The following is a 122,963-nucleotide window of genomic DNA, read 5'->3' as shown; positions in this document are numbered from 1 at the left end:
CATGGCTGCGTTTGCTGTGCGATGGTTTATCAGTCTTCCACACAGGGGCTTGCCGGGGCATAGTCAAGGGCAGTTTTGACAATATGAATGTTTTCCTTTACTCCAAACCTTTGGAACCCCATCTGGTGGAGAGGCATGTCTCCCAGCACTGACTCCATCTGGAAACACGGCTGGGATACATTAGGTGCTCCGTAGATATGTGTTTTCCCTCCTAGGGTCATTGTATTTAAATGTGAAGTCAAAAGTATCATTAAATAGGACTAGGGGACAACCACTTTGGGCCCCCGTGCGGTGGTAGCCACAGGAGCTGACCACAGGCCCCGTATGAGCTGGCATCCCTGCCATGGGGCGTCAACACAGACCTGTGGCCAAGCCCCCACGGCAGCGCTGTTTGTGATAGTCCCAAACGGGAGAGGACTCAATTGCCTGTCTGCAGTGGGTGGATAAATAGATTGTGAAATACCACACGGCAAAGGCAATGAATGAACCTCGACACGGATGGATCTTACAAACACAGTGTGAAGTGAGAGAAGCCAGGAGAAACCAGGAGCTCACATTGTGCGATTCCATTTGTGTGATGTTCAAAACCTGACAAAACTCACCTGTGGTGTTATAAGCCAGGGGCGTGCGGTCCTTGGGTGGTTGGGGAGGGTGCTTCCTCCTCTCTTTGAAAGAATTATCTCTTTTTCCACATATTGGCCCACTAGTCAAACTACCCTAATTTCGATTCCACCCCACCCTAGGGTTCTGGTAACTTTCTATTTCTTGATCTGAGTGTAAACATTTTGTGAAAATTTAGTGAGCTGTACATTTATGATTGGTGCATTTATGATTTTGTAGGAATGTCATAATTTCATAAAAACTTTAAAAATATGGTTGTGACCCTTTAGCTTATTTCCTACCAATTAGAACGGAATTGCATGCTGTTTAATGTGTGTGTGTTTGACTTGCTAGCTATACTGTCCTTGAGGCAGAGAATGTTTTCCGCACTTTGCTGTGACCCAGGCAGGAACCATGCACACTTGACAAATGTCTGCTGACAGATCATGAACATCTCCAGCTCGTTCCTCAGCAAAATCTCTGTGTGGGGCCTCGGTGAGTTGGAAGAAATAAAATGACAAAGCAGCTGCTTCCCTGCGATCATTCCTGGAGCTTCCTCTCTTTGGCCAAGCCCTCACCTAGTCCTCTCTAACAGGACAGACCAGGGGGCAGAGACTAGTCAAACACAAAGAATTTCCAAGCTGGGTGTTGATAAACACTTGGAGAATTTACCCACGAACACTGTGGAGTCTTCTTTATTTGCCATCACGGGAGGATAAGTGCCCCGTTTGCTTAGAGAGAGATGGAGGGACTGTGCCATTGTGGTGTGGATTTCAAACAAAAGGCAGGAGCAATGGTGTGGTTTGAGAAGCTCTAACGACAGGGGTCCCAGTGCTCTTTCTGCCACTAAAAAGCCAGGACTCCATGGACCTGCCCAGTGAATTCTGGCCCCACCACAGCTCTGTAAAGCTCTTTCTAAAGCAGGGATACATGGGCAGCAGGGACTTACATGGCCATCCAAGGGCAGCCAGAGCACCGACTTACTCAGCTGTTTCTTGTCACTGTTTCCCATCTGTGCCAGGTGCTGGGACCATGATGATGAACTGAAATGGACGTGGCTCCTGCCCTCGGGTTGCTATGTCCAGGTCTTCCATGGTAGCACTCCTGGGTGCTGGTCCTGCCATGGTCATTGTCATGTTTTAGCCTCTCAAAAGGACCCTCGGTGTCCCACGGTAACTTTCCACGGTGTTTGAACAGATTGTATAGGTGCAGGCAGCACTTAGGCCTCCGTGCGTCAGGGAGTTTGCTTTTCGTTTAAGAAGTGGTTGTCTTCCTATTTCTTTCTGCCAATGGCCAGCAGCTGTCCTGCCTCACCCTGCTGTGCTACAGCCATGTTCTCGGCACACAGCCAGGGAAGGAGAGCAACACAGTGTATTGCACGGTGTATGTCTGCAGTTGCTAAATCATGCGGACACTCAGCCCTGCTTGTCCTGTGTCTATGGTAGCTGCGGGAAACTCTTATTTACTGATTTTCCATTACATAAATCTATCTGCAGTCAGGGTCACTGTTCAGACTCAGACTTAGTGTGTGGTTAGGTGTGAGAGGCTCAGGAGCACAGAGCGGAAGTTTAAATCATCAAGAATCCACTTCCCTGATACACCTGGCATAGCCCTCTGGTTAGTTCTGCAGGTCCAAATTTCAGCTTCGAGGCATAAGATTTAGGTACAGACATCAGACAGGCTGAATAATGAAACTAAAATAAAACTTTAATGTATCTCTAAAATAATTTCCCTTTAGAATTTCAGGTGGAAAACAGTGAAATGCACATTTCATATTGATAAATGTGCCAGCCATGCAGAGGATGTATCATAAACCTTCACGCCTTGAAACACATGCCTGAAACACATATTTGTTTCCCTTTCTAACAGCTTTGAAATTAGGATGTCCATGATCACGATGTCTTTGGGCAGCAGTCTCTGCCTGGGCACACATGTACCTGCCTGGGGCCGCAGGTCCCCCCCTTCTACCCCCCTCCCCAGGCTGCTACAAGAGAATACCTTAGACCAGGCAATTTATGAACAATACAAATTTATCGCTCACAGTTTTGGAGACTGGGAAGTCCAGGATCAAGGTGCCAGCAGGTGAGGGTGCTGTGTTTCCTCACATGATGGAGGCACCAGGAGGCTCCCGCAAGCCTCTTTTAAAAGGGCACTAATTGCATTTATGGGGACAGAGCCCTGGTGACCTAATCACCTCCCAATAGCCCCACTTCCTAACACTATCACACTGATTATTAGGTTCCAGCATATGGATCTGGGGGGACACCAACGTCCAGACCAGAGTACAAGCAAGGGCTGGTCTAGGAACTCCAGCACCGGAGTCCAGAGGGGCCAGAAGGAGGAAGACTCCGGATCGCAGCGTATTCCAGCACGGGGGAGTTTCTCATTCAGTCACTTTGGTAAATATGGAAACACTGTGTGCAAAGGGTTAATACAAGTAAGTCACATTTAGTCACACAGTTAGTGAGCCCAGCCCTACTGGAAAATGTTAAATGTTATGAAAGTGGGACAGTTCCAGGGCACACAGGGCAGCCGTGACCGCCTGCGCCAGCGGGAGGCTTCCCTGGAGGAACGAGGGCACGATCACGGGAGCAGATGCCTTGCTGGAGGCTGGGACTCAGGCGGTCTTTAAAACTGTTGCCTACTGACCTTGAAGGCTGGACCGCCGGGGGGAAGGAAGCTGCCGGCCAGCCAAGGCTCGCCCTCACCCGGCTCCCACACGCAGGCCCTACCTGGCAGGGAGTCATCTCCTGCAGCCCAGTGCAGCTGGGCACCTTCCCTGGAGACCCCCTGAAGCCTGAGAGGCCCCCAGTCAGGTGCTGAGGCAACAAGAGGAGCGTCCTGTGGGAGCCCGGCTTGCGCAGCGATCGAGACCAGGCAACTGTGGGCTTGAGCTCGTGCAAGCTCCGTGCACCTTGAGGAAATCACTCAACTTTCTGAGCTTCAGTTTCCTTCTCTGTAAAACAGAGATGACAAATGTGCCTTTTAAAAAAATATTGTTGTTGTTAGTATATTAAACACACAATGCCTGGCATAAAAATAAATAACTGATAAACATCATGGAATGGAGTAAAAGCCATTAAGATACCTAAGGCTTCCATCTTGCAAAAGCTGAAAATATAGATCTGAGAAGAAGGAAGTTCTTAGAAAAGTTTTTCTGGGTACATCTAACTGCAGCTCAGGTAGTTAATCATATCCTGGCATCTTAGTCCTCCACCCCCGACTACCACCCACCCCATGATTATTTACTGTGGTTTTTCACCCTGTGTGGACAATGGCTTCAAAAAGGGAGGGAGGGACCTAGAGGGGCAGAAGGGAGGCCAAGTTGATGCCCAAAGAGATAAACCCAAGAAGTGGTCAGCAAGGGAGACGGCACCAGAGTCTTCCACATAGCAGTGACCTAGCTGGGCCTGAAAGGTGAGTGCCATGGCAAAGAAATGACAACCAGAAGGAAATGGCACGAGCTCCAAAGATACCTGTGGAGCGTATCAAACCGAAACCCCCTTAAGAGCACAATTAGATTTACCTCCGCACATGAAGGCTTTGCTTTGCTTGGGGTTCAGCATTTACCTCTGCAGATGAAGGCTTTGCTTTCCTTGGGGTTCAGCACTCACCTTTCTGGCCCACCCTCCTAACGGACCGCGTGCAGCATCCATGAAGGCTTAGCACTGTGAATGGGGTGGGGGGAGCTCCACCTCCTCCTCCTACCACCCCGGCCACACCCATGGAAAAGGGGGTGTGGGAGCCAGTTGATGCCCCAGAGGGTCCTGACAAGGGATGACTGAGAAAGGACGTTGGGAGACCCAGATTCCAATCCCAGCCCCATGGCTACTCTGTGGCCCTTCTCTGGTCTCCATTGTAACCATCAGGAAAACGGGAGGTTAGAGTGGACAGATTTGTGTACTGGAAATAAACACAGATGGTTCAAGCTTAAAATTACAAAAGGATACTTGGCAGTGAGTGTCCCTCCCAGCCCAGCCCTGCTCACATTGCCTCTTGGAGGTGCCAGAGCTAACGTGCTTCCAGAGGCAGTTCACACGGTTATTAGCAAGTGCGTCATTTGCCTTGTTTATATAACAGCAGCTCCCACGCACACCTCCTGCACCTTGCATCTTTTGCTCAATGATACACCTTGGAGATGGTCTGGTGCCTGCCCCCAAGTGTTATCTCATTTCTTTTTCTTTAGACTGCAGAGATGTCCACCACACAGAGGCACTACAATTCTGAAGAGCTCTCCAGGGTCCCTTCCAGCTCTGAGATTCCAAGTTGTCCCTTCAAACTTGCTTTTCAGCTGCCCAAAGTGGGCCAAGGTGGGCATCCCTGCCCCACAGGCAGCCTGGCCTCTGCTCCCTCAGAGGTGATCTGGGGAGGAACCCCCTCCCATAAACCAGACCCCTCCTCACCCCAGACCTAGGACAGTCACTTTATGGCCAGATGGCATCCCAGCCCGCAAACAGGGCCTGAAGGGCTTTGTTTCCAAGGCTGTGAGGGATACAGACACCCAGTGAGCTGACCCCACAAAATGCTCAGACATGTTCCAGAAAATGCCTGGCCCCAAAGGACTGTTTCCACCTTCCCCCAGAGCTGGTCTGGTCCCTGTGTCAGGATAACGTTCCCACCAGGCTGGTTCAACCCTTAGAAAAGAAATAGAGAATTAGGTCCCAAAGACAAAAGAGGCTGCACCCTCATCTTGGGCTGAGGTTCCCTTGTCCAGCTGCAAAATAGCACTGGGGAGACCCACAAACTGTCGTGGGCCCCAGGGGAGGGTCACGCTGACCACAGGTGCGCTGATGACCCCCTCAAGCTGGAGGGGGTCAAGGTGGGGAGCGGGAGCGAGCACCCACAGAGGACAGGAGAGAGGTGGGCAGGCAGGTGAAGAGAGCGGTGGAGGCAGACGAGCCAGCACCACACGGAGACCAAGGGGGGTGGCGTCGCAGGCTGAGCAGGGTGCAGAGCTCAGACTGCTGAAAACAACAGACACCTGTGAGTGGAGAACAAGCCCAGGCATGAGAGATGGCGACAGGGAGAGGCATTCTGAGCAGAGAAAGCCAGCATAGTGATTACCTAATGCTGCAAAACAAAGTACGCCACAACTTAATGGTCTAAAAGGGCAGAAAGCATTTATTATCGCTCACGTTTGCTGCGGGCCAGGAATTCACAAACGGCCGGCTGGGCAGTTCTGGCTTGTGGTCTGCTATGGCTTGAATGTGTCCCCTGGAAAGCGAGTGTTGGAAACTTGATCCCCGGTGTGACAGTGTTGGGCAGTGGCATCTAATGAGAGGTGATTAGGCCATGAGGACTCCTCTCTCAAGAATGGATCAGTGCTGTTATCATGGGAGTGGGTTCCTTATAAAAGGGCAAGTTTGGAGTCTGTCTCTGTCTCTCTCTTTGTCTCACTCTTCCCCCCTACTTTGCCCTTCCACCATGGGATAATGCAGCAAGACGGCCTTTGCCAGCTGAAGGCCCCTTGACCTTGGACTTCCCAGACTGTAGAACTGTGAACAAATAAATTTCTGTTCATTAGAAATTTCCTCCAAATTACTCAGTCTGTGGTATTCTGTTATAGCTGCACAAATTGGACTAAGACAGGGTCTCTTAGGAGGCTGCAGTCAGTCGTCAGCCTGGGCAGCCCTCATCTGAAGGCCTGGCTGTGGCCGGAGGATTCACTGCCAAGGCAGCCCTCACATGGCTGTTGAGTTGGTGCCGGCTGCTGGCGTGAAGCCTTAGAGCCTGTCTACGTGGGCCCCACCACAGGGCTGCATGGTGGCTGGCTTCCCCCAGCACGAGCCACCTGAGAGAGCAAGATGGGCACTGCAATGCCTCTTAGACCTGGCGGCATTCTGTTGGCAGCCCTGATTCTGCGTGGGAAGGACTGCACAAGAGTGCGGCTCCAGGAGGTGAGGACCACTGGCAGTCACCTGGGAGACTTGGAGGTCACAGACAGAGGGAGACCAGACATGCTATGGAAATTGTTGGTGGCCATGTCAAGTTCCTGATATTCTGGAAACATTGGTAGGGGATGATAAGGATGAAGAATTAGCAAGGAAAGGAGGGAAAAATAAAAAGCAAACCTGCTTGTGTTTCCATTGGACAGTGGTACTCAAAACTTTCTTTTTTCACCTTCTTTATTATTTCAAATGATTTAAAATGATATCAGTAATGTATGCATATATCTTCAGGACAAGAATGTCTAACAATGCAGGTAATAAGGAAGCCTTCCTTAACCAAACAACCTTGAATGCCAGCCCCTTCCCAGAGGTAATCACTGTTACCATGTTGATGTGCTATCCCAGGATTTCCCTTTACAGCTCTCCTTGGATGTTACATCTGTGTGTGTGTGTGTGTGTGTGTGTGTGTGTGCACGCGTGTTTGTAGGTAGGAAATGGATTTCATTTCATGAGAAAATGTAATTTCATTTTGTGTTTTTTAACAAAAATTGTACAGCATATCACTGCTCTTCAAACTATTTTTTCACTTATCAAGATGTCTTGGACCTCATTCCATGCGTATGCATGTAAGTCTTACCTTGTTCTGTTTGACTGCTATGTGGCATTGCGCAGAGTGGATGTACCGTGGTTGTAACCATTCTCCTAATGAAGGAGATTTAGGCTGCTTGTATTTACAAGCAATAAACCTTGTATATGCATCTTTGTACATTTACTTCTAGATTATCATTTCTGAGTATTTATATAATGTGTTATCTTCTGTTGCCAATTCTTAATTTTATTGTGTTGTCATCAGTAAGTGTGACCTATACGATGATTTCTATTTGGGGCAATTTGTTCACAATTTCTTTATGGCTAACCCATGACCAATTTTTGTGACTGTGCTATGTATGGTTGAAAATAATATATATTCTCTGGTGGCTAAAAAGACTATTATATGAAGTTTGTCTCTATGTTTTTCAAAAGCTTTGTTTATTTTTATTTATTTATTTATTTTTTGAGACAGAGTCTTGCTCTGTTGCCCAGATTAGAGTGAGTGCCGTGGCATCAGCCTAGCTCACAGCAACCTCAAACTCCTGGGCTCAAGCGATCCTACTGCCTCAGCCTCCCGAGTAGCTGGGACTACAGGCATGCGCCACCACGCCCGGCTAATTTTTTCTACATATATTTTTAGTTGGCCAGATAATTTGTTTCTATTTTTTAGTAGAGACGGGGTCTCGCTCTTGCTCAGGCTGGTATTGAACTCCTGACCTCGAGCGATCCACCTGCCTCGGCCTCCCAGAGTGCTAGGATTACAGGCATGAGCCACCACGCCCAGCCCAGCTTTGTTTATTTTTGTCTTCTTGATCTCTGTCAATTTCAGGAGATGTGTTCTTAAAATCTCACATATGATAGTGGATTTTTAAATTTCTCTTTTGTTTCCATCAGTTTCAATAAAAGTATTAACAATTATTCACTGGCTGCTGTGTGTCAGACCCTGTGATAAGTACTTTACATATATTTTCTCATTTAATCCTTACAACAGCACATGGGGGGAAGCATTGTCATTATCATTGTTTTTCAGATGAGAAACCCAAAACAACGAGGAAACCTAACTCACATTCCTGAAAAGCAGCAAAGTTGAGATTTGAGCCCCACACTTTGGCTCCAAGTTGTGTGCCACAATCACAATGGCTTTTCACTGAGCCCCCATGTTAGTTTATATACCACTAAAAAAGAAAAAAGCTACGAACCACTATGATGCAATGCTTTCTCATGGGTGAGAATTTTTATATTTATTGAAAGAGTTCTTTTACATTTATTTATAAATATTTTATAATCTATTTGTCTTTCACGCATACAGACAAGGAACACAGGTGAAATAGATCAGTCACAGCACTCCTGAGACTTGTTTGCTTTCAGAACCTGATGCTTCTGAATGACTTTTTGAATGAGAGCTGTGGCTGTCCCTGTTTTTCCACACACCTTGTCCTCTGTCCCCTCAAGAGCTTTGGGTATACAGGATTCCTTAAGAAGTGCTCTGTTATTGTCCCCAAGGTTTTCTTCCAAGGTGTGCACATCCATTCACATTGACGCTGCTGCTTTCTTGATGTTAGCAAGAAACGCTACCAAAAGGTCTTCAGGCAAAATCCCTCCCACATGGCCCTCAAGTGGTTCGCAGACAGAGATACAGGGTTGCTGCCATTCATCCGGCCGCCAGGCAAGTACATGAGTGCCCAGGCAGAGACTGCTGCCCAAAGACATCGTGATCATGGACATCCTAATTTCACAGCTGTTAGAAAGGGAAACAAATATGTGTTTCAGGCATGTGTTTCAAGACAATGCAGTGCCCCACCCTTTTTTCTTCCATGACTTCAACGTTAATCTCCAGTTGCTTCCTCTGAGCCATTTCTTCAGCATCACCTTGAGCCTGTCTCTTTTCTTCCAGAAGGGGTTCCTCTTTATCTAAGACCTGTTCTTCCACCACCGCATGGGTAGGCTCTTTTTTATCTCCTCCATCTTTGGCCACTTAGTAAGTGACTTTTGTTTCTTTAGCCATGGGGGCATGAACTGAGAAATACCCCTTCTCTTAGATGGCTCCATCTGTCTCTCCTGGTGGTGTACACTACTTTGGCTTTAAGCTGCAGGAGGTGGCTGGGAACCTTTCTCCTCAGGATCAGATGGCTGATTCTGCTGGTTCGCTGCACTTTAGGTTGCTCCTTGGTTACATCTGCTCACTGGTGAGAGTCTTTCTTCACTTCAGATGCGGAGGCTACTTTAGTAGTTATGGTTACACCCTATGCAGGCCCAAGATGTCATTGGAAGATGGAGAAGCACGTGGACCCCAGAAAATTGTCCACTGCAAGACAAATCTCCAAAACAGCCCTTCCTGTGAAGTCACTCTCTGCAGCTCACCTCCTTGTTCTGGAATTCCAGACAGGCTCTCTAGTTGTGCTCTGGGTAATGGCAGAACCCAGCATGGAGAGAAGGCAAGCTGGCCTTGACGCCCTGACCCAATGCTCCTGATTCTCTCCATGGAACTCCTTGCAGTTCTTCTGTCAAGATGGAGGGAGTGGGGTTGTGGAAGCAAATGGTGTGGGTGGCCGGCATGACCAGCAGTTTCTTGTCCATCCACTGGGGCCAAGTCCAGTAAGGGGCTTCTCCTTGCCTGCCCCTCCCCACGTGGCCCAGGGGCTCCACCCACACAACCTGACAATGGGCATCTACAGAAAACCTGCCATTCTTTGCATGCCGATCAACTGCGGGTCCCTCTCGTGCACCTGCTGAGTCCTTCCTTGCTTTCTGCTATCATGCCCAGGGGGTTGCAGCCACATAGATTTGCAAGGTGCAAAGTGAAGGCTGAGCAGTCCATGAAGGTAGCAGAGACATGACGTCATCAGGTTGCTCTCCAGGCATGAAAAATCGAGACCTTTTTTTGACAGTTGCTATGGTTTGAGTATGTTCCCTCAAAAATTCAGGTGTTGAAACTTAATGGCCAATGTGATAGTATTAAGAGATGGGGCCTTTAAGAGGTGGTTTGGTGATGAGGGCTCCTCCCCTTGTGAATGGGATTAGGTTCCCTTATGAAAATGCTTGATAGAATTTGTCCCTTTCTGCCCTTCCACCTTCCACCATGTGAGGCCACAGCATTCTTCTCTTCCAGAGGATGCAGTGTTCGAGGTACCATCTTGGAGGCAGAGACCAGACCCTCACCAGACAGTGAATCTGCCAGTGCCTTGATCTTAGACTTCCCAGCCTGCAGAACTGTGAGAAATAAATTTCTCACAGTCCTTTGTATATTCCCCAGTCTTAGGTATTCTGTTATAGTGACACAAAGTGGACAAAGACAAGAGTCCTCCATAGAAAAAGATCAAGAACTGCATCAGTAGTGAAGAGGCCATTTCTTTTTTCCTCCCATAACTTTCCCTTACTAGAAAGGGGCCAAATCCTGAGAAGGTAAGAATGGGGAAAGAGGAAGAACCACCGGAGAGTTGTCTGGTTTGTAGCTCCCAGTGTCACTATATTGATTTGAAGCCTCTTCCTTTCCTCACACACACACCCTAACAAGAATGTCCAAGGGAACCAGAGCTGTCCACTGAGCCCGCCTTTGTTCCTGAGCCCCTGACAGGCGTGAGCAGGTGGAGGGCAACACTGAACCATGAGTTCGGCCAAGGAGGATGAATTTGTGATTCTGTCTACCTGGAATTGCAGGTTCTCAAGGTGTAAAACTCAATCTTTCTATGCTCACTCACTTCTTGGTTTAATACAGTGATCAAATCTTGTCTTTACTTAAAATGTTGATGTTTTCTTCCTCATGGATTTTTTGGTATTAATTTTGATTTTAAGAATTATTTAAGAATTTTAGGATTTTAAGAATAATTTAACAATTGTTGCTATTATTAAAACTGTTATATGTTTTGATTACTGCCTCATTCTAGTGTCTCATCCTCGTCCTGGCGCTGGCTTCAGCAAGTTTGAATGAGGGTGTAAGGAAGGAGGGAAGGAAGAGAGAACAAATGCTGTGCTCTAATTGAACTCTCAGGATCCTGTCCCTTTTGTTTAAAACAAAAATTGTTTTCTTCTTACCTCTTAATTCTTTAGACTACCTGGTCTTTGAAAAATATGTCTGATTTCAACATTTCCAAATTAATCATATTAAAAGCTGTGCTTTGTTCTTCACATCTACTAAACCTATAAGATAGGTATTATTTTCCTCATTTTGTATGTGAAGTAAACAGAGATGGAGAGAGTGCAAATGACTTGCTAAGGACACACAGCTGGTGGAGTGGATGAACTGGTATTTCCACCAAACCAGACCTCAGGACCTGTGGGGAAAATGCTACCTCTGCCTTCCAAGTGCTGGGCGAGCCACTGTGGTGGAACCTTGGAGAAATCGTTGTTGGAGACAGAAGATATGTGCATCATGATGTCATAGAGGCCATGGGGCCCCATGGAAACAGAACCAAACAAAGAGACTGGAGCCCTGGACTTTGGGCTGGGACCCAGGAAAGACAGAGTGCAAGGGTGCCCCAGAGGAGCATTCTGGTCTTGTGCTGGGGTGGGCCTTTTCTGTTTGTGGAGGACATTTCCCAGAAATGAACACAAAGGATGGAATTAGCATCGGGGTTTTGGTCAGTCCTGTAGGGTGAGTTGGCCGGGCCTCCTGTGACTTTGAGCATCCGTCAGCTCAGTGACCTAGCTGGGAACAAGTTTGGACCAGACCACAAAGCCATAACAAGGTTGGAGAAGAGGAACCCCAGGCCCCTGAGCAGGGACAGGTGGTCTGTGGCTGGCCTGTATGACCAGAGCAGACTCAGAAACTCAGGTTTCAGGCAGGTGAATAGGCTGCCTACTCTGCTTGTTCAGAGCTGCTGGGCTCTGGACCTCATTTCCCAGAAGCAGCTCTGGGCCAGTCATCTCCCCTCCACCGAATGCCTGCCTCAGGCCCGATCGAGGAACAGGACGGTACCAGAGGAGGAGGTGAGAAGGGGTTGTATTCTGTATATATTTTAAAGGTGGAGCTGGCAGGATTTGCCGACTTCCTGGATGGGGTAGCAAGAAAAAGGAATCAGGGATGACTCTAGGGTATTTGGGGCTGCATAACTGGAAGAGCAGGAACATTAATCAAGATAGGAAGACCAAGAAAGGAGTAGAGTCATGTGCTGCAGGATGATGTTTTAGTCAATGATGGACCACATGTATGGTAGTGGTCCCATGGGATTATAATGGGGTCGAAAAATCCCTATCCCCTTGTGATGTCATAGCCATCACAGAGTAGTACCACAGCACATTACCTTTTCTATGTTTAGATATGTCTAGATTCACAAATACTTGCCATTGTGTTACTGTTGCCTGCAGGATTCAGGACAGTAACATGCTGTTCAGGTGTAGCCTAGGAGCAGTAGGCTGCACCACGTAGCCTAGATGTGCAACAGGCTAGACCACCTAGGTCTGTGCAAGGGCACTCTGATGTTTGCGCAGTGACGAAATCACTGAGAAATCACACATTTCTCAGAACCTATCCCCATCTGTAAGCAATGCATGACTATACACTCATGGAAGTAAGACTGGGTATTTTGTTTGGAACGTGATAATTTGGAAATGTCTGTTAGATATACAAGTGGAAATACTGAGAATCCTGTTCAGTGGAGATGTCTGGGCTAGAATCTCAAATTGAGTGTTTTTATCATATAGCTCTTTTGTATTGCTCTCTTAATGTATCTAGACAAACCAGGCATTTTTCCTTTATCCTGTTGTATTTTGCTTAAATTTTTCAGACCCCTAACTTATAAATGTTAGCCTTTATTTATCCATAGAACTTTTTTTTTTTTCTTTTTTTTGAGACAGACTCCTGCTGTGTCACCCTGGCTGGAGTGCAGTGGTGTCATCACAGCTCACTGCAGCCTCGAACTCCTGGGCTCAAGCAATCCTCCTGCCTCAGCCTCCTGAATGAGCTACCATACCCGGCTTTCTGTAGAACCTTGTGGGAAATTTTTAAAAATACATTTACTTCAACCTGTTTGGAATACCTGTTGTAAAGTGTGGTGAATTAATGCTAACTGTAAAATTTCTACTTTGAAGACTAAAGTTTTCTTCATGGCAAAAACAACAACAACAAAAAAAACCAGAAAACAGAGTGGAGGCAACTCACGGTGGCTCAGGGGACATGAGCCACCAGCGACTCGTCCTAAGGGGATATGTGGCTGGGACAAAACTGTTTCTAGGTGATCTCAGGAAATTCTATCACAGTAAGGGAGGGGAGACGTGAGGCCGGGAGGGGAGGAGCCAATACCAGTGCCATCCTTCGAGTTACTGCCTCAGACGACAGGGCTTCATCCCAGCGGGCAGCCCTGGAGACTCTGGAGACTGAGAACACATCTGAGGGGGCATCCCACCTGGTGGCCAGGTGGCCTGAGCAGCCTCAGGCCTCTCCGTGCCCTCGTGAGTGGAGGGCTGTATCCAGGAGCACTCACTCTCTGGTACTCCCAGCTGCCAAGGGAGCTCCCAGACCAGACAAAATCCCATTTGCAGGTGTTTGCAGGAATCACCGTCAGCGCATACAGGTGCATGGCACAGGTAGGGCTGAGCCAGACAGCGCCTGCGCAGTGAGTGTTATTGGCATAGTGCTGAGTGCTCCACCTGCCTTGATTCCTTCAATCCTTTCCACAACTCTGTGGGATACATACTAAAACCATTTCCATTTTACAGATGAGGAAACTGACCAAGCTGGCCAAGTTTGTTGCCCAAGGGATGCACGGCTACCAAGGTGCAGGGGGATCTGAACCTGGCGTCGGCCTCACCCAGAGCTCTTGTCCTACCACCACTGAGCTGCTTGGGATCTAAATCGGAGCGTCCCCCGTGTTATGAAGGCAAGGGCAGGCCCGGACCTCTGTGCACTGTGATTACAGACAGTGCGTCCCGGGGCCCGTGTGGCTGTGCTCCATGCTGACCCAGCCACCCCTCCAGCCCCCAGGCCTTTCTAAGGCCACTCTCGGGCAGCAGGCAGATGCAGACTGTGTACTCCCCACACCTGGCGCCAGCAGATCTTGGGTTACTCACTGCACTCCACAAAGTGCTGTGAATCTCCACCTGGGAGGAGAGGCAGGTGACCGATTCAAATTCACGTATATACGGGAGTGTAATGAAATTCCCCATCTAGCAACCTTCCACCTGACCTGAGAAAGGGGAGGCCACGAAAGGGTTAAACACTTTATTTAGATGGCTTTGCTTGTTCTGGAGAATTAATGGAAGATAAGCTAAAAGTTCATTTATAAGAGTATTAAAGGATAATTATGATGGAGTAAGTGCAGAGGGTCAGGAGGCATTATGATGAACAGACTTATAACACAGCCAGGAAAATAGGCTGAATAGATTCAATAATGCAGGACCTGACATTCCCCCCCCCAGATTCCGCTATATGTGAAAATCTACCCCCCCATTCTCTCTCTCTCTCTCTTCCTTTTGTATTTTAATTAAAAGTACAGCAATTCCATCTTTGGTTAGGTCATCTGTGAACTTATAATTATAAATTGATCCCAGGAACTTAGACTTGAAGGCAGATCCAAACAGGCGACCTTTTAATAGCAACAAAATAAAAAAAAAAGATTTTGTAGAAAATCTGCTTCAATCAGATTAGATGGAAAGTGGGTAAAGCTGATTACAATCCTACTAAAGACAGTATTTGGGCAGTATTTGTTCTAAAACAATAGCATTAATTCTTCTTTAACAAGTATTCTCTGGAGCAAAATCAATAATTAATGGGAACTCAGTTTCAACTCACAGCCGAACACCCGAACACCACACGGCGTGTGAGGAAGAAAAGGTGTGAGTCGTGATCAGGGTTGGAAGGAGCCTGAGGTCCTGAAGTTTTGGGTTAGATCTGAGCATGTTTTTGCCTTAAAAAAAAAAACAACAGCTTAATTGAGGTATAATTTACATGCCATAAAATTGACCCTTTGTAAGTGTTCAGTGGTTTTCAGTAAGGGAGGCTCTCTTGTCACAGATGACGCTCCCGCAATATTTGGAGCTTCTGGACACTGACTGATGAAACAGTGGGACGTTGCTGTGACTTTCATGGATGAGTCTGTGTGTCTGCACCAGTGGGGGAGGGGCACAACTGGAGCAGGATGACTTGTCACCTTGTCACCTGGTTGGGATGTCTTTTCCTAGAGGTCAAGCGGCAGCCCTCAGGTCCCACCCAGTTTCCAGGCGTGTTTTGTTTGGCCCCAAATGTGCTAAAACAAAACTTCAAACTACATTGAAAACTAGGTAGATTTCACATAAAAACCTGGATTTCTGCTCTTTAATGAGAGATCAGAAAGCTACAGATTCCAGGCCCTTTTTCCCACATGGCTATGATGAGCTTGTTCACCGAGGGGCGTGGCCCCCTTAGCAGAGGTTGTGTGAGCCCCAGTTCACCCCACCCCCCACCACTCCCTAAGGCCCCCACGACGAGGCTCCATGTCTGCACCCGTGCACTTAACTGCCTAGCAGGACAGGAACATTGCCTTGCACTCTTGCTTCTCTCAAAGTCAGGTAAAACAGTGATAGCTCGGGAGGGCCCATGGTCAGTCTCACACTCTTTGTGTTGCTCGTTTATGTCACCTCCCTGGTCCCTATGCAATTTGCTGTTTACCTATCTATCATCATTTTAATTAAAAAATTGGTCCAAATTTAATTGTTTCACATCACACTTGCTTTTGTAACAACCTAAGAAACCGGCAAGCAACCACTACCACCTATAGCAAGACTGGAGTGGGGACTTGATTAAAAGTCTGGGCTGGTTAATTGAGCACTAAACATACTATTTAGATTTAGAAAATGGAAACTTCACAGATGTGGAACTTCCTGTGTAAAACATGACAACCCCAGCAATTTCAGAGAGAAGGTCTCTGGTGGGGCTGGAGGTGCACCACCAAGATCACCATCTTAGGGAGGGACTAGTGGCCAGCAGGGTCTGGGGCTCCCTCTGCCTCAGTTGCAGAATTGCCCCCTTGCTTGTCCCAGGGCAGCCTGCCTTCGATGACTGACTGAGGTGGGGTACAGAGGCCCAGGCTTTGACCCACTGCAGGACACCCTTGGGCCATCTTTGCTCTAGAGTTCTGACCTCTGGTTGGCTGAGGCATCCTCAGTCTGCATCAGAGTTTACCTCTCCGCTGCCTAATCCTGCTGCCTCCCCTGTCTTTTATGGGGGGTTTACTACAATAAACATCTTTACCTGAAACTCCATCTCAGAATCCACTTTCAGAGAAGACCCCAACCTGTGACATATGCATTGCTGCACGAAGACTGGAAATAAGATAACATCCTGTGCTTGTTTCTAGCAGCTAAGAGAAACACATCCTTTATTTGCTCCATAACTTCTAATTCCAAATGTACAGAATAATTGAGAGTCATACAAGTAATACTTTTATAAATAACTATTTGGATTCACCACTTAATAACATTTTGCCACATTTGCTCTCTCTCTCTCTCTCTCTCTCTCTCTCTCTCTCTCTCTTACACTTCAGCATATATTTTCCAAGAACAGGAACATTCTGCAGGACCCCAATATGATTGCTGGACAGATACTGTAATATTGCCTATTATTCAGTCCATATTCAGATTTCCTAAATTGTCTCAGTAATGTCCTTGGTAATTTTTTTTTTTTTTGACAATCCAGGATTTAGTCAAGGATCATGCATTTCACTCAGTTGTCTGTGGTGTCTACTTTTGAATTTGCAATCCTTGCTTCACACATTTAGATAATTCTACTGATGTTCAGCCTGGCATTATCTGTGTCATTACTAAGATTTATGTATTTTGACACTGATGACAAATCTTTCAGATGAGTGGAATGATTTCCATTTTCCTCTCTGCTTTCTCTGTTCTCCTTCTGGAATTCCTGTTATTGGGTGGTGGAAATATTTGATCTGATCCTCTAATTTTCCTACTATTTCTCTCTGATTTTCCACCTCTTTTTGTCTCCTTTCTGGAGCGAGATTTGCTCATTTTTATCTTCCCAACCCTTGCATTGAGTTTTAAACTTAAGCTATCATATTTTCAGATGTCAAGAGTTTTGTTTTTGTTCTCTCTGTTCTTTTTTATAGTGCCCCTAATATTAGAATAATATTCATACAATATCAAATTTTTCTTTATCCATTTAGCTGTAGATGGACATTTAGGGTGTTTTCCATATGACTGTGCATAATGCTGCAATGAACGTGGAAGTGCAGACATCTCTTTGAGATACTAATTTCATTTCCTTTGGATATATATCCAGAAGAGGGATTGCTGGATCATATGGTAGTTCCATTTTTATATACCTACTTTATTTGTAGTTATCATGTGGATTGCATTAAACATCCTAAACTCATAACACTCTGATTTAAATTTATAGAATTTATAGCAACTTAACTTCAATATCATATAAAAACTCTGCTCCTTTACAGCTCTGTCCCCTTCTCTTTTGATTGTTGATGTTGCAAAATTATATCTTTATACACTGTGTGCCCCAAAACATAAATTAATAATTATCTTAAATGTATTATCCTCTTAAATTATGTAGAAATCAAAGTGTGGGGTTACAAACCAAATTTATAATAATATTAGCTTTTAGACCAATAATTGTTTTTTGTAAAAATGTATTAGTCTCTTAAATCATATAGAAAAAACTGGAGTTACAAACCATTGTCAAAATAATACTAACTTTTATAATTGTCCATGTATTTACCTTTATTGAGATCTTTTTTTTGTACAGATTCAATTTATCGTCTAGTCTCCTTTCATCTCACCCTGCAGACTCCCTTGAGCATTTGTTGCAGAGCAGGTCTAGTGGTAATGAGCTCCCTTGGCATTTGTTTATCTGGTAATATTTTAATTTCTCCCTCACTCTTGAAAGACAGTTTTATCAGATATTGGATTCTTGGTTCACAATTTTCTTCTTTCCAGCACTTTGAATATATCAATCTGCCCTCTTTTGACTTCCAAAGTTTCTGTTTGAGAAATCTGCTGATAATTCTATTAAGAATCCTGTTATGTGATGACTCACTATTCCCTTGCTGCTTTCAAGATTCTCTTTTTGTCTTTTAAAAGCTTTACTATAATTTCTTGGTGTGGGTCTCTTTGAGGTCATCTTCCTTGGAGTTTGTTGAGCTTCTGGGTATTTATGTCTTCCACCAAATTTGGGAAATTTTCAGTAATTATTACTTCAGATAGTCTCCCTTTCTCTCTCTCCTCTCCTTCTAGACTCCCACAATGCGTATGTTGGTCCTCTTGATGGTGTACCACAGGTCCTTTAGGCTTTGTTCAATTTTCTTCAATCTTTTCTCTTTTTATTCCTCAGATTTGATAATTTTCATTGTTCTTTCTTCAAGTTCACTGATTATTTCTTCTGCTTGCTTAGATCTGCCTTTGAATCCCTCTAGTAAGTTTTTCATTTCAGTTATTATAATTTTCATCTCTAAAATTTCTTTTTGGTTTCTTCTTAGGTTTTCTATTTCTTTACTGATATTTCCACTTTGTTTATACATCATTTTCTTGACTTCTTCACATCTTCATTTAGTTCTTTGGGCATATTTAGGACAGTTATTTTAAAGTTTTTGCCTGGTATATCTGCCATTGGGTCTTTTTCAGGGACGATTTCTGTTGATTTATATTTTTTCTATGAATTGACCATACTTTTGTTTCTTTGTATGCCTTGTGATTTTTTTTTGTTGTTGTTGAAAACTGGACATTTGAATCTAATAATGTGAATAACTCTGGAAATCAGATTCTACCCCTTTCCCAGGGTTTGCTTCTTTTTTAAAATGGTTTCTTGGTTTTATTTTTGATAGTTGTAGACTGTCTCTGTGCCAAGGATCTGCCCAAGGTGTAAACTTAAGGTCTTCTCTGGTCTTTTTCTGAGCCTGTGCCTTTCCCTGGACATACATGGTTACTTTCTCATTTTCACCTTATATGCTATTGCTTCTGAATGTCTTAGGCTTTAATATCTGGCTCCCAAAAGGGAAAAAATAGAAAAATGAAGGGTGGGAGGGTGCCAGTCCTTTAAATCCCGAGAGGATGAGGGGCTTGCAACAGTGAAGGGAGGTGTAACAACAATGGCCTCCTGCATTTTTGTCTGCATCTTTGTGATCAGTAGCAGCAATCAATGATCAGAGAACAGACCTCCAATATTTGGAAAACAGGGTCCTTTGTACCCACTCTGGCTCCTGCAAGCTGTGTGTAAGCTGCTGTAGTAACATTGCCTGCCAGAGGGCTGAGGGGATAGGTAGCTGTTATTGTGCTAAAAGCTAAAATGCACTGAAATTAACTGCAATTAACCATTCAAGTCTTTCCCTGGAATTTACAAGCTGCCAATAGATTCCAGAGTTCCAGAATAGTTACATCAGACAGATTCTGCTAGTGCAATTGTTATCTAGGTGGGGAGACAGATTCCTGGTGCTTTCTACTCCGTCATTTTCCCAGAATCCTCCTCCATCCATTTGCTTTTAACTTAACTGTATCTTTAAAGTGGGTTCTTATAGACAACATATATTTGGGACTTTTAAAAATCCATTCTGACAATCTCTGTTTCTTAATTGGTATATGTAGGACATTCACATTTGCAGTGATTATTGATATAGTTGGTTTAATACTTACCATGTTTGTAACTGTTGTCTATTCATTGCACTTGTTATTTGTTTTTCTCCTTCTTTTTCTACCTTCTTTGATTTTAATTGAGCATTTTATGATTCCATTTTCTCTCCTCCCTCAGCATATCAATCACACTTAAAATGTTTTTTTAGTGGTTGCAATATACATTTGCAAATCTAAGTTCATTATCAAATAATGCTGTACTGCTTCATGGGTAGTGAAAGTGCCTTGTAACAGAGTATTCCAATTCTTCCCTCTCATTCTTTAAAACATCACTGTCATTCATTTCACTAATCTGTATACTGTAATCATCCAATGTATTACCATTATTACTTTGAACAAAGAGCTATTAGATCAATTAAAAATAAGAAAAATAAAATATTTTGTTTTACCTTTATTTGTTCCTTTCCTGATGCTCTTTCTTTCTGTATGTAGCTCCTAGTTTCTGACCGATGTCATTTTCCTTCTTGCTGAAGAACTTCTAACATTTCTTGCAAGGCAGTTCTGCTAACAACAAATTTCCTGGTTTTGTTTGAGAAAGTCTTTATTTCTCCTTCACTTTTGATGGATATTTCACTGAATGTAGAATTTTAGGTTGATGTTTTTCTCTTTTAACACTTTAAATAGCCCTCAGTCCACAGGTCAGGGAACCAATGTGGGGGTTCTGCCAGTTGCTGAGTATGTCTGTTATAACTATCTATTCCATACCTTGAAATAACTGCAGGATGAGTTTGGGGACCCACTGTGCCCACCGTGAGATGGCCCTGAGCTAAAATGCCATTGATTACCTGACTTCCATAAGCCCCTACTCTGAGTTTTGGGCCACAGTGATGTTTTGGGTCTCCTGGAATGTGTCACTTCAGAGCCAGTGTCCAGTGGTCTCCAAAAGGTCTAATTATTTCTTGTTCCTCAATGCACCCTGGTAAAAGGTTTCTGAGAAACCATCATACTGATTTTCATAGTGACTACACCATTTTACATTCCCACAAGCTATGCACAAGCATTGCAATTTTTTCACATCTTCACCAACCTTGTTATTTTCTGCTTTCTGTTTATTTTTAGTTTTATTATTTTTAAAATTTTCTGTTAGGACATATGTCCAAAGAAGGTTTGTTTTTTTTTTTAAGTAGCAGCCATCCTAATGGGTATTAAATGGTATCTCATTGCAGTTTTAATTTGCATTTCCCTAATGATTAGTGTTTTTGAACATCTTCTCATGTGCTTATTGGCCATTTATATATCTTTATATATTGGCCATTTATATATCTTCTTTGGAGAAATATCTATTCAAGTCCTTTGTTATTTTTGAATTGTGTTGCTTGTTTTTTTGTTGTTGAGATATAAGAGTTCCCTATATAATAATGATATTAACCCTTTATTGAATATATGATTTGCAAATATTTCTCCCATTTTGTAGGTTATCTTTTCACTCTGTTGATGGAATTATTTGATGGGAAAACATATTAAGTTTTGATGTAATCCAATTTCTCTATTTTTTCTTTTTCCTGTGCTTTTGATGTCATATCCAAGAAATTATCACTAAGTCCAATGTCATGAAGGTTTTCCCCTGATTTTATTCTAAGAGTTTTATAGTCATAGGTCTTATATTTAGATCTTTGATCCATTTTGAGTTAATTTGTGCATCTGTTGTAAGGTAATTTTGCTTATCTTCTGCATGTGGATATCCAGTTTTCTCAATATCATTTGTTGAAAAGTCTATCCTTTCCCCACTGAGTGGTCTTGGCACCTTACCAAAAATTACTTCAGTATATGTGCAAGGATTTACTTATGGATTTTTTATGCTATCATATTGGTTTATGTTTCTGTCTTTAGGCAAGTTCCACGTTGCTTTGATTACTATAATTTTGCAGAAAGTTTGAAATTGGGAAGGCACCTCCAACTTTGTTCTTTTTCAAGATTGTCTTCACTATTCCAGGTCCTTTGAGATTCCATATAAATTTTAGGGTGGACTTTTTTCATTTCTACCATAAATGTCACTGGAATTTTGATAGGAATTGCACTGGCTTTGTCAATCACTTTGGGTAGTTTGGACATCCTAACTATACTGAGTCTTCCAATGCATGAACACTGAATGCCTTTCTATTTATTGTCGTCTTCTTTCTTTCAGCAATGTTTTGCAGTTTTTAGTGTACAAGTCCTTTGCTTTCTTAGTTAATTCCAAGTGTTTTATTCTTTTTGATGCTATTGTAAATGGAAATTTTCCTTAATTTCCTTTTCAGATTGTTAATTTTTAGTGTACAGAAATGCAACTGATTTTTTGTGTTGTTTTCATATCATGCTACTTTCTGAATTCATGTGTTATTTCTAATGGTTTTTTTTCTGTGTGGAATCTTTAGGGTTTTCTATATATAAGATCATGTCATCTGTGAACTAGCCCTCATTCTTGAAAAATTATATAGGTTGTATAGAATTCTAGGCTGACAGTTCTTTTCTCTCAGCTTTTGAAAATATTATTCCACTGTCTTCAGGCTTCCATCATCACACCAGAGAGGTCTAGCTCTTGTTTCTTCATAGGTAACTGTATTTTTTACTCTACTTGCTTTTTAAAGTATTTGTCTTTTTATAAGCCTGCTTGGTTAATATTGCACTTTTTTTTTTATCTGTGGGATTCAAGTCTTTCCTTAATCCTGAAAAATGCTTAGCATTATCAGAGCAAATATTTTCTCTCCTTTGTTCTCTCTAGTATTTCTTTTAGGAACTCTGAAGAGACAGAAGTTAGGTCTTCTTCTGTCTTCCTTGTTATCTGTCTCTCATATTTTCTGTCTCATCGTTTTCCTGTGTTACAATCTGCATGTTTTCTTCAGCTCTTTCTTCTTGTTCACTATTTCTGTTGTTAGCCGTTGTGGACCTAGGCAATGAGATTTTTACTTTAGTGACTAAATTTTTTCCCCAGGAGTTCTAATTTTAAACCAAGACTGTTAATTTTAAAAAATTTATTGTTTATTCAGTTTTGATAGTAATTTCAGTCTTGCTTATTTTTGAACTTCTTTGTTTATATCTCCAAACTTTTCATTCATAACTATTTTATAGGCTGTGTTTGATAATTCTAATATTTGAAGTCTTGTGGGGAAGAGGTCTAAATCTGACGTTCATTTACTTTCTCTGGCTTACTGATAAATTTTTATTTTTTATTTTGAGCTCCCTTTTAGCTCAATTCTTAGGAGACTGGATTGAGACTGTTTTTCTCTATAGAGGATGGGTGTTTTCCAATGCTAGGTACCAGAGAGAGCTACTAACCTAGAAATTCTTTAATTTAATTTGGCTGCAATTATTTTATTTGAATCTCTTGTGCTTGGTTAGTGTACTGTGAGAACACCGTATCTGGATGTTCCATTATCAGGAGAGACTATTTTTTTCCACCCAGAGCAGGGAAGAAAATGGAGGGGTTTTTAGAATATTAATTTACCATACTGCCAGAAGGAGAACTCAAAATAGCTCTTCCAGATTTTTACATTTTCCTCCTAATCTTTTACAGGTGTTTTCCAAACATCTAACTTAAAAGAAATTGTATTTTTGCATTTCTATCTCATTGGTTTACATAATATTGCTATGTAATGATTTACATATTATTCAACTAGGTTACACAATGCAAACAACTACAACTGGCATAAACAGGTTTGGGAACATTCCTACTGGCAGCTGGTGGGGATACTACCTGATTGGTAGGAACAGAAGTAGGAAGTTGTTTTTGAGAGTAGCCATGAACATTCATTGTGTGAGAAGCATCACACTCACAGAGGGGATACAGGATATCTAACGGTTGACCAGAGGTAATTTTAGAGAGCTTTCATTGTAGTTTAAAAACTCAAAGAATTGTTTATAATGTACAGCAGTGTCTTGGTCCATGTAGCAACACTTTTGCTGGCCCTTTGTGTTATCCACTTTTCCCGCCTCAGAGTGTGTCTGAAGTCCCAGTGGACAATTCCCATTTACACTGACGATGTCCTACCTCGAGCACCTTCACCTTTTTGCTTGAGGGTATCCTCTGGCCAGAGGAGTCTGCTTGGCCCCTGCATGGAGCAGGCACAAAGTTCCAGGGAGTTAGTGCTTCCAGGAGCAGCCCTCAGTCAGGAACGTGAGCTGTGACAATTCTGAGGTGTGTTCTACACTGTCTCCCACAGTTCCCAGCAAGATTGAGCCCCAGCTGCCTGCAGTGGTGTCTTGATCATTGACTCACGCTGTACTGGCTCCCCTCCCTCCCTTGTCCCACTGTCCCTTCCTCTGCCAGTGTGTCCTGCCATCATCTCCCAAATAAATGACTTGTATCAAATGCTTGTCTCAGGGTCTGTCTGAGGGGGAACCTGGGATGAGATGCCTTTCTACTGCCCATTGTTCAGAGGCAACCACTTTCAATCCTCTTAGCTGTTTCTAGAATTTATTTCCTTATTACTAAATAATATTTTATATAGACATTTCTTGACTTAACTATTTTAGAAATTATGTTGTATGAGGACTTCACTATCCTCTTTGTTCTCTATCTCATATCTTCCTTATAATTTTTGTTAAACTGATAATATTTACATTATTTTGACTACATAATTTACCATAATTACTTCATTTCTTGTAGAAGTTTTTGTTTCTCTAGAGTTAATTATTGCTTCCTTTTTCATTTGCTTTGTTTTTTTTTTTTGAATCTCTAATTCTTCCCTCACCCTCTGACAGCCTGCTATTACAATTTTTTTATGCTGCTAAGTATATCAGATCATCTTTCTGATTCATTGATCTACTTTCCCTACACACATGTCCCCTGCAGCCCTCCAATCTCCTCCCCAGCCTGGGCTCTGCACAGACGTCATTTGGGACTTACCCTCGGACATTCCAGCAGCTCCTTCAGCTTCTCTCTGGGAGTCCCCTGTCTCCTGGGTCCCCTTTTTTCCTCCTCGGTTTGTGGTCTTCATTTTGGTGGAGCACTCCTTCCAGTGGCTTCCTCCGAGAGGATGATTCAAGATAATGTTTTCGGAAATTATTCTTATTTTCACATTTCCCATCACTTCACAGTTTTGATTGACAGTTTGGTTGGGGATAGAATTTTAGATGGAAAATACTCTCCCTTCAGAACTGTGAACGCGCAGTTCCACTAGCTTCCAATGTCGTGTTGGGAAGTCCTGCCTGATTCCTCACTCTTGGTATTTGACCTGTTTCTTTCTCTCTGAAAACTTTTGGGGTCTTTTCTTTGTCCCCAGTGTTCTGCTATTTCTTGATGATGTTCCTTGAGGTTGGCCTTTAATCATTTGTGTTTCTGGGTATCTGGTGGGAAACAAGTTCTTCCCTTGAGGAAGGAGACATTTTCTGTGTGGCTTGTTTGATAACTCCCTCCTTGTTTCCTGTCCTCTCCACCGCTCTTCTCACCACGCGTCGTGCCTCTGAAGTGATTCTCTACTTTCTTACCTTTCTTCCCTTACTGTTCATCTCCGTGCCTCTCCCCACTCACTTTCTGAGAGGTCTCTTTAACTTTACCTTACACTCTTGCTACTGAATTACTTCTGTTTTGGCTATTACAGTTTTAATTTCCAAGAAGTCGCTTGGTCATTCTTCCTAACTGTGCCTCCCTTTTTTTTTTTTTTTTTTTAACAGTTCTGGGTTCTAGTTTCACAGAGACAATAGCTCTCATCTCTCTGAGGATACTTATTATAGTTCTTTCAAAGCTTTCTCCTTTCTGTCCCATGTTTTCTCTCTATTTCCACTGGGTTTCCTATTTTTTTGCTTATTTGTTTTAGTCTCTGTCTCCAACATTAAAGAGTTTCCTCAGCAACCTTTCCATGAGTAACAAAAACGCAAATGGCGGTTCTGCATGTGAGGTGTGTGCGCACATGATGTGCATGGGAGTGTGAGCTGGGGGTGCCGGCTGATGCAAGAGTTTCCGTACAGGTCACTAGGCACCAAGCTAGTGACCTGGGCCTGGGTCTCACAAGTTTTCCTCACATTTGCTACTTTCTGTCTGGTGCCTTAGTCCTGTCCCCACTGCTGGGTGTCCCCACCTTGGAAACGTCTCTGAGTCAATTTCTCTATAGAAAAAGCCCCAGTTTCCAGAGGGCGTGGGAAGCAGCAGTCCTGGGGTGGAAGGGGTGTCTCCCACGCACCCGCATGTTCCCCTACAGACTATCCCTCTTGGGCCCCAGCCCTCATGGGCCCTTCCCTGGGCCTTGGGGAGTGCAGGCCCTGAGCCTTGCCAGGTCCCTGTGCAGGCGTGGCCCGCAGTCACTGGGGCCCCTCCTCGGGCACTCAGCCCTCCCTGCCCTGCCTGGGTGCCAGTCCTGTGCACTCTCTTCCACTCTCAGTCGACCTCCCTTGTCTACTGTATTCTTTGCCTTTGTGGATTTATACATTTTTTCCTTTTCCTTTTATCTTGGCAGGATTTGAGGAAGCGATGAAAACAAAAACGGCTGCTCAATTCGCCACGTTTAACCAAGTGTCCCATAATTATTGTTTTAAGGGTCACATCATAACCAATCAAGGGAACTTACCATCATTTATTTACCCACCCATAAAAGGATTTTCAAGTTTATCTTAGTCTTTTGCTATTATAGCAAATGCTTCAGTGAACCTCCACCTAATTAGAGTTTTTTATTTCTGTTAAATTATTTCTCTGGGACAAATTCCCAGGAGGAGGCTATAATTTCAGGATCTGTATGAGCTTTTCTCTTACTTCTTTCCTTCCTTGCGGCTGCCCTGGGCTAAGGATGTGTTCATGTGGCTTTTATTATCAGCAATGGTACTATTTGTTCCCCAGTGTCCTCTGGGACAGGGCAAAGAGGGGGTTGGGAGGGGGCAGGGAGGCTGTGGTTGGCTCCAGGACTCACCTCTGGACAAGGCTGACGATGTGCAGGAAATGTGGGTTTTGTGGCAAGCGGTGACACTATGACTGCGAAAAGAAAGAAACAGGTTATGTGGACGAGGAGGGGCCACTGCAGTGACATTTAATCACTGAACATTAACAGGGGACATCTGTCAGGCCGCTCAGCGAGGAGTCCAGGCTCACAGCCCTGGGTTGGCAATATGTTCTGGGCCTCATAATCACTTGAAAAATACCACTTTTGCAGAGGGTTCTTCCAGCGTTTGTTGCAAATCCTTCTATTTTATTACAGAAATCCCAGGCAAATCCTTCAGGGAGGCGACTTTCTATTAACACGCAGCTGGTAAGTGAAAAATAAAACAAATGAGAAAACCCAAGCCGGATCCCAAATGATAACACGCAGGCCCTGTGAACACAGGGTAATCGGGCAGACGAGAGGACAGCGTTTGGCACTCTGGTGACGCTCTTTTGAAAGGCACAACCAAAACCACAGCCTTGGCGCCCAGCCGGGCCCTGGGTCCACTCCTTTCCTACCTGCCTTTCTTGTCCCTGGTCCCTGGCTCTTGCTTCCCCTTTTTCAACCAAGAAGGAGACTTTAATCATTAAGTGCTGGCCCTCTGTCACCACCAGTGCACCCTGGAGAGACCCACCTGTGACCTGTGGTGTCCTGCGGGTGCCAGGAGAGGAATACTGGGAATGCAGGAGAGGATCTTCTGCTGCCTCCCTTTTGCTTTTCTGAAGTTCTTCCTCAGTTAACATGTTACGAACAGAGATTTTTCTCCTAGTAATAGCAGTAACTATTTTTCTAGGAAGGCTCCTTTTTTTTTTTTATGGCAGATTTCTTGAGGTGTAATTGAAAAGCAGTGAAATCCTCCTTTTCTATGTACAGTTTCACAAATTATAGTCTGTGCCCACCAGTGTTGGAGGTTCATTCCCTCAGTCATCGCTTGGCTTGGGTTCCCTGGAAGCAGAGCCCGAGGCTGGGATTTGGTGCCTGTGGTTCCCTGAGAAGCGAGTGTGAGGCAGGCTGCACGGGCAGGCGAAGGAACGAAGGCAGGGCCCTGAGGAAGGGGCAGGACCCATTCAGGGTAGGGAGGAAAGAGGGGAAGCTGGGATCTGCAGCATTTTGGAGCCAGGTGGCTCTGCCAGCCTCGGGCGGTTCTCCAGGGAAGGTGCCCCGTGAGCCCGCAGCTACCAGCGCTCACAGCAGCACTGTCCAGTAAAGGCCTCTGGTCATGCTTGGATCCCACAGCCACACTTGCACAGAGTCAGAGCTTTTAACATTCAGAAACATCCTCTGGGGACACCAAGCTGCTAGGAAGCTTGCCAGCTCTGCCACCCAGCCTTCTTGGAGGCGGGAAGGCGCTTGCTGCCAGTCCAGCCTGGGCGGCTGCTGCGCATTTCAATGTCAAGGCAAAGGAGGTGAACATTTTCACCTTTACTTCTGCAATGAAAAGAATATGCCTGTTGTAAATAAGTTCCTATTTTATGTATCTTTAAACGTTCGTTTATACTTATAGGAGAAATAATTTCATTGACTTTTACAAAAAGGGTACTGAAATCTATGAAATATAAAAAATGTAAAACAGAATTTTAAAACTTGGGCATAAGCCTCCTGCTGCTGTTTCTCCGCGCTTTCCCTCTGGGGGAGCGTCATGGAATGTCCTGTAAATAAGCACTTAACAGCAGTCATCAACGTCCCTGCTGTAAGCCCGGATTAAAGTGCACTCCTACTAACAGAACATACACTGCATACGTGTGTGGGATAAACATCTTCCTAAAACATAATCTAGGAATCAATTCCCTGAATTTGAGAAAACCGGCTTCATTTGAGTAGGATTAAGTCCTCCCTCTTGGATGTGAAGAGGCTGTACGAAATCTGTCGGCAACATAACCATAAAGTCATTTACTATATTTATGTGTATATAGGTACATCTGTCTCTCTGTCCATCTGTCATGCATTTTGTTTTTAAGGCACTTTAAAATGACATACAAAATGGAAGCAGATTGACTACCTTAGTTTTTATTCAGAGCTGCCAGAAAAATTTTTAAAATGTACATTTTCCAATTTTACTTCATTTTTAGTTTCATAGTTTTGTTTCTTAAACAAGGTATCTCTAACAGATCTTAATGTATGGTAATAAAAAAGTGGCTCTAAGAGGGAGAAAAATAGGTATAATTCACTGTCATTTGATAGGTCCAAGTAAACCCTTTTTGATTATACCTTCTCAAAAATAAACAGATGGGAGTCTATAAAAACTGGGTAAGAAATAACCTTGCCTGTCAGGTATTTTCTTATTCTTTGTTTTAACAAATTGAAAGAGCACCTGATTAGGATGTCAGCTGATAGATGATCAACCGAAATGGGATTCGGGGCATCAGGAGGGCTCATCTATTTGAGTGATGTTGTTACCAGGAAACTGCTTCTAGTTCCATCTACTTCTTGCCTTGAGCAGGATCTCTCAGTGCCCCATGTGCAAAAATGATGTAAAAGATGAAACGGATGCCACAAACTGCCAGGCCAGCAATAAGCAGTATTCACCCACGCAGGCAAGAACTAATAAAAAAAGATACGGTTTTCCAACAAAACAGACGTTTTTATATTTAATGGTTCTTTAAATTTTAACTCTAGGATGCATTGCTTGATTGTACGTTAACAATAATTGTATGATTCAACCCAGATGACATTTTTATATACATAGAATCATGTGGCTACAGGAAATTTATAAAATTAGAGTAAAAATGATATATTTCTGTTACAGAGACATATGACAGTGTTCAATGAAAGATCTTCAAGCATAGTACATATATATTAGGATTAAATTCTTCGGAGGAGGAACTGGAATGAAAACAAATGCAAGTTGAAGGAGTAAAAGGAACAATGTTAGATTTCTGACCGGTAAAGAAATGCTTGTTGATGTATTTTTTAAAACGAATGATGGTGGGGCCCAAGTTGTCTCTCATTCATTGACCTGGAAGCAGTTACAGAGCACTATAGCAACTCCATCTTAGCATACTGATATGCACAGTGTGCTAGAAATATTCTTTGTGACTACTTACACTTTTGATGAAAAAAATTAATTGTGAACTATTTCAATGGTCTATTTTCTGCACGAAAACCCACTCCAGGCCATGGTGGCTTAAAACAACAACAATACATTGATACCAAGTCCCCACTGTCGAGGCTCAGGGGTCTACAACAGCCCCACTGAGGGCTGGTCCTCGGATGGGGAGGCTGCAGAGCCGCATCCACGCAGCACCCAGCCCCAGGAGGGCAGTAATCCAGAGTCCTGAGGGAGCAGTGCAGCCCGAGGCACACCTCGCCCACCAGCGGTGGTGGTGGGAGCTTGACTGGTATAATGGCTCCTCCCCAGACCCCGTTCCTCTCTCTGAGTCCTCCCTGGCAGGTGCCCTCCCAGAGTAAGCAGCAGCTATAACAGGGAGTGTCAGGGCTCCCTGGTTTCTGGCTAACCCCTGCAGGGCAAGGCTTTTAGTTTCCAGCCTGGTAGACCCTCATGCAGGTGGATCTCTCACTGACCCCTGAGGTACCACGAGGTCCCTAGGCCAATGCCCTTCTAGCCCCATTTGTGCCTGAGCCCCACCCCACACAGGTGCTCCCTAAATGCTCCCCTGACCTTGTCCTATGAGAGTACAAAATTCTTCACCCAGGCATCAAAAGGACCTCAGGAGAGCAGCACGTGGTGGGAGGACAGAGGAGTGGGACCTGGACAGGTCCTTCTCTCTCCCGTTTCCCTGAAGTCTCCCAAGTCCCCAGCCCAGTGTCCACCCATCTCGGAAACTTCCATCCTCCCTGGCCCCCAGCTGACGGATGTAATTCCTCCTGTGTCTTGCCGACCTCCAGTACCAGCTGGAGGTGAAGGAGATGCTATTTGCTCAGGGTTTGCTGACTCCAAGGAGGACACCCCAGTACAGTTCCCCACACCCAAGACTGGGGAAGGAGGAGGGTGGGCCTTGGCCTGTGGCTGGGGGCCGGGGAGGCTGGGATCGACCTGGTCCAGCCCAGTTCTGAATCAGGTTCACTGTCCCTCCAGGAGAGCTCCAGTTTCTTTCCTCGCTGGTTTCTCTAAGAGGTGGCCAGGTGTCATCATATGGTGTGGACACAGCATGACCCAGTCTTACATCAGGGAGAGAGAGGTACCTCTTCTGCCTGACTCCTGGCCCTGGCAGTGACCCATATCCTTCTGAGACCCCATCTGCAGTCTGTGCCTGCCCAGCAAGGGGGCCACCTGTGTTACCATCCAGGGACATGCCCTTGGTTCACTGTGTCTTGGTAGAACTACTGATGGATATGCTGCCCTCAGCCACAGCCCAGAGAGCCCAGCAGGGACAGAGGGTGGGCAGCACAGAGTCTCCCGTGGAGGCTGCCTGGAGCTTTTGAACTGCAGCGGCCCCAGCCTCTCCTACAGTGGCTCATCCCTCTTCCTTTGGTTTCCCAGCCTGCTGCATTCATCCCTCCAGTGCGGTCCTTCCTGTGTTCTGGCTGCAGTAGTTGGGGTCTGTGGCTGACAACCACAGAGCTCCAGCCAAATCTCTCTCCTCTCCCCCAGAAGAGTTTCATCTCATCCTTCAACAGACAGGAGGCAGAAAGAGGTGGAAGCCTAGACATGGTGTGCTCTGTGTCTGCAATGGCCATCTCGTTCTCTAAGCGCTCCAGACGGCCCACAGGAGTGGGTGGGTGGCTGGATGTGTGTGGCCCCAGCTGCATCCTGTCCTGGCACAGAACCCGTGTCGGGCGTAGCTCTGCAACTGAGAAGAAGGCATGCCTTGGTGAAGAAGAGCCCAGGAGCCAGAGGGGCAGGAGTCCCCACAGGTGCACCCTGGCCTTCCCTCAGTTACCACATCTGGTGTCCCATCCACAAGCCAATCAATCTACCTTTTGCCTAAATTGGTCCAATTGGTTTGGACACTTGCAACCAGGAGTACCATGAACTTTTTATCTGAAGGAGAGTATATGGTTTCCATTTTTAACAATAATTGTGAACTGATTAAACTGAAAACCTTTCCTAGAAATGCTGAAAAAAATATAACAAATATCCTTTTAAAATATTTCAGGGGAATTTCCAGGGACCAAAAACGAAGGTGAAAACCACGGTGGTGAGAACTGAGAGCAGGCTCTTCTTTGTGGGCCCTGCCAGCTCTAGTAACCAGACTTTCTCTTTTTCTTTATTTTTTAAAATTGAGCAGAAAGTACAGAGTTCCCCTGTACACCCCTCCTCCTCTGCTGTTTCCGTTATTAACATCTTGCATTCATGTGGGACATTTGTTATAAATGATGACCCAATATTGGTACATTTATTAACCAAAATAAATACATGGTTTACATGGAGGTGCACAGTTTATATTAAGGTTCAAGTGTTGTACATTCTGCAGATTTGGATAAATGCACAGTGTTATGTATCCACCATTATAGTATCATTTACAATAGTTTTACTGCCCTAAAAATCCCCTGTGCTCTGCCTGTCCATCCCTCCCTGCCTCCCCCTACATTCCTGGCAACTGCTGATCTTTTACTGACTCCATAGTTTTGCGTCTTCCAGAATGTTGTAAAGTTGGAATTCTATAGTATGTAGTCTTTTCAGATTGGGTTCTTTTACTTACCAACACACATTGGAGGTTCCCCCAAGTCTTTTCATGGCTAGATAACTCACTTTTTTTTTTTATCACTGAATGATATTCCATCGTCCAGACGTAGCACAGTTTATTTACGTCTTCACCAATTGAAGGACCACCTTGATTGCTTCTAGCTTTGGACTACTGTGAAAAAGCTGCTGTGAATATCCCTCTGCAGGTTTCTGCGAGGGCATAGATCATCAGCTCCATTGGGTAAATACCAACCAGTGCGATTGCTGGATCGAATGGTAAGACTATGTTTAGTTTTGTAATAAACTGGTAAATTGTCTTCCAAAATGGCTGTACCATTTTGAAATCTCAGCAATGAGTGAGAATTCCTGTTGCTCCACAGCCTGTCAGCATTTGGTGTTGTGTTTTAGTCATTCTAATAGGTGAGTAGTGTTATCTCATTGTTGTTTTAATTTGCAGTTTCTTAATGACATAAGATGTTGAGCATCATTTCACCTAATTGTTTGCCATCTGAATACCTTGTTTGGTAAGGTGTCTGTTCAGATCTTTTACCTATTTAAAAACTGCTTGCTTGTTTTCTTGCTGTTGAATTTTAAGAGCTCTTTCTATTATAAAAGTTCTTGTATTGAATACAAGTCCCTTAACAGTTATGTCCTTTGCAAATATTTTCTCCAAGCCTATGGCTTGTCTTGTCATTATCTTAATAGCGTCTTTCACAGAACAGATGTTTTTAATTTTAATAAAGTCCAGCTTATCAGTTTTTTTCCATGAATCATGCTTTTGGGTGTTGTATCTAAAAAGTCATCACCAAACCCAAGATCATTTGGATTTGTTCCCACATTATCTTCTAGGAGTTTTGTAGTTTTCTGTTTTACATTTAGGTCTATGAGTTAACTTTTGGGTAAGGTGTAAAGTCTGTGTTTAGGCTCATTTTTTTGACTGTGGATGTCCAATTATTCTAGCACCATTTGTTGAAAAACTGTCCTATTTTCCAGTGAATTGTCTATGTGCCTTTGTCAAGATCAGTTGACTATATTTGTGTAGGTCTATTGTGGGGCTCTCTGTTCTGATCCACTTATACATGTGTCTATTCTTTCATGAATACCATTCTATCTGATTACTGTAGCTTTATAGTAAGTTTTGAAGTCAGGTAGTATCAGTCTTCTAGCTTTGTTCTTCTTCAGTATTGTGTTGGCTATTCTATGTCTTTTGCATTTCCATGTAAACTTTAGAATTATATTTTTTAATATCCACCAAATAACTGGCTGGGATTTTGATTGGGATGGTTTTGAATTTATAGATTAAGTTAGAAAGAATTAACATCTTGACAATATTTAGTCTTCCTATCCATGAGCATAGATATCTATCCATTTACTTAGATCTTTGATTTCTTTCATCAGTTTTCCTTATATAGATCCTATACATATTTTGTTAGATTTACACCTAAGTATTTCATTTCTTTGTGCTAATGTAAATGGTATTGTATTTTTAATTTCAAATTTCAATTGTTCATTGGTGGTATATAAGAAAGCAATTGAATTTTGTATATTAATCTTGTATCTTGCAGCCTTGCTATAGTAGTGTATTAGCTCCAGTTTATTTTGCTGACTTTTTGGAATTTTCTACATAGACAGTTGTTTCATCTGCAACCAAAGATAGTTTTATTTCTTCTTTCCCAATCTGTATATCTTTTATTTCCTTTTCTTGTCTTATTGCACTGACTAGGACTTCTAGTATGATGTTGAATAGGAGTGGTGACAGAGGACATGCTTACCTTTTCTGCCAAATTAAGGTTACAGCATCTAGTTTCTCACTATTAAGTATGATGTTAGCTACAGGTTTTTTGTAGCTGCCCTTTATCAAGTTGAGAAAGTTATCCTCTATTCCTAGTTTCCTGAGAGTGTTTTTTCTTTAACATGAATGGGTAGTGGATTTGTTTCAATTTTTTTACACTTATAGATATGATAATGGGATTTTTTTTCTTTAGCCTGCTGATATGATGGATTACACTAATTAATTTTTGAATGTTGAATTAGCCTTGCACACCTGGAAAAAGTCCCACTTGATTGTGGCATATATAATTCTTTTTAATCCTGACTTGGGTGGGGCAAGGGCAATATACGTAACCTAAACATTTGTACCCCCATAATATGCTAAAATTAAAAAAAATAAAAAATATATAATTCTTTTTGTACATTGTTGGATTCAATTTGCTAATATTTTGATAAAGATTTTTGCATCTATATTCATGAGAGATACTGATATGTAGTTTTCCATTCTTGTGATGTCTTTATCTAGTTTTGGTGTTAGGGTAATTCTGGCCTCATAGAATTTGTTATAGGAAATATTCTTTCTGTTTCTGTCTTTGGGAAGAGATTGTAGAGAACTGGTGTGATTTTTTTCCTTAAATGTGTAGTGGAAATCACCAGTGAAATAATATGGGCCTAGGGATTTCTTTTTTTGAGGACTATTAATTATTGGTTCAATATATTTAATAAATATAGGCCTATTTAGAGTATCTATTGCTCTTTATGTGAGTTTTGGTAACCTGTGTCTTTCAGGAAATTTGTCCATTTCATGTAGGTTATCAGATTTATGGGCAGAGTTGTTTATAATATTTCCTTATTATATTTTTAATGTCTGTGGGATCAGTAGTGATGGCCCTTCTTTTATTTGTGGTATGAGCAATTTGTGTCTCTTTCCTTTTTTCTTAGTTAGCCTGGCTAGCCTGGCTAGCAGCTGATTGATTTCATTGATCTTTTCAAAGAACCAGCTTCTGGCTTCACTGATTTTCTCTGTTGATTTCCTACTTTTAATTTCATTGATTCTGCTTCAATTTTTATTATTTCTTTTCCTGTGCTTATTTTTTATTTAATTTGCCCTATTTTCTCTAGTTTCCTAAGTTGGAAGATTGGATGATTGTTTTTAGGTCTTCCTTCTTCCCTAATATATGCATTTAATGTCACACATTTCCATCTAAGCGCTGCCTTCACTGCATTCCACACATTGGTAAATTGCATTTTTATTTTCATTTAGTTCAAAATACTTTTAGCTTTTCTGAAACTTCTTTTTTGATCTTTGTGTGATATAGAAGTACATTGTTTAATCTCAAAATAGTTTAGGATTTTCCAGCTACTTTTTTGTTATTGATTTCTAATTTAATTGTAGTCTGAGAGCACTTTATATGATTTCTATTCTTTTAAATTTGTTATGGTGTGTTGTATGGCTCAGAATATGGCCTATCTATGATCTTGAGAAGAATGTGTATTCTGCTGTTGTTATATAAAGTATTCTGTAGATGTCAATTAGATCCAGTTGATTGATAGTGCTGTTCAGTTCAACTATATCCTTACTGATTTTATGCCCACTGGACCTGTCAGTTACTGAGAGAGGAGTATTGAAGTCTCCAGCTGTAATAGAGGATTTGTCCATTCTCCTTGCAGTTCTCTCAGTTTTTATCTCCTGTATTTTAACACTCTGTTGTTAAGTGCATGCATCTTAAGTATTATTATGTCTTCTTGGAAAACTGACTCCATCTCTTTATGATTGTATAATGCCTTCTTTATTCTTGATAATTGTCCTTGTTTTAATGTTTCATTTGTCTGAAAGCAGCTTTCTTTAGATTAGTGTTAGCAAGGTACACCTTTCTTCATCTTTTCATTTTTAATCTGTGTCTTTATATTTAAAGTAGATTTCTTGGCCGAGTGTAGTGGCTCACACCTGAGTGCTTTGGGAAGCTGAGGCAGGAGATCACTTGAGGCCAGGAGTTCAAGACTAGCCTGGGCAACATAGTGAGACCCTGTCTCCACAAAAAAAAAAAAATTAGCGCAGTGTGGTGGTGCACACCTGTAGTCCCAGTTACTCTGGAGGCTGAGGTGGGAGGATCACTTGAGCCAGGGAGTTGAGGGTTGCAGTGAGTTGTGATCATAACTCTATACTCCAGCCTGGGTGACAGAGAGAGACCTCATCTCAAAATAAATAAATAAAATAAAAACAAAACAAAAAAATAAAGTAGCTTCCTTACAGAAACATAATTGGGTCTTATTTTCTTTTAATCCATTCTGACAGTTTCTGTCTTTTAATTGATATTTAAACCATTCCCATGTAAAGTGATTATTGAGTAATTAGGAACTTTTGTTTGTTGGCTTGTTTATAAGATTCTCAGGAGAAGAGGAATTTGTCACATTGTGCTCTGAATTTGTGCTCACCCTAAAATCTTCACACTTTTTATTTAGAAATAATTCTAGACTTACAGAAGACTTGCTAAAATACTATAGAGAGTTTCCCCGCACCTTTCACCCATTTTCCCCTAACGTTAACATCTTATATGACCATGGTACTATTATCAAAATTGAGAAATCAACACTGGTACATTACCGTTAATTAACTACACACTTTATTCAGATTTCCCAAGTTTTTCCTCTAATGCTTTCTCCGCCTCTTCCAGAATTCAAGCCAAGATACCACATTGCATTGAGGCTGTTTTGTTTTGATAGGAAGAAAGAACTTAGGCCTGTGTGAGGCTGTGCAAAGGTAAATGAAAGTGAATAAAGGGGAAAGAAGATATTTTCTTTTCCTCCCCTTGTTACAGTGTCTCTGGGAGACAAAGTGGGTCTGAGTCCTTTCTCTAACCTTTGGAATGTACAATAGATACATCTCTCCAGGGACCAGGAAGTCCAGCCCAGTTTTACAATGCAGTTATTCCTCCTGGGTCATAGGCCTCAGAGACCTTTGAAATGTGGAGTTAATGTAAGAGTTTATCTTTAGGTGTAGTCATTGATTCTTCTGGAGATCAAACAAGTTTTATCATTCTTTTGAAGGAGGTTGATTATCTCAACAAATAGCTACCTTAATTCCCAAATGAACCTTGGACCTGCTTTGCTATATAAATTGGTGGAATTTTATTCTGACACATACGTGTACTCTGTTGTGCTTACCCAATAATTAGCCAGTTATCTTTCTTTCTGTGTTGATGTGGAAAGGTCTCTCTGTGCTGGTAGTATTTTTACTTGCCCAACAGCAGATAGTTAGAACCAAGTCTTCTATTAGAAGTGAAAAGCCCACTCTCTATGAAAGACCATGAGCAAAGGGAGGACATAGAAGGATTATCTATCCTGGGCTTGGCTCTGGGTTGGAAACAGCCTCCCACAAGTGCTATGGTTTAAATGTTGGTGTTACCCTAAAATTTGTATGTTGGAATCTAATACCCAATGTGACAGTGTTAAGAGGTGGGGCCTTTTGGGAAGCAATTATCGTGAGAGTTCTACCCTCGTGAATGAGATTAGTGCCCTTATAAAAGGAGCACTAATAAAAGCAGTTGAAGGGAGCTGCCTTGTCCCTTCTGCCATGTGAGGATACAGCCATGTTAGGATGCAGCAAGAGGTACGTACCATTTGTTAAGCAGAGAGTTAGGCTTCACTAGAAACAAAATCTATTGTCACCTTGATCTTGGACTTCCCAGCCTTGAGAACTGTGAGAAATAAATTGCTATTATTTATAAATTACCCAGACTAAGGCATTTTGTTATAGCAGCCCAAATGGAACAAGACACTAAGAATTTGTAACTGCAGCCTGCATGGGGTTTGAATTTACACCAACTGGAGCCCAGGAAACTCCAAGCCAAAAATTACCATCGAAAGTGGTCCCCTGCTGATAACAGCTTCTTGTCATCTAGAAGATGTATGCACAAATGGAGAGTCAGACACTTATAAAAACCTATGTAAGAGACTAGAGATAAAGTCTCATGGAACAGGAGGACAGTCCTTGGTTATTACAGAGCACGTGAAAAATCACCATTGGCAGGAATCAGCAGAAACAACAAATGGCAGCATCTGACCTCTGAGTCAAACTAAGATAACTAAAATTGATGTAGACTAAAATGAGTATGTTTAAATCAGACACAAGTGAAAAATATAGCCAATGAACTTAAAAACACAGTAGATGGTTTATAAAGCAGATTAGGCATAGTTTATGAGACAATTAGAAAATATTAAGTTAGATCTGAAGCACAATGAGATAAAAAAGTTAGAAAGATGGAAAATATAAAAGAGAGGTTTAAGAGATATGAAGGGTAGAATGAGAAAGTCCAATCTAAGAATCACTGGGGTCCAATAAAGAGGCATGGAAGGAATGAGGGAGCAGCAATATTTAAAAAGACAACATCTGGTCATTTCGCAGAACAAATGAAAGGCAGGAACCTCAGGCCCAGAAACCACGATGAGCTCCGAGCAACATGAGGAGCTCATGGAATGTCTGCTCAGCCTGAGAAGATGAAGAACATAAACCACTTAAGAATGCTTGCCCTGTGGCTGGTAAAAGACTGGACGATAATTGTAGCTTTAGGAGTAGCGATGCTAAACCACAGGAAAGTGCAAAGGACTCCGAGTGCTGTCATTGCCTCATCATGACTTTGTGGCTTCAAGCCTGACAGTGTTTGGATCCTGACCTCTCTTTGCACTGTTGGGCTAGTTCCAGCTCTGTGCCTCAGTTTCCCCACCCACAAAATGGGGGTAATAACAGGACCTCCCTCATTAGAGTTGTCACAAGTACTCCATGAAGCACTTAGCACAATGTCTGGCAGAGAAAGTGCTCCACTGATGGTGGCTATTAGTTTAATCACTAAAATATTTTTGATATATAACATTTTAAAATAATATTTCCTCCTTTATTTTTCTTTATTTTTTGGTGTCTTGATTTATTGGTTCCCTCAGCTCTTCTGGCCAGTTCCCAGATGATGCTGATGCTGCTGGCCCAGGGATCACACTTTGAGAACCACTGAACTATGGTAAGGAGGCCACTTCCAGAAGCTGCAGAGGAAACTGTCTTGGAAGGTGAAGAGTATTTTTCTGGGGGATGTGTTGATGACGAAGACTTAGGTCTGGGCACCTGAAGCCAGGTGGGGGATGAGCACAGACACCAAAGAACAGCAGACAAGATGGCCTCGGCAGTCCCGACCCTTACAAGAGGTCAGAAGATACTTTTCCCAGCTGGGCCTGGAAGTCTGGAAGGGCCCCTGGGAGGGGCTGTTTGGGCTGGGCTTCTGTGGCGGGTGGTGAGCACCACTCCGCACCGGCCCTGCAAGGGTGGTGTGGTGTCCTCAGAATGTGAGGTGGGCAGGGCGTGTGTGCTGGCATGCACCCCCTCTACTCTCGTTGGGGTCTTTAAAAATGCTAACATAACAATGGCTTTCATGAGAGCTCTGGTCATCCTGGCTAAAGGAGCAAGGATATGAAGATGGTCATGCCTGTAGATGTAATGAGGCGAGTGGGGATTAAGGTCACGGTTGCAGGTCTAGCTGGAAAAGGCCCAGGACAGTGTCTCTGTGATGTTGGCATTTGTCCTGATGCCAGTCTTGAAGATGCAAAAAGAAAGGGACCATGTGACGTGGTGATCTACCAGGAGGTCATCTGGGTGCACAGACCTTATCTGAGTCTGCTGCCAGGAAAGATACCGAAGGGACAAGAGAACAGAAAGGGCCTCATAGTTGCCATCTGTGCGGGTCCCACTGCTCTGTTGGCTCGTGAAATAGGGTTTGGAAGTAAAGACACCCTGCAGTCACTCACTAAAGACAGTCATCACCGCTGCCCTGAGGATCGCGTGGCAAAGGACAGCTGGACTCTCCCAAGCCGAGGTCCTGGGACCTGCCGTTGCCGAGGCACTGAGCTGCCAGGAGGGGCGGCATAAAGTGAAGGTTCCACTTGTTCTTAAAGATTAGCGCAGAGGAATTTGACAAGCAGTTAGAGAAGTAGGCCATTTGTAATCCATTCGCACTCTGTTCACTTTAAACAAAAAATATGGTAGGTTCATGTGCCGAGAAGCCGCTGTCATTACTGCTTTTGTGAAGTGTAGTTGTGAAGTACCAACTGCACAGAGATTTCTCAGCCTGTGAATTGTGTCTGTACAACTCGGAGCCTTGTTTGCACAATAAACAGGGCATTTAGCAAACAAACAAAACAAAACAAAAAAACATAAGGTAGGGTCTGTGTCCTGTCCTTGAATCCAGAGGGCTTGTGGCTGCTTGGACCAGTCAACAGGCCAACTTGTCCACCAGGACAGTGCCCTGGGGCCATACTTTTAGGGCCCGTGAATATATTTTATGTTCTCCTAAAATCAGAAGGAAAGGTGGATATGATAACTATAAATATATAATAATGAATCTAGACTGGACTGTATTCACCTTTATAGTCCCAGTCATAAAATGTAACTGTTCATATTTTTTATGGAAGAAGGGGACCCCACGACTGAGCATGGTGAAAGTAGTGCTCTGACTTCTGAGGAGAGGCCAGAGAAGGCCACGCAGCTTCTGCCTGGTTCTTTTGGGGTGCTCCCAGCCCCCCGCAGCCCTGCAGGGCCCCTGTTTTTGGTGCCCGGCCCAGCCGAGCCCCCAGATGACTGCAGCCCCAGACAGCAACCCCATGCAGGGCTGCAGGCCAGCACGGCCCAGCTGAGCTCTCCCCAGATTTCTGACCCACAAAACTGTGACCAAAATAAAATAGTTTGTTTTAAACAGCTAAGTTTTGGGATAATTTGTGATGCTGAAACAGTAACCATAACATTCAGCCAAGGAAGGGAACGCAGAGACTGGTGCTCTCATGGGGGTGACAAATGGATAGATAGTCCCTGATGCCAGCACCTTGGGTCCATTTTCTAACACAGTGGACAGCTGACCCTCCACAGCCCACTGGTTCACTGGGGCCAGGTGTGGGGTAGGATTGCCTCTTCAGCCACTAGCTGGAAGGAGGTAGGGGTTAGCAATGCCCGGCTGGCAATGGGAAGCTGTAGAGGAATTTATAGCAGGGCTGTACTCCACCAAGGATCACTGTGGCAGTGGAATGAAAAGCACAATGGTGGGTGTGGGGAAGGGCAAGAAGGAGGTGAGGGAGACATCAGAGGATGGAGCCCCGGGCCATAAACAGCAGAGTTCTTGGATGCTAGCCAGCCAATTTACACAGAAAAGAAGTTTACTGAATAGTATCATTTTTTCCCCACCCCAGACGGATGGAAGGCTGGAGAAAAGGGGCAGGGCTGTGCAGGCCAGGCATCTGGGAACAAGGCTGACTCATGCCAGGGCACGGCAGTGAGGGCGTCACAGCATGCAGAGTAGCCACTGGACACTCACCACTGCTGCTGCAGGAAATCATCCCCTCTTTCTCCATGCCTGGGCCAGGGTCCCAGGTAAGAGCTTTGAATTGCTAAGGAGTGGGAAGAGGAAACACCTGCCTCCTGTTTTTTACAAGGGCCACCTCTTTAGGGTACTCCAAAACTCATTTGCATACTGAGTAGCCCTAGACTGAAAAATAAATTTGACTTCGGCAAATGAGAGATTGGCCTGACCTGAGGTGTGGCAGTGAGCAGTGTCTTAGTCCACTTTGTGCTGCTAGAATAGAACACCACAGCCTGGGTAATTTCTAAACAATAGTTTATTGGGTTCATGGTTCTAGAGGGTGGGAGCTCTGAGATCCGGAGGCCACATCTGGTGAGGGTCTTCTTGCTGCATCAAAACATGGTGGAAGACATCATACGGTGAGAGAGTAAAAGAGAGTGAACAACAGAGGGGAAGGAAAGGAGGCCTAACTCGCCCTTCCATTGGGAACCCACTTCCACGATAACTAACCCACTCCCAAGATAATGGTGTGGATCCACTCGTGGGCAGAGCCCTCATGACCTAATCGTCTCTTAAAGGATCCACCTCTTGACAATGCTGCACTGGGCATTAAGTTTCCAACACATGAACTTTGGGGTACATGTTCAACCACAGCAGGCAGCGAGAGAGGAGGGCACCTTTGAGAGGATTTGGAGAGGGACACAGGGTAGCTAGTGGCCCAGAGTCAGGCTGTTTGGGTTCAAATCCTGCCTCTGCCTCTGGATAGTGCGGTGACCTTGGGCAATTTATGTAGTTATTTGACTGCTCTAAACTTTTGTTTCCTTATCTGGAAGATGTGAACAATAATATTATCTACCCCCAGAGTTGTGGTCAGGGCGACATGTGGTCATTTGGATGAGGTGTTGATAATGATAGCTGCCCAGTGTAAGAAGCCAAGAGGGGCAGCTGTCGTCACCACCTTCAGTCACAGGGTGTGAGCTGGTGGGGAGAGGGAGAAGCGAGGATGGCACTCAGGATTCTGTTTGAGCCCCCAGGGGTGGAGGTAAAGAATGGCGAGGGGCAGACTAGAGGGAAGATGTTGAATTCAGCTCTGGTGGGCTGCGTTTCGATGCTCAAGGGATAACCTGGGACAGATGTGCGGAGGCCATTGGATACAGAGGCCTGGGCTTGAGGAGCACCGCCCAGGCTGGACACAGGTTTGGAGTTCTTCTCAGGAGATGGTGATGGCACTGTGGGGTCCACGTGGGAAAGAAAGGTAGGTAGGTAGACTCTGAGCCAGGTATTCCAGGATAAGTAGTTCATCTGGAGGTGTCTCCAGGGGACATCAGTGGGGAAGCGGGATGGGGGCAGGAAGTGTCTGAGGTCAGGGCCCCTAGAAGCAGAGCCCCAGGCAGGGCCTGAGTGCGTGAAGTTTCCTGTGAGGAGGTCTCAGGGATGAGGGTGGCCAGAGATGGAGGGGAAGAAGCTGAGCAAGGAGGTGGCTTGGCCTGGTCTGTCAGGGCAGAGGGGTTTGGAGCAGAAATGACTCTGCAGCGCTGTCTTTGACACAGAGGGGAGGCCTCTCATCCTCATAGCAATCACATGCTGTGTGTGTATGTGCTGGGGGTGTTCTGAGTTAAGGAGCATTCATCAGCAGAGGGCAAATCTCCAGCTTCACGGGCAGGGAGCTGTTAGCAGCCCAGATTCACAGCTGGGAAGGTGCCAGAGTCCCGGCAAGCGGGTCTAGGTGGGCACTAACAGCATCTCAGAAGGAAGCCATATGGAATGTGATCATTAGGAAGTAAGTAGTGCACAGTCCTGCTGCAGACCCCTGGGAGGTAGAGTAGAATACATGCCTAAGAGTTATTCTACCCCAGGGGTGTGTGTGTGTGTATGTGTGTGTGTGCACGCACATGTGCGAGCATGCGCGCGCACACACACATATATATGTTGGGGAGGGGTACTTATAATCCAACTCCTGTCAGTCTTTCTCCAGCGTGTTAATTCTTGGCCCCTTCAGCTAGTGGGCAATGTGGATTTTGGAGGCCAGAGAAAGTCCCCAGGCAAAGATGTGCACGGGTGGGCAGTGGAGGCTGGGCAAATGCACAGGCAGAGCAGTCAGGGCAGGAGATGTGGACAGGGCAAAGCAGCATCTGCCACAACAACTTTTAACTGAGGGCACAAAAGCAACTGAAGAGCAGCAAAGAAGTAGGAGGAAATCAGAAGGAGGGAGCCCTGGGGCTCGTGTGCACAGACGCTCCCCCAGAGATACATTTTCCCCCGCTGCGCATCCCACTCCCATTGTATCTGAGTACTTGACACTCCGAAAAGCCGAAAAAGGATGTCTGCGGAGCCATCCACAGCCAGTCCAGTCTCAGCCGGAGGCGCCCAGGCTGGGTGAGCCCCGAGGAGCGCGTGGCTAGGGGAAGTGGAAGACACTTTGGTGGTTGGCGACAGAGAGGGGCTGGAAACTTTCCCTGTAAAATAATGAGTGGAGAAACCTTTACTGATTAGTTAAATCCCAGATAATCCTGGCTGATGAAGGCAGATTCAGAACCGTTAAGGGATTAGGGTTCCCAAACTACTCCCCGGGTAGCTCGGGGGCGGGGACTCTGGCGGGGGTCCTACACCTCTGGCTGCAGATTTACATGTGAGGGAAGGAAGCTGGGAGGGGCCCACTCTGCAGGCTGCCAGGGCTCAGAGGTGTCGCTGGAACGCCGCACAGTAGACTCTGCACCTGCCCGGCCACAATGGGGACAGGCGGAGTGTAGTGGGCTCGGAGCCAGCTAGCTTTCTCTTATCCATGTCTCCTAAATAACAGAAGCTGAGCAAAGCGCTTCGCCCGGCTCTCGCCGTCGCGCCCCTATCCCTTGGTGCCGGGCTCTCGCAGCGGGGCTTTCCTCGCAGCGTAGGGAGCACGAGTGGACCCCAGGTCCCCCGCAGCAGCTGGGGTGCGGGTGCAGGCGCGGATTAGTGCAGCGCAGGGTAGGAGGCATTTCTCACCGCAGACGGGGCAGTGAAAGTGCTCTCCTGCGCTGCGCTCCCGCGGCCACCACGTTGTGAAACAGGAGGTGCCCCAGGATCCAGCTTGCCCGCTGCCGGGATCCTGCGGCGCCCTCCCTGCCAGTGGGGCCCAGAGGAGGCGTTAGGGACGCGCTTGTCCAGGAACTGCAGGGCCCCCTTGGAGGTGCTCCTCTTCTCAGTCTCTTAGTCCCCTTAGAGCCTCAACCTGGGCTCCTTTTCTCGGTTGCTGGCTGTGTTTTGCTCTCCTCATTTCTCTCTCCGTGTCCAATGAGACCGGGTTAATAAGTATCAGTTTCTCTCATCTGCAAAATGGGTTTGGTAAGATCCTTCCCAAGAGGTTGGAAACCAGTGTGCTCTTGGTACTGCGCCGCAGGTTAGGCTGTCCTGCCTGCCTGCCCGGTCGCGGGCTACAAAATGTGTGGAATTGTAGGTATCTCCCTTAACTGCGACCCAGAATTCGGATTTACAAACACCACGCTGCGCTGCCGGGTGAAGAGCCAGAGCACTGGGGCGGGTCCCTGTATTCCCAATGCCTCTCCCCAAATCTAGATGTAAATTCGGGGAGAAAGTTCCTGGCTAAGCCAAAAACAAAAACAAAAACAAAAAACGACGCTGGCGTCTAAAGCCGCCCCCAACCCTGAGCGATTCAAAGGACAATTATCCCAAAGGAAAGTTATTGTTTTGCTAATCCCGGGAACAGCTTGCGAGGGGAGATTTGGGTCTTCCTTTAATAATAGAAAGTTAATGCGCAGCCTCTTGTAATTATCTTTATCGGAAGCCCCTCGTTTAATCTGCCCGTTTAGCCAAGGCCCCACTCGAAGGCGCAGCTAGCGGGAGACACACTCTGCAGGGCTCGCGCTCAGGCACAAGCAGCGGCCGCCGCCCGGCAGGGCTCTGGGAGTTGCCCCTCCCTCGCTGGGTGACCTCGGACTGGGGGGGGGGGGACCGTCGGGGAGTGGGACTGAGGAGGTTCTGTTTCCGGGGTTCTGTGATCGGGAAGGGTAGGTTCAGGGCTCCGAGCGACGAGGGTTGGGTGGGCTCAAAGCGTGAGTCAGGAGTGGCTTCCCACGTACTTTGGCGCTGACTTTAGCAAATATAGGAGTTTCACAGGAAACATGGACCTTCTTTGAATAAGTATAAAATTGGACAATAATTTGTTAGCACCCGTGAAGTGGGGTGCGTCCCCCCACTCAGAGATCCTATTTTATTCCCACTTACTCTCCCTCCCCGCCACCAATTTAGGGTTGCTGGATGAAATACTGGTACACACTCTTACTGAAAAACCAAAAACCAACCCCCCCTCCTCACTGTTTATTTGCAATCCCAATTTCACTTGGCTTACTGTATTTTTGTCAACTCTGGTACCCTGCCCTATCCTCTTAGCCCAGCCCAGTCCACTCCTGCTTCTACTTCTTATCCCTTTCTCAGCTCTCAGAAGTTTGTGACCCCACTATATCTCAGAGTACTGGGAGAGAGGGTGGATTTGGCTGGGGGTAGAGTGGCCATGGATTAAGTAAACGTTTTTCGTTTTTCGCTCCTTTTGGGGAAGGCCTTCTTAGAGGAAGGCTTTCTTGGCACCAGCGGTGCAGGTGGAGGGCTGAGGTGGGGTGGGGTGCTATTGGGGTGGGGGGCTGTGGCTGGGAATGGAGCCCTAGGTCTTAATGGGCGGTTGGATCGCATCAGGGAGGCTTCAGGGCGGTTGAGAGTGGGGCCTCCACCTGGGAGTCTGAAAGGAAGGAGAAGACCACTCCAGGATGTGGAATTTGCGGCTTTTAGAGGACAGGCAGACAGCCTCCCTTCTTTTGTCCCCTCCACCCCCAGGACCGGGGGTGGGGTGGGCTGGAGAGAAGAAAGAAGGAAGTGATTGAGGGGACTGCAGCTGGGAAGGCGGCGACCGAGGGGAGGGGACCGGGTGGCGTCCACATTTCGCGGGTTCCGGAAGGTGACGTGCCCGCCCCCCGCTGATTGGAGCCCTCCGGACCTTCCTCGCCCGACTGGCAGCCCAGTGGTATAAAGCTTCCTCTGAGCTGGGCCCCCTCCGGAAACGTGATCCAGGGAGGGTCGCGCCTCGCCGCCTGAGAAGCCATGACCGGCCGGGACGCGCTTTCCGACGGGCGCGCCAGGAGCAGGGCCCTGGTGCCTGGCGGCTCCCCCACGGGCTCGCGTCCCCGGGGCTTCGCCATCACGGACCTGCTGGGCTTGGAGGCCGAGCTGCCGGCGCCCGCTGGCCCCGGGCCGGGATCTGGCTGCGAGGGCCCAGCGGCCGCGCTGTGCTCGGGCCCTGGGCTCAGCGGCTCCAGCGCGGCGCGCGGGGCCCTCCCGCTGGGGCTCAGCCTCCTCTGTGGCTTCGGCGCGCAGCCGCCCGCTGCGGCTCGGACGCCCTGCCTGCTTCTAGCCGACGTGCCGTTCCTGCCGCCCGGGGGCCCTGAGCCCGCTGCCTCGCAGGCTCCCAGCCGCCCGCCGCCCGCGCTCGGCCGCCAGAAGCGCAGCGAGAGCGTCTCGACGTCCGGTAATCAGGCCCGCGCCTGCCGTTCCCGCCCCTGATCCCCGCGGCTTCGAGCCGCGCGAGGGTAACACACCATCGCCCCACTGCACCCCCACCCCCCAGCGTCCCAGATCTAAGCGAAGCTGGGAGCCCAGAGCGAGGGCCCATCGGGAGAGGCATATTCGCGGAGCCGAGCCTCCTGCCCCTTGCTGGATCCCGGTCCCTGCCTCTCCGCCGGGATCCGGTTCCCGCAGCACTGCGGGGACCGCCACCACCGGTTCCGGATGGAACCTTGTGATGAGACCCTGGGGATCTCGGCGCCCCAGCAGCTGTCTCCGGAGGGCGCCTGGAGCGAGTCTCGGCCTCTGGGAGCGGCGTGGATCGGGAAGGCCGGGGCCTGTCTTGTTCACCAGCAGCGCAGAACCTGGTACCGGGTGGAGACGCTTGCTGAACTGATCCAATGATTGATGGGTCTTGAAGACCACTGGGCCGCAAGCCCAGGAACTGTCCGCCTGTCCGGGTGCTGAAAAGGGAGTCTCGGGTCACCATCCTCCCAGCTCCCGCATGTGAGAAAGGAAGCAATCCCGCCAATTCCACTGTAGTTACGCTCAGCGTTTTGTTCTGAGCCCATCTGTTTGCTCAAAGAAGTCCAGGCCAATTATGGGGAAAGAGAAGGGAGCAATGAAATTCTGCAGAGGACAAGGGTCAAGAAATTGAGAGGTTTAGAGTGTCGGGGAAGAAAAGGAAGAATTATACAAGAAAACGTAGACTAGTGAAACTATTTCTACTAGTGGTAGAAACTAGAGCTGAGCATCCAGGTAGCCAAAGCAAAAAGAGTACATTGGGTTTTCTGATACCGAAAGGAAACATGTTAGATCCGCAGGCAGGTGAGCGTTCACTCAGCTCTAAAAGGACTTTATTTCATGAGCCTATATGTAAGATAAAAAGAAACTCACTGTTTGTTGTTTCACTAAAAATTTAAAAACCACCTTCACTGGATGGGTTCTTTCTTCTATGATCACTGATAAAATGAAAGGCAAAATGCAGCTAAGTCTTATGCTGTGTGGGCATTTCTGGACAGTCTAGAGCAGAGCTGTTCAGTGGAAATATCATGTGATTGTGTGCTTGATGGAAATTTCTCACAATTTCATTAAAAGGAAAAAGAAACAAGTGAAATTAATCTAAATACTATATTTTAATCCAATACATGCAAATATTATAATTTTACATATAAGCAATATAAGAATATTTTATATTTTAGGGACACTAAGTCTTCTAAATCCACTGAGTATTTTATGTTGACAGCAGGTCTTAATATGACTGGCCACACTTGCTCAATAATCTATGTGTCTAATGGCTATCAGATTGGACAGCACAATATAAAATGTAATTCAAGCACATGGTTTTCTGATGAGCTAATTGATGTAGGAGTAAAACTATTATTATTTAGTAATTATTTTTGCCTTCATTCATTTTTAAAATATTGTGAAACAACTATGCTTTTTAACAATGAATCTGACAATTGTTTTGTCTACTAACCTTCCTTTCCATCTGGATCTTTTGACATAATGGATATAAAAAGATAAATCACAGTAGAGTGGTTCTTAAATTTCAAGCACATCTACAAATCATCTGGACACACTTGTCAAGAATAAGCTTCCTGGACTCCACCTCCACTCCAGAGATTCTAAATTGGAACCTCAGGGCAGGGGTGTAGTTCCCACAAGGATTCTGATGTCACAAACCTCAGCCCTTCCTTTGAAAAATGCTGGTGTACAGGTTAAGATGACAAGATTGGAGGCAGAGGGGGTGAATGAATTTGGAAGCTGTGTGGGGATAGAAAATGCAATTAGTGGCCAAGAAGCTTCAGCTTCACAAAATCTGGGATCTGAATCCCACCTTCACTGTGTACTACCTGTGTGATCTTTGGCAAATTACTTAATCTCTCTGTGCCTTAGTTTCCGCATCTGTAAAAACAGAATAATAATAGCAGCTACTTTGGAGGGTTTTTTTTTATTATTTTATCAAGAATTATTGAGACAATGCATGGACAATGTTAATTTAAGCACAGTGCTTTGGGTCTAGTAAGTGCTAACAATGTAATTCACATTTCCAGCAGGCATATAACGTCAATCTTCACATTAAAATCCAGGAAATAAAGTGGAAAATATGCTCACCTTTACAGTCCCATTCTTCTCCTTGTGCTAACAGATGAGGACAGCCCGTCTGAAGATAGGAGTGACCTGAAGGCATCCCCTACCCTGGGCAAGAGGAAGAAGCGGCGGCACAGGTACAGTGCCAAGTTGTCCCCTCTGTCTGCCTTTCCTTGGGACGCATCGCCAATGTTTATGGCTCCAGCATTTGAGAATTTATATTCCTGGCTTATGGCAGGGCCAGTGGCCTCCTGGTTGGCAGTGGGAAGGACACAGCAGCCATCTAGAAAGATAAGTCTGCAATGCCCAGGAGCCCGCAGGACAATCTAGGTTGTATTTTAAAGACACAGTTTTGTGGGTCTATAAAATGGATCTTGTCAGACAGAGTTGATGGAATTCATTAAGAAAGAGCTAAGGAACTGTTTGGTTTGAAACAAACTTCTGGGCTTTCCAGAGGCTAAGCATTCAGAGGTGGGGTGTCCTATGATGAGGTGGCTTTTCCGGTATGGACTGCAGGGAAGGCAGGCACTATGGTCGTTACAGCTGGGAATCCTGGCTGCTCCCTGTGGACACGAGGCCACATTCATGTTTTGGGCTCCCCACAGGACAGTTTTCACTACCCATCAGCTGGAAGAGCTGGAGAAGGCATTCAGCGAAGCCCACTACCCTGACGTGTATGCCCGGGAAATGCTGGCTGTGAAAACTGAGCTCCCCGAGGACCGGATACAGGTGTCTGGGGTCCCCTTTCTCCTTCTCAAAGACATCAAAGACAGCACGTTATTCCTACACACAGTGAGCCAACCCCAACCCCTTCTCAACAGCCCAACACGTTCCCCTTTGCACAAAAACTGAGGGTCCCTTAGCTGAAGGCACCACAAGAGGCTATCCCTGTGACTCTCATGCTTTTTTATTTTTATTATTATTAATTATTAAATCATTCTTAAAAATTACACAATAATGTGTGCTGTGCCTAGACACTATATAAAGATATGGCAAGGAAAGAAATAACTATCTCTCCACCTCAAACCCTCAAAGAAACCAACATAAACAGCCCGATGTGACCTTTCTACTTTCTGCACCTTGTGCTCTCTGCACATCATATATATATGGCTCTGAATATTTATGTGCATATGCATGTATGTGTGCACCATATATGCACTCACATAATCGCATAGAATTTTGTTCTTGGTTTTGCCAGAAGATACGTCATTTACTCACTATTTTTTTTTGTGTCATCCTTGCGCAGGGGCCAGGCTAATCTTCTCTGTATCGTTCCAATTTTAGTATATGTGCTGCCGAAGCGAGCACTACTCACTATTTTTAACAGTTACACTGTATTCCATAATATTCTTCTATTAACATAATATTTATCATGAGAAATATCACCAGCAATCCGATAGCCTATGATCAGACGGGGACATTGCCCAGGGGAACTCTGTCCAATCAAGGAGAAAAGTGAGGAGACACTGTAGTTGATCTCTTTACACAATGTGGGAAAGGCACTTTGATTTTGGTTTTTCATTCCTGACTCTGTGGAAACTTCAGCGGACATGGTCAGGCAGTACCCCACCCGAGTCCCTGTGAGCTCCGAGGCCCCGGGTGCTCCCCCTCCAGCTGGGAGGCCGCTTGGCCCTTCTGAGAGGACTCCGCGTTCCGCGAGGCCGCCTCCGCCTGGAAGCCCCTCTTCACGGTGTCTCTCCCTGTGTGCCTCTCTGCTTCCCCTCCTGCCTCAAACCAGGTCTGGTTTCAAAACCGCAGGGCCAAGTGGCGCAAGCGGGAGAAGCGCTGGGGCGGCAGCAGCGTGATGGCCGAGTACGGGCTGTACGGGGCCATGGTGCGCCACTGCATCCCGCTGCCCGACTCCGTGCTCAACTCCGACGACGGCCTGCGTGGCGCCTGCGCGCCCTGGCTGCTGGGTAAGGGGCCCCGCGGCGGGCCGGGGTGTTGGGGGGGTCCCCACGAGGGCAGCCATTTGCGAAGCAAAGCAACGTGAATTTACTCAGCTTCGGGCCCAGAATCTTGCATCTGATTTTTAATTAATTACATGGCTTGGAATTTCTGGACAATTCCCTTATTTTGGCACTGTGTACACATTGTGTGGGAAGGTTCCACGGAGCTGTTTAATGGTAAACATGTATTTGGGATTGAAGAGTGAAATGACATACTTTCATTATGTGGACTATGTTTCCCACGTGTTGAATGCTATTAGAACTTTTAGAAACCATACAATGTAGGGCACATGATAATAGGAAATAGGGCAGGCCAGGACAGTTAAACCTAGAGTCTGTTTACCCCTTACATTACAGCCAGCTGATCGGGTCCCTGGACCTGGCTCTGCCATTAACAACCTGCCATGTAGGTTTTCTGTCCCTTAGATTTTTGGTGCTTACATAGTCTCTGCTGGTGACGTCCAAACCTTGGGGCTGAGTGTGCTCAGGAGGTTCCATCCTATTGGCCTTTTTGCTGTTGCCAGAAATCCACAGGCAGGGATCACAGATTGGAGGGATGAGTCACACATAAACACCTCAGGGCGTGGTGGGGATTAGTTAGGTAGCCAGTGGTGGCATTTTAGGTTTGGAAGGAGGAAGTTCAGCAAACAGTTTTTGAACACCTACCAACCCCTATGCTAAGCACTGGAGACTCCAGTCGTAAATCCAGTCTTGACTTTGCCCTCAAGGTCTGAAGAAACTAGAGAGAATTCTGGGCAGGGAACCAAGCCTACCCGTCTGAAATTGCACAAGCAGGTGGGGAGGTGTGTTTACTGGCATCTGCAGGACAGAGGCTGTAGGAGAAAGTGGGCCCGAAGCCGAGTCACTGTGTCATCCCAACAAAGCACTTTTGCTGGATGTGACCGGCTGGCAGACACCAGCTTTCAACTCCTACAGGTGGGAGTTATCTACCTGCCTCTCCTGTAGGCTCCAGAGACAGGCAGTGACAAGGACAATTCTAACGGGATTTAAACAACAATAAGAAAGAAATTTACTTAACTGCTGAATTTAAAGACATTATTTTTATTTTTCCTTTCCCTTTTTGCAAGGAATGCATAAAAAATCCACAGGGATGATAAGGAAGCCAGGAAGTGAAGACAAGTTGGCAGGACTCTGGGGCTCTGACCACCTCAAAGAAGGTTCTAGTCAGAGTCGGGCAGGATCCCAGAGAGGCTCAGACAATGCAAGCCCTGAGAATGGCATGGAAGACGTGGCGATTGATCTCTCCAGCTCTGCCCGGCAGGGGACGAAGAAAGTGCACCAGGAGGCGGGTGCCCAAGACTGCTCCAGCTCCTCCTCACGGCTGGAGGGCATCCAGCCCGGGAAAGTGGGAGCCTTATGAAACCCACAGCTCCTACTATTAAAGGCTGAAAATGTGCATATTTCTCACCAGCATTTTTCAAATGACAAGAATGGTCCAAGACAAATACTCTCAGTTCTATTTTCTTCTTACAATGTCAGGATAAAATGCAATGCCACTTGCTTTAAGAGGACTAATGGGTGACTTAGGGAAAATTCCATTTTGTTCTAGAATGGAAACCATTCCTTAAAGGCACTTGAACCAGTTGAATTGGTATAAAATTTTGATTCTGTTTTGTAGAACTTGAGCAGAGAGGATCTAAAGTTCAAAAAGCATTTTTACTGCTGCGCACCATTTGAGATGTGATTCAATACACTGTGTAGAGTAATAGGTTAGATCTGATGTCCCTACTCTGAATTAGAAAATAAAAAATTATTTAACCTCCAGGAGAATCAGATGTCTTTATAGTGAAGACTCCATCTGGACAGATGAATGAATTATAGTATCTTCACCTTGAACTTGGCCTTGGACATTTCAATTTTCTTGTTAGGCAATAATTTTGTGTTTCCTTGAGTGTCATTTAATGGGCTATGCATATTGGAATTCATAAACAAACAACAAAGAAAGCCATATGCTTCCCTTCCCTTCTGAAATAGCTTGGAATCCTATTAAAACAATTGTTGGATATCTGGAAACAGTGTTTTAAAGTCAGACCAGGCTGCTTGGTCTCTTAAAATTTATGTTTGAAAGCACTTTAGTGACTTGGACTTTGTGAATGCTTCCTTTCTTGTATTTCCTTTGCCATTTATTATATTATTTAAAAATAAATATTTTGTGGTGTGTTGGCTGCTCTAGGCAATCCTTCTATTACACACATGCACATCTCCACCATCGCTGATCCCCTCCGGGCTCTCCCCTCTTATCCATTTTCAATCTCGGAGCTTCTAAGGCCTTTCAGTCTTCGGGCTGCAGCACTTACCTTGTGTTGCTTTGCCAATCCCTCTGGGGCAGCGCCTGTGTCTGCATGATTCACCGTTTGGAGTTCAGAGTCCAGAGAGCGATTACATCTAGTTGAGGGGAAAACGCGGAGCTTCCTGAGGAAGGCAGAGCAGTGGAAGGAAAGTGTGGAAGTGCTACTTCTGAGGCCCTTGCTCTGAAAACCAGCACAGTGCTGTCAGGCTGGGCTTGGCACTGCCGTCTCTGCAAATGAGAAACCAGAGGCTCTCTCCTCTTGGCCTGTTTTTCTCATCCAATGCTAGTTCCATACTAATGTGAAAATTAAATATGACCAGTTCCTTCATGTAGAAATAGAAAACGATGAGCTCTATCTTCTTTTGTTTGTTCTGGCTACTAGAGATCACAGCCAAAGCTTGAGACTGAACCTCGAATGAGCAGTTGGGGTGATGAGCTCTCGAAGTTCTCCTATCTTTCCTGTGTACAGCAGCCCTGGCTCTGGCCTCTGCGGCCACGCTGGCTCTGCCTCCCAGAGGGTTGTCACACATTTTTTCATGTTCCTTCCTCAGATTCTTGCTTCCCTTCCTCTTCCTTAGTTTATCCAGGACTGAGTTTGGGAGAGGGAGCCAGTACGCTGTGCAGCTTATATATTAATACATTACACTCTTAAGATATTATGCAGCCACTAACAGTTATAACAAGGCATATTTATTTATGTAGAAAGATGTTCACAAAATGTTACTGGGTAAAAAGTCTCTAAATAAAAGGGAAAAAAGCATAAAATTAGAAATAAGTAAATATGTAAAGCAGAATGAAAATGAAATAAATAATCTTAACAACTGGTCCTACATAAAAAAGGTGTACAAATAGTGGACAAATCTCTATGCAGTTTTATAAAGAAAAAGCAGGAAACAGGAAGTTGTACAAGAAAAAGGGGGTGGAACCACTAACGTAAGAATAGATGGATGCTTTCTTAATATAAGAGAACTTATTTTAAAGCAACATCTTAATATTTTACAATTTATATATACATACATATGTGTTAATGTACATATGTGATATAGGAGCACAGTATTTGAGGCGGCACTGTCCCCTTCTAGCTATGGGACCTTGGGTGAGTTACACAACCTCTAACCTTTCAGTTTTTCAACTGTAAAAAGGGGAATAATAATAGAATACTCATTTTTCTGATGATTAAATGAGATGACATGTGTAATGTACTTGGCTCAGTTTCTGGTGCAACAGAGAAAGAGAAAATAAACATTAGCTATTATTATTATACAGCAAAATGTCATCTTGAGAGCAGGGCCAGGTGTGTTGGGCAGTTTGATCTCTTCTTGGCTGTTTAAGAACCAGGAGCTCGACTAGACAGCCCAGTACAGGAGGACCATTTGCTGTCTTGCATAACCTGAATCTGGAGACGGGGACTTTCAAAGCAGCTCAGGAACATCACTGGGAACCCAGGTAGTTTCTGTCCTTCTGTCTGCTGTCCATAGCCTTTCCCCCTCAACTTTGTTCCTGCAAGGTCACTGGACGCTCCTGAAGGTTCAGACATCACAGCTGAGAACACTTACCGTCCCCACTTCATCACTGAGGAAGCCCCCATCCCCAAGCAGGCCTCCTCTCACTCCTCATTGGTGAGAACTGCACGTCATGCCCAGGCCTGAACCAATCACCAGCCAACTGGGCCAAATTCCTTGTTTGGTCCAATCAAAATTCACCCCTAGGGCTGGGTTGTGGCCTGGCCTCCCCCAAACTCTTGTTGTGCAATCACTAAATATATTTAGGTTCCTTCTAGCAAAGAAGAAAGGGATATGACTTGATCAGCCAACCAACAGGTCTAAATCAGGGTATGTCATATTAAAAAAGACCAAAGAAACATGCATAAAGACTAGAAAATAGATGAAAATCCTTTAAAATATTCAAAGCATTTATCTTTGGATCATGGATAAATGGATACTTTTAATTTATTACGATATTTTTGGATTTTGTAAAATTAATATGTGAAAATAAAATACTAATAGTAATACTTAAAGTATTAATACAGCTTTCTCAATTTAGGGTCAAATTCATCACACAGGACAAAAACGCTCTTAAGAATACAGTGGGAAAAGAGTCCATACTTTGCCCATGTCTCTTGCCTGGTTCTGACAAGTGCCAATTTGAAGATGGCAAGGCTAGCGGGATTTTACACATGGTCCTCTTAAACCCTTATGCAAATCGTCCAGCAGGTCAAACTGGAATCTGGCTACAGACTGACAGCAGGACTGAACCATTTCCAGTTTTCAGAATTGTCTGCCAGCTGAAATGTGGCTGTAAAAGTCCAAAAGGAGATTAAAAAAAAAATCACAATTTTCGTAAGGCCAATTTGGAAAGATTCCTAATAGGAACCAGTGCAACAGTCCCAGCTGTCCTTTAGCAACAGGAGGCAGCAATCAGGGCATGAGAAACATTTATGAATTAAGGAGGTATTTCCAGAAATGACAGAAGAACAAGATATAGCAGTTGTTACTTTGTCCTTAGGTTTAGCAGTATAAATACAATAAACTAAAACTCAGGCTCTTCTCGGTGGTCTACAAATCATATCCGTATTTATCGTCTCTTTCAATTTGCACGGTGACTGAGGAATTGGGCTGCAGAGAAATTAAGTGAACTTGCTAAGCTGACTGTCGAATGTATAAGAAACTCAGGCACGATGCATTAAAACACTCTTCAAGAAGAGCAAGGTGGACTTAGTCTGTCACAGATCAATACCTTGATAAAGCTGTACTAGTTTAGGCTGTGTAGCACTGGCTTGGGAGAGACAGAGAGAGTCCTCCGAATAAGGAGCAGGCATCACACACTTGTATGGACACAGAGGTGTCACAGCTGACCACTGAGGGAAGGGTTGACTTTTTGATAAGTTATTGAACAATTGTTTATCCGTATGGAAAAAAAATAAAATTGGACCTCTATCTCACACCTTACAGGAAAACACTTCCAGGTGGATTAAGACATAAGTGTGAAAGGCAAAACTATAAAGCTTTTAGAAGTTTTGGTTTAGAAGATGCTTCAATTACCCCCAAACTGTGGCTTAAAACAATCATTTTATTTTGCTTAAATTACGTGGGTCTTTTCAGCGAGTCTCACCAAGCCACAGCCTCTCTCTCTCTCTTTCCCTCCTCCACTCTCTCTTCCTCTCTTTCTTTCCATTTGTATGTATGTACATTTTTTCCTGAATCATTTGACAGTATGTTGTACACATAATCTGCCCCTTTATCTCTTAATACTGTGTATGTCCTAAGAATAAAGAAATTCTCTTACATAACCTGTGTAATTATCAACTTCAGAAAACCCAAGTACAATACCTTAAGTTAAATCTGAATGCACAATATTCTAAACCTAAACAGATTTCTAAATCTGAATACAACAATTTTATCTACTACAATACAGTGTAAAATACAATATCCAATACTGAATTTAATACAGTATTCTAATTTGAATATAACACTTTTACCTAATGTGATAAGTATGGACTGCGACATTCTCAATCTGAATCTGACTTTTATCTAATCTACCATCCACATTCCAAGTTTTCCAATTGACTGAATAATGTCCTTTATATCAATTTTCTTTTTTCTACACAGGATCAGTCTAGAATCATATATTACTCTTAATTGTGATGTCCTTTTAATCTGGAACATTCCTCAGCCTTTCTTTGCCTTTCATGACGTAGACATTTTTGAAGAGCACAGACCAATTATTTCATAGAATGTCCCCTCATTTTTGGTCTATCTAATGCTGCTTCATGGTTGGATTTAGGTTACACATTTTTGGAGGGAACACTGGTGAAGTGAGGGGCTGAAAGGATTGAAAAGACTGATTAGAAGGAGAAGGCGGGAGTCAGGAGGGCAGGGGCTCGATCATTTGCTATATATCTTTCTGCATTACTTGAGTTTTTAATGGGGGCATATAATTATTTGATACAATTTTTTTAAATCAGGAGAACTTATTGTTGGAAGGTACATATTTTGGAGGTAAGCAGGCATGCCAGTTGATTTTCAAATCCTTGGAGTAGGACAAGGAGGCTGGAAAGGCTATGTACGACAGAAAGGAAGGAATCATTTATGTCTAGGACAGTAAATCAGTCCCTCTACTTAGGCATTTGCAAACTTTTTCAGTTGGTGTCCTGGGAATCCAAATTTTAAGTGCTTTGAAGGCCTAGAGACTTAGCCTTTCTGCCCTGTATTTCCACATTGCTAAGCTCATGCCGGATGTGGGAGGACTGCTAATCAACTCTGGGCCATTGATTCTGACGATGCTTTTGAGATTCTTGGGGCCTCCCTTTGGAATCTGAGTAGCAGGAATGCACAGAGGCTGCAAGGGTTTTCAGAATCCTGGGAATGGGACCAAGGGCTTTGCCATGGCTGCAGTGATTTCCCTGTAGCTCTGGGGAAGCCCTGTCTCAACAAGAGTGGTGAACTATTTCCCCTAGTTTCCAATGTAAAGCTCTGCTCACTGAGGCAGGTATTCACGGGATTTTATCAGAGAGCACAGAGGCTCTGTCACACACCCACGTGGTGCACGATCACCTTCAGCTAAACCCTCTGATGCTGCTGAGGTTTGCTGCTCTGGAGAACTTCTGTTGCTTTGTTCTGCCTAAGTGTGCCAGTTTCCCTTTGCTAGCATGGACGACCACTGTCACCAGACTTCCCACTTGTAGGGCTCCTTGGTATGCAAAGGGTTCAACAACCTTAGGACTAAAAATGTTGGTCTCCCAAGTTTATTATGTCCTTTCCCATATCTGTTACCTAGTTGAGAATAAAACCATAGTCATGACAACTAAGTCCAAGTAACAGATGCAGAGACCTGCTCCTACAGAAACACCTCTTCTTATCCTTGTCTATCATTCCGAATTACTTCTGCACAAGATACCTGTTGAAAGGGAACTGTCCATACCATGCATTGTTCTGACCTTTCCGGACTTTCTCACCCCAGCTCTTCTTACAAGTCCATCCAAGGCCAGCGGCCTCAGCTCCCGGTTCCACCACAAATAGCGCACTGGCGCCACCTGTTGGCCAACGTGGTTGATTTGCCTCCGCGCAGAGCTTAGTATTCATCTAAATCCACATTTGTATGCAGAGAAATTTGTTTTTCTTTTTCTTTTCTTTTCTTTTCTTTTTTTTTTTTTTGAGACAGAGTCTCACTGTGTTGCCCGGGCTAGAGTGAGCGCCGTGGCATCAGCTTAGCTCACAGCAACCTCAAACTCCTGGGTTTAAGCGATCCTACTGCCTCAGCCTCCCCAGTAGCTGGGACTACAGGCATGCGCCACCATGCCCGGCTAATTTTTTTCTCTATATATATTTTAGTTGGCCAGATAATTTCTTTCTATTTTTAGTAGAGACGGGGCCTCGCTCTTGCTGAGGCTGGTCTTGAACTCCTGACCTCGAGCAATCCACCCGCCTCGGCCTCCCAGAGTGCTAGGATTACAGGAGTGAGCCACCACGCCCGGCCAAGAAATTTGTTTTTCTACCCTCATCCTCTAAATCAAAGGGTTTGTCTCTTCTTTGACCGCTGATCTCAACCCAGGCTTTGAAATGTCTTTGTTCACATAATTGTCCTGTTATGCACCACTCCCACCGCTGCAGAATTTGCCGTCTCATGATGACATTTTATAACTTCTCTTTCACTCCTTTCCCCTGAAGATCACCTACATCGGCGGTCTCCAACCGTTTTGGCACCAGGCACCGGTTTCATGGAAGACAATTTTTCCACGGATGGGGAAGCGGGGGAGGCGGAACTCAGGTGGTCATTCCAGTATGGGGAGCGGCTGTAAATACAGATAAATACCTATAATACCTCCTGCTGTGGGTCCCGGTCACGGTCCTGGTCCACAGCTGGGGATTGGGGACCGCAGGTGTACAACATGATGTTTTGAAATATGTGTACATTGTGGAATGGCTTAATCGAGCTAATTAACATAGCGTTACTTCACATAATTTTTTTTGTGATGTGAACACTTAGTCTACTGTCAGAGATTTTCAAGCATACATGTTATTATCATGTTATACAATACATCTCTTGAACTCATTCCTCACGTGGAATTGAAATTTTGTATCCTTTGACCAGTCACACTACCTCTTTTCTATTTCCCTCTTTAACACACAGACAATTTTGGGCAACGACTAAAGTTTCATTCACTCCTGAGCAAAAGAACTAGGGATGCAGTTGGGTGTGGGATGTGGGGAGATTCTAAGATCTCTTTTATTTTTATTTTTATTTTTTTTGAGACAGAGTCTTACTCTGTTGCCCCAGCTAGAGTGCCGTGGCATCAGCCTAGCTCACAGCAACCTCAAACTCCTGGGCTCAAGCAATCCTCCTGCCTCAGCCTCCCGAGTAGCTGGGATTACAAGCATGCACCAACATGCCCGGCTAATTTTTTCTATATATATTTTTAGCTGTGCATATAATTTCTTTCTATTTTTAGTAGAGATGGAGTCTGGCTCTTGCTCAGGCTGGTCTCAAACTCCTGAGCTCAAACGATCCTCCCACCTTGGCCTCCCAGAGTGCTAGGATTACAGGTGTGAGCCACCTCACCCAATTCTGAGATCTCTTTTAATGTCATGTGTAGGGAACCCTTGGAGGGCCAGGGATTCCATAACAATTACCAATGTAGCCCAATATTGCAAGGGAGTGTGTGTGTATGTGTGCACGTGCTGGGGGCGGGGGTCCTTTCATTTTACCAAGTAATACAGTGAAGAGTCCTTCAAGCAATTTCTGACTGGGACACTCCTGTCAAGAATTGGGGGGGTGGGGGGGGCATGGGCAATATACATAACCTGAACTTTTGTTCCCCCATAATAAGCTGAAATTAAAATAAATAAATAAATAAAACAATGAGGGGGGAAAAAAAGGAATCACATCTTGAACATCTTTTACTTCAGCTGTTGCTGCAGCAGCTGGTCTTGCTTCCTATCCTGGGGCTTCCCCGACTTTGAAGTGTGCATGCCGTGGGATCCTGCCTAGCACTTTCACCTGTGTGATGCAGGACTTCTGTGGGGAAGTCCAAGCACACAAGGCCGCTTGTGACCACTGGGAAGAATCTCTGTGATAATGCTCCTCTTCCACCCCTTTGATGGAGAACCCTGAAGTCATTGTACACAGCAAAGTGAAGGTCTTGGTGGGACCCAGCCCTGCTTCCTCTCAAGGTGACAGACTGGAGAAGGAACCTTTGCCAGGCATTTCCTCCTTCCCATCTCATGCTATTCCACCTCACTCCTTCCTGGATCCCCTCCCAAGCCAAGACACCTGCCCATAAGCCTGGTCTCAGGCAAAGCCTGGGTGGGGTATGGGGAGGGGTGGGAGGACAACAATCCTAGCCATGACAGAAAGTGTCACAGAATCAGAAAGAACCAATATGACCTAAAATCCTATCTGCACAGACAAACTGGTTTTACTGAACTAAATTTTGTAAACAAAGTTTGAATCCAATCAAACAACCACTTTTGTGAATACAAATGATATACAGTCACTGTGCCAATTTTTAAAAAGTGGTTTTAACAGTGTGTATGCCTGGCTTGAAAATATTATGAGGGTTAGTTTGTCAGTTTCTCCATGTATTTCTGTCAATTTTTGCTCATATTTTTGGAGTTTCTAGGTGTATGCAAGTTAAGAATTCCTAGATCTTCCTGGTGAACATTTATCATATGTATTATAGTTTCCCTTCTTACCTCTTTTCTTACAGTGCATTTTGTCTGATATTTAATTCATATTTATTTGGTAAATATTTTCTGTCCTTCCATTGACAACATTCTCAAATATGTTTTAAGTTTAGGTACATCTTTTCAAGAGTATATAGTTGGAACTTTTTTTTTTTTTCCTGGAAGGAAATCACTTTATTTAATTACCTTGCAAATAACATCACAACAGCTGGTTTAAGGAGGCCACACCAACCAACAGCTGCCCAGCCCCCAATTCTTTGCCATCTCAGTGAACTTCTACACAGTAAGAACACCCTCTTCCACTGCAATTCTGAAGCAAGGAAGCTATTAAATGACAGAGGAGAGGTTTAACTGATGATTTTACACTTTATACTTTCACTATCAATTATTAAATTAACTTGCTCTTGAGAGCCGATTTTTCATTTCTTCAGTTTGAACTTCTTGATTAGGATAATCCGTTTGCAAGTCTGCACTGCTTCAGCACTTCACTGAACCCCTCACAGAGCTTTAGGTCACTCTGGTTCTGGGCACATTCCAAAAACTGTTTTATCTCATAGAAGCAAGGGCCAACCTGCTGCTGCTGTGCCGGCTGGCTTCCCTAAGGCTCCTGGTAAGTGATGTCAGGGTTTGAGGGTTCAGCATTATGTCCTCCACTGAAGGCCCCAGTGATGGCACGGCCCAGTGTGTGGCCGACTACAGAGCCCACAGCCACACCTGCGGCAGTGGTGGCCATCTGGGCCATCAGACCTGGCTGCCGGGGTGCAGCAGCAGGTGAGCCAACTGCAGATGGTGGGGCTGCTGCTGGCGGCTGAGCTGCCGGTGCTGGCCTGGGGGCAGTTCTCATCTGAGGGGCCCGGCTGGCAGGAGGGGCCATGCGGGAGGTGCGGCTTCAGCTTCCAGGCTGCATTGCAAGTGCACTGCGGGCCTGCGCCCGAACAGCGAAGATCCACGAAGAGCACAGCAGCTTTTGCGAAGAAGCAGCAGCATAGTTGGAACTTTAAAAAATCCATTCCATTAATCTTTGTCTTTAAGCAAAGAATCTACTCCATTTACATCAATTGTAATTGTTGACATTTTAAAATTTATTTTCACGACTTTAATTTTTGTATGTGTTTAAATTTTTTGCTACCTTTTCTTTTAAATTTGTTTCTCCTTTAGTTTCATCTTTCAGACTACTCAGAGTTTTCTTATTTGATTTCCCCCCTACTAGACTAGAAGTTATATATTCTGCTTTTACTTGTGGTTAATCAAACACGCATAATAAATTTAAACTTAACACTATCCTGAACATTAAAAGAATTATAGGATGCTACTTTTGATTTCCTCATCATTTTCCATGCTCCTGTTGTTCAGGATTTTGCCTCTATCTTGTTTCTTTAACCCCACGAAGCAGGCATTATTGTTGTAATTTCATATCACTAATGTTTGTTTAGACTTACCCCCGAGTGTCACAATTTCCTTGCTCATTGTCCTTCTTCCATTGTAGACCTTTATTTGTGGTAATTTTACTTTCACTAAAGTAATTCTTCAGTGAGGGTGTAGGGTGGAAAACTATTAGTTTTTGTTTGTATGAAAATGTATTTTGTACTTCAAAAATGACACTAATGATGCAATTCAAGGTTGACAATTATTTTCCTGAAATACTTCAAAGATATTACTCAACTGTCAGTTGTAAAGTCTAATTACCACTCCTGTATAGGTAATCTGTCTTCTCTCTCCGACTGTTTTTAAGACTTGCTATTTGTCTTTGGTTTTTGGCAGTTTTGCTATGATGTGTATAGGTGCTGCTATTTTTTTTAATGTGCTTGGAATTTGTGTACTTTCTGAATCTGAGTATCATCTTTCATTAAGTCTGGAAATTTTGCAGCTCTTAATTCATTGACTATTGCCTCTCCCCATTATTTCCTTCTGAAACTCCAAGAGAGTGTGTGTGTGTGTGTGTGTGTGTGTGTGTGTGTTGCATGTCCCATGTCTTCTATCCTTTTTTCCAGATTTTCTGTCCTTTTGACCCTGTGATATAATTTCTATTTAATGCAGAAATTCAATTAATTCATAGTAATTCATGATATGATGTTTGAACATTTCTCATGATCTTATTTTATATTTTCCAACTCACCATCCCCACCACCCCACCCATTCCTGTTTTTTATTGAGCAAATTTAAAAATTTTTTATTTTATTTTATTTTTCACTCTAATCTCATGACAGATTATGATCAACTTCTGTTGCATTTCTTTCACCCACGGTTTGGAGGTTACATTCTTTTTAGTTTTCTAATAATTATGCATAAAATTTAAACATGTTTCTATCAATACCTAAAGTTACCTGGTATTTATTAATATATCACTCTCCCATCCAAGACAAGTTTTGCAAGGCTTTTATTTCCTCTATCCTTACTTTCTCCTAATTCCAAGCCAAAGAACCTGATGCTTTCCCCCTAGCCCTTCCTTCTGTTCACATCTGCCCTGTCAAGCCACTTCCAAAGTCTGAATACATTTTGAGCTATTTTTTTTCTTTGATTCCACCCTGTTTGCCAGCCATCTGCCAGGGCCTCCGCCTCAGAATTTCTCTTCAACCAAGGGATTCATGTTTTACCAATTTATCAGACTTTTAAATAAATCTATTTATTAATAAATTTCATGCACCCTCTCTACCTCCTTGATTGAATATTCATCTCTGCCATCTATTATAGATTTCCAGTCTCCTTAACCAGAGTGTGGGTTCCTTGAGTTCAGGACTGTCGTATCGTCCTGGCCATACTCAGTTTGTGTTGATCAGCCAATCAATCAAGACTTTCCCAAAGGCCCTCATTATTACGGAAATGCTCCTTTGCACTGCGTTCTTTTAGTTAACTTGTCCTGTAGAATTGCGGTCCACAATCCCCCACCTCCACAGGTTGATACTCGTCTGTGGCCTATTAGGAACCGGGCAGCACAGCAGGAGGTGAGCAGCCAGTTGGTGTGAAGCTTTATTTGTATTTACAGCCGCTCCCCATCACCGCCTAGCTCCACCTGCCCCCACCCGGCGACCCCGTCCATGGAAAAATTGTCTTCCATGAAACCGGTCCCTGGTGCCAAAAATGTTGGCGACCGCTGCAGAATAGTACAAACATCACACTGCTTAGACAGGATAGAAAGTAGCTTCAGAGTTACACGTACCCTTCCATCGCCAGGTGGCAGTGTTGGCCAGCTTTACAATTTCTCGACCAGCTGTGCTGTAAGAAACTTACTGATGATACCAGCTCCTGAGCAATAAATACACATCCTTTGGGGTCCCCAGCTGGTGTGTACACTCGGCTTTCTCTGGGGCTTTATGACGGAGGAAGCCAGTTTTCATACACGGGCAGCACGTTGGCCACAGCTCAAAGTTCGTACAGCTTTGCCCTCGGAGTGACCTTCTCGTGTCCCTGTGGTCGCAGAAACTTAGCTCTGGAGCACCACTGAGAGTGCTGTGACGGCAGCGGTGCTGCTGCCACAGCGGGGACTCCCTCAGGAGAGCAGCTCAGAACTGGGGGAAGGGGGGGCGGAGTTGAGGGTCTTGCTGTGGCCCACCCTCCCTTTGCCTCTGCAGGCCTGGCAAGTAAGAGATTGGTATTCCCAGGTGTCAGTGACTCTCACGGTAGCTTGCTTGACCACTGTGGGCTGCGAGGGTCCCCTGGGAAGTCTTTTCTGTGGGTTTAAGGATGGATGTCGTCCCTGGCCTTTTGTGCCTGTGTAGCGCCAGGGCGAGTTATTAAGAGCTACCGGGAATCGGTGTTGCTGGAATTGGGTCAGCACGATGCTAAAGCTGAGTGGGAGCGCACCCCACCGCGGAGCCTGGCTGCTCTGCGCCCGCACGGCCCCCAGAACGGTGCAGAGCGGAGGTTTGGAGCTGGGGCGCCCGCGGCTCCGGGAAGCAGGCTCGCTTATGGGGATAGGCTTCCACCTGGGACTCTTGGAGGGTCCACTTCTCTCGTCCCCTGCTTTGCTGTGCGTTGTTGGGTTAACCGGGCAGAGTGGGGCGACCTGCCCGCCCACAGCGTGGTGCGCGGCAGCTGCAGCAGTGAGGCCGTCACGGCCCCGCCAGCTCTGAGCTCATGGGACCGCGGGAAACCGGAGCCCTGTCACCTCATGCAGCCACTCCTAGACTCCCAGCTTTCGGGTCTCCCCTTCCTCCGGTTCTCTTTAAAGCTCTTTTACAGGTTTTTTTGTTTTGTTTTGCCTTCAGCTATTTGAACTGGTGTCTGTCTCCGCCTCGCCCCCTTCCCATTGTGACCTAGTTGGGCGCAGGGACTGTAACTGGGCCGTGCTGTCCGGCTGACAGCCCTCAGCTCCGGGCGGTGCAGACAGGAGGAGCTGCAGGTATCCTCTGAGCATCGTGGAAAAGAAGGAGGGGGGGCGGGGTGGGGGCGAAGGGAGAGAAGGAAGCGGACAGACAGGAAGGGATGGAGGGGAGAAGAGGCAGGGGGGGGCAGCGCTGACGTCACAGTGGACGGGTGGGGACTCTATCAACAGGGCGTCCGGTGCGGCCTCTCCGCGTAGCGGGGGTGGCAGGAGCTGCGAGGGCAAACCGCGAGGCGGTCCAGTGGACTACCCCCTTAAAGATACTAAATTAACAAGCTCTGGAGGCAGAAAGCTGTGGCTCCTACCTGCCAGCTGCGTGGCCTCGGGTGAGCTTCTGTCCTCCCTGGGCTTGTTTTTTCATGACGCAAAGTGAAGACAAGAGCATCTATCTGTACAGGTTGTGAGGGTCAGTAATCATGGCTGTATTACGGCCTCCGACTTCAACATCAGTCCTGCGAGAGATGATAAGGCCTAGATTGCCACCAAAACTCCCCAAGTGCTTCCTACGCCTGCAGCCTGCAGGCGCCTGCCAACATGCTGCGCATGCTCAGTGCCAGAGGACTCTTCAAGCTGAAGCCAGGGGCTTTGGGGGGAGGAAACAGGACTAGCGCTGCCAGGACAGCCTGCTGTCACCACCAAACCTCTAACGGCCCCATGGGAAACAGCCGTGGGGAGGAGGACAGTGGTGGGAGGTAGGGTGGAGCTCAACTTTGTTCTAGTTCTGGGAGAGTTGACTACTGGCTGCTAGAGGTGGGTGGGAGCGGCAGGGATGACCTTGGCCTTGGCCACAACCCTCAGAAGGAAGGTCTCCAGGTTATCTCTTGGGTAACTTGGGCAGCAGGAAGTGCAACTCTGCACTGCCTGGTTGGTTCTGAAGTGTTTTATGTGCACACAATCACTTCTGATCCAACTGGCAGGAAACAGGATGTTTTAAATAGAGTTAATTCTGTGTACTTTTTTCATTGTAATAGAATTGAAATGTAGAAAATGAAGGTAGTAGAAAGAGGGAGATATCACCCATGCACTCCCCATGGGGATGGTTCCAGTTGCCGGGCATACAGTCATGAGCGAAGCAGCTGGCTCCTCTGCTCTCCAGAGTTCCTTCCTGGTAGAAGGAGAGAGAAAATAAACCAAGAGTTAATATATAAGAGCTCAGGACTCCCTGGGACTAGGGCAATGAGGGGTGGAAGTGTGACTTTACGTAGGTGACAGAGAAGGCCTCCTGGATAAAGTGATGTTTGATGAGCCCTGAAAGAAGTGAGGGGCATCTATGTGAGCGTCTGGGCAGAGCAGTCCAGGCAGGAGTGGCTTGGGCAAAGGTCCTGAGGCAGGAGCACACCTGGCATCTGGAGGGACAATCGGAGGCCAGTATGACTGGAGCTGGTGAGTGAGGAGACAGCAGGGGGAGACCGGGACCTGAGCGGGGGGTGTGAGGCTGGATCAGGTAGGGCGATGCTGCCCAAACTTGAATGTGTACACAGGTTCCCTGGGGACTTGTTAAAATGCAGATTCTGATGTAGCAGGTCCGAGATGGAGCCTGACATTCTGCAGTTTTACAAAGTGCCCAGGTGATACCAATGCTGCTGGTCCATCTGCCACACTATAAGTATCGAGGGTGTGGCCTTGTGGGCCAGGGTAAGCATTTGGCCTTTACTTTGAGGGAACTGGAGAGCCTTTGATTGCTCTAAGTTACACAGCAACTTCATCTGACCTGTGTTGCAAAGGGAGTGCACTGGCTGCTGCTTGGGCTGTAGAGGGTGAGAGGGAAAGCAATTAGAAGCTTGCCAAATAATCTGAAAAAGAGATGGGTGTGGTTTGACTGGGGAAGGGAGAGGGTGGTGATGAGGAAAGCGTCCCTTGCTTCATGTATTCTGAAGGTGAGCCTCCAGGATTTGCCGACAGATTGCAAGTGGAGTGTGAGAAGACGCGTCTAGGGTGACAAGGGTATATGGTTAAACAAGCAAATATCATTTCCATTGACTGACATGGAAGGACCCCCAAGACATGATATTTGAGATGTGAGTTCCAAATTTGAATACAGGGCTGAAATTTGGAGGTGAGATCCAGGCTAGAAAACTCAATTTCAGAGTCAAATAGAGAGCTGGCTGCTGTCTCCTCAGGGGTAGAAGAGGGGAGGTTTGAGGACTGAGCCCTTGGAAGCTGTGACTCCTGGAGGGCAGAATATGGAAAGCTCCCAGTAAAGGGGGCTGAGAGGCAGAGGGCAGTGAGTCACATGAGAGCCATGCATATATTTTATCCCTTACCTATGTGAACTAAAATAAAATTTTAAGGCTCACCCCCTGCCCCCCTCCCCACCCCCCTGACCCGCTGACTGAATGGATCCCTTCATGGCCAAAGGAATATCCTAAAACTAAACAGCTTGCCAGGAGGAAGGAGGTCAGATATGCCTTATCATGCCCCCCTCCCTTCTTAAGAACATCCTTTGTAACCCATTAACAGGGCTAACGGTATGCAAGACAAACCTACAGGTCCTCAATTTACACAACAAATTGGTGGTTTATCTCTGATAAACAGAAACTATGTTAAAACATTCCAAGCCTTTAGACAAAGCTTTATGTCTTTAGCCAATTACAAGCCAAAGAATCTTTAAACCCACCTATAACCTGTAAGCAACACCCCCCACTTCCAGATGGCCCACCTTTTCCAGCCAAACCAATGTATGCCTCCCACGTATTGATTTATGACTTTCTCTGTGACCCCTGTCTCCCTGAAATGTATAAAACCAAACTGTAACCCAGCCACAATGAGTCCACTTGCTCAAGGCTTCTTGGGCGTGGCTCCGGGTCATGGTCCTCAAATTTGGCTCAGAATAAATCTCTTTAAAATTATTTTACAGAGTTTGGTTTTTTTCCGTTGACACCAACTGCTAACAAACCATCCCAACATTTAGTGGCTTAAACACCAGTTTATTTCTTCTCATGATTCTATGAGTTGACTGGGGGGTTCTTTTGCACCCCAGGTGTTGTCTGGGATCACTCATGAGGCTGTCTTGCTGGGGTAAGAACATCCGCCACAGCCTCACTCCTGTCTGGGAGCTGGCCCTGGCTGTGGGCTGGGGTGGCTCAGTTCTCTTCATGGGTCTCTCCTTCCAGAAAGCTAGCCCAGCTTCTGCACAGCGTAGCAGCTGAGTTCCAAGAGAGGAGGAGCTGGAGCTATGGGGCCTCTCAGGGCCTAGACCCAGAACTGTCAGAGCAGCCCTTCCACCAGGTTCTATTTGTCCAAGCGGTAAGGCCAACCAGGCTCCTCTTCTTGGTGGAGCGGTGCGACGCCACATACACACGAGGGTTGAATGTTGGTGGCCATCTTTGGGATCACCTGCCACAGGATCTTTCTCTATTTACAATTTTATATATGCTATTAAAAATGGGAATTTAGGCCAAATGGTGTAGTTAGGGGCACTGGGTACTAGTCTGCTCTCCTTTAGCTAAGGGTTAGCTCTTTAGTAAGTCCTTTCATCTATTTGGGCTCAGTTTCCTCATTTGTTCCACCAGGAGGTTGACAACTGGCAGAGGTTGATAGCACTAGATAACTTTTAAATTAGAAAATGCAGGTCAAGTGCTTGGCACCGTTCAGGGCACATATAGTGCTGGTGATTGTCACTGTTTTTCCAGCCTCACAATCTTCCATTCTCTGGCAGGAAGCAGCATTCCACACCTGTGGGGGGGCGGGTTGGCTTGCCCGGGCAGGGGCTCCTCCAAAGGGGGAGGGAGGCTCTTTCCTTCTGCACACCTCACACCTAGCAAGAAAGAAAGCTCTTCCCATGCAAAGAACTCAACAAACCAGTTTTCCAAAATCTCTCTTCCCCTGTGTTTACTTTATCATGTGTTTACTTCTTGGGTGTTAAAATATTTATGTACCTGGTAGAGACCAGTTTCATATGGGTTTCCTTTTATCCTTCCTGGCTCCACAACAGCAAAAACACCGTTTCCATTATTGAACTTATTATGTACCAACTCAGGGGTAGACGTTTTACAATTATCTAATGTATTCTTTATGGCACTTCCAGAGAAGGAAGCATTATTCCAGTTTTCCAAAAAAGGAAAATGAGGCACAGAGAAGTTAAGGAACTTGCCCAAGAACTTGCCCAGAACTAGAAATGCCAGGGTTTGAACCCAGGTCACAGATGCTGGAGCAATTGGAGAAAGTCCACATCGCCCCAAATCAGCCAAATTTAGACGCAACGTTTGCTTCCCTGATAAACTATCCCCCTGTGGACGCAGGGCTCCACAGCCCCTGGCTTGAGGTCCCCCACCACCGCCAGCCCATTTAGCATGCGGTACGGGGTACAGGCCGGCAGTGCTGGGGGGAGGGGTTGCTCTCAGGAGCGTATAAAGGGATTAAAACCTTGGCTTCGGCCTCTGAGATGCTGAGCTGACCTCTGGCCCTCAGACCCATGGGTGCGCTTGGCTCCACCAGTCCCTTACGTTCTGTGCCGGCTCCTCCCATCCCAGAGGGTCCCGCGTCCCCAGGCCCTGTTCCCGCGTCCCAGGACGCCTGTGCCTCTGCTCTTGCCAACTTGGCGCAGCTGTGGGGGCTTGAAGAGAGCGCACAAAGTGAAACCAAAACAGCCCGACGCCGAGGAGCGCCAGGGCGGGAACGCAGTGCAGCGGAGCGCGTCACGGCCCCGCCAAGGCCCGGGACCCCGCTCTCCCCGCGCCTCCGCTCTCCCCGCGCCCCCTTGCGCCCCTTCCCCACGCCGCTCCCCTCTTCCTTCGCGGTCTCCTACTCTACGGCGGGAGAAGAAGGGGTGGGGACGGGGCGGGCTCCAGACCGGGAAGGGGCCCCAGAGCAGTGGGTGGTGGCCGGAGGGCGGAGCGGGGGCGGGGCCCGCAGATACTGTAAGGGGCGACCCTCTCCCGCAGCACAGTTTGGGGACGCACAGGCTGCCTCGGGGCGTAGGGCTAGATGGCGGCGCGGAGTCTGGGCCGCAGGGTCGGGCGGCTGCTGGGCAGCCTGCGCGGGCGCTCGGGGCAGCCGGTGCGGCCGCCGCGCGGGATGGGCGCGCCTCGCCGGGGGGCCTCCGGGCTCTCGGGCAGCGCCCCCGCCGCCGCCGCCGCCGCCGCCGCGCAGCCCGGCTTGTACCCCGCGCTGAGCGCACAGGCAGCCCGGGAGCCGGCCGCCTTCTGGGGGCCCCTGGCGCGGGACACACTCGTGTGGGACACCCCCTTCCACACCGTCTGGGACTGCGACTTCAGCAATGCCAAGATCGGCTGGTTCCTGGGAGGCCAGTTAAACGTGTCTGGTGAGTGGGCTTCGGGGCATCCAGGACGCCCCCAACTCACGTGTCCTGAGGGGACTCAAATGAGGGGGCTCAAAGTGTCTCCCGCCAGCGGCAGCCGTCCCAGGCCAGGCTGATCACAGCAGTATTCTGTACCACTCACTCTAAACCGTGGCTCCAAGTCACTCCCGACACACACCCACGGGTCCCCAGAGGCTCCAGCCCCCGGCCTGCTGCACTCCGGCGCCCCGAATGCGCGTTCCCAGCTTGGGCCGGCACCTGCGGAGACCCGGCCGCAGTTTGAGATGCCCAGCTGCTGGCCTTGCCCAGCGCCGCCCTTGGTCCGCTGTCTCCAAAGTTTAATTACGGGGGTGCGCAGCGCCGCGGGGCGCCAGCCTGCGGGGACAAGCGGGCGACATCCGAGAGCCCAGGAGTCGGGACTTTCCCATTCCCGTACCCGGGGCTGGAGGGAAAAACCAAAAGCGTGTGGTGGTTGTCACTGCCAGCTGCTCCGCCCGGAGATCCTCCTGGGGACAAACCCACGTAAACAAAAGGAGTTGTGGGGGGTGGCTTGGGGAGGAGAAAATCCGGCCCAGCAGCTGGAATCCGTGACCTCCTTGCTGTTGGGGCTTGTGCACGGGAAGGAAGTAACAGCAGGCCTCCTGTTCTCAGCCTCGGGGAACTGCCCCAGAGACGCACGGCCCGCTTTAGACTGGTGGGGCTTTAGACGCCAAGGAAACCAGCCCCAGCAGGTCTGGAATCTGCTGAGCCTGAATCCGCCGCTGTTCAGTTAAGATTTGGGGTTGGGGGACTTACACTGAGCCCTGGCCCCAGTCTAAGTAAAGTGCTGACTAGGCAGCTGGGGGAAGGCCCAGGAACTGCAAGCAGCGGCCACACTTGGGGTGGGCCCGGGGAGGGGCCTAGCAGCCTGGGCGGATCCGAGGGGCTGTGGTCTGGGAGTTCACAACCGGTTCCAGGGAGTTTGGAGGTTGTTTAAAAAAAGAACCTGAAGGTCTTCATGCAGCGTTATGCCCCTTCCCAAGGTTGGAGCTTGGAGGTGGCCTCTCTGCGACACCCTGCCCATTGTCCCAGGTTCTCTCCTCTCTGAGCCTCAGTCTCCTCATTTTTAAACTGGAGCAATTACTCTCCGCTGTTAGGCTGGCTGTGAGGACAGTGCTGGAAGGCGTGGAGCCGGCCCAGCACTAATTAGTGATCAGTAAGCATTAGCAATTTTGGTTTGTTACCTTCAGAAATGCCATAAAATTATAGGTAGTATCTTGCAGTTGTTTTTCAAACAAAGGAACTTAAAGGAACTTTGGACCAAAAAAATTTTTTTTGTACTGTATATCACTTTGCTGGTTTAATTAAAATGAATCACTTACTAGATGTGTTTTCTTTAAAATTGAGTCAGCAGCAAGTGTCCTTGAACTAGTTGGAAAAAAAACCCCAAACCCTTCATCTGCAGAGTTGGTGGAATGTGCCCTTGAAGGGGACTAGCAGCTTGCTAAAGGACAGAGACAGAAAGTGTGCAGCTCGTTTGGGAGAGGCCAAGGCCATAGCTGGCTGGTGCAGAGTTGCAGCCTCACTCTCAGATAAGATAGTGGGGCGGGCCTCCCAGGGCACACAGAAAGGCTCTTGTGCAGGAGGTCAGGGTTGGGGTGTGCTCAGCAAGCAGTTCTTCTGCCTCCTTCCCTTCACTCATTGCTCCTGAAGATTCGGCCTTATGGCTACCTCAGGCAGAAAAGGAGCTTCCGAAAACTGACTTGTAGAAAAGCAGCTTTCAGCAGCTTCCTCACCTTGAATGTGCATGCCCCCCAGCCCCCATCTGTCAGCACTGTCTCTGCCCTTCGCCAGTGTCTGCAAACCACAGAGGTGACAGTATGCAAAAGGACCAGACCAGGCCATGACTGCCCTGGGAGCCCCCGACGAAGTTATGGATGGATGGAGGTGTTTTGGCCTGATCTGTCTGTGGTGTGTGATAAAGTCAGCATGATAGTGGCTTGTTCCAAAGGAGCATCACTCTTGAAACTCCCATTACCCCTTCAGGAATATCTATGCTTTTAGGTCTGGAGTGGAGAGGGAGACACACAAAGCCTCAGGTGTAGCAAAATGCTGTTTATTTGAGCATCTGGGTGCAGATGGGTAGAGGCCAAAAAAGCATCCACCCTGAGGGAGAGGAAAGCCTTGGGTTTTATTGAGGGTTCCTCTGTGTAGGGGGTGAGTACTGTGAGTATCTGGGCCAGAACAGCCGCTGCAATAAAAGTTTTAAACAACCAATTTCTGGGAACCCCACATCTGTCTCATCCGGCAGAGATAAGGGAGGGGGTAGTTCCGTCCTTATCAGAAGGGATAGGAATGCCAGCATCTCTAGCTGTCTGTTAGATTTTACCTCCTCTGGGGACTCTCCAGACTCCTGTGGCTATTATTTTACAAGCCTAAGTTTTCCATTAACCGCATTCCGTCCTGCATTCCGTCCTATACATACTTTTCGTGTTCCCACCTGGAGCAAACCTAACATATATCAGCGGCCCTTGCGGTGTAGTCTGCAGACCAGCATCATCATCATTACTTGGAAACTTTTTAGAAACCAGTTGTGGGGCTTGTCCTAGACATCTGGAATCAGAAGCCCTGGGGGTGGGGCCCACCTATGTTCAACAAGCCCGCCAGGTGCTCCAGGTGCACACTCAGGTTTCAGAACCACTGACCTGTATACTGCAAATCAGGGCAGATGAAGGCACTTCTAAAACAGGCAAAATCTGGATTAGTGTGCTGGAGATGGCTCTATTCAACAAACAAACAAACAGCAAACAAACAGTGGTGTGTGGGTGGTGCAGTGGACTTTAGTGGCTCCAGGTGTGTCTTTAGAATCACAACTTGGTTTGATTTCTTGCTTCCTCATCTGTAAAACAAAGAGAGTGTGTAACTAAATGCTGTTCTAGTCGCACCCCAAGCTCGGTGGTGCGAGATAGCAGTCATTTTAGCACACTCACGGGCTTCGTGGGTCAGGACTTTGGACAGGGCCTGATGGAGCTGACTCTGGTTTAAAGATCTTAATTGTGTTACACCTCATTCCATAAAACAGGGTGAGTGTTTGATGGGCTGAGCAGAGGAGGTTGGTTTTATAAATGGAAAAGGACTGAAGAAGACAGGCACAGAGAACAAAAAGCAGATTGGTTGTTTCAAAGTCACTTACCTTGTAAAGGTTAAAGCAGAAGGAACTGCGTTAGCACTGCCACCTAAACTGGCATGTTTGAGGGTTTGGCTATGGTCTCACTCTCCTGAGCTCTCAGAAGGTCAGATAAACAACTTAGTTGTGGCTTGGTGGCATGGGCCTTCAGCACATCCTTTGGGTTTGGTCAGGGGAGCCTGGTGCAGGAGCTCAGTCCGCACCAGCTGCCTCCTATACATTTAATTTACCATTTCTGCTCCCTGATGTCTGAGCTTGGAGTCATCTGTCCACTTCTCTCTCCCAAGTCTGTGGCCTGGGTTGGGACAATTTGCGGGCTGGGCTCACCTGGAACTGTGGCCCAAAGCTCCTCACAGGGCTTCTCACAGCGTGATGCAGGGCCCAGGGAATGTCCTGCAACCTGAGGTCCAAGGTACCAGCACAGAAACTATTAGGCTTCCTCTGCCCTGGCACCTGACTGAACCTGTTTTCTTATCAATGGGAATATGGGCACGCCCATCCCACAGCTGTCATTAGAATTAAAAGAGAAAACACTTGTAAAGCACTCAGCACTCCCAATTACTGGCCATTTGTTATTTATTAATGAAGCATGTGAGGAGGCTGTGACTTTGAACTTGACCTTCAGCAGTGCTGCTAAGTGAGCTATGCTTCATCTGACATGGACCACATGGATTTGCATCTGATCAGCCTGGGATGGGTGGGGAGTGGGCTTAGGAAGGTGTGCAGGTGGCCAAGAAGGCTCTCAGAGCATCACAGGATCCTGCCAGTTCCGGAGCTCTGATTGCCAGGTGGGGTTATGGTGTCAGGGGCCCACTGGACAGGGCAGGTAGAGTCTCCACTCCCTCAGGTGACTTGCCTCTATTGCGTTTGTGTACAACTGCTTTGCAGAAGGTTCTTTGGAAAGCCAAGTTCTAAGAGGGATTCTTGCCCACCTTTGAAATTTGGCTCTCTCTGTCGGGCCCAACGGATGTTTTTGCTCTGTGGCATAGAAACTCAAGCTGTCAGGAAGTTGCAAATGCAGAACCGGAGGATAATGACACGTGTTGCTTTCAAAACTCACAACTATGCTCTATTTTCTAAGCCCCAAATTTTGAGTGATTTTTTTAAGTGTGTGTAGTCTTACTCAAGCAAGAGTGTAAAAAACTATTTTGAACCAAGCACTGAGCACTGAGAGATTTCTTGGATGCTTTCAGAACATTAATTGCAGGGATAGAACCATGTTACTGCTGCTCTCTGCTCTCCGTGACATGCCTGCAATAACTCAGACAGCAGGGACCCTGATGTGGCAAGTTACGGCACGCCTTCGCTCATTTTTCTCTCAGCGAATAAAGTAGCTTTTCTACAGTGTTTCAAGGAAATCTAAATGATGGCGTGACCCCTAATCTGGAGAGGAGGGTTCCCCAGAGCAGTGTCTGGATTCTCCGCAGTCGTCAGAGGCATGACTTGCTTTAAATAGCAGGTGCTCTGGAAAGTTGGCAAATACAATTTTTGTGACTGATGTAATATCTTAAAATGTACCAGGGAGGATTACTATTTAAAGAAAACCCTTTTGTGAATATTAACTCCCTAGTTTATTTTGATTAAAATTGGATTTCTGTATGCTGGTTTCGCTTAAAGTCGGGGTGTGTGAGGGTAAGGGATGGCCAAGAAGAGTTATTGAAAATTCCTACATTAGTGTGTGTCATCTTTATAATGGAAATGCAAATGCTCTGGGAGTTCTTTTTTTTTTTTTTTTTTTTAACAAAACCAAAAACCCATGACCCACCCACAGGCATTAGCTAACCACCTGCAGGCTGTGTTGGGCCCTGAGCACACACCTGGACTCCAGGGAGCAGGATGGAGCACCCTGGCTGAGCCGCACTCTGCTCCCAACGGCTCATCCCGTTCTCCTGGCACCAGTGTGGAGGGGCTGGTGGTTCCATTGCACAGATGGAAATAAAGATTCTAAGTCATATACAAGTAATCCAAAACATGCTTGCATTCTAACGAAGAGATGGACCATCAATCAGCAAATGAACAAATCCACACTGGGGTAACTTGCTTAAGGTCTTTGTAGCTGCTGGGGGACAGCATGATAAAGGAATCTCGGGCACATGGTTCCTGCCCTCAGAGACATTGTGGCCCAGATGGGGGCATAGTTAGTACTGTGTCCCAGAGTGGGCCCCGGGCAGAATAGGGAAGTGTTACATGGTGTGGGCCACTGAGAGGTGGAACAAGAGGTCATTGGTCATTGTGTGCTGGGATATTTGGAAAAGCTTAAATAGGAGGTGGGGTTTGAGCTACATCCTATATTGTACTGGGCCCTTGCCCAACTGTTCTTGGAAATGCTTGGAAATGGAATTTTCTTGTCCCACTGCCCAGTTCTTTGGACAGAAGGTTTTTTTCTTTTTAATTTCCTTTTCTTCTTCCCTCTCTTCTTCCCTCCCTCCCTCCCTCCCTTCCTTCTCCTCTTACCTTCTCTCCTTTCCTCCCTCCCACCCTTCCTTCTTTTTATTCCTGCAATTGATGCAATAGCAGGAACCATAAATGTGTGCTAAGAGCCAACATGTACATGGCATTTTGGGGCCACTGTCCCTCCCAGACCCCACACTGTGCTTTCTCTAGGTGCTCTAGTCACCTGCGCATCAGCCACCTGAGCATGCGCTTATGGCTGTGAGCAAAGGCTTATTGCATTGCCCCTGGCAACACAACCTGAACCCACAACAGGAAAGTCTCAAATGGCACCTAATTCTTACAGTCACACCCAGAATCTGGGATCATATACCTACCCATGCATTAGGAAACTGAGATGTGTGTTAAACAATGTGTATTGTCTATGGTTGGTGAGTAGGACAGGGGCAGAACTCTAAACCTTGGGTTTTTAACTGTGACCTAGGCTGCCAGCCAGTGAGGCTGTGGCCAGATATCCCACAGGCCTGGCAAGTATGTGTAATTACCCAGCCCAAAAGGAAGAAGAAGACCCTCTGGAATGTACACAGAAGTAGATGTGCCTGTGGACACATGTACACACGTCCGTCCGTCAGAGTGTGGTCCCGGGACGCTGTTTGAAATGCAAATGCTCAATCAGACTGGGGTGAGCCCAGCCCTCTGCTTGTTCATAAGCCCTTGGGGGGGTCCTGAGGCCACTTAAGGTTGAGAAGCTCCACTTTAGGTCAAAGAGAAAACATCCACTTGAGGGACAAAGCCACAAAGACAAAAAGGCCTGTTTCCTCCCTTGGGCTGGGGGGACAACCTGGTGCCAGTTAGACCACAGTGTGCCCCACCAGCTCAAGGATGTGGCCTTCTGTCCATTGCCCAGAGCTTGGCACTTCCCCAGCTCTGTGCTCTGGGTTAGGCTGGCTGTATACAAGTGTGAACAGATATTCAGCCCCTGCCCAAAGGCGGGCTGCAAGCACTGAACAGCTCGGGCAGAGTTAGAGGAAGGCTCAGGGTTCATTGGAAGGGAGGTGCTCAGTTAGGCTGAGACCCGCAGCATGGGTGGGCAGAGGGGACAGCAACCCAGGCAGGGAGAAACCAGTGAAAGGCTCTGGGGCAGAAGGAGCTCACTAGAGTTGGCACGGCCAGTGGGGAGCAGTAGATTATGGGGGCCTTGGTGGCCACTTTTTGAGCGCCTTCTGTGTGTCAGAGACACCTGAGGACACTGCACATGGGCTCCATGATGATCTGCCGGCTTCATGCCGTCTGTCAGCCCCGGAAGAGATGGACATGTGGCTGATCTCGCCGGCCACCTAGCTGCACCGTGGGTGCCGTCCATCCTGTGGCAGGGCTCCCCTTCACCTCCTCAGCTCTGCCTGCCTGCTGGCCATAAAACAGGCACAGGATGCCCTGCTGGGCTCTGAGGCTGTGAGGGTCTCAGTCGGAAGTTGGGCAGCCACCCTGAGTGAGAAGGTGCCGGGCTGCCCTGGGAGCAGGCCACGTGTTGAGATGAACCCTGGGCGTGGTGTCAAACAGGTCTGAGCCCTTCCTGCTGCCTCCCGCTGGGCCCTTGGGCAGGTCACGGGAGCACTCAGAGGCTGTTTGCCAATTTACACTGGGCAGGCCTCTCTTCAATGTGACTGACTCCAGGTCAAATTCAGAGTGGAGACAGTGTGTCAGAGCAGAGCTTCTCAGACGCTAGCGTGGGCACAAATCTCCTCGGGACTTCTTATGAGGCGCTTCTAACTCAGCAGGTCTGCGTGGGGCTAAGGATTTGTACCTGTGACCAGCCCCAAGTGGTGGCTAGAGTGCCCCGGGGCTCAGGCAGGCCCCTGTGCACAAGCCAGCGGTGCCCTCCTCCTGCAGGGCCCACTTCTCCTGCATGGTCTTCCCCAAGTCTGGTCCTCTTTGGAGTCTTTCTGCAGTGTCCGTCCTCGGCCGGGCCTTGGCAGGCTTGCCATAACCTACCCAAAGTCACTGGAGGGGATAGGCCGGCAGCTGGGGGACAGGGCCACCATGAGGGGTGGCCTCTCTGCTAATTGTTCAGAAGCCAGAAATCCATGGTTTTAGTGTGAAAACTCTTTATTTATTTATTTATTTATTTGAGACAGAGTCTCGCTCTGTTGCCCGGGTTGGAGTGAGTGCCACGGGGTCAGCCTAGCTCACAGCAACCTCAAACTCCTGGGCTCAAGCGATCCTACTGCCTCAGCCTCCTAAATAGCTGGGACTACAGCCATGCGCCACCATGCCCGGCTAAGTTTTTCTATATGTATTTTTAGTTGGCCAGATCATCTCTTTCTATTTTTTTTTCAGTAGAGACGGGGTCTCACTCTTGCTCAGTCTGGTCTCGAACTCCTGACCTTGAGCGATCCACCTGCCTCGGTCTCCCAGAGTGCTAGGATTACAGGCATGAGCCACCATGCCCGGCCTAGTGTGAAAACTCTTGATTTTAAAATATTGGACTGGAGTAGCGTGCTCACACATACATACACGCACATGCGTGCACACACACATACACACACACGCCAGTCAGACTCGGCACATCTGTAAGCTGAACTCAGCCTGTGGGCCAGGCTGCCTAATGTTTGCTACGCCAGGTACTAACCTTCTCCCTGGCAGCCTTGCTGTTTTTCCATTTCCGTCATAGTTTCCTTGTTCCTCTCACCTACCTGAATTGTCCTTGCTTTGCTGGCAGGGCTCACCCTTCTCCCTCCTGTTCTTAGAGCAGTCTTCGCTGCCTGGCTGGACTGTTACAGGCTGGCAGTGGAGGGCAGGGTGTCGGTGTAGACTCTGGAGCTGATCTGCCTGCGTTGAATCCAGCTCTGCCACTGTGTGGCCTTGGGCAGGCTGCTTAACCTCTCTGGGCCTCTCTTCCCAGCTGTAAGAGGAGATACTGATGGTCCCTTCTTCTGGCCCACAGGGGATGCTGTCTACATGGAGCCGCTTGTGGTCATTATTGTTTTGGTGTCAGGTGGCTCTTCCTTGGGTTTGCCTTCTTAGGGTAGATTCAGCTCCGTGCTCCTGTTTGGTCACGATGCCTGCTGCAGCCTCCCTTGTGTTTGTTGGTTACTTTCGCTGTTTCTTAGTTGCATCTGCCTCCTGCACCCATGGCAGGGACTGAGCGTCTGTCCCTGCGTTTCCCTTTGCGCTTCGCAGGTTGCCTGGAGCAGAGGTGGCGCTCAGGAGACTGGTTGAACTAACTGTTGCAGGGTTTATACGCCCTCTCCCCTGTGCTCCTAAAAGACCCCCCCATCACCCAGAAAATCATTTGGGAAAATGGGGAAGGCTTCCAGGGGGTGGGTTGGAGATTCTAGTGATTTTAAAGTAATAAACCGTGTTGTGCTGGAACAGAGAGCAACCACCCTGCCCATGTACTTGATGGTAGTGAGGTCACAGAGCCCGGCGCCTGTGGGCTGTGGCTGTGAACGTCACCGGAGACCCTGGTGAGGGCTTCATGTGGGGTTTACACTTGTGCGTGTGTACACATGTGTGTGCGCACACACACACTCACACTGATGGTGGATGTGGTGTGTAAATCCAGGTCTGCCACTGAGCCCCTTCTCAGTTTTCTTCTCTTCAACTTTTTTGGCATTTCTTCTCTTCTATTCTTCTAGTAGTTCAAAGAACTTTTCTCCTCTGTCAGTTATTAGTATGAGTAATTTTTTCCCTGGCATCTATCTTCGTTTATTAAATGTTTGGGGGGATAATTTATATATGGGATACTGGGGTGACCCTGAGAGACCAGGTGGGGTGGCTGCTGCCCCCGAAGCTGTTCACAGGACTCACTTTCTCCACATACCTGGGGCCCTCCTGTGGGAAAGTGAGTCGTGATCACCTGGCTTTGGGGTGGAGAAGGGCTGAGCATTTGCCAGCCCGAGCCAGGCTCACCTTTGAGATCAATGAACACCGAGCAGCGTGCCAATGCACGCGACCCAGCAACCCCCAGGTTTACAGTAAACGGCAGAACTGACCTTCTGTTTCTATGGGAAGTCATGTGATCTGAGCTTGGGTAATGGAGGGCAGGGGAGCAGAGGCTTCTGGAAAACCAGGATGGCAGTTCCCTACTGTTGAGTCACTTCTTGGAGCAGGGGCTGGTTTCTAGGGTGCTGGTCAAACACATGAGAGGGGACTTGGCCTCTCATCTGGGCTTGCACCTCCACCCTGGGACAGATCCCCCTGGGTCCCGGGAGCAGCCGCAGCAGCCGTGCACTGGAGCGGGAGCGTCCTGTGTGCACCGTGCTCTTTCCAGCAGTGCTGCTGTGGTGCCCACCCCTGGCCACACATCAGAACCATCCAGGAGCCTTGAAAGCCCAGGGCCCACTGGTGGCGGGACATGGCCCAGGGGAGGCCAATGTGCAGCCAGGGTTGGGACCACTGTCACGAAGTGACCACTTCAGAATATTGGTGAGAAATTACCTTACGCCTTTGGGATCATGCTTGTGTAGTGACCATCTTTGTTTTCGCAGCTCTGACAATCATCCTGCTTGCGAAGAGGTAGAAACCTCTCCATGGATAAGGGCAGAGTCCCTCTCAGCGGGTGCAGAGCAAGGTTCTTCAGCAAACTAGAAACCCCCTACCACCTATTTGGATTCTCACTCTGAAAGCACCAATTGTAACATCTGCAAAACCTGTTTTTGTGCAGTCAACTGCTTGGATCAGCATGTCCAGAAGTCCCCTGAGAGTGTGGCTTTGATCTGGGAGCGAGATGAACCTGGAACCGAAGTGAGGATCACCTACAGGTACTGTGTCCCCTGGTGGGGTCTCAGCGCCCAGCAGGCAACCTGGGCCACCCCGTCTGTTTGCTGGGACAACATGCCCAACACCCCTGCTGGGACAGTTAGCTGCAGGATCACCCAAGTTGGGAGAAGGCCTGGCCTTCTCATTCACTTGGCAGCACTTAATGTCTTTAGATTCCCATAGAAGGAACTGGGGCTTTTTAAACAAACGTCATGAACATCAGAGGTATAGAGGGGGTGTTTGGCCCAGTCTCCTGTGCCTGTGTCTGGCTCCAGGGGAGGGATTATCTGAGTACCAGGGAGCATGTTTCAGCTTTGGAAATGTTCTATCATCCCAGGAGAAGTAAACACGACACAAGCTGCACAAAATATGTGCTGGAGCAATAAAACCAGCCCAGTCCACTCAGCCTGCCTCTCAGCACCCTTATGAGAGTGGGACAATAAATACAATTGTCTCTGAACAGTTTTTATTAAAAGCTGATATTTCTATTCTTTGATTCCTTAAGCAGATTGCATGTGCCAAGCACCCTTCTGGACACCGTGCATGCGTGTGGGCTTAGACGGGCTTTCCCAGAGCTGCTTCCCGCAGGGGACTGCCTTGCTTGGAGGCTTTGGGGTCCCTCAGTGCAGGATGTCGGTTCTCCATTAAAGCCCCCTTTGCTTAGGGCTCAACTTCCCTTATGTGGATATCTCAGGCCCACGATGTCCCCAGGTGTGTCCTTTATTGCCACATCTCTCCGTCTGCCCCAGCCACTCGGGTCACCAAGTGGCTGCTTGAGTTCACTAGCAGTTCAGCTGCTTCCCTATCGCTGGCGCACCTCCGTCTATGCATGAACAAATCTCTGGAAAGGAACTAGGGGCTGCAGCCGTGGGAGCGGTTCTTCAGTAAAAGATGAAAACCGTATGTCGGGGGTTGGGGGTGCTGAGGAGCTACCTGGACACCCGGAGGCCCAGCAGTGAGCAGGTCCATCCATGGTGCTCCCCAAGGGCTAATTTCTTTCCCTCACTGTCTCAGGTATGCCTGGACCCCATGGCAGCAGACTGTGTGCGGCAGCCCCCTGGGCTGGACGTCACCATGTGCACACCGAGTTAGTGTGAGGCAGCCTCAGGCTGTGTGTGAGCTGGGCACGGGCCAGCCTGCTGAGACATGCGGTCACATGCCAACCACGTGGGAGTTCTCAGGCCCGCAGCCAGTGCACCGAAGCAGCCCTGGGCCAGAGGCAAATTTATGAGTACAGCAAAGTATTTATTATTCTCTCTCTCTAAAAATAAACAGACTTAGTCCAAAATGGTTTTGCACACCTTAGCCAGGCTTGAGACCAGGTGACTATTTCTATTTAGTGTTTGGGTGAAAAGTGTACATACAGCTCGTATGTGAGGGATGCAGGTTAATTATTTTCCTGGTCATTTTAGGTTTTGACATGAGGTTTTCTTCTTCCCTTCTCCAAGGAAAGCCCCCCAGACACTGGTGCTGGTTGTCCTGCCAGCAGACACACACACTGCCACCGAGCAAAGTGCTTTCCTGCCCAGGCACCTCACGCGGTGGCACCCAGGGTGCCTCAGGACGGTCACAGGCCTTGTCAGCTGGAAGATCAAAATCCAGACCCAGAGTTAAAGAAACCCTATGGACTGACAAAGGTTGGGATGCTGGTGGCAATGCAGTTTCCTGGGTACCAGGATGCTTGCAAGTGTCCGGGAAGTCTGTGTGTCAACAGGCCCCCAGGAGAGTCTCTGGTGACCTGGAGAAAGAAACTGCCAATTCTCAGCCTCACAGGTGGCTGTTCAGCACGGGCAGCTGCACCCTGGGAAGGCGCTGGCAGCCTTTGCCCTGTATGTGATGGATTTGCAGCCTGCACTTCCTCAGGTCCTCGTGGCCCCGGGTCAACAGAAGGAGGCACATTCTTGTTGAGCGCCATCCTCCTGGCTGGTGACCTTGGGAAGCGCGTGATCTCCCGGGGCGTGATTTTCCCAGCTGTACAATGGGGGTGATTATCATAACTGAAATGGGGCACTCTAGAGTGTTGGCACAAGGAGAGGAGGGATTGTGATGATTATGCCATGGCTGCTGTTTGTTACTTACCAGATTCCAGTACTGTGTTAGGCATCATAGCTGGGCGGCGAGGCTGGGCCTTGTGCCAGCGCTGGCTGCGGGACTCTGGAAGGAGGAGAACCTCTTCAACTGTGGTTTTGTCCGGCTGCCTCCTTCATAAGTGTGGTGCTTACTCCCCACTGGGAGGTGAAGGGGCAGGAGCCCTTGGCCTTGCAGGGGTCAGCCTGGGCTGTCAGTGCCCATCCCCAGGAAGAGGGCAGTCTGTGACCCGAGGCCAGAGCCCCGGCTCCATTTCCAGCCTTCCTCTGCCCAGAGCCACCCCAGGCAGCTGCTCCCCCCTAGTGAACCGGTGGGGTCGGCAAGCCCTGGGCAGGGCAGGGGCTCTGGAGGGTGAGAGGTGGGTGCAGATAATCTGGGGCCCCTGAGGCTGTGTGGCCAGACAGCACCCTGGGCAGCAGCTCCCTCTGTCCACGTGCGCTTCTCCAGCAGGTGCCTATTTTAGAAGATTGGTTTTCATACCTTAGTTCAAGTGGGCAGATTCTAGAGACCCTTGGGGGTGGGCACGCGGAGGAGCAAATTCCTGTCTTTCAGGAAGATGGTGGTGGGCCTTGGCATTAATGAGGCTTCAAGACCTCTGCCTGCCCAGATCCTGGGGTGCCTCTCCCTTCCTGGAGCCTGGGAGTCTAGGCCAGGGGTTTCCAGGCTGGGGACGGACCCAGGGCACAGGGAGCAGCTGGAGGCCCTGAGCTGGTCCCAACTGTTCTCAGCCCATGGGTTGAGCCCCAAACACAGGAGAGAGTGGGCTGTGGGTGCCGGGCTGAGGGTGTCTGCCAAGGCTCTGAACCAAGTACATCTCTTGTCCAGGGATCTCTGCAGAGGGGTCTGAACTTGAGCTGAGCCAAACAAGAGCATCTTAATTAAGCCAGAAGACCAGGTTTCAGCTCTGGCCAGCCCTGTGGCCTCAGCCTCAGGCCTGTCACTCTGGCTCTCAGCGTCCTTGTCTGTAAGAGAGAGGAGAGATGCCCCCAGCCTTGCTCCAACACTGGTGGGCTGTGTGCAGTGGGGTGGCAGAGAGCTGGGCCCCAGAGCATGCGGTGAGGAAGCAGCAAGGACAGGCATCACGTGCCCTCCCCGGGGGCTGAGTGCAGTCTCCACTGTGGAAACTACTCCTGGAGCGGGTGATTTCTGTGGCTGTTTCATCCTGGCCTTCTTATTGGGTGGGGTTGTGCACAGCGAGACACCCCTATCCAGAGGAGCAGAAGGGACATCAGGCCTCCCCTGACCCTGCCTGCCTTAGAGCCCCTTGGGGGGTGCCGGGGATTGGGGGGAGAAAACCTTCGAGAAAACCCAGGCGGGCGGGCTGGGCCGGGCACTGGGCCTTATTGAGTCTACACAGCCTGGCGCCTGGTGTGGAGGCCCTCAGGGAAGTGCAAGACGGGCCTGGCCCTTTTTGTGGGAAGAGGGAGTCACCTCCCTGGGAGGCTTGTTTCTGCCCTTGGCCTTGGTGTCTTTACTTGGCACTTATGAGGGTCACAGAAGTGGCTGGTCCCTGGGGGACAATGGGAAGCGGGAAGTCCCACCATAGGCATCTGGTCGGAGAAGGCTTGGGGAGAGTTGAGTTTTGAGAGGCAGAGGAGGGGAAACCTGATGACGGCAGGAATGGGGACGGGTGAGCTCACTGCAGGGTCACTGCAGACATGGTGGAGGTGGGAGGCTGTGCTCCACGCTGCTCTGTCCCCTGGCTGTGGACCTAGAGGAAGAATGTGCTTAGCTGCAAAATGGAGTCACGCTTCTCCTCCTCTGTGCTGCGGAGTGTTGAGAGGGACACATGGGGTGAAAGCCCGGAGTGGTGTCTGGGAGGATGAGGGTCTGTTTCAGCTGCAGGTGACGCAAGGTCAGCGGAGATTTCAGACTGAAGGAGAGCAGGGCACCGGCGGCCCTGTGGCTGCTGGGGCCAGGAGGGGTGGGGTGGCGTTTTCAGGGGCCACGACACTAAGTAAGATGTCACCTTGCGGGAACAAGTGTGGCAGCTAAAATGCACCCCTTCCCCATGTCCTGAGAGCCTGATCCTTGCACCTTGCTCTTCTGCTCCCCCCAAACTAATACCTTAGTGAGCAAACTCCTCTGTTAAAGTATCAGGGCAGTCAGGGCAGCATTAACTGCCGGGAGGCTGACAAGTGATCCTGTGGGGAAACAGCTGGGCTGACCCCGAGGAGCAAGGGGTGAAGAGGGGCCCTATGGGGTTCCAGGCGCAGCTCCCACCTGAGGGGAGGGAGCCCTGGGCAGCCCTCCGAGTGGCTTGGGCTGCAACGCCTGGTCTGCAGTTGGCGCCCGGGAGCCAGAATGGGGTAGAAACCTCGGGTTACTTGGAACATGCTGGTTTTAAACCAGAATCTACCTCTCCTTAAGACTTGGGCTCCAGGTGTTGACACTGGGAAATGTTTTAAGTCTTTCTATATATGACCGCTTATGTTCCTCTGTCATTCTTTTGGGCAAGCTAAGGTTCTCAGAATTTCACGTTAGAATGGCCATGTCTTCATACTGCAGCAAGCAGCCCACACTGAGCGAGTTTGTCTTTGTGTCCGTGGAGATTTCTTTGATGGGGACTTTTCTGAGCATTCTCTGGGGCAAAGTTTGGCAGAGGCTGAATCCTCTGAATGCTCCTGCACACACGTGAGCGAACGCCTTCCTTGGAGCTGGAGCCTTGCATTTGTGAACCCCCTTCTGCCACACAGGGGCCGCTGGGGAGCGAGGGGCAAGCTTGGGGTGGGGTGGGGGAGGGCTCCCCAGGGGGAAGGACAGGCCGCTAGTGCCACCTCTGGTGCTGGCTGCTGCGTGGAGATGACAGGCCTTTGTCAGCAGCAGGCCTAGCTAGACAGCGGCTAAGCCTGACTCGCAGCTTTGCTGTGGGCTGCACTGTGGCATCCCGTGGCCTGGCGGTGTCCAGTTCCCATCAGGACAGCTCGGCCAGCACAGAGGCTGCTGGGCAGAAGCTTCTGGCCTGGCTTGTCCCCCCTCCTTCCCCCCCAGCCCTTCCCCCCAGGGGGCTGAATTTCTGTTCCCCTGTCTTCCACCTCCACTTCCTCCTGCGTGCTAGGCAGACACAGAGCGAAGGCATCACCATGGGTTAGACTCGGTGTTCAACACATGGAACGAAAACCAAAACCCAGACAGAAGCGAGCCAAAGCCCAGATAGAAGCGAGCGTGCCCTGTGACCGGCACCCAGGGCAGCCCTGGGCCGGGGGCTGTGGGGTGAGGGTGGTCAGGCCTCCTGACTGGGCACCAGAGCTCCTGGTTCCCTGTAACCAGCCTGCATGCAGGGCTGGATGGGGGTTCCTGTGCCAGCCCCCTGTCTTCCCGAAGCCACGTGGTGTCTCCTCTCTGTCCAGTCTCCTGCCTTGCTGCCCTCACCCCTGGCTCTCTGGGCAGGATCGGACACCGATGATCTCAGTTCATATTCTTGGTCACCCTCGGTTTTAAAGCCCAGGACCCTGACGCTCAGAGACCTTCAGGAACTGGGAGTTCACACAGCTGGAAAGGCCGGAATTGGCTGAGGGGTGTGTTGAGGAGTCTGATGTCAGGTGCCATCAGACGGAGGAGGTGCAGGGACCCTGCTGCTCTGCAGCCCACGCTTCTCGACCTCCCAAAACCTCTAAGTAAACATGATCCCAGGGGGCTGGGGTGGGGCTCTGCCGCGTGCAGACCGTATGCGCTGTTGCTGACCATCGCTGACCAGGGCCATGTCTCCCACTTGTCTGCGGGCCCTAGAGGACGAGCGGACACTCATTAAGCACTGATGCCAGCTGGGGAGGGGGCTTGTTGGTGCCAAGGGCTGGAAGCCCCCTCATGGAGGGTTGCATGTTGGCTGCAGGAGGTGGGGCCGAAGGCTGTGGAGTCACTGGTGCCAGGGGATGGGTGACAGCGCAGTGCTGGCTGCTCCTCAGAATGGGGTCTCCCCTTCATTCTTCTTCTGACCCCCCCACCCATGGCTGTCTTGACCTCATCCGAACACAGTCACAGTAGGGGGTCTGGCTGGGTGAGGAGGTTGAGAATTTCCCTTCAACAAATCCAGCCAAACTTCTCTGAGAAGCCTGGAGAGAGGTTTTTGGGTCATTGGCAGATACTATGGGTTCCTCTGTCCCCTGTTTGGGCCAACATGGTCCCATTTTCCCTGCTGGTTCTCCGTGGAGGAAGGCTTTGGGAGACAAAAGCCCTGACCAAGGGAATGAGGCAACTGGACATGGAATTTAGAAGAGGTCGCATAGAATCTCACCAGATGTAAACATGTTCAGGACTTCCTTGTGGTCTCTAGATGGGCCAGAGAAATCGGCCAGGCAGCTTCAGCCATGTGTATCTCCGGCTGGAATCTAAAGCAGTGACTTCCAGCCACAGGCCATGCCTCAGCGTCCTCAGGGGAGGGTTTTTGACAGTTCAGTGCCCAGGCCCTGCTTGGGCGCTGTGGAGTCAGGATCTCCGCGTGGGCTCCGGGAATCTGTATCTGAAATGCATCCTTGGTAATGTGGCTGTGTGCCCCATCGGAAATGTATCTGTCAGGATTCAGTTGCAGAAAAGGGAAGTTACTGCTGCTCTTTTAAGCAGAAAGGGCATTTAGGCAGGGTGTCTACAATGCTCTGGAAGGCAGGATGAGCAGCCTCTGGGTGGACCCTCAGCACCCTCCTCTGGCACAATCAGAAGGGACTCCAGAGACCCCACTGCCACTGCTGAGTTTCCAAACACATTGCGGTGGCTTTGGTCCTGGGGTCAGGAAGCCACCGTGTTGCTGGTTTTGCTGCACCCTAACAGCTAGTGGGACTGCTCCAGAAGAACCCAGCGTCTCCCAGCCACACTGAGCAACAGCAAAGCAGCGGCACACCTTGCAGCCTCTCCTGTGTGCAGCTACATGATGCAAGCTGGTTCACGTGCAGAACCCCAGATGCAAGGGTGTCTCAAGTGGAGGATGCACCCTAGGGAGGCTGGGACGGATGCCAAGTGAGAAGAGGCCATGGCGACCACAGGCAGGTCCAGTACAGTCATGGGGGTGGGGGTGTGTTTGCAGCCCCACTGGGGTTGGTGCCTGGGCAGTTGACTGCTACAGCATGAGCAGTCACCTGTAGCTTCCCAGATCCCAGGCCATTAGATGTGGCCTGGTGAGCCTTCCTCCTCATACAGGTGACCGAAGCCTCAGAATCATTCCTGTATGCAAAGGCTTTTGGCCACCATGGCTGTGCAGGGCTATCACTAGTAGGCTCTGATCTTTACCCTGTAACTTAGGATTCCAGCCAGGGTGGGTTCCTCCAGGTGGGGATTCATCACAGGCCAGCCGTGTTCAAAAAGGACAGTCTTCTCTCTCACATTATAAACCTATTAGTTTTCTGGACTTTTATGACTAAATTGTGGCACAGTTTTCCAATCTAAGGTTTTGCAAGAGGTTTTTGGCATGTTTTTCACTGGTGCAAAAGGGGACACTTTTGTGGACTTACAGAAGGGCACCCTGTCCGAATGGGTGCATGGGCTGGCATGGATGCCAGTGTCCTTGGGCTGGCACCCTTGAGCTGGCATGAGCTGCAGAGCCATGTGCAGTGGCCCTGGGGACAAGGGCTGCCCAGGGAGACGATGTGAGTGTGCTCTCTGCCCTTCACTCCATGCCCAGGAGCAGAGCACAGTCTATGGAAGTCCAAGCCCTGACCTTGCAGTGACCCTCAATGCCGTCCTAAAGCCAGGGCCAGAGGTACTGTGGCCCAGAAGTGGCGGTAACATGGGGTGGAATGAAAAAGAGTCCCGAGCTTGCTCCTCTCCTCCTTCCAAACTAGCTATTTAAATTTTTATTAGAATTATTATTAAATGGAGTTATTAAAAGGAATAAAATAAATTATCAACAATTAATGTTTTTATGAAGGGAAAAATCATTTCAAATGAACTTTAAGGGCAGCCCCTGTTGGGGTTACAGGCAGTTTTTGGGGTGCGGCTGCAAGGAGGGAGGAGCAGGCTGCCCCGGGCAGGGGGACGTGGGTGGTCGTGCTGCAGCCCCCGGGGCTGGGGCCAGTGTCCCCTGGGCTCCTCAGAGGCACTGTGAACTTATCTTCCCAAAGCCTCGTCCAGGGAGTCATACTGGTAGCCTGAAGTCAGCCATGGTGGAGATATTTGCACCATGGTAACTCATAAATGCTATAAATCAGGGCTTTTTTCCTAAGAAAACTGGTTGTTGAACATTTGCCAGCACAACACTGGGCTGCGGAGCCTCCTGTTCTTAAGAGTTTTATGCTTCTGCAGGCTCGGGCCTTTGGGTCCCCACAGTGTGCCCCTGTCCGGAGCAAACCTTCCCTCCAGGGCTTACTCTCCTCCAGGGGTTAATTTGGAATGTTCTATGGACTCACAGCAAAGCATGAGAAATAGGACAACCTCCAACTTGCGTCTAAGGTCGGGAACTTTCTGTGTGAAGTTAGCTAGCGGCCCTGCGTTTTGTTGTTTCTGTGTAATCTAGAGAACAAACAGATGATACATGGGACGTGTAGACCTGGAGCACAACCTCAAAAACATCCTGTGACTTTTTGTTTTAACCACAGGGAAAAGTGAATGCTTTTAGAAGGTTAAAACCCACATCCTTTTCCAAATTCCACCAGGGAAGGGACTCACTTCTGTGGCTTTCCCTGGGAGGTAAACAAGTCTGTCCAGCCAGTGGCGAATGTTCTGCCAGGGCACCAGCTGTTTTTGGGGCTGGCTTCCAGGGCTGGAGGCCACCGGCGTGCCTCGTCTGGGCTGCCGGCCTGCGGGAGCCTCTGCGGCTCTTCACGCGTTGGCACCCGCTTCCCTCAGTGCTGGGAGCTGAGCTTTGTGTCTGGAAGGAAAAGAACTTCTTTTCCGGAGACAAGACTCGGGCCAAGTGCTGAGGTCCAAGGGGAAAACAGGCGTTAATTAGGAACGAGGACAGAGCTTGTCCTGAGTGTGACCTGCTACTAACATTCTTCGAGGGTTTCTTCAGAGGCTGACCGCGTGCTGGGCTCCCATAGAGGAAAAGAACCTGGACGTCCCTGGGGAGACTGTCCCCTGGTACAGGTGGTCCTGACTGCTGGAGCCAAACGCTGATTACGAAGGAAAGCGCCTCCCTCACCCACCCTCTCCCCTCAGGACCAGTTTAACCCCCGCGGGCGAACACGCTCTTAGCACTGGTGTTGCCATCTTCCCTTTTGAACAGTCAGCCTCAGGGTCAGAGCCTTTGGTTCATTCTTAAAATAAATTTGTATCAAAAAAGTAAACTAACCCAAGAAAATTGTTACATAAATAGTGGTAGCGCTGGCAGATGGCAAAAATTATAAAGTTTGGGAATTCTTATCGTAGAAAATGAGCTGTTCCGACCCGGAGAAACTGGGTAAGAGCAAGGCCCTCAGAGCCCAGGCCTGGGTTTGAATCCTACCCTGACCTACGCGGTGGAGAAAGCCTTGAGAAAGTGGCTTAACCTCTCTGTGCCTCGGGTTTCGTCATCTGGAAAATGAAGAAGGGAATGACCGCCAGAGCCCATGGCTGCTATTGTGAGAGGTAAATGGGTTCTTTATGTGAAGATTCAGAACAGTCCTGGGTGCAGGACCCTTGCTCGACAGCTGCTACTGTTGTCATTCCATGGGAAGGAACTATGGATGGGCGGTGGGGAGAAGGGAGGCAGGAGGAGGGGCTCAGGGAGGGAACCAGCCCCCTTGATGCTGAGGAGGTAGGAGGCTGGGGGCGGGGGGCGGGTGGCCATGGCTGGCCTGGGGAGGAGGCTCCCTGTGCTCACAGTGTGGGGCAAGCTGGCTGGAGAGGGTGGGGTGGCCGGTGGAGACAGTGGGGTGACACAGTGGGTGATGGGTGGGTTGTGCAGAGCACGTGGGGCGGGCCTGCCTTCCCTCCGGCCTCTTAGAGCCACAGGTCCCAGGCCAAGTGCCCAGAGCCTCCAGGCAGGCAGCAACCCCGACGGTGGGTGAATCTGCGTCCTTCTCAGACCCACTTCCGCATCAGCACCCACAAAGCAGGTGGGCTGTGCAGGGAAGGGCTTCATGCAAGGCATCTGCACATACCTGTGAGGTACATTCACCCTGAACTGGTGACACAGATATTGCGGCTTACACAAGGCAAACTGGCATTTTGCATTCTCCCTCCTGAGGAGGCACTTGAGGTCCCCACCTCTCTTACGGAAACGTCAGTGTTCATTAACCCTCTTTTTCCCATTTTTCATCCCGTCATTTCCTGCAGTCATTATGGCTGCTGTTTACAGGCTGCCTTTAGCGGTTTCTGGAAGTTCGTATTTGGTCTCCACTACCACCTTGGCAGTGGGGTCTATTATTGTGCCATTTCACAGATGAGACAATCAGGGCCCCAGGAGTGTGGGGTGCTGCGTGGGAACCGTCTCTCTGATCCGTCCTTGTTTGGCCTCCAGTGAGACTCTCCTGGGGGATAAACTCTCTCAAGTTCAGTACTTTCCACGGAGTGGAGCAAAACCTCAGGGAAAATATATTTATTTTCTGTAAGAAATTTAGAAAACACACAGCTCTAGTGATCCAAAGCTTACTGGTTGGCCTGGCATCACCACTGGGAACCCAGCTCCTGTCCCCTGGGAACCTCCCTGTGTCTGGGTCTTCCTTGGCAACCAGCAGCTTTGGGAGTTTTGTGTTTAAGTAGGGCTGCTGCTTTACATTTTCACTGCAGCTTCTCCTTGCTAAAGGTCATGATCATAAAATCCAATAATGACAGGTGAGGAATTTCATACTTGGTTTATGAGCCTATCCAGCCAATTTCCTGGGCTTCCCTCAGTGGTAGTAAGTTGCAGAGTGAGCAAATTTCATTACTATTAAATCAGATTTAGTGGCTATAGAAACGTTACGTCATTCATCAGAGGAGCATGCCAGGAGGGAAGGAGTTTGTTCCCCAGGCCTGATTCCGTCTGTGCCATGTGGCCCTCCACACTCTTCCTGCGTGAGCAGGGGTCTGTCTCGCCATGTGTCCCTTCCCTAAAGCTGACCCTTTCTTCTGTCACCACTTCTACCTTCCAGAAACAGTACACTGAAGAAAATATAAAACTCTAGAGACAGCGTAGCAGTGTCCTTTCAAGCTCTGCATCTAGACCGTGGAGCCAACACCCTCATCACACATGAGCTTGGAGGGGGAGGCGACTGTGCCATGAAATGCTTTGTGTCTGTCACAGGCCTTCACATATCGACATGATTACCTGCGTTTACTTCCTTTATTGGCAGAAGAAAATGAAAAGTATCTGTGAGCTGGTTTATCAGAGGAGGTGGTCCTACCCATTTGCTTCTCAAAAGTGCACGACACTTTCATGCCACTGTGACGCTGACAGCAGCTTTGGCCCCTCTCAGGGACAGAAGGAGGCAAGATGTCTGCAGAGTGGGCCTCACTTCGTTGAGAGCATGGGCTCTAGCTGCCCTGTGCCTGCTGGCTTCTCATTTCACACTTACCTGCTGTGCCAGTTAGCTCAACAAATACTTATTGAGTACTTTTTATGAGGTAGGCTTAGTTTAGATGCTGGGGAGGCAATAAACAAAATGCAAATTTCTGCCGAGGTAGACCTTGCACTCTAGTAGTGCAGATGGACATCAAGGAAGGTAAGTCAACTGTTAGCCAGTGTGTATTTCATGAACACTGAGAGCCAGAGTAAAGGAAATCATGCATTCTCAATTTATTTCTTAAACACAACACACACACATGACCATGTTACTTCCTTGGGCTTTCATTGGGAAATGTCTAGGAGGGAAAGATATTTTTAAATATTAACCATGAAAAAGCAGCTTTGATTGGTAGATGAATAAATAAACAGTAGTATATGATTTCTTCCTCTCTTTTCGCTGAACTCTGTTTCCAGCTGTTTCCTGTTTTGGACTAATCTTAAACTCTGAGGCTAGAGGGTAGGGGGTCCATTTATATCATCTGAGTTTAGGCATCATGTTGGTTACAAATGCTTGCAGTTAAATTGTATCTTTAGCATCAGATAAAAGTTACTCTCTGCTGATGTTAAAGAGTTGGCTACAGAAGGCCTTCTTCCTTTCCTCAAGGCCAGTCAGCAACATTTCACTGGTATTGAGCACCAGGAATACAAGGCCAAATTTGTGTTTTTGTGTGCTTCATTTGCATATGTCCACACTGACAGCTTGGCCTTGAAGAGTCAACATTGCAGACAAACTTAAATACCCTGCTTATTTTATTTTATTTATTTTTTGAGACAGAGTCTCACTCTGTTGCCCGGGCTAGAGTGCCGTGGCGTCAGCCTAGCTCACAGCAACCTCAAACTCCTGGACTCGAACAATCCTCCTGCCTTAGCCTCCCGAGTAGCTGGGACTACAGGCATGTGCCACCATGCCCGGCTAATTTTTTCTCTATATATATTTTTTAGCTATCCATATAATTTCTTTCTATTTTTAGTAGAGACGGGGGTCTCGCTCTTGCTCAGGCTGGTCTTGAACTCCTGAGCTCAAACAATCCGCCCGCCTCAGCCTCCCAGAGTGCTAGGATTATAGGCATGAGCCACCGTGCCCAGCCTTACCCTCCTTATCTGAACAAGAAGTATTATATTTCTCTTTGGACTTAAAACTCTAAATCATTTTAATGACTCAGAAAGCTGCAGGTTTCCATGCTTTGGAAAGTCCCCTGGGCTACCAAGTAAGATTCTGCAGGCAATGAGGAAGCTAGTGTTTTCTGCAGATACAGCTCAAAGCTCTCCTCACTGAGTGGCTGCATTTTCTTATTGATGCAGAAATAGTAGCCTTTTGGTTTGTGGAAGTCTTTGAGAAGTCATGAATATCCAAGAACATGTGTTTGAACTGTTCCTGAGTATTTGGAGTGACAGAATCACTTGTACAACATTTATTTTTCAATGATTTGAAGACCTAGGTTTCTTGACCATATTTTCCAACTGTACAAGTCTTAAGAAGATTGTAAATGAAAAATGAGAGTTTAAAATGAAAAATCCGAGTTTAAAAAACAGTGGGTTAGCTGGAAAGGTAGGTAGAAATTGAGATATGGATAAATAGAATATCTGTTTTTAAAAAAACACTTCCATGACTGTAAGGCCCTAGTAAAAGAGAATCTCTTACTTATATTGGGGGATGGCAGGGGGTGTGTTAGTGACCTCATGTTGAATTTGAGCCAACTGTGTCAGGCATTTAAAAATTAATATGCTCTTAATTTACATGATTAAATATAGAGTTGAGGTCAAGGGTCTGGGTACCCATATTCTGCTCTGGGAAGATACCATGGGAATGTGGGGGTCCATTTAGTAATCTGAGAAAGGCTTCAAAGAGGATGGGGTGGGTGGATTTGGGAATTTGAAGACCTGTCATGGAATGAAAAACTAGATTTATTCTGGGCAGCTTTAAAGGGCTGAGCTAGGACTAAGGGGTGGAATTTGAAGATCTGCAAATCTTGGTTCAATTTTAGGTAGACTCTTTTCTTATTAAATGACAAATAAAGAGGCAGCCCCATGTGGTGACCTCTGGCAGTGTGACGTTTAAGCAGTGGCAAGACTGCCCAGCTGATTCCAGAACTCCAGGGAGGCTGCACTGCCTGACCTTGGAGGATCCCTTCCACCTGAAGGTTTATGACCTTGACAAATAAATAGGAAGTGGATCAAGCTCTGAGATTTACCTGGATGAAATTCTTTATCAGAAGCCTCTCCTTTGGACTTAGCAGGAAGAGTGTGGGACCCACTAGACCCCACTCCAGCTCCTGGGCACATGTTGAGGACCCTTGGTCCTCCAGGGAACGAGTGGTCAGCCTCGGCCTGGTCTCTAGACCCTCCCTCAAGGGTGTACTTCAGCTGTCCAGCTCCAATGGCTGGGTGATTTCTCCTCCCGTAGAGAAAATATACTCATTCCCTTCTGCCTCAATCCTCCTACCCAAGCCAACCTGTCCAGGAAGCTCTCCCTGCTGCCCTCAGTGACCATACCAGCAAGTGGAGGTGCTCAAAGCCCTGCACATCTTCACACGTGACTCATTTTCCCCAGTCAGAGCTGTGCTCCTGGAGGACCCTTTCCCTCTCACTTCCTTTGTCCAATGCCAACACCCCACTCAACCCCCCATGGGCTAGAATAGGATTTTTAACATCTTAAGAATTCATGGGAGTTAGCTAGTTTTTGTCATTTTAGAAAATGATTTCAAACAAAGATTTCTGGGAGTTTCCATCTAATAGGAAAGAGAATACCTACTGAATCTTCGGCAAAGGCTCCGGTGTGTCCTGCTTCTTATTAATATTTTTTAAAGTTGTAGCCCTGGATTCTATAGAGTTTGGTGTTAGGGGCTGTCAGAGGGTGTTCTTTCTTTTATCATAAATTTAGCGGCACATGAGGGTGGTGGCTTTGTCCCCTCCTTCTGAAAGCTTTAAGGAGAAAAGATGAAATCCAGCAGAAGAGGCACGCTGGAGCCAGCCTGGGCAGGAGTCGCTGGCGGTGGGGCGAACTGCAGGCTGAACTTGTGATTTGGTTCTCAACTCGTCTCTTTTGCGGAATGGCTTTGGGAAGAAACAAAGGCCTCCTTGAGGTCCCTGCCTGAGATGGGGACCGTTCATTTTCATTCCACTGTGGTTTCTTGGGCGGCTGCTAGCTGAGCTTTGCTGTTCTTGGGAGCTCTTTCCTTGACTACCCTTTGAACACAGGGGAACTATGCAAACACGCTTGTAAGAGGCCTTGAGGAGCCGCCTGTGGGGCAGAGCTGCCCTGCTGGGGCCTCCTGGAGCAATGCAGAGGGCATGGGAGCCCGGCTGGTGGCCCGCCCCAACCCAGAGGGAAGGAGCCTTGGTCTCCCCTCTTGTTATGTTCTGTATTAGTTCTTTTTGCAAATAATTAAGATCAAACCACGTACAGCAAACGTGGGAAAAATGACTGGATAATGCAATTAAGTACCAATTCAGCCAAACAACGTTGGTCTTGCTTCCACTGTCTCTACTTCCGGCCCCACAGGGACAACTGGACAGCTCTCGCGTTCTACCGGCTTTCTCAGAGTTGAGTATCATTAGCTATGATTGGGCTGGTTGGATCATGTGTCAACGCCAAGCCAATCAGCTTGCCCAGAGAGAAGCTGCACTCTGATTGGGGGACTAAACCTCGCGATAGCCCCGAGTGTGGTGGCCACACCCACACCACGTGGTTGTGGATTTGGGCGTGGGCGGCTGCGGGCGCCGTGTCTTCTGTTGCCTGAATCCATTCAGGCTGGGGAGAAACTTGGGGTGTTTGCTCTAACTGCCAGTGCTGCCTCTGGGCTGCAGGGAGGTGGCTGACCTGGCTGTCGCCTTTCCTCCGGACTCATTGTGGCTTCGCAGAGTTGGGATCTGTCCTACCTGGGCCTGGGGCCCTCGCCTGTGTTGGTTCAGAAAACTGGGCCTGCCCTTTCCCCACTAAATGTGTTACTTTTCAGATCTGTTTTTCGGAGGTGAACGTTTTCACAAGTTGCGGGAATATGATGATCTGTGCCTTGGACGATAGTGGTCTCTGAGAAACCCTGCTCTAAATGGACACAATACAGCCATATAACCTCAGCAGCGTGGCAGTGAATCTCTGTCAATACCAATACCAACAACTGTTAAAAGCATTTCTTTTTGCAAAACGACTTTCCACGCAACAAGTATGCAAATGTCTGTTATCCTCCCTGCTCTAGGCTAGGTGCACAGCACATGCAGATTGCAGAATTGTTCCGCCCCAAACTATTCTGCACTTTGGCCCTCCACCATCTCTGATGGCCTTCTCTTCCGTGTACTGCAGGGAGCTGCTGGAGACCACATGCCGCCTGGCCAACACGCTGAAGAGGTATGGAATCCGCCGAGGGGACCGTGTGGCCATTTACATGCCTGTGTCCCCACTGGCTGTGGCATCAATGCTGGCCTGTGCTAGGATCGGAGCTGTCCACACAGTCATCTTTGCTGGCTTCAGTGCAGAGTCCTTGGCTGGCAGAATCAATGATGGTGAGTTGGGGGTGGGGGAGGGAGGAACCCGGCAGTCCCCTGGTCCTTGTTGCTGGGGGCCTGGCCGTTAGAGTGAAGACCATCAGAGTGGAGATAGACATTAATTAAAAGTCACGCAGACAAATGACAGATGCTACTAGGGACAGGCATGTGGCTGAATGAACATTTGTTTTGTGGGCTGAGATCTGAGTGCTTTGGACTTAGCCAGGTGAAGAAGAGAGAGGAGAGTTCCAGGTGGAGGGAACAGCAGAGGTCCAGGCCTAGTGGTGGGGAGGAGGCTGGCATGGTGCAGTGCAGGAGGGAAGGAGTGTGCAGGGTGTCATGAGGCTGGAGGTGAATGGAAGGTCCCACAGGTCAGCAGCTGGAATCCTTCTGTTGTGAGGAATTAAGAGGTTGACCATCTTCAGAGGCCTGGAGTCAGGTGAGGGGAGCATGTGGTGTATCTTTAAGGATTTCTGTCTGCAGGTGGGTCAGTGTCTCCTGGACAGTGTGTAGAACAGTAGTGTCTTCTTGCTTTTGCTGTTGTCAGAGGACCAAGTGTCTGATTGGTGGGTGGTCCCATATCTGTGCAGTCTGATTCCTGCTTCCTGCTCTCCCCTAGAGACGGTCCCCTGAACTGGCTTCTCAAGTAAGGTGCCAGATTCTGGAGGCCGTTGAGAGTTATTGTGTCTCATAGAAGACTGCTTGTGGGTGGTAAACAGTTAATGGGCTGAGTTCTCAGACCCCTGCTGAGTACCCTCTGGAAAAAAGGCTAGAAAGCGCTTCCACTCCCTTTCAGGGTTTCTCCTTCCACTTTGAAAGGTTGAGGCTGCCACCCCTTCTCTCTCTTCCTCTCTTTAAACCCCTGTAACATCTACTGTGTGCTACGCAGTGTTCTAAGTACTTTGCAAAGGTTATATCTCCTTTAATTTGCCTTAGTCCTCATAAGTATTATATAATACTCTTATTATTCCTCTCCCCCTTTTAAAGTTACCACTGTAACCATTTTTTTTTTTTTTTTTTTGAGACAGAGTCTCACTCTGTTGCCCAGGCTAGAATGAGTGCCGTGGCATCAGCCTAGCTCACAGCAACCTCAAACTCCTGGGCTCAAGCGATCCTTCTGCCTCAGACTCCCGAGTAGCTGGGACTACAGGCATGTGCCACCATGCCCGGCTAATTTTTTCTATATATATTTTTAGCTGTCCATATAATTTCTTTCTATTTTTAGTAGAGACGGGGGTCTCACTCTTGCTCAGGCTGGTCTCGAACTCCTGAGCTCCAACGATCCGCCCACCTCGGCCTCCCAGAGTGCTAGGATTACAGACATGAGCCACTGCGCCTGGCCCATTGTAACCATTTTAAAGTGTATAATTCAGTGGCATTAAGTACCTTCACAATGTTGTGCAACCATCATCACTATCTAGTTCCAGAACTTTTTCATCACCCCTGATGGATGCCTTATACCCATTAAGCAGGCATTCCCTATTCCTCCTTGTTGTGGCATATATCAGTACTTCATTTTTTTATAGCTGAATAATATTCTACTGTATGGATATACCACATTTTGTTTACCCATTCATCAGTTGATATCCATTTGGGTTATTTCCACCTTTTGGCTATTGTAAGTAGAGGTGCTATTACAGGGACCTTACTTTCAATTTTTTTGATATATACCTAGGGGTAAAATCGCTGGTTTATATTAATTGCATATTTAACTTACTGAAGAACTGTAAAACTGTTTTTCAAAGGAGTTGCACCATTTTACATTCCTGCTAGCAAAGTATGAGGGCTCCAGTTTCTCTTCATTCTCATCAACACTTGTTATTTTTCATTAAAAAAAAAATTACAGCCATCATATTGAGAACGAAGTGGTATCTCATTGTGGTTTTGATTTGCATTTCCCTGAAGACTATTATTATGGGCTTGTTGGCCATTTGTATGTTTTCTTTGGAAAGATGTCTACTTAAGCTCTTTGTTCCTTTTTTCCTTCCTTGTTTACCTTTTCATTGGTGAGTTGTAAGAGTTCCTTATATATTCTGAATATTAGACCTTTATTAGATATATGATTTGCAGATATTTTCTCCGATTCTGTGCATTGTCTTTTCACTTTCTCTGTAGTATCCTTTGGTACACAAAAGTTTTAAATTTTGATGAAGTCCAATTTATTTACTTTTTCTTTCATTTCTTGTGCTTTTGCTGTATTGTTTGAGAAAGCACTGCCAAATCCAATGTCGTGAAGATTTGCTCCTATGTTTTCTTCTAAGGATTTTATAATTTTAGCTTTTTAAAACTACATTTAGTCTTTGATATTATACATTTTGAGTTAATTTTTATATAGTGTATGAGGTAAGGGTCCAGTTTCATTCTTTGTCCTATGGATAGCCAGTGGTCTCAGCACCATTTGTTGAAGAGACAACTTTGAATAGTCTCCCATTGAATATCTTGGCATCTTTGTTGAAAATAATTTGACCACACATGTAAGGGCTTATTTCTGTGCTCTCTATTCTGTTCCAGTTATCTATATATTTATTTGTACGTCTACTCTTATGTTGGTGCCAAACTGTTTTGACACTAGCTTTTATAGTACGTTTGGAAATGGGGAAGTATGAGTCTTCCAGTTTTGTTCTCTCTTTTCAAGATTGTTTTGGCTATTCTGGGTCCCTTGCGTTTTCATATGAATTTTAGGATGGGCTTTTCTGTTCTTCAAAAAATGAAAAAGGCAGCTGGGATTTTGATTGCATTGAATCTTTAGAAGATTTGGATGGTATTACCATATTAATATTAATCCATGAACAAGGAATATCTTTCCATTTATTTAGATCTTTCAGTGGTGTTTTATAGTATTCAGTGTACAAGTCTACGTGTCCTTAAATTTATTCCTAAATATTTCATTCTTTTTGAAGCTTTTATAAATGGAATTGTTTTCTTCATTTCCTTTGCAGATTGTTCATTGCTAGTATAGAGAAATACAACTAATTTTTGCATGGTGGTCTTACAAATTTGATGGATGATTTATTAGTTTGAATAGTTTTTTTTTGTGGTTTACTTAAGATTTTATATGCATTAGATCATGTCATCTGTGAATAAAGATAGTTTTGCTTCTTCCTTTCCAATTTGGATGCTTTCAATTTCTTTTTTTCACCTAATTGCTCTGGCTAGAACTTCTGTAACAATGTTGAATTGCATTGGTAAAAGTGGGCTTCCTTGTCTCATTCCTGATCTTAGGGAGAAAGCATCAGTCTTTCATAATTGAGTATGACTTTAGCTGTGGACTTTCATAGATGCCCTTGATCAGGTTCAGTTCCCTTCTATTCCTAGTTTGTTAAGTGTTTTTATCATGAAAGGGTGTGGATTTTGTTAAATACTTTTTCTGCATCAGTTGAGATGTACTTTTTCCCCTTCATTCTATTAATGTGGTGTACTATGGTGATGGATTTTTGCATGTTGAACCACCGTTGCTTCCTACAGTAAATCTGCTTTGTCGTAGTGTATAATCCTGTTAACATGCTGCTGGATACAATTTGCTAGCATTTTGTTGAGGATTTTTGCATCATTGTGTGTAAGAGATTTTGATTTGTAGTTTTCTTTTCTTGTAGTATCTTTGACTTTAGTATCAGGGTAATTGCTGGCCTCCTAGTATCTTTTCCTTTAATTTTTTTGGAAGAGTTTCAGAAGGACTGAATTTTTTTTTTTTTTTTTTGTTTTTGAGGCAGAGTCCCGCTCTCTCACCCTGGCTGGAGTGCTATGGTGTCAGCCTAGCTCACAGCAACTTCAAACTCCTGGGCTCAAGCAATCCTTCTGCCTCAGCCTCCCAAGTAGCTGGGACTACAGGCATGTACCACCATGCCCGGCTAATTTTTCTCTATATATTTTTAGTTGTCCAGCTAATTTCTTTCTATTTTTTAGTAAAGACGGGGTCTCGCCCTTGCTCAGGCTGGTCTCGAACTCCTGAGCTCAAACGATCTGCCCACCTCAGCCTCCCAAAGTGCTAGGATTACAAGCGCGAGCCACCGAGCCTGGCCCAGGATTGATGTTAATTCTCCTTCAAATGTTTGGTAGAATTCACTGGTGAAGCCATCTAGTTCTGACCTTTTCTTTGTTGGGAAGTTACTATTCCCTTGTTAAAGATGAGGAAACTGAGGTACAGAGAGGTTAAGAGACTAACCCAAGGTCACAGAGCTAGTAGGTGAGAGAGCCAGGATTTGAACGCAGGCATTCTGCGTTCATGCTTTTAGCATTACCCTAGGCTGCCCCTCTTCTCTCTTGCTGGCGTGGCCATGGTTACCAGGTGTTTATGTTAAGATTCTTTGAAACAAGCAACAGCAGTTGACTCTGGGTGACTCAGGCATGTGGGGTTTAGTAGCTGGTTGCTGCAGCAGCTTCCAGAACCTCAGGACTCCTAAACAGCCAGGCCCTGGGAGGGACTGGGTCAGATCAGAGGACCTCAGCAGGGACACACCTGTATGTGTCTCCAGGATTTTGTCATGAAGAGGACTTTGCCCTGACACCCTTTAGCCTCCAAGTGCAACTCTTCAGGTGCCAGGTTCCTGGGGGCAAGACTCTGTTGAGATGGTGTCTGTGTCCTCTTGGGTCAATGAGGGGCTGTTCTGGGTATCTGTTGCTGTGTAACAGAACTACTCCAAAACTTAGTGCATAAAACAACAGCTGAAAACAGTAAATTATATCATTATATTTTATGATTCTGTGGGGCAGGAATCAGATGGACACAGGGGCCTGGCTGTTCGCTGCTCCATGACATCTGGGACATTAGCTGGGTTGACTTGAATGGTTGAGGGCTGGCGAAGCATCTCTCTCTCTTCACGTGGCTTCTCCACGTAGCTAACTTGGGCTTCCTCACAGCAAGGCGACCTCCTTCAGGCAGGCTGTTACGTGGTAGCTCATGGTTCCAAGAGGAAGAAGTAGAAACTGCCAGTTGTCCTAAAGCCCAGGCCCAGAATACCCAGAGCATCACTTTTGCTGAGCTGCATTGGTCACGCCAGTCCCTGGCCATTCCACATTCAGGAGGAGGGGACCTGGATCCCACTGCTTCATGAGAGCAGATGAAAGAATGTGCAGCTGCCTTCAGTGTGGGCATGACCGCCAGGCTGTCACCGTGAGCTGGCGGCCACCAGTGAGTATGTGCTATTGCAGGGTTCCAGCCCTGGCCTGGCTGCCGGGCTCTGACCATCCACCCTCCTTTTTTCTTCCCTCTTGCTTTAGGCTGAGTGAGGAGTGGAGAGAGGGAGGGGAGGGTAGAGGTCAGAAGAGTGGCTTTGAGAGATGTTCTCGGGGCAGATGATGACCCAGTCAGATGGCCATGCCCGAATCCCCTGGAACCATGGCCTGTCGCCGTGCATGGCGAAAGGACTACTGTAGATATAAGGAGATGGACCTTAAAATGGTGAGTGAGCCTGGACATCTAGGTGGGCCCCATCTAATCACACAGCCCTTAAAAGCACAGAACTTTCTCCGACTGGAGGCAGGGGACATGAGGCAGAAGGGGAGGTCAGAGAGAGGCAAAGTGTGGGAAGGACTTGTCCCACGTGGCTGGCTTTGCAGACAGAGGGGACCACAAGCTGGGAGGGGTGGCTCTAGATGCTGAGAGCTGCGCTGGCTGACAGCAAGGGAAGGAGGACCTTGGTCCTGCAGTCTCATGGGCCTGAGTTCTGTCAACCACCAACTCCCCCAGAGCTCCAGATGGGGCCCAGCCCCCTTGACACCTCAATTTTGGCCGTGTGAGACTCCAAGCAGAAACCCCTGCTGAGCCCACCTGGACTACAGAACTGTGAGCTAAAGATGGGTGCCCTGAGCCTCTGAGTTCATGGTCATTTATGATGGGAGCAACAGAAAACGAACTCAGATGCTGGTACCTGCTCAAAACCAGGGAGGGAAGATCAGATCCTCCCAGACACAGTGGCACGCAGTTCCTGCCTGCGTCCATGCTGTCGCCTCGCCTTGGAGGGCACCAGTGGGTGAGATGTGCTCGTGGTGCTCGGATGCTCCCCTGGGGGCCTGCCCTGGAGAACTCTTGGGTGGGGAGCCCCTGGACAGATTGCGCCAGGAGCGAGGTGGCCATGGGGACGGGGAAGGCACTGCCCGCTGTGTAGGACGATTTCAGCATGTTGCGCAGGCTGGGATCACTGCTTTTTCTGTGGTGGGTCCTGACCCCTGTGAGCTTCCTTTGTATCTCATCCCCTTGAGGAAGGTTCATTTCCACCTGCTGCATCATCCCCCTTCCTTGACCACAGGAAGCTCCCGGGGACCAAACCTGGTGGCAGCATGGAGGCCCGGAGAGCCTCTGATGGGCTTCACCCAACTGACTTGGTTTCCCTAAGTCCTGAAGGGCAAAGAGTGTGTGTGGCCAGGGCCCCTGGGGATGTTCTTGATGTCCCAGGCAGGGGTGGCTGTTCCTGGGCAGGTCTAGGGTATCTCTGTGGCCCTGCGGGTCCTCTAGCTGCAAAGGCCTGTGCTGGGGAGGGCAGGGGCCCTCAAGGCCGTGACATCTCTGGGGCTCTTAGGAAGAAGAAGGATTGTAGGCATGTTGCTCGAAAGTGCTGTGAGACTGGCTGAGGGAGACTGGTCCCTTACTCAGGGCCACCCCAGAGGGACCCTGACGAGCATGGTCCTGGGAAGCTCTGTAGGGCAGTGGGGAGTGAGGCCACAGCCAGTGACCAGAGCTTAGTCCACAGAGAACCTGGGCAATAACGTAGCACACCTGCTCGGGTGACTGCACATGAGGGGCTGGGAGTGGGAGTATTTATACCCCAACTTTTGCGAGCCACTGGGTAATTCCCCAGCACTTCTGCCCATGGCTCTGGAATAGGCCTTTTGTGCAGAATGATTGAAAGACCCGAGGGACATGAATGAGGCCCTGCCAGTCAGTGCTACAGCTAGATATATGTCCCAGGCACTCCCTGGAGGCTGACTGAAAATCCCCGCAGCCTTGACCCCTCTGGGTCATCCCGCATTAGGGCACAGCATGGGCGGTAACCCCTTTGCCTGTGGCCCTGAAGCCTAGTGTGTATGTGCCCCTCATTGCCTGCTCTGGGCCTCTCCCACAGTTAGCCCCAGCTCGGGTCCCTCAGCTCAACCACCCTGGGGCGGTCATTGAAGAGCTGGTGTGGAGCCAGGATGCCCTTTCCTGAAGGTGAGGGTGGGGCAGGTGGCTCCTGGGCATCGCCTGGGGCATGTGCTGCTCTCCAGGTAGTGAAGGTTCTTGGCCCACACAGGTCATTCCGGAAGGGGTTCGCTCATGGGACTGTTGGGGCGTGGCCTCTGGTTGTCCAGCTCCTTGGTCTCTGCCTCTTGGTGTTGCTCTGCCACTGTGGTTACTGTGGGTGGTGCAATAGCCTCTCTCCTGTGGAAGGCTCCCAGGAGATGGGAGGGAAAGGTAGCAGTTTGGCTGGGAAATTGTCTTCGTGCTGCTAGCCCCAGGAGGAAGAGTTGAGCCAAGTAATTTATCTCTCCTTATCCTCAGAGCTGGGGAAAGGCCTGGCGCTTCTGCACGGCACACAAGGGCTGCAAAGCAGGTACACCCTCACTTTTATTGTTGGCTCTTTTACTCAATGTTGGACTTTCTCTATCACACTCTTAGGCCTGAACGTGCAGCTGTATATCCAAGGTGTGAGGGTCAGATGGGGAGGAAACTGATCAGAAATGTGTTGTCTCTGTCAGCCAAGTGCAAGGTGGTTATCACCTTCAACCAAGCGCTGCGGGCAGGGCGTGTGTTGGAGCTGAAGAGGATCGTGGACGAAGCCTTGAAGAGGTGCCCCTCCGTCCAGCACGTCCTGGTGGCTCACAGGACAGACAACAGGGTCCACATGGGGGATCGGGACATACCTCTCGAACAGGTGGGTTTTGTACCTCGTTTGTACAGTTTGAGAATGAGAGATTATTATTATTAGGTGAATTGGGTCTGAGGCATGTTGGGTTGTGATTCTCAGTCTGGGTTCCCTAGAGGTGCCCAGGGTTCCCTTGTGATATTTGACAAACTTAAGTCCTGATTGGGAAGATAGAACTCAAATACCACAGCATATTGGGACACTTAATGTAACAAATGATTGTGTCCGTCCTTTGGTATCTTCTCCACATTTGGAATTGAATGTGGGCAGTTCAGAGAAGGGGAACTCTGAATCCTGTCTGTTGAATCCTGCAACAGCCGGGGGAGTGGTGTCCCCAGGGTTTGGGGATTGAAGAGCGGAGGCTAAGTGCCCTGGATGGGCTGTTTGTTTCTTCTTGCTTCCAGGAAATGGACAAGGAGGCCCCTGTGTGCGCCCCAGAGAGCATGGGCAGTGAGGACATGCTCTTCATGTTGTATACCTCGGGGAGCACCGGGACGCCCAAGGGGCTCGTCCACACCCAGGCGGGCTACCTGCTGTATGCCGCCATGACTCACAAGGTGCGGTCTCCTGTTGGGGGTGCCATGCCCCCACAGGGCTCTGGGCAGGGGCAGGGAAGATACAGAAAACCACCCAAATCAAATGAGTGGCTTAATGAATTATTATAAGGCAAATGCCACTTTGGTCAAGAAATGGAATGCCGCCAGCCTCTTGGAAGCCCCTTCCATGGCTGTCTGGCCACAGCCCCCACCTCCACATCCTATCTTGTTTAGTTTTCTTTTTTTTTAATAGTTTTGTCACTCAGCTGTGCATCCTTGGACATCACAGATGTTTTACTGTTGCACATTAAAATATTTTTGATGTATGTTAAGTCTTTTGTAACCTAAGGGTCCCCTCCATCCCTTTCATTGCCTTAACCCTGGCTGTTGTAGTGTCTGGCTGTTTGTCCCTGGTATCCCATGTCCTGGCTCAAGTCACTTGTCCCCCTGTCCTCTGTGTTTCGTGCTAACAGGCTGTGTTAGATTCTGAGACGGAATCAGGCTCAGATCGGACCCTGTGGCAAGAATGCGGGAGATGCACATGTCTCTCTTCTTATGCTTTTTGAAGCTAATGATGTTTGATGCGATTCTTGCTTTTTTTTGGCTTTTTTTTTTTTTTTTTTTTTGCAGTTTTTAAGGGATTTTTTTAAAATTGTGGCATTAGGTAATATGGAAAAGTGCCCATATGTTAAACATACAACTAGATGAAGTTTCCCTCCGGTGTACCCCTGTGACTTCCCACGGATGTCTCTAGCCCCGGAAAGCTCTGCCTGCCCCTCGCAGGCTCACCCAGCTTGAGCTCCCTTGTGGAGATCGGCTGTGTCTGGTGGTGAGCTCCCTCCGTGGGCTCGTCCAGCACACGTTCTTTTGTCTGGTTCATCCTGCCTTTCTGCTGCAGCGCACGCACTCACCCCTCTGCTGGTGGCTGCACACACATGCCCATTTCCTAGTGAGGTGTGGGAGCGTGGCGAGGCGTGAGGACAGGCTCCTTACAGCTCCCTCCTGTGTCTGCAGCTTGTGTTTGACCACAAGCCAGGCGACATCTTTGGCTGTGTGGCCGACATCGGCTGGATCACAGGACACAGCTATGTGGTGTACGGACCCCTGTGCAACGGAGCTACCAGCGTCCTTTTTGAGAGTACACCGGTTTACCCCGATGCTGGTGAGGACCCAGGGCCATGTTTGGGACCCTGTGCTGGGTGTCGGGGAGGGAGCTTGAGGCTTCAGAGGTTCACAGGAGTGTGGCGGCCTGGATTCTGGGGAGGGTGGGTTCCTGTGGTCCTTTGACTGGATGCTGAGTTGACACTGCAGCTACTCGGTGAACTGGGGTGGTGCCATGTCTGCAGGAAGGAGAGATGAGTGGTAGGAGGGAATCTGACCTGGAGTCAGGAGACATCTCAAGCATGCCTGTCCTCCTCCAGTATTCCTGTCCCTCTAACTTAAGCTGCCTGCCTTGGGCCATCACCTTAGCATTGTCCAGCTCACCCATAGAGTCACCTGACCAGATCCAGCCTTTCCTTGAAGCCAGGGCCAGCTGCCCACCTGCTCCACTCCCCTAGCCCTGCTGCCTGCGCCTCTGGGGCTGTCCCCCCAGGCCGCATTGTGTGTGGCCTGGAGCCACCTCCATTAAATTGAGATCACTCTGAGGATAGGAGCATGTCTTGCTCCCTTGGCATCTTCCTCCCACACAGCACAGTGTCCCCAAATATTTGTTTTAATGTAATTGAATGACAGTGGCTCTGCCCAAGAGCTCTTGCTGGAGCATTCCACATGGCTGACAGTTATGCATGGGCTTCATGGTCACCTCCCCTTGCCCTGTCCGTCCATTCAGTGGCTAGATGTGCTTGAGGAAGAAGGTGTGGGGGCAAAGCTAGGAGTTAAGGGCCACGGCTTGGGTATGGTCTCAGGCACCACTTCAGCCACAGGGAACTCAGCATCCTGTGTAGAGCAAATGGTGTGAGGTGTGGGGGTTTACGGGAATCAAGGCTAGGCATGCTGGGCATGTGGCCCTGCTCCCTGGGACATGTGTAGTGGTGGTGGCAGTGTCCCCAGGTGAAGCACCAGTTAGCACTTTAGTGGTCGTTTAAGTGTGACTGAGTAAAAGTTCTATGTTAATGCCACATGGGTTATTTTTTAAATTCAGTAATATCCCTCTGAACTAATTCCTCGCTAGGTCATGTGGGTCACACCATGTAGACACAGTCATCCAAAGCCAGGTGGAGACTGTTCCCAAACGTGCTGATGCCTGTGGATTTGGGGAGCGCTGGGCGGAGAGCTGCCATCAGGAACCGTGTGCCCAGGGCTCCCTTCCGTCTTTCTATGAACACAGGCAGATGTCTGCACGCACCCAGCACTCAGGAACTCTTGGCTTATCTCCAGATAAGTCTGAAGTAGATCATGTTTGGTGGGCTCTCCCGCTGACAGTGAATTTGGGCCTTTTTGTAGGTCGGTATTGGGAGACAGTGCAGAGGTTAAAGATCAACCAGTTCTATGGCGCCCCGACAGCTGTCCGGCTGTTGCTGAAACACGGCGATGCCTGGGTGAAGAAGTACGACCGCTCCTCCCTGCGGACCCTGGGGTCAGGTGAGTGGTGCACTCTGTGGCAGGTGAAGGTGTGCTTGCCGTAGTCAGCCAGCACACGTGTACGTGGTGGAGAATTCACACAACGCCAGACCTGGCTGGTGGAAAGCAGATGTTCCTACCTGTAAGCCCCTCCTTGGAGCTTTCAGCTGTTACCAGTCTGGGGAACATCATTCTAGACGTTTTCCATGCCAGCGTTTCTGTGGCCAAGTTCTTTAGCTTAATCTTTATTATGAATACTTCCCAACTCGGTAAGTTGAGGGCCATGTCATTTCTTCAGTTGCTGTATGGGATTTAACTGTGTAACTGTAACTTGCTCAACATTCCTCCATTGCTGATGTTCTGGTTTTTCCCAAGTTTATGTTATAAACACCATGCTGCACTTCTGCACGGCTCTCCCTGTAGACATCTCTAGCCAAAGAGTTCAAAAATGCTGTAATTTCGATAGATAGTGCCAAGTCACGTGGAAGTGTTTTGGAAAGGTGAGGGCAGGGCTGGTTCAGACAGCGGCGGGAGTGGGATGTACATGTCCTTTGGGCCCCTGCTGGGAGGGGCCGGGCTCCGTGGGCTGCTGTTCATCTCTCTCCTTTCCCTGCCGCGTTTCATTTCTGCCTTAACACACATCACGTGTGGTCAGCAGGGAACAGAAGGGTGGGGCGCCTCCATGCTGCTTGGGAGAATACACCACCTGCTTGGTGTTTTTCCACAGGGAAGCATGCGGGGTGGTGACCATTTGTGCCTAATGCATCCTTAGGAAAGGGGGCGCGGGGCGCGTGTGCTTTGTTACTAGTGGGTGACCAATTGCAGGGCTGTCCAGGTGCAGGCTGAGAAGCACCACTGCTGGGGCCGTGCCCTGCACAGCCCACCACTTGCTCCCAAGTGTGAGATGGGCTGGGACCCACCCTGCCGGGTGGTGAGGATGACACAGCATCTGCATGTAGCCGTGAACTGATGTGTAGGTGGGGAAGTGAGGATCAGTGGGAGAGCCCCTGCACGTGGGGGCACCCAGAGACTCGCCTTCTCCTCTTGCCTCTTACTTTTGCCTCAACAGTAAAAACCTTCTCGGTTTCTCAAAGAACTTTCTAGATTAAAAAAACGGGAGGGGGTTGAATACCATTAATAAAAGCTAATATTTACTAAATGCATGTATCTTCACATCAGCCCTGTGAGCTAAGCACTAATGTTGCCCCCACATCACAGAGGAGGAAACTGAGGCACAGGGAGGTCAAAGGATTTACCCAGGTCACTCAGTGAGTAAGTAGGGGGCCCTGTGTTGAGCCCAGTGCCTGGTCCCAGAGTCGGTAAACCTCACTCACCTCTGCCCCCACCCCCAGCACCCCAATGTGTCTTGGGGTCCTGGTCTAGCCCACTTCTCCCGCCTGCAGTGGCTCACTGCCCTTGACCACTCGGCCAGGGCCCTGGGCTCCTTTCTGTGCAGTGGTGTCTTAGTCCGTTTTGTGCTGCTGTAACAGCATCTGAGACTGGGCATTTATAGTCAACTTCTGGAGGCTGGGAAGTCCAATACCAAGGTGCTGGCATCTGGCAAGGGCCTTCTTGCTGCATCATCCCATGGCACAAGGCCAAAGAGAGGGTGAGACAGAGCAAGAGGGGACCAAACTCACCCCTTTACCACAGGACCAATCCCACCCATGAGGGGAAGCCCTTCTGGCCTAATGACCTCTGAGTACTGTTACAGTGGCAGATTTCCACATGAGATTTGAGGGGATGAACATCCAAACCACAGCAGGTGGGGAGTCTGAGGCCTCTCTCGGCATGTTGGAGCTGTGGATGGCGAGGCCCCCGTGTTTCTGACTGCCCTGCCAGGCTCAGGGGACCATGATCTGCCCTTGGACTCTGGGCCACACCATGTTCAGGGACCAGGAACAAACGGGGGTGGCCAGGGCCATGGAAACTCTCCCAGGTCCTCCAGGTATTGTCTGCAAGGTCACCTGGAGTTAGGTGAGGACAGGGGTGAAGGGCGAGATTTGATTTTCTGGATGCACTCACGGGATTTGGTTGCTAAGGAAACTCACAGGATCCAATGACAAGTGTATTTCCAGAAAGGATGTGCTCTGGTGACTGCATTGGAGTGGGGTTGTGCATCCCTGCTGCTTCCTCACCCAGGTGTCCCCAGAGACCACGTGCAGGCTCCTGTTGTCCTCCCTGTGGAAGGGCTTTGGCCAGGTGCATGTCTGTCTTGGATCAGGGACCACTGATGTGTGCATAGAATACCTCTGACCTGAGAGCCAGCCCCAGACAGAGGCTCAGCTGGGTTTTGTATCATTAGCTGGTCTATAGGGACATTACAGCTGCATGACCAGTGCCAACAGTAGAGCCCTGTGGGAGACCAGTTGCAAATCACCAGTCTCACTGTTACCAGTACGCAGTGCTGGCTGGCAGGTGTGGAGCCCCTGAGACATCTCACATGTGGGTGCAGAGCGGTGCTGGGGATCAGTGTGCCTCATGCCTTGACTAGTCTGTTACTGCAGGACCGCAGCTCAGGCCGATTCCAGGCCGCTGGATCAGCCCTCACCGCACACCAGGCTCTGGGTACGCTGCCTTGGTGTAGTCCTACCAGTTGTCAGAATCCAGCTCACTCAGGACAGGATTTGTCATTCCCAAACAAGTTTTTTAAACCTTCAATTTCATGAGTAACACATAGATACATCCCTGTCGTAAAAAGAGTAGGGACATTGCAATTCAAGCTGACATCCCCTTGGCCGCTCTGGGGGACCCTATTGCTCCTACACCTTCTGGCCTCTTCTACGCAGTTATGTTCCTTTACTAGGTACGCTGTTCAGAGACATTTGATTTCAAGTGAAAGTTACCACGCTATGCTGTTATCCTGTAATGTTTCTTTTGAGTCAACAGTCTTCAGCTTTCCATACATATCAGCCCTAGTTTTTGAAAACTCACTCATAATACCTTCCTGTGGAGATTGCCGTGGATTGTGTAGATGTGTCCCTGAGGTTGGATGTGTGGTTGTCGGCTCTTTGACAGCATGTCCGCCAGTGCTGCAGTGAGTGTCTTGCCCCCTTGTGGATTCACAGGTGCAGGGCAACACACAAAACACCGAGCCGAGCCACCGTGTGACAGCCCTGGCCACGCAGCACAGACACGGGAGGCCCCTGCTAGGAAAAGCGTAGGATTGTGAGTGGTCCTGAGCAGCATGAGAGTATTTCACTGTTTTGGCAACAGTATGTCTAAACTGGTGAGTTCCAGCTGAATGCCAGCTGTGTGTGTGTATTTCATTAGGGTACACACTGAGAAGTTGGGATGTAGAGTCCTAGGACATAATCACGTCTTTTTCCTTTCAATAAGGTATAAAATATACTAAAATATACAAATGTCAATCACTCACCTTGAGGAACATCTACATACATATAATGCCACCACCAGATCAAGCCATAGAAACGCCAGTCCCCAGAGGTTCCCTCACGCCCCTCCCAGTCAGTCACCCCAGCCATGACCCCTGTGACCGCCTTCACCATGGACTGCTTCATGGATGGGGTCACATGGCATGTGCTTCCCTTGCTTTGTGTCATGACTGAGACCCATCTGTGCTGCTGTGGGTAGCAGGGCTTTGCTTTCTTCATTGCTCTGCAGATTCCATTGCATGAGCACACCGTGATTCCTGGACCCATTCCACTCTGGAGAGATGTGTGTAGTTTCTGGCCATCGTGAACAGGGCAGCCATGAGCATCCTTGCACGTGTCTGCTTTCCGTGGTATCTGCCTCATTTCTGTGGAGTGTATGTCAGGGGTCATGTTTTTGGGTAATAAGGTAAACATATGTTTGGCTTTAGTAGATTCTGCCTTGAACAGTTGTCTAAAGTAGTTGTATTAGGTGTATGTACTTGTAAATATTCAGAGAGGCATCCAAATTGCTCCCCCCAAATTGCTGTACCAAATTATACTCCTACTGTGTATATGAAATCCTTTTTTTCATTTTTGCCCACTTTTTGATTTTTGGTCACCTAATGGTAAGAATACCTTACTGTAATTTGTATTTCTTTGATGACCGTAAATATGATGTGTCTCACTGCACTTTCAGGTCTCCTTGTATGTCCTTGAGAAAAATCTTAGGGATGTTTTCCCCTTAAGATCTGTTCCTTTTGATTTCAGGTTTATTTGAAGTCTGTTAACATCTTTTTTCTTTCCTGTGTGGTGTCAGTGGGAGAACCCATCAACTACGAGGCCTGGGAGTGGCTCTACAGGGTGGTGGGTGACAGCAGATGTACGCTGGTGGACACCTGGTGGCAGACAGGTGAGAACGTCTGCGGAAGGAGTCAAGACATGCCTGGGGAACAGCTGGAGGGTTGAGTGTGAGGCTGGCCCCGGGGTCCGAGCTCTCAGCAGCAAGTGCGAGTCAATACACTCGTGTTGGCCTGAGGCTGCATTAAACCTGGTATCTGGAGCGAGGGAGTGCTGAGGTCACCTGGTTGCCACTTCCAGCTGTCAGATGGTGTCACAACTTCTGTGAGCCTCGGTTTCCTCCTTTGCGAGGTGGGACTGTTCCCCCGAGGGGTCTGGCGGAGGGCGGAATGGGGTGCTACAGCTGTGGTGTGTTGCTCAAGACCTGGCGTGCAGGAAGAGCTCAGTGTTCGCTTCCCTTTGTAAGGGCCCCTTTCTGAACACGGGTGCATCTGATGAGGACAGACCCTATTGTCTAAGGGACCATGAGCCCAAGTTTAAATTTTAGTGGGAAAGGAATTTTTTCTGTAACATTTTGTTTGGATTTGTCCCCCCTTCTCTTGGGCATGTGACTTATTAGGATGTTTGGGACAAGAGACCACCACTGATATAATAAATGTAACTCTCTGAGGTCTCAGCCTTAAAAAAGCCAGAAAGTGCGATGTTCTGATGGTGCAGTTCCCACTGTTCAGGAGGGCACAGGATGGAGCCCCTACAGCCGAGCCCCGTGGGACACGTGCATGCTACAGGCTGGCAGAGGCGCGTGCTGGAGAGAACGTGGCGGGAGTGTGCGGGGGCCTGTCTTTGCATTGTTGGGTCCCTGTCGAATGGGCACCAGCTCAGGGGCAGTTCTTTTCCGCATGTTCCTGCATAAGTGGGTGGACCCTGCTCTTTCCCATTCAAGCAAGGTCCGACACTGCCAGGGGCTGCCTGCACGCGCTGTGGGACGCCAGAGCTTCTGGGCTGAACCTGCCATGGGCCCCTCTTGTTTCTGCAGTGGAGGGGACCAGGGCCCACATCTGGTTTGCCTCAGACAAAGGTCCTTGTGCCCCAGACAGGGACAGTCCTCCCCAGCCCACTCTGGGAGAGTGCCAGTGCCCTGTGACGGCAGGGCTGGATGAGCATGTCAGTAGCTCCTAGGCCAATCAGGGTTTCTTCCTCGTCCTCCCCACAGAAACAGGTGGCATCTGCATCGCTCCGCGGCCCGCGGAAAAAGGGGCGGAAATCCTCCCCGCTATGGCGATGAGGCCCTTCTTTGGCATCGTCCCTGTCCTCATGGATGAGAAGGTGAGTGCCACAGGCCTCACAGGGTGCTCCGTGCATGGCCCCTGCATGCTCATCCTGCTCCCTCCCTGCCACCTCCTGGGACCTGGAGGGAGGGCTGGCGTCCTCAGGCAGCATTCACTGCAGCATCTCTCAGAGAAACACCTTGAGCGGCATCCTCACGTGGGGTGCGCCCAGGGCCCTCTGCAGGAGCCCTCAGGAGGCTCCTCCCGAAGGAGAAAGGTGTGGACGATTTAGTTCAGGGCACGGCTGCTTGCTTTCCGGCCTCAGGTCAAGCAGTTAGGAGAACGACTGTTCTTGCCTGGAACCTGCCCCTTTGCTCAGGTCTCCCTGTTCTGTAGGGAGATGTCGTGCAGGGCGGCAACGTTTCCGGGGCCCTGTGCATCTCCCAGGCCTGGCCGGGCATGGCCAGGACCATCTACGGTGACCACCAGCGATTCGTGGATGCCTACTTCAAGGCATATCCAGGTGAGCGGCCGACACGGATCCTCTCAGCCTTCTTGTTGACTGCGGGAGTCACATGCTCAGAAAACATTTCCAACTTCCCGGCAGCTGTGAGTGCCGTGTGGCACCGTGGAGGCCTGAGTCTGCCTCTGGCTCCACTCCTCCTCCCTGCCCCTCCCTGAGTCTCCTAGTCTCTGAGGCAGGAGCTCGTCCCACCTCGGGGCCCTCCTTGGGGCGTGGGCCTGGGGTGAAGCTCTTCAGCACAGCGCCCGGCTGGGCTGGGCACCCCGTTAGCTGTTAGGAATGAAGGGCCACAAAGCCACCTTGGACAGCTGTCACGAAAGCTGGGAGTTCTTCTAGTTCACTTTTATTTTTCCCGGTCTACTTTGTGTCATTGGCCGGAAGTTTACATAGACGCCGTTTCCTCTGCCTTGTTGGAACTGGCAGTTTTCAGTCTGAAGCTGGTAGACAAGACTCACTGTTGAGCGTCTTGAATGTGGGGCTTGTACCTTCTGCTCGACATCTTGATGTCTTCTGTGTTCTGTTGTTTTGGAGCTGCTAGAGTGTGGCCAGGTAGTGCTGTGTAGAGAAGCGTCTCCATTAGGAGCTGCGGGGGGACCCCAGCCAGGAATTGAGCAGGTACTGAGAGTGAGGAGGGTCGCGGGTCCCATGTGTCCCTCAGGGTAGGACAGGGCCTGGGGGTCCAGGCTCAGAGTTCCCAGTGTTGAATTCCCACTGTGGGGCAGGCTATTACTTCACTGGAGACGGGGCTTACCGGACCGAGGGCGGCTATTACCAGATCACAGGGAGGATGGATGACGTCATCAACATCAGTGGCCACCGGCTGGGGACCGCAGAGATTGAAGATGCCATGGTGAGCACAGGCCAAGCTTTCTCCTTTGCCCCATGTCTGTGTGATGCCTCTGTGGGGCTCAGAGCTGGGGGTGGGCACCCCTGTCCTGAGTCACCTCCAGCACCCCCGGAGCCTGCCACATTTTGCCTTTTTGTTCTCTGTTACGCACAGGCTAACCACCCTGCGGTGCCAGAAACTGCCGTCATCGGCTACCCCCATGACATCAAAGGAGAAGGTGAGCGTCCGAGAGAAGAATACCTGTCTGCTTCCTGATCCCAGGCCCGGGGACAGACTCCAGAGAGCGAGCCGAATTCTGGGGGTTTCTGTGGGTCAAGCTGTTGGTTCTCTTCTCTCTCAGGTGGAGATTTTGGGTGAGGAGGCTGAGCAGCACATGTGTGAGGTCAGGTTTCTGAGATGCCCTGGCTCTGCTGTCCTCTAAGGACACTCACCCACAAGTAGTCATGACCCATTTGGGGGCGCCAGCTGAGCCTGGGAGTGTCCTCCTCTGTCCATGGTGCATCTGGCTGGGACACCGTCCAGCCCTGTTACAGCGAGTTTATAACAAAATGTCCAGCCACACATGTGTCCTCCCTGCTCACAGGCTGGGTCACAGCACCTGAGCCAGCTCTGCAGCCATCACACCTGCATGCCAGTGTGCCCTGTGATTCCTGCTGCTCAGCGACATGCCGGGGATGCAGAACGAGTGACTGGAATGGTCGTCCTCACAATGGACACGCTTTGTTCCAAAGTCCACCAGTGTCTGAGTGCTGGGTCTGGGAAGGGCAGGAGCACCCGAGCATTGCAATGCCAGGTCCACAGCCACCGTGCTGGCCTGGCATGACCTGGACACATGCTGACCCTAGGCAAGGACTGGCCTCTCCTGCCCTGCCGTGGCCTGGGGTTGGACCCACCCTCCTGCTGTCGGGAACACGGGATCGGGCCTGTCCTCCTACTGCCGGGAACATCCTGTGTCCCAGATGTCACCTGCCTCCCTGCCACATCTATGCCACATTCATTATTTACTCACTTTCTTTAAATTGACCCATTGTCAAGTTTAGAATTTAACTGGTTTAGAAACTGAATTTTCAGTTGCATGAAAAAGGGTGTGCCGGTGGGGCTGCCCACTACGCCGCAGGAGGCTGGGGTGTGGGTGAGCTGTTAGAGGCCGGTGTCCCTCGGGGGTGTCTGGGCAAGATCAGGAGGATTGGAGGAGGGTGGACATAGGAGCAGTTCCTCACGTATGACTGGGGGTGACTTAGTGTCCCCCTGAAGGCACCTCACACTGGCAGGAGTCTGGGCCCCTCCGTTGGGGCCCTCTGTGTCTCACAGCTCTGGTGGGGGTTTGGAAGCCCTGCCTGTGTCTGAGCCTCTGGCCAAGCCAGTGCTTCCTGCTTAGGGCCTGGGGCTGGGGCCTATGACCCCAGGCATGTTCTACCCTGTCTGGGGGCTTGTCAGCCCCTGGATGAACCCCAGGAAGTAAGTGTGAGATCAAGGAAGGCACACTGGTAAGTGAACTTTAAACAGCATGTGAGGGACATCACAATGACTGTGTTCCGCAGGCAGCCTCAGGTTGGGGCGGGGTGTGTTGGGCTGTGGTCTGCTGTGGGCAGTGCTGCCCAGGACTCGCTGTGTGTGTGGGGCCGTCTGCAGGGGCTCCCGAGAGGTGAGGGTGCTGGCCGCAGGGCAGCGGACACCAGTGCTCCCATCAGCCGCTCTCAGCAGTTCTCCCTGCATCCTAAGCAAGTCTGGCACCGCAGGGCCTCTTACCGTCTGCCAGGCTGGTGGGGGGAATTTGTCCATGGGTAGGATGATGTGCATTTTCCTGATTTCTAACAAATTTGAGCATCTCACTTGTAATTTATGAGTATCCCATTAACAGTTCTTGGTCAGCCCTGAAGCCACGTGTAAGTGCTGTTGTGTGTTTGTCCCCACCCCTCTGTTCTGCGCTAGATCTGAGTAAGGGGAGCCCCTGCCTCTTGGACCCAGTGAGCCTCTGGCGCTTCTGGCCAGGCTTTGTCTTTCTCGTCTCCAACATCCTGGGCCTCACATGCCTGTCCTGGCTCTTAACCGCTCCTCCGCCCACGTGGGGGGTTTCCTCCCTCCTCTGATCTCAGAACTCAACAGTCCAGGCCCACTTCTGGTCCCATCTCAACTACCAAAGAGAGAGAAATGTGGTTCTTTCTCTCAGGGATCCCACAGCCTGGTGGGGTGGCAGTGGGGCCCTGACAACTGTTCCCACACAGCATATGCCGTAGCTAGATCTGTAACTAGGAAAGGCTTCATAGAGTGGAAAGTGGCTGAACTGGGTTTTGAGGGATACATAGGAGTTTTCCGGATGGACATGGAGGGGGAGACTTTTCAGGCAAAAGCTATAGGTCTTTATAGCTTGTTCAGGAAACAATCATCCATTGATGAATTTAACAGACATTTGCTGAGCACCTACTGTGTCCCAGGCATGGTTCTAGGTGCCGGAGACACAGCAATGAATAAAATAGACAAAAGTCCCTGCCCCTGAGGAGCTGTCATGCTGGAGGGGTCGGGGTAGAGGGAGAACATGACCACTTAGGAAGCTACACAGTGTGGTAGGCGACGTCGCCTGTGGAAGGATGAGTGAAGGTGGGTGGAATGGGTGCAGACGACGCGAGGAGAGCCGCAGGTACGCAGATCCGTGTGTGAGGGAGGGCATGCTACAGGCCAGTGGGGAAGGGCAGGCGGTCAGAAATGGTACAGGGACAAGTGACTGCTCACATGGGGAACAATGAATCAGATCCTTATGTCACAGCGGGACACGCTGGAAGCCCTTCCTGGAACACACCAGGGTACTTGTGCTACAATGTGGACCGGCCAACAGAACTATCTGGTCTGACATAGTGGCACTGGCCACCGTGGGGTTGAACAGCACTTGAAATGTGGCTCATGTAGCCAAGGAGCTGCAGTTTAATTTAATTTAAACAGTCCCTGTGGCTTGTGGCAACCGCGCTGGACACACGTGCCTGTGTGGCTGGTGCCCGCTGGCCGTGTGTCTGTGCACTGTCTCACGGACGTCTCCTGTCAGCCCACGTTTTGGGTTATTTCCCAGATGAGGAAACAGAGGGGCAGTCTTGTGTTCAGGTCACACATGGCCAGTCAGCACCAGAGCTGCTGTGCCAACCCCTCAACCATACCGACCACGCACCTGGGACGCTTGTGGAGCTATTAGAATCGCTTCCAGTTTGCACAAGACAGACGTATGCCTCTGGGGCTGCAACCAAAGAAACCAGCTGCTGCAATATCACTAACATGATTAAAAAATCCTTTTGATTTATGGCAATTTGTGCACAATGCTCTGCCTTGGGAGATGGTTTGTGGTCTGACCCGTCCCAAACCTCTGCTTTCCTTCCAGCTGCATTTGCTTTCATCGTGTTAAAAGATGACTCCAGCGACTCAGACGTGGTGGTGAAGGAGCTGAAGTCGGCAGTGGCCACCAAGATTGCCAAGTACGCCGTGCCTGACCAGGTCCTGGTGAGTGGCCCCGCAGGTGGGGCTGAGCAGCACTCCGTAAGCCGCCTCCCCCGCCTCCCACGGTTGTCACGTAGCAGAGATCTCTGATGGGCATATTACTCTTTCGCCATCGGCATCAAAACTGACATCAGCTGTTTGGTTTTTCCTGGGTGGCAGGTGAGGATGGGGGGTCGCTGTGTGTTGGAGAGGGGGCCAAGAGGATGGGAGATGTAGCACCAAAAGCTGACACCACTGCCCTGTTTGGAAGGTGGTTCTAGGCACGACCAGATGCTCTCGTACTTTGGCATCTGGAGGCTAGTTACAGGAACAGGCCGGGTGGTGAAGAAAATTAGGGATTTTAACTAGAGACACATGGAAAGTACCAGAGTTCTCTAGCTCCCGTGTGGTTTCTGAGCACATTCCTGTTACCAGCACAGGGGACCCCCCCCCCAGACTCCCCTCTGAGAGTGTCAGTTCTGGGGGAGGATTGGGCCACCATTGTAGCACCTTTGGCTTTTTTATTCCTCCCTTTGTTAACATTTCCCACAGCGGGTCCTGGGTTTGGTGGTCCTCTGAGGCAGGAGGGGCCCCAGCTTCACTTGGGATTGTGCAAGTTCACACTGTTGGCCTGGAGACCAGAGCTTTGGGAGACCTGCACTCCCCTTAGATGAACTGAGATTTCAAAAGACAGGGTCACTATCAAAGATCCCAGACACAGCTCTGAACGAATGTATTGCCATTTGCACCGAATGGGCCATGGTTGGTGGAAGTGTTAAATTTTCAAACACCAAGTAAGACAAAATTTTCCTCTTAAGTTGCTCTTACCTCTTATGTAAGACAAAACCAACTAAGTCCCAGGCCAGGGGATGGAGACGAGGTGCCATGGCATGTGCTTGGACCTGTTGCTACCTGGGCACCCACACATGGCGTGGCTGACGGGACAGGCAGAGGTGTTGGCATGGGGTGAACCTGGCGGGGCAGACCCCGGCTCATGGAAGGCTCAGCAATGTCCCTCACTTGTGGTTGGCCCTGTCCTCTAGGTTGATTCCAGCTTTAGGTCCAGATTGTAGAAGGATAAAGCCAAAGGCCACAGCCCCCCACCATTCTCAGGGTGGGGCCTACATGTCAGCACCATTTAGTCCCCAGTGAGGGGCGTCAACCTGGAGCAGAGCTGTCCCTGCCTCGGCGCAGTCGACACAGGTCCCACCCACGCTAACGCTGTGCCTGTTCCTTGCCAGGTGGTGAAACGGCTTCCAAAAACGCGGTCTGGAAAAGTCATGCGGCGGCTCCTGAGGAAGATAATCACCAGTGAAGCTCAGGACCTGGGGGACACCACCACGCTGGAGGACCCGAGCGTCATCACCGAGATCCAGAGAGCCTACCAGAAGTGCAAAGACAAGCAGGCCGCCGCGAAGTAGCAAGGCGCCTCCGCGGGGCTCTCAGAGAGACCGAGCGCCATGCCCCGGCCCGTCCTCAGCGGTGGCTTTGAGGTTTGGCTTCGTCCTGTGTCCCAGAAGCAGCCCCAGCCCAGCAGTAACCCACGCCGCCCTAAGGTGCAATTGAGCCGAGAGCCCGTTCTCCTTTCCCTTGGAGATGCAGAAGTGCAGCCCGTGAAGAGGCACTGCCAGGCAGGGTTAGAGTTGCTCCACTTGTCCTGAACTTGGTTTCCTGGAATGAAGAGTCACAGTCATCTCCGTTTCTGTACCCTCTTGAGACAGCACAGGAAGAAGAGACACCTGGTAAAGTGCACCTGCTCAGATAACTTAGAACTAGAAGCAATTGTGTTTTCTCCAGATGTTTCTAGATGCAAATGGCAGAGATTTCATTTTTATACTTTTGTATTTTAGAAGTTTAATGTGCAGGGGACTCCAGTGTAACATATGGATTGACGCATACATGCTCTTTGTAACATTTAGAGTTAGGAAAATCTCCATTTTTGCCTCTGCTGTGGGTAAACATGTTGAGGATCAGAGCGTGCGCTTTTAATTATTGTTAGAGTATTTGGAAATCTGAACTGGAGATGTTTGTGCCTCTGTCTAAACAGCTGTCTTGAGAACTTCCAGGCCTGCAGGATCCTTTCCTGGTGTCTGTTTCTCTCGTGCCTGGCTCTTGTGTAATGGAGCTAACTCCTAAGTGATGGGGTGAACGTGCTCACCTTTTAGTTCTGGAGCTACTACAGTCATGTTCTGTTTCTTTAAGCTGTGATCTGGAAAGATTTTTCCCCCTGGTGCCTCTTGGTGGGCAGTTAACACACTCCAATAGGTGGGGTTGTTCATGGAAGCCCATGAAAACTCAGGTGATTTGCTAGAGCACTAATTTGGCTAGAACCGGGTCCTTGCAAACTCTGCCTGTCCTTCATCCTGTGGTTGGGGCAATAAGAACCATTGAGGTCCAACGGTGAAACTTGGAGCTGTGAATCCAGTCTCTTTCTCTTTTTAAATGTGCCTTAAGTCCTCTGAAAAAAATGACATAAATTGTGAGGCCACCAAGTGCTTACTTCTTAGCTAAAAATGCAGGGGCTGGTGGTGTGTCCACAGGGGTAGGTGGCCCTGCAAGCTGGGTGCTTGAGGGCAGGGAGAGGCCTTCCTCCTCTCAGCCTGCAGGTGACCCCCCACGGCCTCGTGGCTGTCGGTGTTCCAGGGCTGCCTGGGGTACTGAGCACCAACTCTGGGACAGGGCTGTGCTGGCCTCTTGGGTGACCAGGTGAGTACACCTGTGACGCCTGAGATGTGGCGTTGGCTGCAACACGCACATGTACTGAGTAGTGGTCTTTGTCACAGGCTTAGCAACAAAGAGCCGTGGCCTGGACTTAGCCAACTGTAGTTATGGCGCTATTTACGAAATGGCTTAGGTCCCACAGTGCTGATAGAAACTTGGACAGTGGTCCAGGGCCTCAGAATGATCTGCAGGGGAGGTCAATAAAACTTTATTTTGTTCATTTACTCTGTTTGTGGTGATTTTTTTTTTGATCAAATAATGGTACTCTTTTTTGCTAAATACAATCCTAGGGACGAAACTGGAAGGGGCCTGTTCGTGAAAAAACCCGCCTTCTCGCAGGGAGGGAATGTGCACTGGCAGCTCTAAGACGGTTATCTGGTAAACTTACCTGTCTCTAGATTACTGCACTGTCCAATACACTAGCCACGTGTGGCCATGTAGCTATAAATTAATTTAAAAATCAGTTCCTTGGTTGCAGTGGCCATGTTTCATGCACTCAGTTGCCACACGTGGCCAGTGGCTGCCAGACTGGACGGCACGGATGAAGGCATTGCCAGCTCCACACAGAGGTCCAGTGGACGTGCCGGTCTAGAGCCAGACAGCACGAGGCAGCAAACACCTTCTAGGCGGTCACAGGCCGTCTCAGCCCACATGCGGGGGGAGCCGAGCCGGGCCCCAGGCCGCCCTCTCCCTAGCTGTGGGCTGGTCTTTACCAGGAGAACACACTGAACTGGTGCCATGAGAGGCGGAATCCATTCCTTCGGGGCCAGCTGCTGCCTCCAAAGTGGGATCCAGGCGTGGCTGTCCCCAGGGGGCAGTGTCGTCTTGTGCCACTGACGTGGGTGAGCACAGGGATGAGGGGAAGGAAGGCTCGGGAACCCAGGTGCCCATCTGAGATAGATTCTGAATGCACAAAGGGCAACTCACTGGGAAAAGACACATTTTTGCAGCTCCAGATCCTGAGGGAATTCACAGCAGGATTTGCTGTCTTACCAGAGTGGTCTGTAGCTACACACTCCCCCAGGGGAAGGGCATCATGACAGGGTTACATATGTAATTTTAACAAGTCAGGTTGTCCTGCTTCCTCTCTTCTGAGAAAGCCACCCTCATTTCTCTTGGAAACCATCTTCCCCACCACTTGTCAGCGACCACACCCCTGGCTGCAAGGGTAGGTGTGACGGTCCTTCCTGGTGTCATAGTGCCCACCCTAAGTGACAGTTCAGGCCTGGTCGAGGGACACTGTCAGGGCCACTGAGAAGCACAGAGACACTTGGGAAAAGGACTGTGGTTCTCCATCCACTGGACAAGGTAGGAGGTGGCCACTGCAGGGAGGGCCTGAGAACAGAGGAGCGCAGAAGAAATGGAGCCCAGAGGGGCACGGCCTGCCCCCAGGCTTCACTTTTTGCTTTTGGTTTTCTGTCTGACCAAGACCTCCAGCAGGGGCAGAAGCAGAGAAAAGAGCAGGTAGCTACAGCCACAGTGGAGCGGGGCCATCAGACTGGATTCAGAGATGGCCTATCTGAACACCAAGTGCCTCTCCAGGCCAGCGTGAAAGATTACATTCGTAATGACCCAAGTCACGAAGACAAATTATATTCAGATTCAAAAAGGAGCAGTATGCAGTACCTTCCAAGAATAACCTTTTAAAGTGGCTAAAACAAAAGCTGTCATACTCAAAGGAGAAATTGGGCTTTTCAGCATGATTAATTCCCAAAGGGAAATACATCACCATTAAATATTAAAATTTTAAAAAGAAATCATGGCTAATATTCATGAGTTGACAGCAGACATTTGTCTCAAAGCTGATGTCGGGTGTGTGTTCATCCCTGGTTCACTCACAGCAGCTAATTTACGGTCAAGTAAAGGTATCACAAATTCTCTCCCCATTTTCTCTGCCCAACTGAAGAATGGAGATTAAGTCATGGAATGTGGTGAGGCTGGCTTGAGGCCTGGGAGTCCACGTACTGCATCATCTGCCCTCACAACACCCCAGGTCAGGGAACAGTGGCAGAGGCTCTTGCATTTACTGAGCACCGTGCACAAGAAAGGCCCTGTGGCAGGTTCTACATTGCATGACTCCATTGCACCCTCACGTCACCTTCTGAGGTAGACTGTGTTCTCCCACTTCGCAGAAAAGGTGGGAAAACTGGCAGAGGCAGGGTTTGGATGGAGCTTGTCTGACTGCAGAGCCTGCGCCCTTGGCACCTGTGCTCAGCCGCATGTCCTGCCCCTTCCTGGGAGAGCTGTTAATGAATATCGACAGCCCTTTACTTTGTAAGGTGACGTACTGTTGAACTGTGAATAGTTCCATGAATTGGTATCTTGAGTAGGGTAAATGAGAAGCCTAAATGCAAGCCAAGAGGAAGCCTTCCTGGAGATGGTGATTTTTTTTTTTTTGAAGGGAGGTGTGACAATATTGAGTTTTAGTGTCCTCTA

General features: G+C 48.3%; 2 protein-coding genes, 1 long non-coding RNA gene, 1 other non-coding gene and 2 pseudogenes across 6 annotated transcripts; 3 read left to right on the top strand and 3 right to left on the bottom strand.

The window, feature by feature from the left end:
* Positions 1-39,232: 39,232 nt before the first annotated feature.
* On the top strand, positions 39,233-39,766 carry LOC123622284 (annotated as a pseudogene).
* A 6,217-nt stretch (positions 39,767-45,983) lies between these two features.
* Positions 45,984-52,958, top strand: VSX1 (visual system homeobox 1). Its single transcript, XM_045528159.1, has 5 exons — positions 45,984-46,667; positions 48,855-48,933; positions 49,402-49,525; positions 50,535-50,712; positions 51,834-52,958. Exons 1-5 carry the CDS (start codon positions 46,244-46,246, stop codon positions 52,124-52,126), a joined length of 1,098 nt encoding a protein of 365 aa, XP_045384115.1. The 5' UTR covers positions 45,984-46,243; the 3' UTR covers positions 52,127-52,958.
* On the bottom strand, positions 49,995-50,104 carry LOC123622997. The gene has a single exon (XR_006729725.1). It is a non-coding gene; the product is annotated as a U6 spliceosomal RNA (small nuclear RNA).
* Positions 52,959-60,899: 7,941 nt separating the features above from the next.
* On the bottom strand, positions 60,900-61,645 carry LOC123622142 (annotated as a pseudogene).
* A 3,048-nt stretch (positions 61,646-64,693) lies between these two features.
* On the bottom strand, positions 64,694-70,490 carry LOC123622586. 2 transcript variants are annotated; one of them, XR_006729553.1, is made up of 3 exons: positions 70,462-70,490; positions 66,077-66,164; positions 64,694-65,511 (listed from the first exon to the last, which is right to left on the bottom strand). It is a non-coding gene; the product is annotated as an uncharacterized LOC123622586 (long non-coding RNA). The 2 variants fall into 2 exon arrangements; XR_006729552.1 differs by lacking the exon at positions 70,462-70,490 and adding an exon at positions 70,363-70,422.
* On the top strand, positions 69,929-120,751 carry ACSS1 (acyl-CoA synthetase short chain family member 1). 2 transcript variants are annotated; one of them, XM_045529081.1, is made up of 14 exons: positions 69,929-70,322; positions 80,543-80,639; positions 96,420-96,619; positions 104,273-104,448; positions 104,844-104,996; positions 105,990-106,137; positions 107,421-107,558; positions 111,729-111,821; positions 112,923-113,035; positions 113,374-113,500; positions 114,223-114,350; positions 114,501-114,564; positions 117,712-117,830; positions 119,048-120,751. In XM_045529081.1, exons 1-14 carry the CDS (start codon positions 69,986-69,988, stop codon positions 119,225-119,227), a joined length of 2,073 nt encoding a protein of 690 aa, XP_045385037.1. In that variant the 5' UTR covers positions 69,929-69,985; the 3' UTR covers positions 119,228-120,751. The 2 variants fall into 2 exon arrangements, with proteins under 2 accessions (XP_045385037.1, XP_045385038.1); XM_045529082.1 differs by having other exon boundaries at positions 69,937-70,322; positions 117,712-117,805; positions 119,048-119,134.
* The last annotated feature ends 2,212 nt before the right edge of the window (positions 120,752-122,963 follow it).

This window comes from Lemur catta, chromosome 17 (genome assembly GCF_020740605.2).
Source record: "Lemur catta isolate mLemCat1 chromosome 17, mLemCat1.pri, whole genome shotgun sequence".
Lineage (NCBI taxonomy): Eukaryota > Metazoa > Chordata > Mammalia > Primates > Lemuridae > Lemur > Lemur catta.
This window is presented reverse-complemented; position numbering and strand designations above follow the sequence as displayed.

Excerpts from the sequence above, each read along its gene's own strand:
- VSX1 (XM_045528159.1), top strand. The coding sequence starts at position 46,244 with ATGACCGGCCGGGACGCGCTTTCCGACGGGCGCGCCAGGAGCAGGGCC. Across the intron at positions 48,934-49,401 it reads AGGAAGAAGCGGCGGCACAG|GACAGTTTTCACTACCCATC; the intron begins GTACAGTGCCAA and ends GGCTCCCCACAG. Across the intron at positions 50,713-51,833 it reads CTGCGCGCCCTGGCTGCTGG|GAATGCATAAAAAATCCACA; the intron begins GTAAGGGGCCCC and ends CCTTTTTGCAAG.
- ACSS1 (XM_045529081.1), top strand. The coding sequence starts at position 69,986 with ATGGCGGCGCGGAGTCTGGGCCGCAGGGTCGGGCGGCTGCTGGGCAGC. Across the intron at positions 70,323-80,542 it reads AGGCCAGTTAAACGTGTCTG|TCAACTGCTTGGATCAGCAT; the intron begins GTGAGTGGGCTT and ends GTTTTTGTGCAG. Across the intron at positions 111,822-112,922 it reads GGACACCTGGTGGCAGACAG|AAACAGGTGGCATCTGCATC; the intron begins GTGAGAACGTCT and ends TCCTCCCCACAG.